The sequence below is a fragment of the Plectropomus leopardus genome, chromosome 23 (assembly GCF_008729295.1).
Source record: "Plectropomus leopardus isolate mb chromosome 23, YSFRI_Pleo_2.0, whole genome shotgun sequence".
Classification (NCBI taxonomy): domain Eukaryota; kingdom Metazoa; phylum Chordata; class Actinopteri; order Perciformes; family Serranidae; genus Plectropomus; species Plectropomus leopardus.
Window position 1 is genome coordinate 3,329,517 of NC_056485.1, and position 101,687 is coordinate 3,431,203.

Here is a 101,687-nt window from a genome sequence, read left to right on the forward strand (position 1 = left end):
ACTGTACAAACAGTACATGTAAAGTTATGAAAAAAAAATAAATTGGTGAAAGATTTGAATTGTGTGAATGCATGTGTGTGATTTCATAATTTGTGCTGTGTAGGACATGATAGGAACAGTTTTCTCTGTGACTTAAAATTTATTGATATGCTTGGGAGAATAATTTCTTTAAATACACATTCCACTGCACAACAATCCAAATGTTGTGCTACAAAAATACTTTCATATGAAACTATTATCATGAAAACTATGAGAGGTAGCCACAGAATGAATTAAACAGTAGTGAAAAAAGGACTTAGATCCTTTATTTAAGTAAAGCTATCAGTACCACAATGGAACAATACTGCATCCAGAAGCTTATGTAAGAAGAAGTACTTAAAGTCAATTGTAGTAAAATAGAAGTCCTTATGGATGTTTTTTTTTACATTGTTATATTATTGTTGCATTAAATTAGGACTAATGTGTTATATTGTAAATATGTCATTTCTCCACATACTGCTGGTGTCAAACCCTTCAAGGAATAGTTCAACATTTTTGAGAAACTCAGCTTTTAACTTTTGGTCTGAGCCAGGTTTGCTGTCTTCCTTCCCTGTGTCTTTATGCTAAACTAGGCTAAAAATGTCCTGGCTCCAGACTCTACTTAAAAGGATAGCTCAACATCTGAGAAAATACAGTTATTTACATTCTTACAGTGAGTGAGATGATAAGATGGAAATCAATCTCATGTCTGTGCGTCAAGTGCGGAGCTGGAATCTGAATTAGCCTAGCTTAGCATAAAGACTGGAAGCAAGGGGAAACAGCTAGCCTGGCTCTGTCCAAAGTTAAAATAAAAATACACCTACTAACACTTCTAAACTGTCTTGATTTTTAAGTTGCTTGTTTAATAAGTACAAAAAACAGAAATGTGAAAAAGACAAGTTGTGGTTTGATGGAACTTGTATGCTAGAACTACTCTTGTTTAACAACAGCCAAGAGCAACATTTTCTAAAGTCTTCTTGGTGAGGTTGCTTTTTGTACAGAGCAAAACTGGTGCTCCCAAACCAACATTCAGAGACACTTCACAGAAGTATGGCGGAACAATAAACTGTTCGTCAAGTTCCAGCATGGAACCTTGAAATTACTAAGTTTTGTTTTTACATTTCAGTTTCTGTACAGATTAAACAAGCTATATACAACATTTTAATCAGTGAACTTTAGAAGTGTTTATTTTTTAACTTTGGACAAAGCCAAGCTAACTGTTTCCCCCTGCTTCCAGTCCTTATGCTAAGCTAGGCTAACCACAGCTCAAGATTGACACAAGATTGATATCCATCTTCTTGTGTAACTCTCTGAAAGAATTGAGCAAATAAAAGTTTGAACTGTGTCTTAAAGGCACATACATGATACTGACATACATTTCCAGCAAAATTTTGGATAGAAAGCAAATAAGACTATTTACAAAAATGTTGAAAAATTCCCATAAAAGGAGGAAAATAACGTGAAAGAAAACACAGACTCGTCACTTGTCTTTACTTGAAATACAACAAATGAGGAAGGTTTGTTCATGTCCCCCCTTGTGGAGGTCCAAGGCATTACCAATCAAGCCACGATAAAGCAATCACTACAAATCAAGCACAGATAAAGATTTAACGTACAGAGATAAAGATTTGCATCACTGAGTGCATATTAAAATAAATTCTTTGAAGCCTACACATTTCTATCACACTGGCTAGTTAAAACTCTAGCCGTGCATCTTATTTATATTTTGCAACATTAGTCTTTAAAGTAACTACTACAGCTGTCAGGTTAATGTAGTGGAGTAAAAAGGACAATATTTCCCTCTGAAATGTAAAAGTATAAGGTTTCACAAAATGGATTTACTCACATAAAGTACTTAAAATCTAGTATACTAAATGCATGTAGTTACATTTTATCTCTTGGCTTAACTAACCTGAACCTACGTAACTCCCACAGAGCACAGCCATTTCAACCTCTTATTGTGTTAATCTTACAGTTGCTAAGATATAGTCTTATGTAAATGCCACTGTATACTGATGACAAACTGATCTACATGTCATCTGTCAATAGTTCAGCTTTGGAGAAACATCGTCCAACCAACAGAGAAAGGCTTATCTCACATAACACTGAATGATTGTTTCTGGACATCGAGATGTGCAACAAGAACACGTGTTTTTTCACTGAGGTTAATGCTACTTCACAGGAGATGGGAGCATATCTATTATTGCCAAGACAACTAAAGTGCATGCTGCTTTACTCACTAACTCAATGGCTTGTACATTAAGTCATAAAACATACATTAATATAACATTTAACCCTATAATACTTTTAGGGTTTGCAGCACAATGTGTTAGCATTTTATCCATTTGTATACAAAGTATACAATAATCACATTTTTTTTAAACAAAGTGCCATAAGTAACCAAAAAAACTTTCCATATATCAATTCAGCGTCACGTTCAACCACTGCTGATATCACCTTTGACTTTTGTTTGTGTGCTATGGGGCTATGAAAAAAAAAACATTTAAACATATGGACAAAACTATAGTTTGTGGTGGGAAAAAATTGCTGCTTTTTCTGTAAATTTTCGCTAATTGACAAAAATGGAAGTTTCGCAGTCATGAAATTTGGCACTTCTTTGAGCTTCCCTCGAGCACACAATGCATCCACATCCAGTGAAGAAATATTATGCATAAAATCTAGTGTTTCGACTGAATGTATTGTAGATGTGTGCACTATATTTTCTATGTATAGGAGTGAGCATGTGCATCCAGCACTCTGAAAAACATGGAAACACATCTACAACTACATGGCTGAAGATACGTTCCCTGATTAATGGGATTTGGGGCGCCACTGGGCTCTGTAAGCAGTCGGTGAAGTTTCTGAACCCTTTTTTTGTACCTTTATTTTTTTCATCATCAAATACATCCTCCGAGTTAGTATCCCTGACTTGTACATGCTGGTGATGTGTGCCCATGCTAGCTGTATGGCAGCATAAACACTTTATGAATGGTATTATATTAAATAGCGGTGCCTACTTTGATGAGTTGCAAATGGCTTTCTTGTAATTGATAAATGAATGACAAATGCTTTAAAAGTGGTAGTAAACCATTTGTATAATGGACTTTTGGATTATTAGGTTGTGAAAAATCCCTTAGAAACTGTATATCATTAAAAACAACAGCATAAATTGTTCAGTCATATGCCTAAATACAATGTTTACCTCACGAGGATGTTTATTGACCTTGTGAATCCTGACTTATTTATGAGAGCTATGGAAGCTGTAGCTTTAATATTATTGTGTAGTTTCCAAAAAATCTGGATGGGTGGAGATTGTGGTAGAGGGTGGGGCAACAAAGTGTCTGGCTTTGACACAAGTTGTCACTGTATGTTTTCCAGTTCCTTCCAGTTTTTTTTACCTTGACAAAGTCTTAACCCAAACTTCAATATTTTCACACTGACCAAGTAGTTTTTGTGCTTTACCAAACCTCAACCATAGTGGTGAAACATAAGGAAATGTCATAGATCACTGCAGATTTAAGCAGTGAAGAATGGCACCACCGTCAAACTGGAAAGCAAATTTGGTACGAGCACAAACTAAACAAAAATCAAACCCCAGAGAAAAGTCCCCTCAGTTTGTAATATAATCAGTGAGTTGCTTATGAATTCAGTCTAATACTGCGTAGACCCACAAGATGCATGGTGAGGCCGTTATCAACCCCAGGTTGTCAAATATCAACACTTTGTCACTTTATCACACCACCTGGCCCTTTTGCATCTTTATAAGAAGCACCAGACTTTCACCGATTTCCAGTGTAAACCCATCCAAAGTAATACCTTGCTGAGAGCAACTGACGTAGTTTAAAGAGTCACAAACTCTGCATGGGGGGAGGAAATATAGGTAGATTGGTCAAAGAAAACCAGACTTTCACCCAGGAGACTGCAGTTTGTGTCCTGTGTAAAATGAAAAGAGTTGTTTTCTTCCCTAAACCTAACTGCAACCATTTCACTACAATAACCTTGTGTTACAATATGTTTCAGTTGTGCGTCACATAGATCCACTATAGGGTGCCTTGTGCATCGCTATAGGGCTCCAAAGGGCACTACAAAGCGTTGGTATGTGACAACCTGGGAATGGCAGCGGGCTATTTCAAAGTATGAAATATATTTTGCTGGAAGTTGACACATTGTACACTAAATGGATTTTTCCACAATCTCACAACTCAAATTTCATCCTTATCACTGAACTTGTATGAATGAATTATTGATTTATAATTAATATAAGTGGAGCTATTAGTTACAAATCATTTATATAGTCTGACTTTTAAAAAAAGAAATAATATTAAAATGGGTTAATCCAAGACCTTTATTGGGCTATGTGTTGAGCTATCATGCAAAACCAAAGAAATAATCCTATTAACAGCTGTTTTACTGATCTATTTTAACAAGTGATTGATTAACAAGCACTCCTTATGTGAAAGTGATACTGAAAGGGGTTAGTGCAAGAATCCTGTTTGGCTACATCAAACAAAATCATACTGCTATTATGCAAAGTCCAATTCCAAACTCCAAAAAACAAAGTCATGACAAAATTTGGAGACTGAACAGAAGTACAAATGATCCAGTCGCTACAATACTTTAGGAAACTGTTGGGTTGAATGATGTCTTCCTTTTTTGTGTCATGTGTAGAACTGGTTTTGATCACATTTACAATGTTGATCATTGAAATTATTCAAACCAAATTTGTTGGATTGATCTCAATCTGCAGAACTCAGCGGCAGAAACTTTCTTCAGTATGTGAAGCACTATAAGTTAAAAACCTCATAAGTTTGTAAGAGTCTCTTCATGTTTTGCTCTGGTGTTAGAGGGATTTTTGAAAATCTGTTAGCATGTGCATTGAGGATTTGTAGATGTAATGAACAATTTGGATCATTAACAAGGCAAAGAAACAGAATCTAACAGCCTCTGCCAGATTCATTTGCATGCCAATGCCAAATTGTTTGGAATGTCATAATGCTATTAATAAGCCATAATAAAAGCATCCAAAAGATGCTTTCTGTCAGATGAAATGATGACTGAGCCAACTTCATGGAATTTGATCAATATTGGAGCTATGCAAACTTCCTTTTTTGTGTATTTTGTGTGCATGTAGTAGCCAAACAGTTGGAAAAATTAAAATGAAAATATGACAAAATTCAAAATGGCAGCACAAATAGATTGAAATTGACCAGGCCAATTTATTGAGGTTGCCATGACCTGAGCAGTTTAAGTGGGTAAAAATAATTTTGTTGATACCCAAAAAGCTTCAAGAATAACAAGTCAAAATTGAACTTTAAGCCTAAGTATGTTTTACAGAAAGTATTTTTCCAAGTGATTGCAAAACATTATCTCAATTTAAATGGTTCATCATATCCAGACTACAAAGAAATGCAAAAGAATTATTAAAGAGGTGCTACAGTGGCAGGCTTTTTGCCCCACCTTCAAATGTGCCCATAAAAGGTATATACACATTTCTCACACAACTAATTCCTTTTTAAAGCATAGTGAGGTCTTTAGATAAATGGAAGTCTAACAAGGGATTGCTGACTCGTGAATGGGAAAGAAAGCCTAGACAAATATTTCTCCCTTAATAAATTACAAAGAAAGTGGCCAGAAATCTTTACTTCTGAACCGTTTACCACACCAACAACAGATCTCTAATGTCTTTTTCCTGCTGTAAATCTCGTAATTATCAGGACTCATAAAAGCAGAGCAAGCTATAAGTAAATTGGCAGCAGGGCGCAATGAGTGAGCACTGAAAATAGAAAATTTTATTTTTAAAAAAGTGAGGTGATCAGCGATGACAGGTTCTCAGAGATAAATTCACGACTGGCCACTGTTTGTTTCCTCAGAATGAGGCTATCATAAGCTTTTTGGCCATTCAAGTGTTGACATTAACTCTTCATTTTGACATCTCACAAGCTCCAGTGGCTTTCCAGCACAACATACAGTATTTACATGTATTACATATTATTATGACAAGACAACAAAAAATAAGTTAATGAGTATTTTTATCATAATCTGTTAAAGGATACCCTTACTTTCTATGTTGGGGTTAGGGTTATGCAAAACAGAGGGTGTATTTGATTGTGAGGAAAGGATCTAGCTTGTATGGAGTACGTTTCAAAGATTACTCAGCTGGTTGGAGTTTCCTATACTAACTGGTTGTGTGTTTGTGTTTGGGGATGGAGAAGGACTGCATATGTACATTTCTTCATCACTGCATAAAGGCTTTTTATCTTTATCTTCGACATCATGTTCATACAGAAGGCAGTAGAGCACATGGGTTGAAGCGATTTGTTGTTTTCTTGAAACTACAAGAACATTATTTTAATAAACAAGCTTTATTTTTTCGTGATCAGAAAATTATCGAAACTGATACCAAACGGACTTCTCATGATCATTTCAACAAAAATGGGGGAAATTCAAATTTGGCACTTCAACTAGGATTAGCACCTCCAATTCTGAGGTTGTGGTCAGAAAATGGTGGACTGTTAACTCTGAGTTAGGAGTCATAAGCTGCCAACAAGAAACCTGAGATCAAGTATCTTGGGGTAGAAGGAGTGGAATTGACAGGCATTGGTTATTGGTCCCTTTGAGTTGACAGAGAGTAAGTGCCCAAGTCAAGGAATTCAAGTATCATGGTTTCTTGGTTATAAACAGACAAATCGATGTGGTATCAATGTAGACACTGCATGGGACTGTCATGTTCAAGCTATCAGTTTACCAAGTGAAATACTTCCCAACAATCAAGAGTTTCTCATCCTTCCTTTAAAGACAGGGTAAAGAACCCAGACATGTGGAAGGAACTTGGAGTAGAACCTGTGCTCCTTCACTTCAGGGAGGGAGCCAGTTAAGGTGGTTTGGGTATCTGAGATAGGATGCCTCTTGGGTACCTTCCTTTAGAGGTTTTTTGGGCATGTCCAACTGGGAGGAGACTCCATGTTAGACAAAGAACATGCTGATAGGAATACATATGCGATCAAACCTCAAAATGCCTTGGGATCCTCCAGGATTAGTTGGGAGGTTTGCCTAATGAGATACATGCATAGGCTGCCTTGCTTGGCCTGTTGCCAATGCAACCAGAATGGATAGATGGGAATAATCTATGGTCTAAAGCTTTGTTTCCACAAAAAAAGTCAAGTTCAGTTTAGTTCTTTATACATTACAATGGTTATTCTCGTGTTTTCATTGTCAAAAATTGTGTATGACCAATCAACATCAAAACCAATCAGTCTATTCCATCCCATTTTTTGTCACCCCTCAGTTGAGGTACCTCACTCACTGATCCGATACGAAGAGGTGGAGCTAGAAACACTATAGTCTGTTGATTGGTCAAAAAAGAAGGGTCACTCTTGTTTGACAAGAACTCATCATGCAAATCTTCTATTTTAAAATATTCCATAGATTGCAATGGAGACTCCTAACACTGCAGTCTTGTCTTTTTTGTTCTGTACCCTGCACGCAACCCCATTCTGTGAATGATCAGTGCTTGAAATAGAACTTAGAGCAGTGACACGTCCCTTAGTCTACCATCTCGTAACAACCCCGCCTACATTTAGGAGTACCATTTGTGGCGGAAACAGAAGACAGATCTAGAGTTTAGGTACACGTTCATATGTGTTATGTATAGGTTCTAAGGCTGCTAAAGCAGAAATGTTTGGTGGAAATGAAGCTTAGGATGTAAGGGTGTAGATTTAAGTAGTCAGCTGCCCAAAAAGACTGCAGATCCTGTGTGGTCAGCAGATTATGGTGATTTGAGTGATTGTAACTTCTTGGGAACACCAGAATTTGAGCTACCAAAGCCGAACATCAGCTGATTTGATAAGGTGGGTCCGTCAAACATTGGAGGAGTTCAAGATTAAAATTGTGCTTAATCAATCTGCTACACACCATAACAGGGACCATGTCTTCATCTAGTACAGGAATACTACACACCAGGGAGGAACAGATGGACAGCTGCTCATTTTAGACCCAGGATAAACTGCAATATGTGGACTAATAACTAATGGTGTTTGAATCTGGATCATGAGAACACAGTTTTGGTTATGTTATGCCAAAACTTGACTTTAAAAAAATAGATTCTGTTATCATGATAAAACAGATTTTTAGAAATGGATTACAAAGATATTTTGTGATCACGAAAAGACAAATGTTAAAAATATTTACACCCATGGTCTTTCAATCTTCCATATCCTCACCTCACTCCTGGCAGCAAATGATAGGGCAACAGTTTATATGAGTGGTGACTTTCTTTGGTTACAAACAATAGCATAAAAAGGTAGTTGTCCTCCTATTTTGTTTATGCTCCCTGGAATATGTTGAGGATTATGGCCACTCTATTAGGTCCTTCCTAAAATAATAATTTAAAAAAGGATGTCTGTTTAATCATTTATTTCCCTTTTATAAAACCTTTTAAGAATTTGACTCATCATTTATCTTTCTTCAGAAGATAGGCCCCATCATCCTCACACCTAGAAAATTGCATACCAGAAGAATAAGGGGGTCAAAGTCAAGATAAAGGCTGGTCAAGGCAACGGAGAGGTTAAATAGTTCTACACAAACTGAGACGTTATTCCAACAAGATATTCCTGTCTGGCTCAGACTAATGGTCCTGTGTCACACCATCTAAATGGGCATTTAAAGGGACTGTAAAAAAAGTGTGTGTGTGTGTGTTTGTGTGTGTGTGTGTGTGTGTGTGTGCGTGTGTGTGTGGTGCAATGAATACTCATATGACATCATGCTAGAGAAAACATTTCAACATATTAAAAACATTTTTAGACTTGCAATTATACCTCTAGTAGAAGCTAAATATAAAGGTAAATGGGGTACATGTTGGTGGAGGCCAAAGAATATGAAGTCGATTAACGTAAACTCGACCAACTTCATTATTTCTTATATGGCGACACATCAGTGTCTGGTATTGTGCTTATACCATGGCCACTAACCAAAGAAGTCTACAGCAACACTATAGCTTTGTGAGACAGTACTTTACAATCATGTGCGTAGGACTTAGTGGCATCTAATGGTGAGGCTGCAGATTGCAACCAACTGACACTTCTCCTGTATGCCAAGCATGTAGAACGACCACAGTGGCCAACACGAAAATTCAGAGGGCTCTATCTAGAGCCAGTATTTTGTTTGTCCTTTCTGGGCTACTGTAAAAACATAATGGACTCAATGGAAGAGAACTCTATCCCTCTGCAAATGGCTTTCTCTAAGGTAACAAAAACCCAAATATTGTTAGCTTCAGGAGATTATACAAAATTGAAAAGATTTTTAGGGACATTATATTCTGCATATGTTAATAAATGCCCCTAAATCCTACACACTGGACCTTTTAAGCTCAGCAATGCTTTGTAAGCATGTTAAGATGCTAACAATGACAGTTAACATGATTATATCTAGGAATGTAATGTTAACTATGTTTGACATCTTAGTTTAGCATGTTAGCATACTAAAATAGCATTTCCAAGTGAAAAATAAAAAGGTGAGGCTGTCGGGAATGCCATTAGTCTTGCATGTATTTGGACATATACCACAATACTGGACAAATGGAAATGTTGACAAGATGATGATGATAGATGAATAGTCAGTGGAAGTTATTACCTAAGTTATCATGGGAACATGAATGTCTGAACCAAATTTTGGACTAAACTGCAGGCATATTCGTGTCATAGATATTGTGATATTTCACTGGATAATCAAAGCTTAAACCAACTATAAAAGTCAAGTGATTACCATAGTCATAAGGATTCGTCCTCCAGGGACCATAAAAGTTTGTATCATATTTCTTGACAATCCACCCAGTAGTTGTCAAGATATTTTAGTTGGTCAAAAGTGTTGGGCCAACATTAACTGACATCCCAATAGCCAAACAGTTTTAGTGAACATGTGCCTGTCTTGCAGATATTAATTCTGTACTTGGCCATGGTATAATCCACAATAATCTGTTTTTCTCTGGTCAATAAACTAGAGATTAGTTTGCTCTAACATGGCCGACCTGACCAACACTGGTCTTGTATAGTCAAGGAGAACACTGTTTTTCAAAAGGTGTTTGTAAGGTAATATTAGTGATGGTTAAAACATATCAGTATATTTCTGTTAAATCTAACACAGTTATTTTAATTCTACTCCTTCCTACCTTAGTCAGTAGCAAACTGCACAGTAGTCTGTTAAACATTTTCAGGCATTAGCATTTTGTTTGGCATTATGCTAGCAATCTACAAAAGTAAGCCTAAATTTCACTTTCAGCTTCAGAAGTTAATACTTTCTGTTAAAATTTTATTGCAGCATTTAAGTGAAAATAATTAAATTAGTAACATATATATACAGTAAAAGATTTGAAACGATAAAAAGACAAAAGCTAAGACATAAGCTTCACCATAACAAAGGATAAATTGTCAGCCATTATGTGACTGAGCATGTTCATTTCAATGACAGGCTTTGTTTTTTTCACTGCAGAGCTTTGTTGTTGATGTTCCTGTGGTAATACTAGTTAATATATGGGATCTGTAAATTACCCCTATTTGATCCTGAACTATTTCTTTTCATTCTAACGTAGACACAACCTGTTTTGTGTAGTCTTAATAAAGTGCCTTCAGAGTTGTGCAGATTTAGTAACCCAACTCAGCTTGTGTACATATTTAGAAGGTTCATATTTACAGAAAGATAAGAGATGAAAGGTTTGAGATGCCCTAAGGGTACTTAAATTTCTTTAAAAAACAGAATTTGCATGTTGACTGTTTTTAGGTTTTAGGTTACATCACTGCTACCGGTGTGAGAAAGCCTCCCCAAGCTCATCGCTCTTATAACACCTTTCCATGTCATACAACAGACAGAGGGTGGACATAATAACCCAAACACCTGTAATCATTGTGGTAAAAGTAAAATTCAAGGTGAGCTAATAACGTGACGATTCAACTCTATGGTCACTTTTGAGGCTATAGTTTGTAGTGTTGTTGCATTGGACTGCATTAGGGTCAAGTCACATCAGGGTTTATAACAGAGATGCACTGGACCGAAAACTATTTCATTCAATGGAATTGCAGAATTTACTTTCTAATTTATGAATTTTGGATTTAGTTATATTTTTCACAGGTTCAGTCCAGCCAAAAGTTTTGTCCCATGAAGCCCTCTACTAAAGGGTGTTTATGTTCTTTAGTCACCTATCTTTAATTCTATAATGGGAACAAAATACTATGTACCCCTCAAAACTACAGCCTTCAAAACAGTACTTAGAAATTACTGTAAAGTTGTGTCACCAATTGAATTTTATAATAGTTGTAAATGCATTTGCAACAAACATATTGTCCCTGATTACATGATGTATTAAAGATGTTATGTCCACTCTGTATTTGTTTGTGTATTGTTTAATCTAACGCACTGCACTCTGAGAAGTTTTGTTTTGTAGAAACTACATTTTGTTTACCCGGTTCCTGTCCCTCAGTATTGAGGGTTGTGTTTTTCTGTTAAATGTAATTGAGTTGTGTCCATTTCTTGTTGTCTAGACCCTTGTCATCATTCCTTTCTGGCTCCTTCATCTTCACCTCCTTTCCATCCACCTTCTGTCGCTACACGACATCTGACTCCACCACGCACTGCTCGGTGTACTCCTTCACCAGCTCCACGCTCAAGGTGTTGTGGCAGAATTCGGCCATGGGCTTCCAGAGTGGTGGGTCCAGGAACATCTGGCACATCACGTGACCCTTCAGGGTGGCAGTGTGGCGCAGCAGGTGGCACAAGAACTGCTGCCGGGCCAGGTCCAGGTCTTTACCGAACATGTCAATGTTCAGGTAATACCTAGTCAAACAAAAGTGTACCAGTGAAAACTGTTTCTTACTTTAAAAATTAATAACTTGTACTCTTACATATTATGAATTTCTTAAAACCATACATTTAGAACTCTGGAAACCCCCAGTGGTGCTATCAAAAGATGTTATGTTAGACAGCAGTTCAGACCAATACATTGTTGTACTCTTTCTTATGGACAATAGTTGTCCATGACTTAACAAGTATTCTGAATTAGTTGTAAAAAGATAAAGAAAGGACAGTTACCAGTCATCTCCAATGGGAACCCTGAAAGGGAAGGTACAGAGGCTGGCCACAGTCGGGTTGGATGCATCATCCACCATCCAGTCGATGTCCTTCTTCAGTAGGATGGCCATGTTACTGGGCAAAAGCTTGAATGGTTGCCAGTCTTGAATGATGGTGGCATTGGGAAGGACCTCCTGCATCAGGTCAGTAGTAAGATACAGGCGGTGGATAGCTGTATGGTCGAGACGCACTGGAGGAGAGTTGGAGGATTGGATTTCTCCACCCAGACCAAGCTCAGCCAGACGGAGCTTGACGTCTTCAGCTCTGAAGCGCACCAGCAAAATACCCTATTGAGAAGAAAGTCAATGTATGAGCTGACAAAGACCTTCAACAGGAAACACACTGACTGAAAGCAAGGCTTATTGCATTTTGCATGAAGCATTTGGTAATATCAACAGTTAACCAATAAGCACAGACCAGAACACAGAAGTCTGTTTTAGCTGCTGATACCTGCTTGGTTATGAGGCGATACTTCTGGAAATCCTTGGGTCCAAGCTGATCATCACGGGTCAAGCGGCTTACTTTGACTTCTGGGTACTTGGATTTGACAAGCTCGGAGCAAAAGCGCAGTAGTACTCCTGCCACACCCTTGCCTCTTTCCTGAGGGGCAACACGTAGACCCTCCACCAGCATAGTCTCCCCATTGTCAATCATGCACACCGACTCCAGAGCAATCTGATAAATATCACAGAGGACGAAGGAAAAGGAATGAAAATCACATTGACTTGTCCTTTTTAGAACTTTACGCCATTCTTAGAGGTAGAGAAGAGCAGCATGAGCTGTTATAGAGATTTGTAAAACATGGACATATTAATCGGAGCATGGAGGGCAAGTCGTTTTCTGCTGTTGAATGATGTCTGAGTCAAGGTGGCTTTGGACTAAGCTACATGCCAGAACTGCATCATCTGCAAAAAACAGATGATGTGGGTCTCTTTAGTGCAATGAAACCAAGACCCCCAGTGCACACTGGGATGTTCCAACACTGATATTTTGTCATGGGGTCACAGATTTTAACAGTGCAAATCATTTTTCTTTACTGATTGGCTGGGCTTACCCTTGGAGACTGAATAAGCAGCTCAGACATCATAAAGGAGCACAGAGTAGAACTGCTCCTCCACTGTGTCAGAAAGAGCCAGCTGAGATTCTTCAGGCATATGAATAGGATGCTCCCTGGATACTTTGTTTTGGCTGTGTTCTGGATATGACCAACTGGGAGGACAACCCAGGGAAACTCAGAACAAGTTGAATTGATTACATATCCCATCTGCTCCGGGAATACCTTAGGATATCCCAGGAGGAGCTAGAGAAGTTGGCTGGAGGATACCTGGGCTACCTTGCTTAGCCAGCTGCCACTGCAGGCCTACACTGGGTGTCTGCATCAGTAATAATATTGTTACAGTTCTGTGATTGGTTTTGGAAACAACTGCTGTAAAGGATTGGAATGTGAACGTCATTAATGACATTATAGTTTCTAAAGTCAACTGCAAGTTGACACTTGAAGGTCACCTTGTTGGTCGTAAAATGGAGAGTAATATCCAATTGGTTTGTTTAGAGACACCTTTGACAGAGCTGAGCTGAGTAATAAAAATAAAGGAACGTTTTTGAAACTACATACATGGACATGTCATTATGTGTATAGAGGGTACTAAGCCTCTTGGTGACGGTTAGGACAGGATCATGCTTTGACTTAAAATTCCCAGTATTGAGCCACAGTCCCTGGTGGAAATGTAGCATGTCGCAATCGCTTTTGGTCACAAAAGAAGCTGCAGGATATGCAGCAATGGGTAGCTAAAAAAATTCCATTTTGTTGTTTGTTGTTCTCAAAATGTAATTTGCAGCTTGGCAGCCATCTTGCCTTGGTGTCACACAATCCACCATCCCCTCCACATCCCAATGACAGAGTCCGTTTACTTTCATGTAATCAGAGCTATGTTACTTTAGAAAAAATATGATTCATATTAAACGTATAAATGTAAAGTATTTGTAGTTTGCAGAAATGCTTAATGGCAACATTATTTTAGTGACTGGGCTATAAAATTTCTGACTTTCTTGTAGATTTTCAAACTGGATGTCATGAAATGCCTTACCATTGCATGGAGCCAAATCTCGGATTATTATGCATAAAAAGTCTATCTTTTTAATCTCATTACTTTAAAATATTGTCATACTATTGATTAACTTACCACTTTTCCCTGTTTGCGGGCCAATATGACTATGCGGTTGGTCTCCTGCAGCCAGCTGGTGTATCTAGTGGGCAGGTAGTCAAGGCCTCCATAGATGTCCTGGCTCATAGCCATGATCTCATCGAAGTCCTCCTCAGTGGCCACAGAGAACTGAAGGCCTGCCTGGGACAGGGCCTCTGGGAGCTGGAGCATAGTCAGGCTGGTATCAATCTTCATCTTGAAATAACTGATGAGATACAAAGTGGAGACATTATTACAGATTGTATTTGTTTTCTTAAACCAGGATTTAGGAGAGCTCGAGAGCGGTCCTAAAGTAGAAGTTGAAAAACTCTGGGTGGTGCAGAAACAACATTCAAAGAAACAACAAGCTTCTTTAACGATATACTTGCTTGGATAACAGTTGTTGGTGACTTTTTTTTTTTTGTTCATGGTGTAATCAATCCAACAGAAGAAAACAACTGTGTCCACTCCACACAAATATAACACATTCAGCAATTTCTCAGCCACTCAGCCAGGTGATACATTGGAGAGAGTAATCAAATTAGTGACTCTAAGCACAAATGGAAACACATCAATATCACAGTAGCATAATCGGATGTATAATCCTATATGTGCTTATATGGCTCCTACAATGTGAATGGAGATTGGTTGTCCCTTGCGTAAAAAGACAAACAAAACATTTACTGATAACAAGCCTTCTCAAGTCCTGCCAGCTTAAAAAATGAACAAACCACAGTAATTCTGGGCTCAAATTAATTTTGAGAAAGAAAGGAGGGAGGGGCTTGGGAGCGTCACTGGTCCAATATAAAGTAGATTATAGAATAGGTTAGAAGCAGCCGAGACATATGCAGAGGAAGGTGGATAAATGGACCCAAGGGACAAAAACAAATGCAAGACAGAAGGCAAAAAAACAACCAATGAGATGGGCAGAAACCAACAAAAGATGGGCCAAAACCGATAAAATACAACAGACACAGGAAGTGGAAGACTGGCACCTATCTAGATCCCTATGTCTTTTCCCAGAAATCCTATAAATCCATACTCTTAGCCCCCTAATCCGCACACTAATACCCTCTGATACCCACTCCACATTACAAACACTGGTATTTGTCCAGAACTTGGCTGAAGAATTCACAGAATGAAACAGACTAGATAAACTGGAGAAAGCAATGAGCAAGATTGTTTCATGAAGCAGACTTAAAATCCAAAAATATTGTTACTACATCCAGATTAGATGCAATAGGATAAATAATATCCTTCTTCTGTGTTAGTTATTTGGAAAGGGTGAGGGTCATAGGAGTAAGTGCACAACAATCTGCAAACGTTTGGGCAGCAAAGTGTTGCTGGCACCAGCCAAATTGAACCAATACTGAATAATACTGAACCAAAGAGTGTGCAGGTGCCAGGTGTTAGGGCTCTGCACTGAGGAAAACAAAAACAAGATGCTTGCTTGTATGAAGACTTTTGCATTTAATTAATTTGAAATACAGTGCATTAACACATGATGTATTACAGTGTGGTCAAATTAAATAAAAGAAGCCTGTGAAAAAAAAGGTAACATGCAGCATAACATAAGAGGCCATACAAAAGAGAAGTGATACAATATGATAAAGTACAACAAAATATGATAACATACAGTTACATATAGGTAGGGCTGGGTATGAAATCTCAATAGTTTTTCAATATTGAACAAATATTGGTGACATTAAAAGCTGTCAAGTGCCTGAATATTGTGAATATGATTCGATATTTCATGTAAGAACTCTTAAAATCGGTTTGGATAACATGCATTTTAAAACACATGAGCTACCTCTGCATCAAATGGTGGTATACTTAACAATGTGTTTCCCTGGGAGGGATTACCATGTAGAAGATTTACATATTCCCCCTCCTGTTCTGAGCCCAGTGTGCAAGTGCCACTAGTGACCAGAAGCAGTGCCCTTGGCATCCATGAACATAGCAAATTGTGTTTTATTAGAGCTTGAGACCAAGCTAAAGTCACTTTTGCCATAAATAGAAAAAAACACAAGTCTTTGGACTGGAACTTGAGACCTGTTCCACCCATGCACAAGAACAGCAACAGATACATTTTGATATTGGCATTGATGGCAATTTCAAATGATACCCAGCCCTAGCTATGAGTGGCAGTACGGAGATGTCAATACAAGTACAATGAGCAGAAGACTGCAAATTGTATTGGAAGTCCAACGCAGAGCTTTGTAAGGTAGCTCAAGGACAGGTCCTGGCTACTGAAGCTATGCAATTGAATGTCTAGAACTGAAGCTTCTGAGACTGCAAAACAGGGGCTTCAAGTGCTGCAAGCCAGACTAAAATGAAATGACACCATAGAAGCAAAAAGACAATGACAAGGAAAGACCACCATCTAACTATCCAAGTACTGTTCTATAACCTGTCTCTCCAGAGCATAGAATTGTTTGGCCACCAAGCTGAATGGATATACAGTATGTATCAATACATTAAGGAGCTCAGAAGAGGATATGAAACAATACCAGGGACTCAAAGCACTCAACAGTTATCACTGAAGCTGTAGCACACCAGTCAAAGTAGTGCCTGAATTGACATTGGCAATTCAGTGCAACACACGCCCTTTTTGAGTGCACAGTGTTGAAGAAATGTCAATAAGATATGACCTTGTCTGAATCTCAACACCAGAGACATTGAAGTGTAGCACTCAGCATAGAAGATGACCATGGCGAAAGCAGATTCAAGAATGAGACTACTATTAGCTTCCTCCTCTGCATGATCACATCTGCCCAATTGACGCATGGTTGCAAAGAGAGAGGATTACCAGGACTGAATGTGTTGAACTAACAGATGGCCACATAGACACACAAAGCAGCAAGTATTACACAATCACAATGGGGGCCTGAAGCAAGGAAGACACTGGGAAACAGAAGGACTGTACTGAAGTGTCACATGGACACATGTCAACAGGAAAGAACTAGATTCAAGCCATCAACATATAAGACATACCAGTCTTACATGTGATGTAAGAAAGGACAACATCAAGTCCTGGAAGCTCCTAAGATAGATAGCAAGAAGGAAGGAATCCACCTGAAACCAGGACAGGAAAGAGAAAGACCAGGGTTAGGTGGCGATCAAGCACCTATAGCTGCCTTCCAAGAATGAACTGCTGTCCCAAAATGCAACAAGTAGGAGTTATATAGGAGCAAGGGAAAGATGGATTTAGAGTGTTCAGTAGGCAGATAGATGACAACTGAGGAGAAGGCAAGACTCAAGGATAGTACCAAGTCAGTGAAAGCACAAGAGAAAGAACTTAATTGGACCCAAGGTGAAGACTGCCTACATCACTCAGCATAGAGTGGCTTGACCAAGGTGAAGATAGTATCATGTAGAGAAGAAAAAATCCTGAGAATGCTAGAGCGATGTAGTACTAAAATGCCACCAGCAGTTCTTGGATAAGGGTTGTGAGAAAGGATATGTGCTACATTCAAGCCGAATGTACGAGTCGACTCAACTCACTTTTAGTTTCCGGTCCTTTTCTCTATTTTGTTTTCCACTGCAGATAGTGCCACCTTCTCAGCTGATTACCATGTCATGTGAAACTGCTGTCTCATCATCTTTAATGCGACACTCGAATTTCATCACAGTGCGGTGAGCAGTGTAGTACATTGTGGCAAGTGAATAAAAAAAATGCTGCTGTGGCTTGGCTTATTGAAAAACTTCAGGTTTGTGCAGGATTTCCCATGTCACACAATCTCTGAACAATCAGTGTTTTAAATCCACCTTCTAATATCGGATCAGCTTGCTTGGAACCAAGATCGCAGTGGCACCAAAAAAAAGGTACTATCTAGCTAATGGAAAACCAAAGAAGAGCGAGTTGAGTAGAGCCGTGCAGGACCATGCATACCCCTTTTCCACCAACATGGAGCTAAATCTGTTCTGGTCCCTGCACCTTATTTTGAACTGTTTAGAGCATTTTGACGAAAAATAAATTGGTTCAAAACCCGAAAAGTTGGTTCTCAGCTGGAACCAAAAACGGTCGATTTTCCTTGACCTGAAGTGAAAACCGTGACAACATCAGTGGGCATGTCATATTTAACAGGTTAAAACAGAGGATGGAGAAGGCAACAATATAGATAACCAGAAAGCAATTGTCGGACAAAAAAAGATTATGCAGTGGTCTCATTGATTTTTTGTTCGTGATTTGTTTAAGGGGGTAACAACACAAAAAATTTAGTAGGCGGTCAATTTAACCCAAAGTTTTGCTACAACTGTTTACTTGTCTTTTGCATTTTGCAATACCCTCTGTAGATGATACATCCTTAATTACAATAATTCCGTGCAAAACTGGTTAAAAACTCCGGCTGGTTCGCTAAATAGCACCAAGGTTTAAAGAGTCCTCAACCGAACCAGTTCAAGAACCAGAGCTCATTTGATTGAAAAGGGGTAGTCGTGGAATTGTGGCAAATGATACCAATTTGCCCAAAAAAGTGACAAAATGATGAAAGGTTTTAAAAGTGAAATTTATTTCAAGATCTAGCATCCTTGACATCTTAAAACACAAGTTTTGCCTTTCAATTTGTGAATACATAGCCTACACGACACGACATGTTGGTATACAAGTCATGCTAGTAAGATGTAGACAATAATGATAACAATTCTAGCCATGGATGCTAAATGCTACAGGATAACCATTCGATTGCTGCTGCAGTGTTGTTACAATCCAAAAAACAACAGACAGTTTGACTGCATCAGCAGTTAGCAAGTCTAACACAGATGTTTCAGTCACATTTTTCTGTCATTTGACGACATACATTCAAGGGGAAGCACATGTTATCTGTCGGACCAACTCTGTCAGATAAACTGCACTCTTCATAGAAATGATCGGTGCTTCATCTGCACTTGGAATTCCTGGATATACAAGGTGTCAATGGACAAGAGGCTCCTCTATGCGGGCACTATGGAAGTTACTCTATCCATGTCCAAAACCCTACCCCACACAGTGATTCATCTCTGTATAACAAATTGATGAGTATTTTTAAAAAACTTTGAATGTAACATAAACTCTTGAACACATTCTGTGTTCTTACTTTTTTTGTTGTGGTTGTCCTTGGTTAATAATGGCCCTTTTTTATTACCTGTTAGCTTGTGTTGTGAAGCACTTTTTTTTCCTTTGGAATGAAAAGAGGGGATTGGAGGGCCAGTCAGCCCCTTGGGGGAATTGTTGGTTTGTAGAGGCTAAAACAGAAATGCTAGACATGTTCCAATAATCTATCAATGGGCCATGTGAGCTGTAAGGGCATTTGTAGTGAAAACACTGTCTGGTCACAGCAGACACACACGTACACACTGTGGACACTGGTATTTTTCCATCATGCTTTGATGCTTTGAGATGAGGTGTCAGGCTTGGCTGGGTAGCCTGCTCCTGCCAATGAGAGCGATGCTGTTTTGTTTTTGTGTTTCTCTCTCCCGTTCTCTCTCACACACTCATTGATTCACTCTTCTCCTATTCACTCTCTCATGCTCCAACTTCCTCCCTCTCTTCGACTGGCAGCGTACTCCAAACAAAATGGAATTTGGCACATTTGCAAAAGACTGCTGAACTGCCATCAAATACGCCACGGTAGGCAATTGCCAATATGCTCGCTGCAGGTTGGGGTCCGGACATTTCTCGATGCTGTGCCAAATGGGGGAGTTTTGGAGTTGTGATGTGAAAAGACACAACGGGAAATTCGTAATCCGAAAGGATGCACACAAATGAACACATTCCTTCACGTGATTTTGTTGGGGAACTGACCAACATACTGAAACGCTTGGCCCAAAATGGTTCCAACAATGTCCACAAAAAAGAGTCTCGAATAGTTCTCTTCAATCTGTGATTGATGATTGAGTTTGGGTGATGCCCAAATATCTCAAAAGGTAGCATGATAGAAATGATTTATTGGTTTATCATAATGCACAAAACTAAGGGTGCAAAGAGAGGTCGACTGGTATTAGAGCTACACACTGGCAATCAAAGTCAAAAGTGGCACACATTCCTCATGTACATGCCATTTTGTCTCTGTTAACACACCAGATTCGATTTATTTGGTGTACGCTGCCAGCACTCGTCTTTATCGTCCCGCACTTCCACACAGAATAGATAGTGAAAAGAACAGGTCTCTTGAGCACCCGAATAATACAAAACTCAAAGGAACACACCATGTCTTCAGTAGATTTTCCTGTTGGTGTGATGAGAACATGGACACCATTATCATTCATGTCTCCTGGGTAGATCCTTGGCTCCAGTGCTTCATGCCTGTAGGCTCCATGCTGACGCAAACACATAAGCAAACCGCTCTGTTGCGTGATAGCAGGCTCCATGTCATTTTTCCCACGCTGCCCCGCCTATACATGAAACAAACCATTGACACACAGGCACCAGAAAATGATTAGTTGGTAAATCTGTCAATCATCAGTCTGTGCTTGTTGCCATATAAATGAGACAATAGAGCGATATACTTCAACATTGTCACCTACACTGGTTGTCATATTGCTATAAGAAAATGCATAGGCAATTCTACCTGTTTCTATACATCATGTATTGTTTTTGCTTTAATTACATAAAAATTACAACTTCTACTAAAATGTCTTGACGTGATTTTTTATTCCGCCCTGGTGGTTACAAGCTGAGGTAATTCCATGGTGCCAGCAGAGGGCACACAACCAACCCATAAAAGTATCAAACCCATAAATCATTGGTGCCATAAGCATCATTAGTGTGCTTATGGCACCAATGATTTATGGGTTTGATACTTTTATGGGTTGGTTGTTATTTGTATTCCATGACTTTTTAAGAAAATGATTGATGCTACAAAACAATTAACACATTGATTGCAAAAAAGATGTGATGGACTTATCATCTTAATGTTTACGTAATACTTTTTAAGTTTTATTTTTACACATATCAGGTGGATGAAGTGATTAACAAGAACACTGAAAATACATAAATTGCCTAAGAGCCAGAGGTCGCCTTCATTTATTTTTCCTGTCATTGACTATTTTTTAAACAATGATGGAAAAATCTGAAGGCTGTCCATCATTTTGACAGATTACAATACTGAAGCCAATCTACTGTAACTTTAAGTAATTCACGGCCCTGCAAGTAAATGGCGTGTAAAAATTAATTAGCTATTGTCTAGTCTTGTCTTTGTCTGATCTCATATGCATTAATTCTTTGTCAAGCCATCATATTAGTAGGATTTATCACTTCATTGTTAATATCATGGCAGCTGAGTGTCCAAAGTTTCTTTTAAATATCTGACCCTGAGCCATTTGGTCAAACATACAGTCTATGGTCCCAAATGCCAATACCAAAATGGCTTGAATCTGTTGTTAGATCCATTAACTGTTAGGTTACATTAGCTGTGTGTTGCTAGCAGTTTGCCCTGTCACCACCACGTGGACTCTCACAAACTGTCCCTGTAGCAAAGCTCGTACTCCTGCAGCAGTCCCATGAAAAACATAGCTAGAGCAGAGCAAGGACAGGCTGAACTGATCAGGACACTGCACACAGCTTTACATTGTGTGCAGTGTAATACATAAATGTATATGTGTGCATACATAAAATTTTACTAAATTTAAATTTAAAAGTCATGTTCGGCAAGATCTTCATGGCCGAAGCCTTGAACATTCACTGTTAATTATTTTTATTACCAAAGTTCCAGAGCCCAATCAAGATGTATTTATATGGTGGAGGATTAAGAACAAGCAGATAATGGGCTACGGATAATAAGGATAATATCCGCCAGCAGCAGCTAAAATTGAAATGATGGTAATCATAAATTAGGACCAAATTTTTATGAGGGACAACAAAAAAAATCTAATGCAAACTCAGCTGAGAGCTGTAGGTAATATTACATTTGTAGATGCTACCTGGGTGTAGATGACTGACCTACAGAACCACATATCCTGTTATGCTAGCATATGACTGTAAATTAAAAAAAGAAAAAGACTCAAATCTGTCTTCTGAAATGACCTTGTGGAATGACGGACAGAGAAACGTTAATCTTCCCATTGCAGAGCACAAGGCAGCCATCAATCAGGGCAATGGCTCTATAGGTGCACATTATAAAGACAGAGGTCATGGTTTATGGCAATTTCTAGATTCAATGATATTGAAAGAGTTTCCCCCTGTCCTAGAGATGACCTATGTTAGAAATTGATTTCTACAAAAGGAAAACCTACTTAACTTTATTCTAAAATAACATACTTTATGGGCTATATTAATTTCTTAATTATATGTGAACTGTTTCAAAAACTCACAAAGGTGCCCACATCGAATGACTGATTCACAAATTGTGAATTGACAGTCCTGTTATTTTCTATAAATACTAAGGGAATTATACCTTTATAACAAAATGTGGATTCCTTTTAGAGCACCTATTAGTGACTGGAGATCCAACATAATAATGTCAGACACCTGGTGTTGATGCAATCATATGCAGTAAATATAAATGACCTTTATGTACCATCTAAAAAAAATCAATGGCTTCAATGTTGAGAGAGGCATGCCAACCAATACTGGCTCTCATTCTGCAGCAGGCTGTTTAGTAGGTCATAGTGCAGAGAGTTCCTGGTGCTGCCTTTAAACTGGGGTAGGCAGTTTGGCGTCATTGGGCACAAAAGCAATTAAAACACTTTGCACATACTGTAATTTCTGAGAGAAAACTAGATTTCTGCTACCCATGGCTCTGTTTTTAGGCTTAAGAAAATCAAAGCATTGAATTTGGTCAATCACAGGTCATTCCAGAAATACTGAATTCTTATTGGCTCTTCTACAAATAGCCAAATGATTCAAATGCCTGACTCGATGGTGGAAATTCCTGCAGAGAAAATTGCTATTCCAGTATTGGCTAACCACTTAAACTGCAAAGAAACCCAAAAACGGAAGACAAACTTGTCAAAAGGGGTCTAAAAGAAAGTCTGAAAATAAACTACCCAAAACGTGTTAATATCGGCAAAGCATTTCAGAGACAGAGAGAAAATGTTACTAAAAGTTTAACCTTCTGTTAACCGCTGCCAAAGACTCATGGCAGCAGCTTCATATTCACGTTTATTTAGCTATCATTTGCTAGAGCTTTGAATCACAGTGTGTTCTCCACCTCATTCCCGCCTACAGAGGGGAGCGGACAGCAGCTCCGGAGACAGAACCACTGTCAGCCACTGCAGTAAGCTGAATCCAGTCAGCACCAAACCCCAGCTCTGGGGGACCGGATAGCCCTGACTACCCACTGGATCAGCAAACCTTCCATTGCTGCTGTTAACCAGGTTAAACCCAGTGCTGCCATTGGGAACTGGCCCACTGTACACCCGGCACCAGGGGGATTGCGCTAGCTGAATCTGAGCTGCTACAGCCGCCCACAGAAGGTACATCTCCTGAGCTGCTGCCTGCTCTCCTCCCAAGAAAATAGTCCACAGGGATGGGGAGTGAGGCAGAGTGACCGTGGGGTCGCTAGCTAGCTAATGCTTGTCTTATTTGTTTGCACATTAACCCACCCCACCACCCACCCTCACACAAACACAAACTTATACATCAACACTTAATAATTTTTGGATAAGTTCCATTTGTTGTAATTATTTATCAATAGTCTTTTAGGGACCCGCTACGTTGGCTATGACTCCAACCAGTTCCGCATTTAGGACACCTCACACGAAGCCAACAGGAAGACGACAATGTCCAAATTTTGCATCTTCTCTTGAATAATTTGACCGTGTTTATAACTTGTTCCATGTCACCACCAAGGAAGTTGACCGATCTTGGAAATCTGTCTGTGGCTCCTGCAGGATCTTCTTATCATATTATGCAAGTTGTGAAAGACTGGAATACAATATTCTCGGCAGGTCCATGGTCACGACCAAGGGAAAATATGTTGGATGATCTTGTCCCAGTGTTACATCGTTGTGGTTGGGAGGCAGAAGTTCAGCATTTTTTCCAAGAACGTTGATAATCTTCGGGATGATCTTGGGATTTTGCAATGTTTCATTCAGTAATTATTGTGTACTGTTTGCAATTAGTCCAAGGCGCAAAAACCACAGGTCCAATTTTACCAAAGCTGGACTTGAGGTGGAAATTTCTCAAATGTCCAGGAGCAAAACCACAAATTGTGGTTATCCCATCGAAATGAACTGGTTTCGCTACAGAATTTTGCAGTTTTAGAAGCTGGTGTGACCAAACCTTGATGCAGTAGTGTAACGGAAACCCTAAGGTGGTATCTCCTTGGGAACAGAAGATACTCACAATGGAAATGGCTCTTACACCATTCCCATTTGGGCCAAATATTTCATTGAAAATAAATTACAATGAACCAGCAGTATTTTGTAGTCTTGCGTACATATTGTTTTTCAGTCCGCACAAAGTGCTGTGGAAAGAGGCACTGGCCGCTGACCGATGATCTCCAAAAAGAAATGCAACAAGTGCATATATTCCCAGATCATGATGAAGATAGTTCAGACAAAATAACTGGTTGAACCAAGTAGCATATTGAGCACTCAAACTGTTAAGTGTTAAAATTCTTTTATTTTCAGAGCACAGTATTGCTTTCTCTTTTGTACAAGGTTTTAATTCTCATACACAGTTCTTCTTTTCGCAATGCCATGTCTTTGATATCACCTTGGTCCATTCTGCCAGGTGAAGACCAAATGGAAGACCAAATGGCCAAGAAGAAGTAGGGGTGTTTTTCCTAGAAATAAAGATAGGTAAAATATGAATTTTGACATTTTTGTGTAATTAAACAACTGAAAAAATAAATCATTTATTCAAGATGCCCTTACCTTGGCAAGAACTCTAGAGTCTGTCAACAAGCACCAGAGGAAGCATTACCCCACTATTTGAGGCATTACTTTCTCCAACTAAACCACTTCAGCAAATGTGCTTAATGGTCACCTCCACCTGTACAATGCAGCACAGGTCATGAATAATGTGTTATCTGAGGCAGTATGCATAATTCAGAATGGGGTAGTATAAGCTTACCAGTTGCTGCAGTAGCTCTCTTGTAAGCTGCCACCCCCTGATGAGCTTTTGACAAGATGTTACACCATTTTTAGCATTTCTAAAACTACAACAGTACAGATTTGCCATTTCTTCCCAAGCCTTTTTTATTCACTTCCCTTCAACATCAAACCATTGAAATGTAAATCTAGACATACAGTAGTAGCCATCTTAAATTGGTGGGTGGGCTGATGGCATAGTGAATGTATCACCACCTCGTAATGCCCTTAAGCACTATGTGTGAAACCAGTTGCATAACAGTGGCAAACAGTTGAGTGCCATCAGGCTGCTATGGTGTGACCATTGTACTTCAAGTTTTGATGTTTTCATTGAAACAAAGCGCGTGGAATCACCTGTTCCGATACCTGATTTTTTCAGGCTTGTCTAGAAGCATTATCATTATCATATTTTAACATTTTACTACGTATTTTGGCCCTTTGTTCACACACAACCTGCCTTTAAGATAACTGAAAACCTTTTGTAAAACTTCATCCATGGTGAGGATTTTCAGAAACTCAGGGTTCAGTGTTGCTGTGTGGACAGGGAAAACTGAGTTTTTTGGCTAGTAACATCAGACTGTGTGCCTCTATCTCCTTTTTCCATCACAAATGAGGTGGCATTTCATGCAATGGCTGCCTCTAATGTTACTAGTAGGACTTTTCATGTTTTTACAAAAATGTAAGCATCAAATTGCAGAACAATGTGCCATTGCAGTCAGGTAACCTTCTGGTGATAGCTTTTTCTAGGTTTCCAATTGGCCAAAATCTTTTTAATCATTGGGTTATTTTGCCAGCTGTTGGTTTGGCATACTCTTGACAAGACTTCAATGGTGTTTTTGCATTTTCATAAGAACAGATATTTTTTGACAACCATTAGAGAAAAAAAAACCCCATTTGTAAAAACACACTTATATGTGTGGACTTTGTTCCCACAGAGCATATTTTCAACAAGTTGCTTGTTATTTGAGACCATTATTTGTAGGCTAACCAGGAAGTTAGCATTGCTAAGGCAATTAAAGCATAAATACAATCGCCAGAAGTAAAAAGCTAACGTAAGCTATAAACAATACTTCAACAAACTTTAACGTCGCCACAACGACAAGGCTGTAGAGACGTATTTTGTGCGATGAAGTTGTAGTCTCCTTTAGCCACTTGTTGGCTGAAAAGTAGCAACTGCTAACAAGTGGCTAAATGATTGGCTAATTCTGAGTAGCTGGGACTGTAATGGCTTTAAAAACTTAACAAAGTCATTAGCCAGGTAGAGATGCAGTAAGCCATCTTTTCTAAATATCTTCCCTCTAAGCACTGATGTGGTTATTTATGAATTCTTTAGATTGCAGAGGTGTCAGTGGTCACAAATTAACCCACTCAATGTCCATCTGAAATTAAATTGTATGGTATATTTCTGCTACAGCTCATAGATCTGCTCTAATCCCATGTCATGTGCTCTCTTTTATTTTTTTACTTTTTAACTACATGTTATTTCTCTTGTTCACACAAAAATGTCCCCTATCGAGCATGAACATTAGAGCATTCCTAGTGTAATGTATGAACTTTCAGATCACTGAGGGAAATCATGTTTGGGCAGATTTATGAGGCATATCATGTGCTCATGAAAAGTCTATGTTTATGTTTAATTCTGGTTTACAAGCAGTCGGTCACTACTCAGATTTTTATTTCAGTTCCTGCTTATCTTTATGGGGGTTGTAGCATATTTTTGGCATATCCACTGGGTGAGCAGGTTTCTCTGCATGTTTGGGGCCATTACTAATGCACAGTCATTTGATTTCATTTCGTGTGAATGCTGATTCTTACCTTTTTTTCACTTTTCTTTTTACTTTATGGGAATTGACATGAAGGACTAAATCATTTGACAAGATATGCAAAAGAAAAATTTTACTCAGAGGGTTTGGGCCCAAGGCCTGTTTGGTAACACATCCATGACCACAACATGCATTGCAAATTTTCAGAAAAGCTGCTGCGAAATCAGGACTTTCAGGCTGCGACAATCCCCAAAAAGCCTGCAAAATCCTGTAGATTTAGCGATAAATTACAACTAAAAAACTTAAACTGAAACAGTAGAATTATGTTCTTTTTAATTTATTTGAATTAGTTTTTAACCAGGCAATATTTTTTCTGTTTAGGTTTTCTCAAATAATTTTCTTTGTCTTTTTTGTGTTTTAAATCAAATTTACAGACTTTTTTTCCATTTTTGTTTCTGTTTTAGTTTCAGAAATAACACTATTAAAAACCAAGGTTCTTGTTTGTATGACGTTTCTGAAAATCCAGATCTGATGCAAGATAAGTGCGTGTGAATGCTGGAGGCCCAAACTGCTCCTGCTGTAAAATGAATGAGGGTCATGGGGAGGAGAGGATGGGTGTGGGGGATGGGTGGGGATTATGTGTGTGTCATTACACCCGGAGACAGCTGTGGGTGTAATAAATATGATGAAAAAGTGGACGGGAGAGATGTGAGAACGGTAGAAATGAGGGCTTTGAGCTGCGTAGTTTTTGTGTCTGCTCTGTCCAATTTGGGGGAGGGAGAGCGAGCGAGGCAATGCATCACTTTGTACGCACACACACTCGTTCACTAAGCCCTATTTGACTTTGCAGTAGTTCATCACGAACAATAAAACTGCTCAGGCAGACGACATTCTTCTCCACGTCCTCCTGGTCTCCTTTTAAACTCCCACATCTCCTCAAAGCCTCCTGCTGGCCTTTCACTTCCTCTCTACCTCCTTCTGTTTTAACCCTCCTCCTCATCTCCTAACTTCCTCCTAGCCTCATTCATACTTCCATCTCCCCTGAGCCTCCTCTTCTTCTGAACCACCCCCCACTGTCCTTCTTCCCAGCCTCCCTACCATCCCCCTCCTCCTGCCTCTCTCCTCCTCTCTTAAATCTATCCCTCCCCTCTCTTGTCCTCCCCTGGCCTCCCCTCTGCACTGCGCCACCTATATAGTCATTAATCTCCAAGGTCCCTGTATTGCGACACAGTGTGTGTGTGTGTGTGTGTGTGTGTGTGTGTGTGTGTATTTTTGAGTGTGTATTTTTGTGTACCAAGGCATCACACTTAACACTCCCTGAAAAGTCACATGTACAGTTAAAGGCAGATTTAATGCTCAGTGTGATGTACTCTTTGTTAGCTGCTGAAATTCTGCACTGTAAAAACAGGTTACCAAATGTGCAACACTTGATTATATCCTCTTATGTTCATTTGGACATGTTTCACTGATCAAAAGCCATACTTCCAACACACGCACGAACACGTGAGAGCCCTGAAGGACTCGCAAATGCATCCACAATCGCACATCATTTGACGCTGCTGTGATTTGTGATCCGAGTTGTCATCTTACAAGCCTCTTCTCTTCCTTTTCCATTTAAGCACAACATAAATCCCTCATGTGTGTATCAGTCACATACAAACACACTCTCCTGTAAGGCTCTGTAAGTGCTCACAATGATTTTCTCTGGCTGTTAGCATTTTTCAGACTTTCTATAGAGCTCCTCATCGTGACGTTCAGTGACAGTGGCAGTTCTTAGCAGTTTGACAGTTGATTCTGTCCCAAGTGTGTTTGTTCAGCAAATACAGTGGGGACATTATCACGCTACAAACAACCCACAATGCAATACTCTCTTTAGAAGCATCCAAAAAGGATATCCACTGCATTGAAAACAATACCTCATTCAGTAATAGATAACGCTTTTCAACATATTAATTTATTTTTAGCAGCCTGCTACGATTAAAACATCTTCCACCACATATTAAATTTAATTTTTGGAGCTGGCCCATTCTTTGAAGCGCTGTTTAATGACATATATAGTTTAATTATTTGTTGCACTATGCTCTCAAACACAAGGTGCCATGAGAGTAAAACGTAATCATTAATTGCCCTGGGTCTAAAAGTTTTGAACTGATCTGATCAGCTGTGAATGGATTGACAGATCAACTATCCACCCTGTGAGTCACAAACTGCTGATGAGGAAAAAAAGAATGCAAGCTCAACCTACACTACGTTCACGGACCAGCGAAAACGTGTGTGTCCCTTTGTACTGTATCATTTTGTGTCCCCTCTCTAAATTTAAAGGTTTTTTTGTGGGTCGGTGAACACAGTATAGGCAGAGCTCTCCATGAGTTCTCTTTTTCCTCAGCAGCAGTTTGTGATTGAGGGGATGAATGATTAATCTGTTGATCTGTTCGGAGCTGTTCAGATCAGATTGATGGATGAGAGATTGAATGCAAACTTTTAGACCTGGTGAAATGTAAAGTTTAGTTTTGCCCTCAATGTGCCTGACGTTCTGTTCTGCTACTCCACCTGTATGCAGATAAGCATAAGTCTGGCATAAGTGACATAGGAAATAACAAATCTGAACACAAGTGGCTAGCTGGAGACATAATAGACACATGTCTTGGTTGTCTACTTGTGATCATTGAAGCGTATTGTATCTATAACATCTTTCTGAATTCATTGCTTATGGAGTAGTTCCAAATTTTATACTTGACAACTTCAGAAATGTTAGCCTTTTAGCGTTAGCACAGCAAAGTTGTAGAATTGTAGCAGTTGTTTATGTTTGCCAGCCCCTTTGAGCTATCTTAGCCCATAAGAAAAACATGTATGAATTTTGAAATTTGGGCATAGTTCACCTTTAAGACAAACTTAAAAAGTGTGTTGGCATGACCTTTTTCAACATCATTAGCAATTATATCAGGGTGGCCTGTCCGTGGCTACCTGGCCCGGCCTTGGGGGCCCCACTGACTATCTGTCTCTTAAATCAAACTAACATTTCAAGTACTACTATTGTTAATATCAGTATTTCTATTCATCACCTTAGTGCAAATTGTTAATCTATAAGTTTATGAGCAGACTATTTGCAGCAAACACCACAGCAATGCAATAGTCATGTAAAACACACCAACGTTTATAGCAGAAACCTAAAGAGACACAAGAGCCATGTAAGAGGTCACATGACAACATATGACAGCAGCAACATAAAGGCATCAGTCACAATAACACAGCAAAAATTAACAAGCTTTTAACACTATAACACCAGATTTTATCTTGCATGACAACAATCATAACAAACTGCAGAACCATAAAGACCTCCACTGCTGCTTCTCCTGCCTTTGTGTGCACAGGGAGAGAGAGAGACGGAGGGACTGGACTGTGTGAGTAAATGTGTTGACAAAAGTAGAAAGAATAGGATGACCATGTTGTGCTTTGCTATTTTTTCTCTCCCTTCCATGATTAATACAATAATGCCTCCACGCTTTCAATTCCAAATACCAAACTGTCAAAAGACATCAGATCACATCCTCTCTCTCTCTCTCTCTCTCCCTCTCTTGCTCACTCACTCTCACTCACTCTCGCTCTCTCTCACTCTCTCTCCCTCCAGCAGCTGTAAGAGTGTGCGTGACAGTGAGTATTTCATTCGTGAGTCACTGTGCAAAGGAAAGGGGGATGAAAAGAGTGTGATGATGATAGGGAAGATGGATGCCACTTTGAAAAACAATACACCTGTCTATCACTATTTAAAGATGCACTAGTCGATAATGTTGTATTAAAATGGATCAGATATCTGTGAGCAAGTGAAAATTAGTTGGTCTGCAGTTCTTGACAGCTCTAAGGAAATTTTCAGCCTTTATAGTTTGGTTCTATAGCTCAAAAACTGCACAGCTATTTTTAGCAAGAAAGTTGGCAGATAGCAATTAGCAGTCAAAGACCAAACCGGAGCTAAAAGGGGAGTAAACATCTGAAAGGCTACTCTTTATGAGTATTTTTTAAAACCTGGGTATTATATTAGTCAAGCTAACTGGCAACAGCCTCACATAGGTTAACAAACCAGAATGAACAGTTGAAGGGTCAGCTAGTTTGGTAAGCTAACTCAGATGACTAATCTAGCTTTTAGAATTTTGTTTTGAATTCATCACACATAAAAAAAATAATGTTTCTCTGAGTCTGTTGGATATGTGAATAGAAAAATGTCTAATGTTTGCCACATTATTTTTTTAAGTTGATGATAGAGCACCCCAGTAATGAGTCCTAAAATCTGAAAACAGGTTAGCATTTTAGCACATCCAGTTCCCTCATCTCAAAGTAAATGTTTTTTTTTTAATGGTCTTTGATTAGATGCCTGAAATAAGGTTTGTGGTTAACAAAAGCTGAAGAGATTTTCACGTTTTGTTCCATAAAATATAAAATATATCAGCAAGTACCCTTCTCTTCACTTTGAATAATGAAATAAAATATATGTGACTTAAAAAAGGGGGTTGCTAACAAGCGGTTAAATGAGACTACAGTAAGTCTTCAAGCCGAGCCTTACCAAACAGCACATGTTGGGAGTAACTAGTAACTAGTTACAGTAATTAAATTGTAATGTAATGTAATTGTAATCTTTTCAGTAGAATCTTATACGTTGAATAAAACATCTATTGTATTGCTTTGCATGTTTTTGCAGTGCAGAATTGCCTTCTTCTTACTTTGATGAAGTAGGCTAATTGAAAAAGTAACGTAACATTATATTTTTTGCAGGGTAACTAGTAATCTATAAACTATTACATTTCCAAAGTAACTTTCCCAACAATGTTTATAGCCTTGTTGCATTGGCAACATCAAATCATGTGACTGTGATGGAGTTTGTTTATTGCCCAACATGAGCTTTTTACATCTGACGATTGCATTTAGACCTCAAAAATCCTAAAAGTGGTGTGCATTTGTGAAGATTATCTTGCTGAGCAAAACATGTCACGCAAAATGTTAATCTAATTTTCTACAGTAATCCGAAATCCAGTGGAAAAATCCCACAGGCTTTTTGATGAGGGAACCAGGGCTAAGCTACCTTAAAGAAAAAAGTCATCTCTCTCACTATATGCTGTTTCAGCTTGTACGGCGCCCCCAAGTGGCCAAATAATCAATTAATGCTGCTTTAATTGTCTAGAATTTTTAAATGATTGCTGCCAATGCACTCTGCCTCCCCACATGTTGTTAAAACCTAAATGCAAATAAAGCAAGCATTACTGCAACAAGTTAGGCTTAAATAATATTACCTGTTCATTCATGTCACATCATGCAATAGTAACATCAAGTAGACTTGATATTTATTGTTACCACTAACGATTATCAATAAGCAATCTTGGTCTTTTCCCTCCATTTTGTGCACTCTCATGCAGTGTGGTGTGTCCCACTTCTTATTGGGATAAAGGGGTAGTGGTTATCTAGAGTCCAGATGGTCTGCCAACTGGAGCATTTTCACATGCATAGTCAAATCAAGTGAGAGAATAATTTTCCCAGAATGCATTGCAACTGTGGCTGAGGAATGGCTAAAACTTGCACAAAGTGGAAAGACTAAATATCTTTATATTATGTAACAAATCAGGTTTGCATGTACATCAGTTACTGTGTGTTACAAATTCTTCATGACCACTGCCTGACACCTGGCCCTTGTAGCTCCATTCCAAGGGGCCATTACCCAATCAAGATCACTTTGAGACGGGTGATAGTGTTACAGGAGAAGTAATGGGATAGGACCAATGTCTTTCACTTTCACTTAGCCTTATAAAGAATATCTACTTACATAGTAAAAGATAAGGCTGCACGGGTGTCTCTTGAAATTTTCATTTTGCAGAAACATTTGTGAGTCTAATCACTTTGTCTGGGCACAAGTTCACATGCTAACTTTAGCATGTGAACATGCATGCTTGTGTGTTCACAAACTGTACACATTAACATTTTACATATGAAATTTGTGCATGTTAATATACTAAATGCAGCCTACAAACCAATGACATTAGTTCAAACCAATGACATTAGTTCACAAATTGGAAATTAATACATTGTTATGTAGTAGGCCTACATACATTATTAGCATGCTGACATGCCATGACATGATGTGCAAATGTTAGCATGCTAACATTTTAAATGTTGCATGCTTAACATATTCATGTCACCATAATTGACAATAACCTTTAGTAGTACATGCTAGCTGTACACTCTATAACATGCTCATGCTAGCAGGGTTTCCCATACATTCATTTATATGTGGAAGCCTGCCACAACTAAAACATATGCCACCACAAGTAGATTTTCTATTTTTGGAGTTGAACTGTTTATTAGGAGCGCTGTTGAAATACATATACCATATGGTTATTCTTTGTACTGCAGTCACAGAGCATAGACTATTTTCTGGGCACAGTGGAGCAGAAGAGTGAGTAAATCATCCTGATGTTACAACCAGAGTCAACCGTACTGCTAATCCTCACATTATATCAATTAAGTAGTCAAAATATTATTTACTGTATACTGACAGAAGGCTACTCCTTCATGTTTTTAATGCATTTAGGCACTTACAAAAAGCTTTAGGCACCAGACTGGAATGTGCTGGTATTCAGTTTGGATTTTAGTCACAAAGTACTGCAAACATTGGTGGCTTTGCAGTCATTTTAGCACCAGTTAACCATGTAGGAGAAAAACTACTAAACATTTAGATTTTGTTATCTTGGATGACAGGCTTCAGTTGACATGAGGTTTAAGGTTTGTTTTCTGGTCACTTTTGGGTTATTTTTGCCCAATATCACTTTTAAGAAAAATAAAAGAGTAACTAAACTTTGGATGCCCCAAACACAGAAGGTGGCCAAATGATACATTTCTGCCCCAGGGGCCCTGGAACAGGTTAATACTGCAATGACTGGATATAATATTAGCAGTAGCCTACTCACGAGTCATAAATAAAATAACTTTTGTATGACAACAGTTTTAGAATCACGTTTCGTTAGCATCTCATACAAATTAAGCCCTGGTGTCTGTGGCTAGTTTGAAAAAGTGAACTCTACCCTCATCCTCACTTGTCACAAGGTGTTAGTTTTATTATACAAATTAGGTTTAACCAAGGATTAGAATGCACAGCTTGAAGAGTTTTAGTTATCCTAAATAAACATATCAGTTTAATTCAGGTGTATGGCAACACACCCTGGCATATCTGCCTCTAGCCAACATTGTATGGGGGGCCCATGTGGGTACTAAATGGGCTGAAAATGGGCCCTATATGGGATTGTCAGTGGGCTGACCCCATGCCAAATTGCCCACATTGGTTTTATTAAGGATTACACTGGGTGTTAGTTGGGCCCCAACTGATGGTGTTTGCAAAAGTCTTACCAATTGGGTATACACAAATGGGCCCCATTCATGTTGCCTATTCTCAACCCATGCACTTATTTCCCATTGGTGACTCAACCAGGGCCCACATGGGGAGTCCACATGGGGGACCTACTTAGTTTACCCGAGTGGGGGTAGCACTTGCATAACCCATGGGGAGGAGCCCAAATATGCATGTTGGTGTAAGATCTTAGAAAACAATTATGCCTATCCATATTTCATCCATCAAGCCAATTAGGTTTATAATCAAGCCTCAATTATCTAGGCTATCATTGGTTGACATCAATAGAGATATACTACACAAAGACAAGCTTGTCTTTTGCACAATGTACTCTTAAATGCAGCTCCAACTATCTGTCTATTAAGAGCAGTGCTTTAAAAAATATGGACTACTTTGTAGACTTGTCTTTATTTCAAATTACACAAAGAGGCAGAGTACATTATAATAAATGCCTCGAGGTCAAAGCCCATAAGGATTGACGACACTACTCTGGTGGGAAATAAATATTGGCGCCCACGCTGCTACAGTATAACCGTCCTGTTGTTCTATTTAGAGTCGGACTGTTCTGAAGTGCCGAATGCAACAGAATATACCGATCCCAGTCTGGGAGGTTCTGGATCATGTTCAGGTTGGATGAGCTCTCTGGCTAACTGGTTTAAAGAAGAGGTTAAAGACACTGCAGCATTTCAAATGGCTGCAGACCTCCTCCTTACCTGCCATCAATCAGTAGGTGTTTCTGTTATTTTGTTCAAATTGGCTAAAACATTATCAAATTCTGCCACAATCAAAATCTGACTCAAAACAGGTACCAGAAATTCTACTTCAAACCTCTCAAAGATAAACATATAAAATGGTTATAGTTATTGAATTGCAAGAGTTATGTTGACACTTGAATTAATCAATTGGTTAATCATTCAGTCACACATTTTCATGGACAAAAGTTCAAAACTTTTCCATGACTTTTGAAGTACCTTCAATAAATATTTAAATAAATCAGATTCAAAGTCTATTCAAACATAATTCCAGCTGGCGGTCATTAATATAAATTAGATCGTGATGGGAAACAAAACTTCACTTAGACGCATATTTAAGCTGCATTACGTTGACAGCTACAGAATTATGAAATCTACATTTGCCATTAAGTTACATTAAATGGAAGGTTATCCATGGAAACAATTTTATAACGCACAACAAAATTCCATGACTTTTCCAAAGCATTCAATGATTTTTACTTTTACTTTCCCATGCCTGGAAAATGTGGAATTCCATAACTTTTCCAGGTTTTGGAACTTTGCATTCAGTTCAGCAGAAAATTAAGCAACAATAGACTTTATCTCTACAAACAGACATCAGCTTATGTATGCAGAATCTGTTCACAATGGTATAAGATTTTGGTATCGGAAGCCTTCTGGTTTCCGATTGAGGTCTGTTTGTGGTCAGTTTGTAGTCTGAGTAGTACTACGAAAATGCAACATCAGAGCTCATCTGATATCGTCTTGTGAATATTTAGCGTTTTTTTTAGTTTTTATCTTATTAACTGGCATTCATAGTAGATAACTGTCCATGCACTGGGAAAATAGACTTTTTGTTTAAGGTTAAAAATATTAGTTTTTGGGCTTCCTTCATATTTTAAGTTGACTAAATTTGAGAAGACAAGTTGAATCCCTACAGAAATTACCTCAATTTAACTTCTCAAATTCAGTCAACTTAAAATTTTAAGGCAGCCAAGAAATCAACTTTTTTAAGTTAAAAGAAATAGTTTCTTTTTACTGTGTAGAGATGCCAAAATGAGTAGCACATGTAGAGGAAGTCTTGATCTGGATATCCACTGGCTACAACAAATCTCCCAAAATATTGGCTCTTGCCCCCAGAGGTTTTATCAGAGGATGGCAGACGGCTTCCCAAATTGCAACAGATCTAATTGGACGGGGCTGCTGGAGTATTTTACGGGATCAAGAATACTCCATCCCGCAAATAATCCTGGTCCAGGATCCTCTGGACCGGTTCCCAATGTGTTTTTAGACATGAGAACCATGAAAATATTCCATAATTTTGCAAAAGATAAGATATGTTTTATGACCATAGTTAAACTATTGATGTTGTTTTAGTTTGTTTGTTTGTTTGTTTTTTTTATTTGATTTGATTTTTTATTTTTTATTATTTGGTCATTTCATTTTCTTACTTATGTACAATTATTTAAAAAAAGAAAAAAGAAATTCTAACAGCTCATTTAAAGGCACAGTTTCTGAATATGGATTGTGTGCTTTACTCTTTAAAATTGTTTTGATATTTTCACTGTATTTATACAGCACCTATACCTACTGTATATTTAATAAGAAAATATGAAATATGACTTTTTACAATATGGGACCTTTAAAACAAATCACCAAAATAGACCATATTGATTGATTATTGTATTGTAGTATATGGTTAATGCTTTTAAGAGCTGAAGTGATGATTCAATTTGGTGATTAATCAACAGAAAATGAGTTGACAACATTCAAGTCACAAATTATTGTTTGCTGCTTTTTTCTGTTCGACACCATTGTAAATTAAATATCTTTCAATTTAAATAAAATCATTTAGACCATTAAGGGAAACTGTGATAAGCATTTTCCATTATGTTTTTGACAATTTATAGAAAAACTCATAAATGCATTAATCTGAGAATTAATCTACAGATTAATCTCTAATCTAGGGCTGTAACTAATTATCAAACTGATTCAGATATCAGCAAACCTTGGTTATTTGGTCTAAAAAATTTAATAAGATTGAGGAAAATGTCCATCACAAATTCCCAGGGTCCAATAGCCAAATATATATTTAATTTATACTCACACTGAACAAAGAAAAGCAGAAAATACTCAAATTTACTGACATTTAATGTTTGGCATTTTTGTTCAAGTGATCATCTGAATGATTGGACCATTATTTGCGTAGTTGTTGGTCAATTTTAATGATCTAAAATTGATTAAATCACTACTTGATGAATGGACTAATCATTTAAACCCATGATTAAACAGATCCCTGGTTTCCATCCTACTCTGAGGAGTTGTGACTGACTGACTGACTGCAGCTGCATCCTCATCATTACCGTCCGCTGAACAAGGTGTTTCTGTTATTTTGTCCCCATTCAAAAAAGGAATTTTTTTTTCAAAATTGTTGTTTTGTCTTTCTTTGTTTTCTTTTATTTATTTATATGTTTGTTTATTGCTTATTTTTAAATAATTTTTTGGGGTTTTTTTGTTGTTGTATTTTTACAAATCTTACGTTTTTGGGCCTTGTCTTGCTTATTGCCTTCGCCACATGTTTTTTGAAAAAAAAAAAAGCCAATCAATTTTCTCAGATTTCAGAGGTTTAAATGCTAAAACTGAAAACTAACAGACTATTATTAAAAGATTATACAAAGAATAAAGAAAACTAGATTTATGATAATGTTACAGAAATAAAATGCATAATAATATATTGAAATAAATACATATGTATATACTTAATGTATAAGGATTTTCTTCATGTTTCTTTTTCCTTTTTCTCTTCTTTTTTTTTTTTTGCTTTGTTTTGTTTGTTTTCTAGCTCATTTCCAACAATATTCTTGTAATTATTTTTCTACTTTTTTTGCTTTTTTTTGGGTCCATGTTTTGTTTAGCTGCTTGTTGCCTTTGCTCCAGTGTTTTTGAAATAAATCAAGCCAATTTTCTCAGGTTTCAGAGGTTTAAATGCTAGTGAAAGGTTTCTGAATCCAGCACAAGAAAACTGACAGATGATTATTAAAAACTACATATAGGCCTATAAAACAAATGCATATATCTTTTATCAACACTTTTTTCTTGATTTCTTTTTTGTAATTTTTTGTTTGTTTATTTTGACTTTTTTTTTTTTTAAATTGTTTTGTTTTTGCTTATTCCAAATAATTTTGATGTTTTTTGCTTATTTTTTAGGGGCCATGTCTTGTTAAACTGCTCAGTGTCTTTGCCCCATGTTTCAAGCCAATTTTCTCAGGTTTCAGATATTTTAAATGTCACTGAAAGGCATCTGAATGCAAAAAGGCAGCATTTAGAGCGTTTTTCCTTTTTTTGGACAAGAAATAATGTGTATTTGCCTTTTTTATAGATTTGAAGTCAGATCAGTAGCATGTTCATCTTTCATGTAGCATTGCAAGAGCAGCTGAGCAGATAGGATGGATGAATGAGACTAAATTGGAATATCACCACAATGACCTTAATAAGGTTTTACATGTTAATCTGCAAACCACAATAAAAAAAACTGCCTCTCATGGGCATAAATATGATTGTATAAGATTATTTGAAGGTTATTGAGCAGTGCTGTGTGTCGTCACCGTGATAACCGAGCACAGAATATCTCAAATAGCCCAAATAATCCCACAAGGTCACTATGTGTCGTCACTGAGAAGCCTATAGCACATTTTAAGAATATTACATAATAGCAGTGGAGATTAAAATCAAACAATACCATAAAATCCGATACGTCACAGAGGACCCAGTGGGCCTGCTAAGCACCGCTGAGCACCGCACGCGCTCCGCAGCCCGTGCAGGGATGCTGTCGGCTGGTAATTTTCCTTCACACAACCTACAGGACAGATACGTTATCTAAACGGCAGCCGCTTTCCAGCCGTCCGCTCTGCGGGTCTTACCGCGGATGATGGCCGGCGCTGGCGTCCTCGGTGTCGCTGGTCGGAGGATGGACAAGACGGTCTCACGGGCTTTTGATGCACAAGTTGCACAGTTCCGGAGATGAATGAAAGGCAGATAGACCGGCTCTCCCGGTGATCAACTGGAGATTCAGCACGAACCACCACAAGCCCCGCCTCTCCCAGTTCCCTACGTCAACCCCAGCATCACCGCAACCCCCTCCACTATCTCTCTCTCTCTCTGTGTGTGTGTGTGTGTGTGTGTGTGTGTGTCCGTGTGTCGGTATCAATGTGCAGAGACGTGCAGAGACTTCCAAGGACACACAAATGGTTGGATAGCACCGCACCTCATTTCATTTTCTTTCCTAGTGATTTTACGTCAGATCTTTAGCAAAAGGTGTTTTTTTAAGTAGATAAAATGCCATCAGACCTACTAAAATAAACTCAAAGAGAATGCACTTACTATAAATACCATCCTGTTTAAATATCAGTATGGATTTTAAAAAAAACAATGATGTTGGGCTTTTTTCTGACCTGAAAGACAAAAAAAAAATCACTTGGGGTATTTTTGGATCCCTAAAAAGCAGTTGTTTTGGATGTTTTTATCACTAAGCTTTGAAGATATGGAATTCAGGATGTTATTCTCAAAATGGAGGAAACTAAAGGAGAGCCATTTGACAAAGCTTTTTCAAGAGGTAGCCGACTGCAAGGATGTATCCTGGGCCCACTGCTGTTTATATTTATGGCAATGAGCTGCCCATAGCCAGTCTTAGATCTTTCTGTACCTTTCTTTACTGGATGAAAATTCTCTTGTATTACATATATATTTCAATACACTCATGAAAAATAAAAATATAGGCCAGTGCAAATCATGCAATAGTTTAAGTTGAACCAACATTTTTAGCTGCTTAAACCTGCTGAAACCTAAGAAAATTGACTTTATTTCTTTCAAAAATCATGGGAAAAAGGCAATGAGCACCACAAGAAGAAATTACCCCAAAATTAGCTCCAAAAAAGTAGAAGTAAAACATCCAAGAAAATTACCTCAAAGTAGAAAAATAAATAAAGAGAAAAGTTTTTTAATCACTTAAAAAATAATAACTAGGCCACATAGGCCTCATGAAAATAAATAACACATTTTGCTGATCACACAACTGATTGATAGATCGCAGCAGACTGACAGCGCAGCGACAGAGGAGACAAATAGCAGTTTTTCCTCTTCTACAGAGGACTTTAGTCAGTCTTTAGATGGACTTCTTTATGAATATGACAATGCATCACTCTATCTCTCATCTGCCCAGCTAGCAATTTTTGGTTCTAACAATGTTCTGAGAATGGTACAAAGCAACCAGTGTAATGTTTGAGTAACATTTTCACTGGCAAGTTTTCTTTTAGTTCCCAGAACGTTCTTCTTAAAATTAGATTACATTCTCTATAAACATAAAAAACTGTTAAAAATGTTTTTGTTTGTTAACATATCACATTACATTATATTTTTATTTTTTAAAAATCTGTAATTTCACTCCTCAGTAACATGTTCTAAATGTTGACTTTGACCTAAATAAAAATAAACTAAAATAAATTCATTAATTTATGTTAAACAAGGAAATACTGAAAACAGTATTATAAATAATACTGAAATTTTGCAAGTCTCTTATAACATGTATTGGGAGTGTTTTATAGATGAAAATTTGTTCACTGATCCGTCACTATTTTTATTCAAACTAATATTACAATTTAATAAATATTACACAATTATCATTGCCCTTCTGTGTGTGTTTTCTGGTAAGGGAGATGTGTATTTGCAGTATGAAAATCTACTATAAACATTAAGGGGCAGAAAAATAATGATCACTTTAAAAGCCATCTTAATTTGATTGTGTAAATGATAAACATAAGCATTAAAAACACAGTTCATTAAAACTATGACAATAAAACCTCATCTTTTTTTCTTAAACTGATGAATTTTAAAATTGTAAAAGTGACCAGCTGTTGACCTCTGACCCTGTGGAGCCTGCCACCTGTTCCTGCTCACAGAAAGAAAACGACAGCTGGCCAATCAGAGCTCGCATTGCTGCTATTTTGTGCGACACACTGCAAACATGTCTAAAATAAAAAAAGAAGGGGAAAAAAGGGGTATATGATAAAGCTGTCAAACACGTCGCTCCAAAATCATTTTGAATAGCCTTTTTCAATCTACTTATCGACTTTATACCTCTACTGCACTACATTTTCAGGGGAAATATTGTACTTTTTACATATTCTGCTACTCTGTGCTTCCAAATTTTACATGCAATATGTATGTTCAGTCAGTAGAATATGATGCATTGATATGGATGAAAATGTCCATATAAAGTAAAAAAAAGTAATATAGAATGAGCTGTCTCCACGAGCTATATTAACCCTTTGAAACCTGAGAATATAGGTTTTATTTCTTTCAAAAACATGACGAGAAGGCAATGAGAGATTTATTAGTAAAAAGTTGCAGGAAAACTACCTAAAACAAAAAAAAAGAAGGTTAAAAAAAGAGATGAAAATTAGAATTTTCAAACCAGGTTATTAAAGGGTTGAACAGCTGGTGAAGGGCATCTCAACATAGCACAAGAAAGCTGACAATTCAGGTTTCTAAGGGTAAAGTGACGCACTAAGCGTTTGTTTTATGTGTACTGACAGATGGAAGTGGGTCTTCAGTCACAGATTATCTTGGAAAGTGATAAGTGTTCACCAGCAGGGATTTGAACTAATTTGTGACCAAACTTGGAGAGAAATATATCTTTTGAGTGCATAAAAAGTCTGAGATCTTTGAATTAAACCTGTAAAAAATGGGAGCAAAAATAAAAGTGTTAAAATTTTATATAATGATTTAAGAATTTATGTATTGATGCACTTTTTGGAAGTTGGAAAATGTGGCGTAATGTGGCCTGCTGGTTGAGACACACTATCATATAACCGCAACATCATGGGTTTGTCTCTGTCGTATAAATGTCCACAATAAAATAATATGCAACAAAACTATGAACAGGCACATCCAGAAATAAAGAGGGCATGATGGTGGTGAGTTTTGGAAAAGTACAAGGCACATTACAAATTAGGAGCCAGGAGGTCAGAGTCATCCTTTGATGGGAGCCGGGAGAGCACTAATGAACTAAATGACTTTTTTAATCAATGTGACAGCGGTCCTATCAGCAGAGCGGACCTGAGCACCGGCATTGATTACACAGATGGGGACATTTCTCCTTGTCAATACATTACCGCACACAAGGTTGCACGCCCTGAGCTCTGCTATTAATAACACTGGATTGTCAGTTTTCTTGTGCTGGTTCCAGACACCTTTCACGAGCTGTTTAACCCTTAGTTAAAAAAAAAACATGGGTGAGAAAGGCAATGACCAACTTGACAGGAAATGTCAAACAAACTGAGACAAGAAAATGACCTGAAATTTTGTTTTTGAAAAAGGGGGGAGGATTATTAGAGAATAATTTTAATTTTTTTAATTTATTTATTTTTTCAAATAGGAAAAAGTGTCCAGAAAACTACATTTAGTAGTGTTTTTAATTCTTAGGACTTTTTTTTCTTTTCTCTTCTGCTAATTTTCAGGTCATCTTTCCTCAACTTCTTACTGATTTCTCGCATAAAAATCATTCAAAAACATGGTGACGTTTTTCTAAACAACTTGGTACATCGGGGCTTCAGGAAACTTGGTGTAAGTGGCCACCGGAGGTTCCAGGTTTGAGCTGCGTGCGCTGGAACCATTAGAAATTAAGCAGATGCGCCCTCACACACCAGGTTTGCCTCATTGTAATTAGGCTTGCCTCACGTCCAGAGAGCAGAGCAGCTTGGTAGGTAGCAATTTCTCTCTAATGTGCTAACTTTTAAGGTGTTTTCAAAGGCAGTGCACTAAATGAAATGTTTGTTTGTCATGGAGTGCAATCATGTCGGGTCGAGTCGGTTTGGGGTTCAGGAAGTATAAGTACTGGTCGACAGTCAGAAGTTTGCACCCTTGGTAGGCGAAGCAAGTTATGTCACGTTGTTATATTGTATTTATAGGAAGAGACGCTGCAATATTTTGGGACAATGCAATAAGATTACTGGCACAGTTTTAGCAGCATTCGGGGTAAGGTGAGCTCATCTGTGGAGGTAAGCACTTGAAGCTCTGGGTAAATGGCGACCCATCATGTCCATTGTGTTTTGGTACTGCAACTTTAAGACATATTTTGTCAAGCTGCAAAATTAGTTTATCACAGGGCCGGTATACGTGGCGACACAATTAGGTGCTGTGAAGCTTAGCTGCAGGTATAGAGGGGAGAAGAAGACATGTGAATTCAGGAGGTTTTAAAAAGGAGAGTCTAGAGATCCAGTTTGTACGTGATGGGTAGAAACATAAAGGCAGTAAGTTAGGGAGGAGGCAGGGGTGTGATCGCCTGGAGGGAGCGTGTGATTGGAAAATGCAGGTAGATTTAGGAGGAAAGCTTGTTAGTTCCCAAGAAATAGTCTGTGCTAATTTTAGGCCTGGCATCACGCTGTGGTTAGTAAGTCAACAGATTGTTTATTTCATTGAGCTTACAGTCGCTTCTTCAGTGGAAAGGAAGGAAGAAGAACTGAGGTACACAGACTTACAGGCAGAAACTGAGCAGAAAGGATGGAAAGCTAGGGTTCACCCAGTTGAAGTGGGATGGAGGGGATTTGTAGCTAGATCAGCTATCTCTCTCCTGGGGGAACTGGGAGTAAGGGGACGGAGTTTGAGGAAGACAGTGAGGGAAATGTCAGATGAGGCGGTTAAATCCAGTCAGTGGATTTGGATTAGGAGGAACAATGGTAGTTGGGGACCAGCAGGGGGATACACTAACAGACATCTCCTTGAGATCAGGTGGAAAGATCCACCAATCAGTCCTCTCAGGAGAAACACCAGGAAGTGTGAGGGTATTTAGGAGTGGGAGTGGCCTGTTTTAGGTGGTACTGCCACTACCTGGAGCTTGCATAAACAGAGGCTGGGTCTGTTGAAGGTGTCAGGGCTGTTTGGGCTGCATAGGAGCAGTGAGGGCTGGCACTAGGGGAGTGGCTTTGGGACACCTGAGTTCACTGCCTGGGACCAACTAGGTGAAACACTGATGAAAGGAGGTTCCCACTTGATGACCCCAAAGATGTGTTAGTCTTCACTGCTCTCTAACTCTCTCTGACCTCTCTCTGGCATTCACATTTAAGTCATAATTACTGATCAGTGACCCCAGGATCCTCATTGAGTGCTTATCCTTTTCTGGAGCACACGTTTCTTGTGTTTTACTTGAATTAAGTGAAAAGTTGACACATGAGTGTTTCTCTTTTAACATTGAATACTGTGTTGGGTGAGTATGTATAAATTATTTAAATTGAATTGTACGAGAGGCTTATTGTTCCTTCCTTTCACGGTGCTCAATACAGAATAAAGATTTTGCACCAGTTGAACTCTATGCGTAATCATCGATACTGAGGGCTGCTACACTTGAAATACTTCAGATATGCAGTATGGAGACATTTTGAGGTTTTATTACGTTTTTTTAATGTAGTTATGGTTGAATCCTGGTCAATATTTGCTTAAATTGTTTGGAGGATGAGTGCAACACCTTTTCCCTATGAAACTCTGGCAGATGTTTTGTGGACTATAAAACTTCACTGTCAGCATGAAGGGTGAGTAGATATTGACTGAATTTAAGTTTATGGGTGAGCTACCCCTTTGAATTATATCCATCAAATGAGATCCAACTGAGATCATGTGACATGTGATACTGGGCTAAACTTTTGTTTAATAAGCACAAATATTATTCATTTTAGCTTTGACCAGAAGATTTTTAAAACCATATTTCTCCAAACTTCAATAAAAATTGACTGAGTCAGTGATTCATTGTGTAAAATCAATACGGATCAAGTGCTCATTTATTACACTGCACATTAAGTCTTCAAACATATGAAATATATAGCTGCATATAGCTCAGTCATAACTTGGAGTCACTTACTGAAGTGTGACAGGACTGCAGCACTATTTCCACACTGTCTGTGCTCTGTCGTCCTCTGTTGTTCAAAATGAGAACTGTAGTTCAGGCATCAACTTCTCTGCACCTGCTGAAGCTAACCGGACTAAAATGTTAGTGCCTTGAAATAAAATCTCTTCTGCTCAGGTCATAGTAGTTGTAGGTTTGTTTGTTTTTTTATTAGTTCCAGTATTAGTTTTACTCACTTCCTTTTTTCATTGTGTTGACAAATTTGGGAGACAGTTGCATGTTTGATCATATGTTTTGGACTCACTTAGACAGTAGGAATAACGCATTCATTTTTTAAAATGGATGTATTAAAGTCCCTCTCTTGGCATTTATTAAACCCCTAAAAAAATCACCTATTTAAAAAAAACACACCAAAAAAACCCCAATTTATTTAGAAGTTATTTAAATGAAATAAAAATCCTTCATGCATTAAATTGGCTAAGAAGTAACTTAAATTAGCTTTCAACATCAGACTGGAATGAACATTTCTGCTGATATGACAGGACGAAAAGATGGCATTTTAATGATGCAACTTTGATTAGTTCATTGTAAAATCTGAGTTGATTTTACTTTAAAAAATAGGAAACTGATTGCCTTGACATGTTAAAGGCTTGTCCAGCTCTGTCTGGAGCAGTGCATATCAGGGCTGCTGCCTGCTGCTTATTTTTATTGGTGGCTCAAAGCAGTTTCATAGACTAAGCCAGGTCAAGTTCAAAGTCCATCATGTGATCTCTGGGACATCTCCAAGGCTGCAATGAACTTGTCTTGCCTGGAAGAGACACCCACACATGCTAATAACCACATACCAGCATGAAATCATCCAACTTTCTCGCCAAAAACCTCTAAAATAAGAGCAAATGAAAATTCAGTCATAGAAATGTCAACTTATATTTTAAATGCTGCTGAAAACAATCTTAATACTGTGCACACAGACAAATAAAAAACTAAAAATATGACATTACACAAACACAGAGTAAACATAGAGTTAATGCTGGATACTGTTTGCATAGGGTTGCAACAGTATGAGATTTTCATGGTAGGATAGCCATCTTAAAAATATCACAGTTTCACGGTATTTCAGAATTATTATTATTATTATTATTATTATTATTATTACAGAAATGAAAACATAAGGGTTACTTTGGTTGAACAAATGCATTCTCGTTGGACTGATAATGGTTTTTATTTATTATTTATTTATTATTTATTATTATTATTATTATTATTTATTATTATTATTATTATTATTATTATTTATAAACCACAGATGAGTCGAATATTTAGCATATATAGTACAGTTATGGAAGAATTTAGCATTCTGACAAATTTAAATATTAACCACATTTTGTTTTGTTTAACATAGTCCTTAAACGTGTGTGGAAATATGATTCAAATTACTTTTTCTTTTTCTGAGGGACTCCCCTTTGTGCTGTGCCCCATTACATTGCAATCCCAAACTACGCTCTTGCATATATTCGGGTAAAAAAAACAATGAAAATTGTCATTTAAATTAATATGGCAACCCATTTAAAAACTACTTTTCCCTGCATACCTTGCACGCGCAAATTTGACAACTAGCCAATCCGCGCCATGACAGCCCGGCACGTGACGTGGGGTAAGTTCCTGCTGTGGCTTGAGGGAAACAGATCGACATTGAGCCACGGGAGAATCGCACTTTGCGGGTAAGATAAGACATTTGGCCCGAGCGAGGTCCCCTGTATGTGTGTTTAGTGTTTTTCGGAGGGGTTTGCCGGAGGTTCCTGTGCTCTGTGCGGGTGAAATAGGCTAAATTTCGGACGGAACAAGCCTGTCGCTCCGTTTGGGCCTTCGCTATTTCCTGGTGCAACTCCACAGCTGTGTCTGTGGGAATGGCCAAGTTGGAAAAGTTCAGTTTCGGGGGTTTTGGTGGAGTTTTGTCGTTCTGTACTTCGTTTGTATTTGCTCTGTGAGTTTAAATATGGCCGTGAGAGCTACCCGGTTGTGTCACCGAGTTTATTTTTGGTTGTGAAATAGACATAAAGCAAGCGTTTGTGTGTGTGTTCATACCTTGGAGCTGCTCACTACTGTCAGGTTGGAAAATGCTAGCTAACCGTATCACCATGAATTACACGGCACCGCACGCCTCATAACTGAGTTTACTACTGAAACTCTTCGCTTGGTTTTGGCAATTCTATAATTTTATCGCTGTGTGCTCATAGATTCAGTCAAGTGTGCACAGATTTAGTGTGCGTGGTCAAAGTGAAAGTGTGTGTGTGTGCTTTGTTGTCCTGTGATTGTAGTCGCTCAGATGGTCAGACGCAGCTCCAGGGCTAAAGTTGTTCAAAAAACAAACGATACGTTTTTTGTGTGTTGTTGCTTGTTCTAATGTCATGAAAAAGGGGAAACGAAGGTGTTTCTGTTCTGCCAATGTGAGTTCTGCTGCCTGATTGGTTCACTGCAGCAGCTTCTGCACAGTGGAGCCAGATCAATACATCTGCATGGCCAATATTATTGGCAGATTTCAGGCTGCCACATATATATCAGTATGGATCTACAGTATGTGTTGGCTGATAAACTGCAGTACAGAACAGTGTCCATTTTCATTAAATCTTTTGAGTAGGGTTGCAACCGTAAGAGATTTTCCCGATAGAATAACAGTCTTCAAAAATGTCACAGTTTCATGGTATTCTTATTAGTAGTCAGAACTACCCTTACAGAAACGAAAACAGAAGGGTATATTGCTGCAAACCCTACTTTTGACACAAATGCATGTTAGATTTTCATATTTTTTCGAATCTCTCTGAGCCTTCATCTGCAATTTTGGATATTTAGCTACTGTAAGAACAGGTGTTTTTTTTTTTATTATGTTTTGTTAGTAGAAAACTAGGGATAAAGGCTCAGGGATATGGGCTGAAATTTATATTATGGTATTTCTTAGGCTGTATCTCCATAAACGATATATATCTCAATATTTTTTAAAGCTATTCAAAAGCACTAATGCAAGAACTGGGAGACAGAATTGACCATAACTTTTTTTTTAAAAACCATTTTTTTTTTAATGTGACAATATTGTAGGAATAGCTATTGATACTTTGAATAAATGTTAACACAATTCTTTTTTTTTGATCAGTTATCATGAGTAATGTAGATATAATGAATGATGAGTAAGTGATGAGTCTAATAAGTTGAGAATAGCACATCACTTACTAGAATGCAACTTTTAAAAGCAGGGGAAAAAAACATAATTTATTCCATGTCACGATATTACAATATCCAATATTTGAGACGATATATATTTTTATACAATATCTCAATGCTATATAATATCTTTATATTACCCAGCCCTACTAGGGATGCACAATAATATCAGCATGTCACCAGTGTCAGCAGATAATGGTGTTAAAATGAAATACTGGCATTGGAGCAAAATGAACATTTCTGCTGATATGATTGTCCGATAAGATGACGCTTTAATTATGCAACTTCTAAATAGTTGAAATAGGCCATATTTGCTCTGGTTTCTCAGGGAGAACATCGGCCAAGCTTGTAAAAGTGGAATGAATTTAACAGTTTGTTTAAAATTTGTTAAATAAGAATAAATCAGATTTTATTTTTTTAAAACTTTGTTGACAAAAGACAAATAAATCTATCTTGTACCTTGTAAATATGGTATATTTTACATGTAACCTTGGTTAACCTTTTGAAACTTGGATCAACATCAGTTTTCTTGTGCAGATGCCTTTCACAATTTTTTACCCTTTAAAATGTGAGCAGATTGGTTGGATTTCTTTCAATAACATGGGAAAAAAAGGCAGTTCTTGCCAAATTGGCAAGAACTGTCCCACAAATTGCAAGAAATCAGTACAATTAAACTAAAAAATAGTATTAAAAACAATGGGAGGATTACAAGAAAATTATCCAAAATATAGTGAAAAATGTCCCAAAAACTAAATTTATAATGATAATAATTTTATATTAAAACTTAGTTAATAGAAAAAAAACTTTTTTATTTTATTTTATGGACCAGGGTGCAGTTTGAAGAGTTTTCAGTTTTTGTTGGGTGGTAGCTGGGCCCCCCTTCATAGTGAGGGAGTAAAAACCTGATTGGCAGCAGTGGACGAGTTCGGGTGTACGTTTTTACCATATCCTGTAAGGTGGGCCTGAGCATGGTGGGCAGTGTCTTTAGAAGGAGTTGTGGAGCAGGCTGTGGAGGAGCAGGGGAGTGTGGGAGAACTTGAAGACCAGCCGGGCTGTTGCATTCTGGATGAGCTGCGGAGGTCGGACGGCACATGCAGGCACACCGAGGGAGGGAGATGCTGGAGTCTAGAGGCAAACGTCGAGGACTGGGTCTATCCTGATGTTGTGGAAAAATAATCTGCAGAGGCGGGTTGTCGCAGTGTTGCTGCGAAGGGTAGCTGTTTGTCCAGTGTCAGACCCAGGCAGTGCGAGGCGTGTACAAAACAGAGCTCTTAGTGGTGATGGAGAAGTAATGGATGGGAGATGCCGGATCTGGAAGAAAGAGCAGCTTGGTGTTGTGGCCATTGAGCTTCAGGTTGTGCTCAAATATCAACTGTGAGACAAACACGCAGAGATTTATGCTTCCATCCGGGTTCAGACTGGAAAAAAACAGAATACGTTGAGTGTCATTTGCTGTGGTAGCGGTTAGACTTGGGCTGTGTCTGTTTTTTAATACCTTTTGTGGAATTTCGGTGGGGTATATGCTATATAATGGTATCAGTAGATTTAGAAGTAGAAGTTTGCATTACAGATTTGCACAAACTTAAGCGATATTTTCAAACGTCGATAAAACACAATTATGAGATGACTGCGTTTCCTGTGACTTCTCCTCTGGTGAAAACATTCCAAGAAGCATGGTGATGGATGTTGAAAACATTAGCAGCTTTATTTCTATAGCAGCCTCCACACTAGCCGTCATTATTTACAATCCAAAGCGACTTAGGTGTGTTTATGGAGCCATAATGGAAAGGTGAGCCCTTTACACGTGGGAGCGGCCACATATGAGGGATTTCTGGGAGGTGATTTTGAAGAGTTATGTGATGCAATAACACCTCTTGTAGCGCCTGCTGCATCATGCCCGAGTGAGCCAGTTCCAAACTCCAAATTTACTCAACCATTCCTTTTTCTGTTTCAAAATAAAAGCCCTTTGACAACATTTCTGACGACAGAATCCCTTCAGTTGTTGACATAAGGCATTTCAGTGTGAAACATTTGTAGAACTGTGTTGCTTACAATGTAGTAGCTTGAACAGCTGCATAAACGAGTGGAGTATTTGCTTTTAATTGTGGAAATACAGTAGTTACAGCAGCAGGCAGCTCCACAGAGATGCTGCAACAACCAACACACCGCCAGGCTTGCGCCCTGGTATGCTGTAACACCATGATGCCACCCACGCCAAGTAGCTATACAGCAGGAGTTTATCATCCCCAAACTCTGGCTGTTTGATCAGAGCCCCTTTTCTCTCTGTGGTTCTTTGTCAGTGGTCCTCATTGTGGCAGAGCAGCTGTTTGTTCTAAAATCTCTCTCCTGCTCGCTGAAATACTGGTCACTGTTTGAGTTCGGCTTGAGAGGAGCAGCTAAAGACGGGACGACATGCTAACATAGACCCGCCTTGAGCACACAACTCAAGGAAGATGAATGACAGCCAACATTAATCCTGCTCTTATTCCTACAGAGAGCCTAGTCATTAATTATTATGGATTAATAGTAAAATAAACTGAAACTAATATTATGCTGCAGTAACATCATGCCTGTAGATGGTTATTTTATGATATTCTCTCCCCTCCTGTGGTTTAATGTGCAGTGGGTCTGTAGAGGACTTTAGTCCATAAATAATCTTTTTCTCTCATAAAACTTAGTTTAGTTATTGCCTTGTGAGGGAAAATAGTCACAAGTTTTTGCTGAATAAATTTGCACTGATACATCTCAAAGATATGTTTGTAGTCATTTAGTTTCTTCATCACAGAGTTTGTCCTCCAGAGAATTTTATAAAATTTTATACTGTAAAATGTCCTTCTTATTACATATTTTGGCCGTAATTCTTATATAGCCAAATTGAAAGAATTATGTTTATGTATGAAAATTTTGGCTGATTAATAGTTATTGGATAGTGTTAAAAAAATGAATAAATAAAAACTATCTCCCTGAGGTTTTACAAAATAAAAGTTCCATTTTTGGACTTTTTAATTGATTCATTTTATCAGCAATCGTGAAAATATAATGCCAAAACATATAATCGGTTAAATTCCAAATATTGGCCCCAATAATCTGTCAACCCCGAGTCCAGAATGCAAAAACTAAACGCAGACTCTAGATAGATCACTGATCTTTAACAGTTTAGAGTTCTTAATGCTACATTTGTATTTTGGTATAATATTGAGGTTCGATACCCAGCCCCAAAATAACAAGAGATAGAGGAAGCTGTACTACGGTGGTTTTCCACCAAACTTTGGTTTAACTATAATTAGTTCATGTAGGTTTTTTCACTCTTCAAACTGCACCCACAAGCTTTCACAGAATGAGGAAGCATTGATTGTTTATAGTTTCATGTACCTAATGTGAGTATTGAAGCATCTTCAGTCATATTTAAACGTGCCCTCAGTCCAGCGGCCTCTCGCTCATCATTTCTGCTGCCCGTCAGTGTCCCCCCCTAGTCTTTAACATTTCACTGTTCCCAAACCTCTGTGAGAGAAACAGAATTATACAAGAGATATAAAACAACACCCCCTTGTCTAATTATCTGATACCAATAACTTCCCGCCAGACTGGTTAGTCAGTCTGGTTCTTTTTCTGTAATAGGCCTATTTGTTTGTTTTCTGGCAAAGGCCTAATAGAAGCTCTTCATCACATGTGATGATTTCTAAAAAAAAAGTTTTGCTTTCACTTTTTTCTGTCCACACAGGTCACGCCCTGCTCTGGCTTGCCAACAAAAGGATATTTTCAGTTTCCCTCCCCTCTTGCCTCCTGAGGCTCTTGTGTTCAGGCAGGTTCATAGTGACAGGGATCACTGGAGCACTATTTATAAGCAGACCAAAAAATAAGCTCACCGTTGCATTTCAGTTCAATGAATTAGCTTTTCAAAGTTACTTCTAAGGCATGAAACTTTATTTTGTCGGAATGTTTGTTTAGAGCTAATGAGAATGTGACTTCTTGAAGTAATAGTTGTGTTAATGTTTTGTTCATTGGACGAAAAAATGATTTTTGTCTGAATACATACAAATACATCATTACGATTACCATTTTCTGGAATTTTCCCCTCTTTTATTGTTATTTTCCAATCTCTCTCTCTCGTTTTCTTGTCACCTTTTTACTAATTTCTTGCACTTTGCAGGACTTTGCAGGACAAGCCAAATTGCTCATTCCTTCTCCCCCCCATATATTCAAAATAAATCAAACCAATTTGCTCAATTGTCTTAAATTTTAAAATACATTAAAAAAAAGTAAGGTTATAAAATATCTTAAAGTGTTATTCTTTATTTAAGAGAAGTCTTTCATTTTGAGATGAGGCCTAGTTGCATGAGAAGTATCTCCCCACAATATTCACTTATTTAAACATGGCTTGGTCTTTGGTCAAAATTTTAGTATTTTAGTTTTGATTGGTTCTCCATAGGCCACCTGCTTTAATGAAACAAGAAAAGGAAGTAAAAAACACTACAGATGATGCTAAGCTAAAAATAGTTAGCCAGGGGGTTTCAGAGAAGAAACAAAACTCTGTTATTCCTGATAGTCGCTAGAATCTGAATAATACTGTTTTCAGTGCGGAGCAGCAACAGCCAGTGAGGGGTGGACTTTTAATTTTGTGACGGCTTAACTGGAGCTTTAACTGGAGATTTAATGGGCCAGTAAAGTGGATAAAAGGTAGATAAACTGTATGTGTAGCCTTTATGTCTTAATGTGGAGAAGTGTGAGGAAAATTGTAACTGAACTTTAAATTTAAAGGATTTTCAACAGTCTAATCTGTGTGTAACAGTTCGCTTCATAAGCTATAAATCTGATTACTTTGTGATTTTACTTATGATTGTTATATGCAGTTACAAAAAAAATATCGTCAAACTCAGACTTCAAACTCAAAGCTTAATGTGCATTTATTTTGCTGTGGAAATATTATTACATCTTCTTTTTTGACGTCTTAAAACAGTCTTAAAAAGCACTATATTTTATTACAAAAAGTTCGCTGCAACCCTGAATTAGTGTATCATAACGGCCAATATTAGACATCAGCATATAGTATGCCAGCTTTGTGTTTGCGGTCATCAACCGTGTGAAACCTGGATCAACATCAGTTTTCTTGTGTTAAATTCAGGTGCTTTTCACTGGCATTTAAACCTTAGAAACCTTTAATAATAAAAAATAGGGGAACATATGCAGGAAACTAACTGATTTTAATTATATGCATACATTTATTTACATTTACATTTTTAGCATGTTTTCTAAGTAATTTTCTTTTTGTTGTTTTTTTTTAAACCATTTTTCTTTGTTGCTATTTTTTTGGTAACTTGCTTGCATTTTTTTTTACTAATTTGTTGTTAATTTGGGGTCATTGCTTTTTAAGTTTTCTCATTGCCTTTGCGTGTATTTGAAAGAAATTAAGCCAATTTGCTCAGGTTTCAAGGGGTTAAGAAACCATATATCTGTTCCAGAGTTTGTCCCCCAGAAAGCACTCACAAAATTTCAAGCTCACATCAGATCTTGGTTACAATTGTTCTGATGTGCAGATACTTGAGGGTGTTTCTTCACATATGGCAAACGGTAAAAAGTGTTTTTTTTTAGGTGTTGCCATGACTACAGTTGAGTGACAGCTGGGATCCAGCGTTGAGTGTTACCTTCCTCAGTACACTGAACACCTGTTGCTCACATTACTTTTACCAGCTGTGTGTACTGTTGGATGCTGTAACTCAATATCAGAAGAGGGCTGCCGATGGTTGTTTAATTATTGATGATAAATACTACTAATGGTACAAGGAGGCTCACTGGTGCTTAAAGTGTTTTCAACCAGAATCAGCTTGTTGATATTGATAACTCTTGTCAAAATGCATCTTCTATTGATGTTCATAACTACCAGTTTGTCTGACAGTTAAAATTAAGTTTAAACTGAGTAAGAAAACACTCAGAAAACAGTCAAAATTCAGCACAATTGAATCCACAAGGTTCAGCATTGTCTGGAAAATATTGGATTTGAAGTCATTCAATGAAGTCAGTCAGTCACATTTTTTTTCACTAATGAAATCATATTTCAAAAGTAGGGAGGGACCGATTATCGGCAATTATCAGGGCCAATATTTGGCAGTTTGCTAATTATCTGTATCAGCATTTTATTTTAATGATTAAAATTAATTAAAACGTGCAAAGAAAGTGTCAGCATGGCAAGAATTTCTATTTTGTAAAACCTCAGGGAGCAATTTTATATATTAATTTTTTATTTAAATTTTCACTTAACTTTATAAAAAAAAGTTGCTGGCAACTTGTGCTGTATTTGGTGGCATTTCAGTTTTGATTAAACATTTGCTGAAGACATTTAAACAAAGTTTTGTGTTGGAGTTTGTCATATTCAAAATTCGAAATATCGTCAGAAAGATTTTCATTTTTATTGTAAATGCATATCAGTTCCAAACATTGGTTATCGGTTTTATTAACTAGGAATAATTGGTATCAGTATAACACCAATATCGGTCGACTCCTTCTCAGAAGCAGTTGAGATGTGCAGCACTTTGCACTGTACGTTATTAACATTGCAAATCGTCCTACAAAACGAGACAACAGCTGACTAAACTGGTTTGGGCAGGTTTGATAGTTTTGGAAGCAGGTCGTTCACTGGCAGGATGACGAGTCAGAATCTAAATCAGCTGCAGATAAATGTGCATATGTACAATTATATGTATATAACATGAAGACTACCTGCGATTTTGACTGTTTATACATATTGTGTTATGCCTGACATCCCTTTTCAATATATGAAAATGTTAGTATGGTTTAACTTTTTATTTATTTTCACCTTTATAATTTATGTTTCATTTATTTGATTTCCTTTTATTTGTGTTTTTTATTGCTTCTGTTATTGGTTTATTTCTGTATATATTTTATATTGGCATTTTACACCTTGCATTATTAGTCCTCTGGTTTTCATTTTATCCTAACTCGACCCTAGTTTCATCTCACTTGTGTCACCGACTGTCTGTATCCAATTCTCCTTTGCTTTGTTTGTCAAAGCACTTTTTAAACCTTGTTTTTAAAGGTGCTATATAAATAACATTATCAATATTAACATGTTTTGTTAAAGCAAACATTTTTTTAACTTCAGTGCAAAAATGAGTATCTTTATAGCATGATTTCTTTATTCGTTAGTACAATTTTTTCCTCCCATGACGCCCTATAACTACCCCTCACTGGAAATGTGTAATCCTGCATAATATTCACACAGTGTCGTCACTATGTGTGTTCCAAAACTAATCTTTTCATAGGAAAAAAAAAAGAACAAAAACCACTGCTATGCTGGATTCTGTCCAGACTAAATATGTTCATTCTGCTGATAGTCTCCATGCCAGCAGTATAACTGACAAGTTGTCTTCTCTGGCGCGGTGTGTTGTGGCCCTGAGGCCGTTGTGAAAATGTTCTGGTATCTGTCATATTTTCTGCTGATGATTGCGTGCTTACAGTGTGGTTTTTACTGACAGATAATTGATAGCTCAGCTTCAGCAGGACCTCGCTGCTGACATTACTAACAGTCTGTGTGTGTCTCCCTCAGCCTGTGGAAGCCCCCCTCCCTGAGCGATGGCCTCACCAGTCTCAGTCTACAACTCCAACCCCTTGGACACACACATCTCCAGTGTAAGTGTGTCCAAGAGAGTGGCTGTGGCTCTCTGTTTTCAACCTGTGCTATAATTTTTGTTTGGACTTTGGGGGGACGGGCAGAGCACTAGGAAAGGGTGCGCTTATTTACAAAATAAAAGACAAAACGGGAGCAACACTGTTAGACTCATCATTCTGCACAAAATCATTTTCGAGGGAAGCCAAAATTAAAATTCGATTAATCGCACAGCCCCACTTGGCACATGAGAGTAGTTTCAGTTGGTTGCAATCTGCAACCTCACCGCTAGATGCCTCTAAATCCTACACAGTGGACCCTTAAAGCAAGGTTTCCCGCTACATTCATTTCTTTGTGGTGCCCTGTCACAAATAAAACTTCTGCCACCACAAATAGACTTTCTGTTTTTTAAAGGTAGACCGTTCATTGCGCCACACTCCCGGAGCGCAGGGCATACTCTGGGCCAAAGGGAGCAGCAGAAAGTGAGGCGCATTCAAGTGAAGCAGATGTAGAGACTATAGTTTGTAGTCAAATTGCAGGCATTATAATACAAAGTGGTCTCTGGTATTTATAGTATAGGAGGTCAGGTATAGGAGTAGAGGTCAGAAAGTTTTTTCATTGTGGCTTTGAATCTTGATTTGAAGTCTGAATCATGTTGAGTTGTGACTCAGAGGGCGTATTTAGGTTTAATTAAGCAGCTGGAAAAGTTGCCAGCTCCTTACTGTTTGCAACAAGGTGGTTTTTCTGGTCGTTTATAATTAAATCATGTTTAAACAAGACTGAAAACTAACTGACACACAATAAAACCTGTCAATGATACCGGAACAGTAGAGCTAAAAACACATACTCATACAATTGAAAAATAAGGAAGAAGAACAGATTAAACCAGATACCAATAACTGGGTTTTGAAGTGAAAAAAATTAAGTTGATGGCATAAAAGTTCCAAATAAGGATGAAGAGCAGCAGTGTCAAATTTAGATGCTAAGCTCCTTAAGTCCTTCATGTCAAAGTTTGTCAGTTCAACATCTTAAAAAGGAAGAAGGTGTGTGTATAATGTCTCATCTCACTGCACACTGAATCTGACCACGCTGTAACTGGCTCAGTGTACTTTTGCCCCCCTTCTTTCCCTTTGTGTTTTCCTTTGTGGTTCTTCCACTGAAAATGAAAATGGTTCCCAATCTTTACCCCTCAGGGACCCTTTTTCTATCGTTGAGTCACCTGGCGACCCCTTAAAAAAGAGGCATATTTTAGGATGTTTCATTTAATATTAGTTGCATAATAGTGACAGTACAGGGAAACTGATAAATTGCACAATTAACCAAATAGTGAGTGCAATAACTGCAGGAAGTTTGAGTAAAAGCAGATCATTTCCTGTGAATTTTGCGTCAGAGATAAGTGTCCTGAGATTTTTTAGTATTTTTTTATAGAATTAACTTTCTGTTCTATGGTTGTTGTTTTTGGGCTATTTCCAACAGTCATAACATACTTTGTTTTTCACAAATGCAGTGTTTTTTTCCCTGACACTTGGCCATTGTTGTACTAGCTGTTAAAACTGCAGGCTCTGTGAATATAGCTTCTGTTCAGGTTTTCAATGTGCCCTTATCCTGAGAGATTTATGTTAAGTTTATATCTCAATAATATTCTAACTTAAAAAAAAAACTTTTAGATTTGTTCACAAATTGAATGAAGAGGCTGAGATTTGGCCGACTGTATTCATTTATTTATTTACACTCTTTAAAAATCAAGAAGGCCTTGTGACCCCATTGAAGCTTTGGGGACCCTTAGAAAAGGGGTCAGGACCCTCATTTTGGGAACCACAGCTTTAACCGTTCAGGCTAACTTTAATATTACACACTCTCTTACCTCTGCGCTCAAAATGCACTTTTCAAAATCAGGATTTGAAAAATTATATACATTAATAGGCATTTCTACTTTCATTGAGTCATTTTTATCATAAATATCAAATATTTATTAATTTTCAGAAAATTAACCCTTTAAATGCCTGTTGTTTTTTTTTTTACATGATTCTACAATATTTTTAGATAAAAAAAAAAAAGAATTATTTTCAACATACTACATACAAAGTAGATTTTTGTGATGATCACAGTCTGGGATATGTCAGTGATTAGCAGCAACATTGATTGTGACAGTGCAGTGGAATTAGCATGTATTTTCTCCATATGCAAAATATGGTAAAAAATGACAACATGCACCTGATTTTAAAAAGTGCTTTTTTGTGCAGAGCAGTATGAGTGTGAGTATTTGACACTTAACAAAAAAAAATTATGTATAAAAATCAATGTTGCTGCTAATCACTGACGTATCTCAGGCTGTGATATTTATATCTATTATATATTTATATTATATATAACATATTTCAATCTGAGCATGTAATATGTTGAAAATAATTCTTTTTTTTAACATGGTGGCATCATGTCAAAAACCTGGCATTTAAAGGGTTTAAATAAAAAAAAGCATATTTAATATTTATACTGATGTTGGCTAAAACTGTACTCAATGAGAGTATAAAATCACATGCATGTATAATATTTTTGAAAGCTTGATTCTGAAAAGCTTTTATGCGCAGAATGACGCAAGCGTGTGTGATATTAAAACGGGCCATGAGAGGTAAATAAATACATGTGTTGCTGTGATTTATTCTGTTGACTCTGTTTTGAAGCCTTGTTTTGTGTGTGTGTGTCTGCAGACCTCCAGAGAGTCTCTGAAGATGGAGTTGTTAGCTGACGTGACTCTGCTGCCGGGGGAGGAGAGAATTATCGGTGAGTACGCGGAGCTCATCCGGTCGCTCTTTAGAAACATGTGAGCGTCTGTGATCCTGAGCTCGTAGTTTGACTCCCAGAATATGTTCGTCAGGTGTTTGTTCAAACACTGCCCTATTTAAACCTTTGAACCCTGAGCACTGGTGCAATTTCTCTCATAAATAAGGGGAAAATTTCCTTTACCATGCTGTGTGGCAGTTTGTGTGTTATCAAAAAAAAGACAAACAAACATATTTTTAAAATGTTTAACATGAGAAAAAAAAGCAACGAGCAACTTAAAATTGCAAGAAATTAGTAGGAATAGAAAATTATTTTTTTAAAAAGGCTAGGGAAAAACTATTAAAAAAAATATTTATGGCTAGGTATTATAATTACATTTTTAAAATTATGTTACGTAATATATGCTAAGCACTTTTTCCAAGTCATTTTTGTGCCATTTCTTACTTTTTTTGTATTTCTTATGCCATTGCTTACTGTCTTCTTCACATTTTAAAAGAAATCAAGCCAAGGGTTAATCGTAAGGGAAAAAAAACAGTAAAAAGTAATATATGAGAAAGGAGGCGAGGTCATTCTGGAAGAACTTCAGAGAGTCTCCATAAAATAATTCCTTTTCTGATATTCTTTTCCAACATAACCAGACGTGTCTCACATCTATCAGGAGATTTAGAACAGTGTATGGGCTGTTTTGAAACACATGTAAGGTCATTGTGAAAGGCTGCAGCGTCCTTGTTCCTGGGTGATGATAATGAGTGTGATAGGCGAGGTGCAGCTGATGGGAGAGAATTAAAGATCAGAAATGGTCTTGGGTGAAAAACCCGTCTGGCTCCGGTGAGTTCAAAGGTTCTAAGTGTTACAGCACCTCCGTGTGAGTAGATGTATAATGGCACATGTGGCTGAGATCACATCATATCTGTCCTGCTCTGTATATGTGTAACTATGATGTCATTGTTTCATCCAAATATTTGCAGAAAGGCAAATAACTTAACTGGGCTTTGCTGTAGTGACTGTCACCATGTTCCATGTTTTCATGATGCCACAACTTTTTTTTTTGTTTGTTTTTTATAAACAAAAAAAACAAAAAATGACTTATTTTCAATAAACTACATTCAAAGTAGATTTTTATTTATTTACAGCCTATGATATGTCAATGATGAGCAGCAACACTGATTGTGACAGTGCACCTAGTGGAAAAAAGATGTCGTCAGGTGGAAAATAGTAAAAATGGCAAATTCCCTGGCAAAATCCCAGAACGACACCCAGAATTAATACAATGCATGTTTCATGCTTTGATGGCTGTGGGATCAAAAAATTGTGTATTTTGTATTTTTTGCACTTAACAATATGAATGTAGCAATTTAGTTTCCACAGTGTATTTTAGACTTATTGTAGGAGCTGGGCTGGAAATTCACAGATTAAACAAAAATATACAATCCAAAAATGTATGCCATATGCAAGGAGACAGCCAAAATGATCAAAAAATGAAGAATGAAAAGTGTGATAAATGCACCAAACAGTCCCTACTGAAGTTACTACAGTGTTACTGACAGGGATGGTGGCCAAAACTACTGTTAGACATCACTGATGCATTTGAGACATTTGGCTGCAAAATGCAGTTTATTTTTTCATTTTTATTTTTATGGAAATCTGTCTCTGTATTTTAACCTCATGACACTGAGGACAGTCACAGCCACTGACTGTCTCTATGCTGTCATCACTTCTCAGTTATTTGTCAGTTAGTCCTGAATCAGTCTGTCAATATTCTCCGATTGTGACAGATAAACCCAAACAGCGAGTCCACCTGTCACCAGCTGACGTGTTGTTTAGATGCCAGTTACAGACTGCGTCTGTCCTCATTAGTCTCTTATTGAACACACACAGTAGATCGTATTATTAGTGTACTTTTGGCTCTCTGTGCTGATTTCTTTCCCTACACTACTCACTGCTTACCATGGTACTGCATTCACATGCCTTTCACAGTTATTTCAATCTTTTAACGGTTGGCACATTGGTGCAATTTATTTTTATAAAAAGGGGCAAAGGGTAAAAAGTAACTTGGCATGAAATGTGCTGCAAATTGCAAGAAATTAGTACATTTAGATTTTTTTTAAGCAAGGGAAAAATGTCCATTGACCTGTCAGTATTATTTTGCAGAATAGTTACAAGTTTGCCGTTGGCCATTTTCCTGTCTTTTTGTTCTTTTTTTTAAAAAAAATTCAGCTTTTATGATTGCATTTTCTTTTACTCTCTTTCTTTTGCTTTTTTTTTTTTTTAAAAAAAAATTATTTTCAAGTGATTTTCTAGTACTTTTTTACCAGTGTCTTTTTTTAATATCTGGGTCATTTCCTCTTAAGTTGCTCATTGCATCTTCCCATGTTTTTGATAGAAAGTAGGCCAATTCGCCTGAAAAGTAGAGCCACTGTTGACCTAATTTGACCACAGCAGTGAAGTTTACTGTCCGTGTTTGGTCCTCTGATCAGACATGAGAGAAGGTTGCAGAGGAAATCCATAAACATTGTGTGCATCGATGTGTTTTCAGATAAAGACATCATCTACATCTGTCCGTACAGCGGAGCAGTGAAAGGCAAAGTGCTGATCACCAACTACAGACTCTACTTCAAGAGCTCAGATGCTGTAAGTCCTGTTCAACTCATGTAGTGTGTGTGTGTGTGTGTGTGTGTGTGTGTGTGTGTGTGTGTGTGTGTGTGTGTGTGTGTGTGTGTGTGTGTGTGTGTATGATGCAACCACAGTGTAAAATCACGTTATAAAAATAAGTAAATCAATATATACTAATGTCCAACAAAGAGACAACTATTCCAGTGTCTCGACAGTGTGTTATTGTGTTACTTTGGTGTATTAAAGGATTAGTTTGGATTCATCAAACTCACACAATACCACAACAAATGAACTGATAGAGGCAGCAACAGCTCCACTGAGGTAAAATGACTGTTTTTGTAACTGAAACCTGATTTAAAGAGGTTTTATTTTCAGTTCCGTTCTCTGTTTTCTGTTTGGAGAAGACTGAGCATACGACATTGATCATACTGCGTGAGTTGTGTGAGAGTTCCTCAACGGGTCTCTTGCTGTTTCTTGAATATGTCTGACAATTTCAGTTTCGGCTCCGTAACCACAGAAGTATCTCGCCATCTCACCAGTTAGACATTCTCATTGTCGTCTTCTTGTAAATGACCCTTTTTTCTCTGACTTGGATGCTTGTTTCCTTTGGTTTCATGTGAGCCGAATGACACAAAAGTTGTCAGTTGCTCACTATAAATTCTTCCGACAATGACCTGCTCTATTAGCCCATGGGCTCAAACGGACAATACACAGACAAGATCATTTTAGGTTTGCAGTGCATGCGTGAAAGGGGCTTAACTAGCTCTAGCGTCTCCCAGGTGTTTCTAATTTGTACATTTTGCAATATTTACCTTTGTGCTCTGGATTTTTTTTTCTGCCAGTATTGAACTGTGGCACAGTTGTTGTGTGTTAGTGTAAGAACTCGTTGACTCTGTTTGTGGCAGGACGTTACGGTGACGCTGAACGTTCCTCTGGGTGCCATCAGTCGTGTGGAGAAGATGGGCGGGGCATCGAGCAGAGGAGAAAACTCTTACGGCCTGGATATCACTTGCAAGGTGTGTGTGTGTTTGTGTGTGTGTGTGTTACACGGATACACAGTATATGGATTATACACATGAAATGCGTATATGAAATCGCTGGTTGTTTGTGTTTCCCTGAGCAGCTATCAGTAACGGAGCTCAGCCAGCCATTATTATAACTGACTACAGTTATGTTTGACAGTTATGAGTGAGATGCTTAATCTGTGGATGCTCTTTTAAGCTTAGTGAGTTTTATGAAGTCATCCAAAAATCAATCACCATCACACATTCTGCCTTCAGGAAATGCTCCTGTACTTTGTAAAAGTGTTATACTGTGTGTGTGTGTGTTGATAGTTACGTTGTTTATTTTGTCTCCTCAGGACATGAGGAACTTGAGGTTTGCCTTGAAGCAGGAAGGTCACAGCAGGAGAGATATCTTCGAGCTCCTCTTCAAATACGCCTTCCCCCTCTCACACAGTCTGGTGAGACAGCTTCTGACTTCTGCTGCCACCTGCTGACAAGCACGGCTTTTCTGTTTCTGCAGGAAAAAAAACACATGATTCTTTCTTCTTCTTATTTATTTATTTATTTATTTATTTATATGTTTAATTAATTACAGGTATTTTTCTTGTACTTTTTACTACATTTTCTTTGCTAATTTTTGTGTAATTTCTTAGTTTGTGTATTTCTTCTGCTCATTGTCATATTTGAAAGAAATCACGCCAAGCATGATACATGAGATACACGTAGCCTCATATTCTCGCATGGTTTGATCCACATTGTTTGGACAAACCATGAACACAATAAGCGAAAAAAAACCTGATGTTGACCCAGGTGTTCAATGGTTTAACGGAAGACTTTGAAACTGCTTTTATGTTGAATATTAACCTGAAACACTGAGAGCATTTAAAGCAGCGAGCCGAGAGATGACATTTTTCAGCTCTCAGTCATCCTCCGTTTGTTTCAATGCCCAGTATTCATGCAAATGTTGAAGGCAGAGATGCAGCCCCCTCATCATCCGTGATGACACACAGCTAGCCGCCCACATCACAGCTACATCTGCCTGGCTAATGTCCGCACACGCTGAAGTCTATCTCTGTGCTGCGTCTGTATGAGCCAGTGGAGACGTTCACGGGCACTCATACGTACTGGACGCTGGCACAGCTTCATCTTTGAAGAACGTTGATGGCGCTCACAAAGTTATTTCAAACTGGTTGTTTGATTAAAATGTCAGAGCTATAAAGGCCACATTTGACTTCCAAATTTTAATAAAAGCCTTTCAATCACAGAGCATCTAAATGTTACATGCTTTCCTAACAGCAACTTAAAGCTAAATATTATTTATATAAATCCTAAATAAACATTATGTAAATTCAGGTTCTGGGCCTGATTGTTACAAAAAAAAATCAAGTTTTTTTTATCGTTTATTAGTGCTTAAACAATTAGATGATGAATCATTCAACAGAAATCTCAGCAGCAGTAATTGTTGTAGCTACACTGGTCCAAAGAATTTCTGGCCACCCTTCGTACTTATGTTTTCTGACGATTTATTTGCTCTCCTCTCTATTTCCTAACCGTGAAATACCGTGAAAACTATAACAAAAATGACAGAAATTAAGTTTTTAAAAGCATACATTTTCCACTCACCCTCAGTCCAGCGTCTATCGTTAAGCCGTCTAATGAGCACGACAGAAATGTGCTAAAATAAACAAAATGACTCCAATACACCACCAGTGTCCATGTAAGGCACCTTAACAACATGATACATAATAGAATAAAGAACAGTTACAGTTTCCTAGGGGTTAAACAATATTGTTTTCTCAGGGCCAATACCGATTATTAGTTCTTAATGAGACAAACTGATATTTGGAATCGATATGCATTTACAGTAAAAATAAAAATCTTTCTGTCTATATTTAAAATTTGGAAAATAACAACCTCCAACACAACCTTGTTAAATGCCTGTAGCAAATGATTAATCAAAACTGAAATTTAACATCAAATACAGCATTTTTTTTCTAAAGTCAACTGAAAATGTGAATAAAAAAATTAATAAATAAAAAGTAAATTAATATAATAATAATAATAATTAATTAGTAAATTAATTTTTACAAAGTAAAAGTTCCTTCTATGCTGACATTTTAGCAGTTTTTCATTAATTAATTTTATCCATGAACATTAAAATACAACGCTGATAAGAATAACTGGCAAAATGCCACATATCTGCCCCGATAACCGGCCACGCCCCCTACCATGAGCACCTTTATGACCACGTGTAGAATATTGTTACTCTGGAGTCGAACATTCATCGTCTGCAGCTATGTTGCTCTTACCCACAATGCTTCTTAACACCTGATTTATCAAGATTTATCAAGACACAAGACTTTTGAGACAGTTACAATTTGTAATTGTCAATGACTTGTTATATTCACTCATCTTGCTTCTATAATGTGAGGATTTGCTGTTTTTCTTTGTTTACTGTCATTGTAAAGAAATTGTCTTTCGATTGTCAGATGCACAAAAATACATTGGAAGATGTCAAACGTTAGGCTCATTTATGTTCAGCGTTAAATACGTATAAAGATTTGAAACCGAGCATTACCAGTGGAAATCATGGGATCAGTGAAGCATAATTTAAGCAAGACACGACAAATACATTTAAAAAATGTCAGACTTAGGAACGCTACTTAGTATTACTTCCAGTTTTTCCAGGGGGCCAATCACAGCATTGCAGTGAAGGAAAAAAAATGTCACACAAGCTATCAGGAGCTTGTTGATCACAAGCTGTCACTGTTCTGGCAGGTGTGTGTGTCTGTGCTGCTGCTGTAATACCATTATAGTGTGTAATGAAAGTCTTCCTCTTACCATCCAGCCGCTGTTTGCTTACGTGACTCAGGAGAAGTATGGAGAGAACGGCTGGGACGTCTACAAACCCATCGAGGAGTTCAGACGGCAGGTAAGGAGGCACACAAGCGCAGAACTACGACTTTACTATCACACCACTTGTCAATAATCCCATTGCTGCTGCTGCACAATTCTGTAGTGTAGACGTGCTGTTTAAACTGAACTAGAAGGTTAAAGGATGTCCAATACTACCATCTGGTGTTTACATGTGCCGACGCATGTAAACAGAGCAGCTGTGTGACATTCGCAAAAATTATAAATAAAGTAGCTTGACACGGCTGCCAAATCCCACATTTAGTATAAGACACACACAGTTCAAACTTATTTGAATGCGAGCTTCCCCCCTAGAAGCTTTATTCAAACTAATGGCTAAAATGGATATTTATCGTCAGTTCAGCGCAGTGCTTGCTTTTGTTTTGATGGTCTTAATCAAGCAACATCACCAGTGCACTTCTACTGGAGGAAATGAAGAGGAGAAGAAGGCGAGCATGCCCAGAGAGAACGCAGCCAGAGATGAATCAGCTTCATAGTTTACATAATGCAAATTTTTTTGTGATCACTTTATGAAAAGGTTTACCCCCCGCAACTGAAATTTGAATCAGTTTGGGCCTGTTTAAGCCGACTGAGGTGTTTTACATGGATCATGATTAATCTGTTTTGGCTTTTAAACCTATTCTAATCAGATTAAAAGGCTCCATGTAAATGTGCTTAGAGATGATGATGATGATTGTGTTTTTGCAGGGCTTACCTAATAACAAGTGGCGTATAACATTCATCAATAAGAACTATGAGCTGTGTGACACCTACCCCACTGTGCTGACTGTACCCTTTAAAAGTAAAGAGGAGGACCTGAGACGAGTGGCTGCCTTCAGGTCCAGAGGACGCATACCGGTGAGCACCAAACTCAACCTTACTATGCATGAGTATGGGATACCCTCACAAGAGCAGAAGATTCAATCCATTGATGGTTTGGTCTGTTTATGTGAAATTTTGAGAAAATAAAAACATAGAAGGACAAAAACATTTCTCTTTGAGTGGAATGTATTGAATTGGATAGACTGTATCACAGAAATATTTAAAAAATGGCATTAGCCTAGAGCAGAAGTAAAACTGAGAAAGTTGAACTTTGGTTGCAGTTTGGTTCATTCCTCATTTTTGGGCTGCTGTTGTAGAATCAGAACTGCTATCACTTCTTCTAATCATTCTGACTCACCATCCAAACTAAGCTTAAAAAAACTCCACTCAAACATCCTGTAATACATGTTTCTGCCATTACAGGCAGCCCTCCATGAGCGTATTTTGTCACTCTTTTGCCCCGAGTATATCGAAAACAGTCCGTTCTTTCAGACTTTATTGCTACCTGAAAGTGAGTCCATGTCCTCCAGTACTGACGGCTCTTTGTGCCGTAGGTTCTGTCATGGATCCACAGAGAGAACCAGGCAGTGATCGTCCGCTGCAGTCAGCCTCTGGTTGGGATGTCTGGGAAAAGAAACAAGGATGACGAGCGCTACCTCGACATGATCAGGGAGGCAAACGACACCGCCAAGCTCACCATCTATGATGCTCGGCCCAGCGTCAACGCTGTGGCCAACAAGGTCAGAACTCTCAGGGGTTAGAGTCAACTACTGGCCAAACCACCATGATACTTTGTATTCTGGGTATACAGTTTAGTCCCCAGAGGATGATTCCAAACAAGAAAGAAATGAATACCAAGATTTAGTTTTGCCTTATTTTATATTTGAACGCCTTCTTTATCCCCAGGCCACAGGAGGAGGCTACGAGGGTGACGAGTACCAAAATGCAGAGCTCATCTTTCTGGACATCCAGAATATCCACGTCATGAGGGAATCTCTGAAGAAACTCAAGGACATTGTCTACCCCAATGTGGAGGAATCTCATTGGCTGTCCAGCCTAGAGTCGACACACTGGCTAGAACACGTAAAGGTAAGACGAAGAATCTGAGTGTTTACATTTTCATTTTTATGCCTCTATGCTGGTGGAATGTTTTCAGGTTGTCAATCCCGTTCTCGTGAATGCAATATCTCAAGTATGCTTTGAGGGAATCTCTTCAGATTTGGCACAAACATCCACTTGGACTTAGTGATGAACTGGACTTAGTGATTTTGCTCAAAGGTCACTTAGAGGTCACTGTAACCTTTGGCCTTGCACTTATCTCGTGAGAGAAATATTTCAAGAAGACCTTGGGGGAACGTCCTCTAATTTGGCAAAAACAACCACTTGGACTCAACGATCAACTGATTAGACTTTGGTGGTCAGAGGTCACTGTGACCTTGCGTCCATCTCATTTTTGAGAACCTAATATCTCAAGAAGGCCATATGGGAATTTCCTCAAATATGCCACAAACGGTCAATAGGATGCAAGGATAAACTGATTAGTATTTGGTAATCATAGGTCAAGGTCACTGTGACCTCACAAAACATCTCATTGGCCATAACTCAAGAATTCATCTGCTAGTTATGACAAAATTTCACACAAACGTCTAATAGGATTAAAAAAGGTGATGACACCAATTTGTGTCACACTGATCTTGAAACTTTGCAGATTGAATAGCTCTTCTGTGCTGCCGGGGAAAGGATTTGAGCAAAAAATCTGTGTTTTCAAATCTGCAGCTACGTCAGACTAACTTTTAAAGCATTGTCAGCTGTCATGGCTACGTATGAGTCTGGACAGACATAGATGTAAACCCTACTCTAACTTAACTAAACTTGAATAAAAAAATTGTTTGGGTGAGAAATTTGTTTTCCCAGAACTATAAAAGAAACAGTCACATGTGAAGCAATAGAATCAAAACCAGTTCTGTTAAAAATGTATCTTTGTCTTGTCTTTTCACCAAATAATAGAAAAGTATAGATAGTGGTATTGATAAAGACTTGCATCCTCAAGGAGTCTCAATAATAGTATCATTATCAATAAAAATGAACAGTCCCCATCCCTAAATTTGACTGATTTGTAGAGGCATACAACTGCAAGGCACTAATTCTAGTTCTTTCAGGTATTTTGCCTTCATGAGCGGTCATTACTAATTCTTTTAATGCTTCTTTATGTGTGCAGCTGGTGTTGTCTGGAGCCATCCAAGTAGCAGACAAGGTATCCAGTGGGAACTCGGTGGTGGTTCACTGCAGTGACGGCTGGGACCGGACTGCTCAGCTCACCTCTCTGGCCATGCTGATGCTGGACAGTCATTACCGCACGCTCAGAGGATTCCAGGTCAGTAACTGCTTGAATAAGAACAAGCAGGGGAAACTGCTCATCCACCGCAGAGAACAGCACAGTGAGCTGCACAGTGAGCAGCAGTCGCACCGATGCAGCGGTTTTACTGTAGTTCAGAGTAAAAGAATGTCACTTGTTAAAGCTGAAGTGAGATGAATGGACAGGAAGTGAAGATTTGTGTTGTTTCAGGTGCTGATTGAGAAGGAGTGGATCAGCTTTGGGCACAAGTTTGCCTCAGTAAGTAACATTTTATCAGCTCCTGTCTTTGAAATGACTTGCTTCAGCTTTGTGTGTGTGTGTTTGACATTTATGCAAGAAACGGTTCTGTTGACTGCTAAAAATAGTATAGGTTTCTTTTAATTATTTGATGTGTGTGTTTGTGTGTGTGCAGAGGATAGGTCACGGTGACAAGAACCATGCAGATCAGGACAGATCGCCCATCTTCGTACAGTTCATTGACTGTGTGTGGCAGATGACTAAACAGGTATGTTGAACGCATTTCTATCATGTGTCTGTGGAAGCTCCAAACAAATTGTTAGACTGATATGACATCGTGGTTTTTTTTCACATTTGAGCCAGCAATTTGGGTTTCATTTAATTAAATCCTGTTTCACAAATAGGCCCAGTGAGAAGATTCTCAACTCTATTTTAATTGTTTAAGCACAATAATCAGCGTAAAGCAGAAGGTCTTGGATGCACAGACTGTGTGGGCGTCTTCATCTGCTGTTTTGGTTCATGTAGGTGCAGCAGCTCAAAGTGCAAAAGAGCTCAATATAAATAAAGAAATGATGGTGACTAAACTTTCAACCAGTCACAGAACTGCTGTCTAGTGATTTGGGGTTGGATCACAAAAAAATGTTCTAAATGTAAAGATGGAAAGTCAGCTGTGACACACAGGTCTAATAAACTGCTATAATCCCCTGAGTCCTGCAGAAACAGAAGCATACTGTAATAGAGTTATGTCCTCCTCTCCTCAGTTTCCAACAGCATTTGAGTTTAATGAGCGCCTCCTGCTGACAATCCTGGATCACCTCTACAGCTGCTGCTTCGGGACTTTCCTCTACAACTGTGAGAGCGCACGAGACCAACATGTAAGACTGGACGTCACACGCCGCCTGCTCTGAGTTTCCTTACAGCAGGATTTGACTTTAATTTGCAGTGAATTTCAGCGTGAGATGTCTCACAGTTCTCCTCTGTGCTGTGCAGGAGGTGAGGTCGAAGACGGTGTCTCTGTGGTCTCTGGTCAACAGTAAGATGGAAATGTATTTAAACCCCTTCTACACCCCGGAGTCCGGCAGGGTCCTTTACCCCGTTGCCAGCATGCGCCACCTAGAGCTGTGGGTAACATACTACATCCGCTGGAACCCACGCATACGACAACAGGTAGGACCGCCAGTGTGTTTTTGATAATATACTGTGACCCTCCGGGGCCTAAAAGCCACAAATAGGTCCGTTGTTTTAATGTGATTTTGCTTCATATCTATGGAAGTATTTACCAATTCTTTGTCAAATTAATTAATCAGACCAAAGATACACAGTAAGGGGTCAGACAATTTTGTACTTTTAGAAAATGTATGTAATTATGTCATAATTGAAATGGATAGACATTACGCAACAATCACAAATTATTTTTATAATAGCAAGTTTAAAATTTTACTGAAAAGAGTTGAACATATCATAATGTTACTTAAAGCAAGTTCCGTTAGTTATGGTCACCAGCTGCTAACAGCTAAAAGCAAACAGCTAACATTAATTAGCTCTCCTGCTGATATAAACACCTTTACTGACGCGTGGATAGTGATTTTATGCATTTACTTATTTGTATTTATTGGAAGCCAAGCAGTGCTCAAACCTGTAAATGAATCTACTCAGTGTACAACTCAGTCTACTCACTATAAATGTAATAGTGTCATTCACATTGACATATTTTCTAATGGTGACATACTGTCAGCCTTTGTTATTGGACCAGCAGCTGTGTATTAGTCAGTAATGTGTGTGTGTGTGTTGTGTGTTGCAGCAGCAGAGTCCGGTGGAGCAGCGCTACATGGAGCTGTTGGCCCTCAGAGACCAGTACTTGAAGAAGCTGGAGGAGCTTCAGCTGTCCGACTCCTCCCCTTCCTCCCGTCTGGCTAACAACCCCAACACCTCCTCCTCCAGCTCCTCCACACCTCCACAGCAATACACACAGCTACACACTCCTCTCTGAGGGCTGCTCTTACACACACACACACACACACACACACACACACACACACACACACACACACAAAATTACACTTGTTGACTTGCACTTATGTCCTCTTCACTCTGATTTCTGTCAGTCTCTCACACACACAGGGATTAATTAGTATTGTGCAGTCCTAACTGTCGATAACAGAATGCTAATAAGATTTAGATTTGATGGCTAATTCTAACACCATAGTGGTGATGATGGTGATTTATGCAATATGTCACAGTACAGCCTTTGTCAGACTTTTCTACACACACTCGTCATACAGGGAAGCCTTAAAGACATTCAGTGGCTTTCAGTTCAAGGGCTTGAACACACAGGACACACAGTGGATGTGTAGAAGCACACAGGCAGCAGAGCAGAGCCAGGTTATGTGTTGTCACTGTAAATCATGCTATGATTTGACACCAGGAAAACTGTTGGTGGTTTTCTGAACAATCACCAAAGAACTGCATGCATATACTATAAAATAGATCTTTTTGCTAAGCTGGGCTTACCATGTCGTGGAGCCATCAAACTGATGATAACGTTCTTATCTGTCTAGTTGAGTTCATTTTTGATCTTGGTACAGGGTAATTTTGGTATTTTTTAACCTGGACTCTTATCTCCCAAGGTTTTGTGTCAAACTAATGGAAACGACAATTTTTGAAATTGGTCCAGACAGGCTGCAGTGTAACCAACCTGTTTGCAATGTAAATTTATCTCTGCTAAAAGTGCTTGTTTTTGCCACTGATAGGCTCAGCTAAGTGTATTCTAAATTACAGTTTATTTAAATGAAGTGTGGTGGGCTTGGCGACAGCAATTTCTGGTAAAACAAAAAGAATCTTCCTCACTTATAAAAAGGTCTATCTCTGTAGGGATCCTTTCAAAACAAATTGTCAGACACTTAGAATAACAATCCGAGCCTGTGAGTTGCAAAAATATCCATTTTTGGTGTACATAAATTGATGGGTTTGGCGATGTCAATATCATGGCTGCTTCAGGTTAAACAAGAAGGATCTCACACTCTTACCAAAAGGTTTATCTCTGCAGGCATCCTTTTCATAATGATGTCAGACACTTAGAATAACAATCCGAGTCTGACAGTGGCAAAAACAAGCGGTCTTAGCAGATGTAAATTGACAGGTTTGGTGATGGCAATTTTGGGACTGTGTCTCATAAAACAAAAAAGAACTTTCTCCTAAACCAAAAGCTCTATCTCTGTAGGGATCCTTTAAATAAATTGTTAGACACTTGAAATAATAATCTGAGTCTGTCAGTCGCAAAAACAAGGCCATTAGTGGACGTAAAATGACGAGTTTGGCTCAAGGGCTGTTTCTAGTTGAACAAAAAAGATCTTACTCATTCATAAAAATGTCTGCCTCAGTAGGGATCCTTTCCATAATGTTATCAAACACCTAAAATAACAGTTGAGCCTGTCAGTGGCAAAAAAACACTTTTAGTGAATGTACATGATGGTGCAAACAAGTGCACTCATTCAATACTGGACAGCTAAAAAAATGTTGTTTTCATTAGTTACGTAGACACAAAAACAGGGTAAAATGGGGTCCAGGTTAAAAACTTCACTCACTTTGTAAAAACTAAGTTTGAATAGTTGTCAAATTTAAAGAGCTAAAGAGAAAACCCATAGCCCTTTCTTTGACAATGTAACACATTTCATAGTTGGATGTCAGACTGCTGTTCGTTGACACCTCTGTCTTTGTCAGCCTGCTGTGTCCTGCTACACAAGCGCCACTGTCCTGTGTGAACAAAGCGAAAAGCTAATCAAGATGTTGTACAATTCTCACTTCTCACACTTTTTTCCTACTTGCTGCACTGCTACTGAGTGTTGCCCTGTTGCTCGAGGAGTCGATCAGAAGCGCTGCAGAGCTCGTGCAGCAGAGTTGGAGGCTTTGAGCTTCTTCGGTGGTTGTCGCTGTATGTCTCCAGCTAAGTGTATATATCAGGTGTGTCCGATTTGGATGGATTGATTTGGAATTTGTTGCTCATGTTGCTCAGCAGTATGTTCCAGTACTTTCTAAGCTATAGCGCTGAGACAAAATGCAGTTCTAGCCAACAGGCAGAGTTTGGGTAGAAGGAATCAGTCATTTACTTTGATGAATGCGGTTTGAAATAATATTAGGTGCTCAAGATAGTCTAGGGAAATGAAGTGGTGCTGGCCTCTGATCCTGGATCAGTTCTTGTGCTTTGATGTTGTCACTAAACACACAAACCCTGGATGGGGAAACCTGCCCAGGTCCATGATAGCCTTACCATGCCAAGGTGTTTGTAACCAGCACACAGAAATACGGTTAGCTCTCCCCTTTAAATACACCTTTTGTAAATGTGACTGTTTTTTAGATGTTCTATCCACCCCCATTGAAAAGTCCCATGTGAACACTCACACGTCATTTTATAGCACATGTGCTTTTTGGACAGGTGTGGGTTTTTTTTCCCTCTACATTTAAATTAGATATTATGTTGGTCAGTTTTTACATAAGAAATTGAAGTTTTAGTCAGTAAATAAACTGTCAGATTACAGCTTTGTGTGGCAAACAAAATTGCTTCTTTTTTTTGTACGTAATATTTTAAATCTCAAAATGATGATGATGCTATCTTGTAATTTGGATTCACTGCCTCGAAAGTATGGCCTAGTGCATCATAATTCTGAATTTAAGAAGTATATTTTGACCTTTAGGTGGGAAAAGATACTTTGAGTCAATTAAAACTTACCTCATAATTATAGGCCCAGACCCTATTTCTGCATTTTTTGTGTAAAAGTGACTACTGGAGAAGAATTTTTGCCACCAGCTTCAAAAACTTGCGTCTCCATAAGCAACTTAGACACAAAAACATGGTAAAACGGAGTACTAAAGGCACCCATTAATATCTCGTTATTTTGACTTACGTTGAGTATTTCTATTTGTCATAATTTATCTTTTTTTACTGACTCAGATGAGCTTCCCTTAAATCCCCCGATAAGAAAACACAAAATTCAACCTGTCCAAAAAGCACAGGTAGTTGTCTCTTTGGGTTTTGGTGCTGCCATGGAGCTGGTGTCTACAGAGCGGTGTGCAGAGTCAAACTCAGGATATCGTATGGACAATAGTGTGTGTGTTTGTGGATAAAAGAGGGATGTTGGAAAGAGAGAACTGAATAGCCTGATAAAAGAATTTTGCTGCTAACTCCAAGGGCTCCCATTTTGTTTAGTTTGAAAAGAGTTGAGACAAACAGCAGAATAATGGCCAGCGTGCTGGTAACACGTCTGTCACAGTTATATGTACTGTATCATTTAGTCTGTCACGATGATGACAAGGCTGTTTATTACAATCACTCTTGAGTTTAAGTTCTCTGCCACCATATTGGTTCTTAGTCTGGTAGCCCTCAGTCTCTGGTCATTAATTCCAACATTGGCCACTTAATAAATAATTGGGCTTGATTACTGGAGTACTGTAAGTTGAGGATTTGAGTGTGATACTTTGTGTTGCCAGCACATCATAATCCCTCAGAGAGAAACTGAATAAATTGTGCTGATGTGTTGTTTTGTTGATGCTAGTTGTGGAGTCCGTCACCGAAAACAAAGATAAAACCTGTTTTTAGCTATTAAGAGGAGCTCCAGGCCTGGTCCTGGGCGCAGTTTAGCTTTAACACTGCAACTGTACTGTGCTCTGGCTCCATACCCAAGCGAAACTTCTCTGCATAATTTGTTCAAACTAAATACAGGGTAGATTCACCTGGAAGTCTACTTGAACCACCACTGTTGACCATGTCCACCTGGCACTATATTTATAACATTTCATAAAAACCTCTTTCACAAATGAATATTGTGCTTCAGTACCCCAGAAGGTCTGAGGTATTGTTAATCGGTGGTCTGTCTGAATGGGTTATGGCACATCAACCGGCCCCTCTCCTGTCCTGGGTTGAACACTGGTCCAAAGCTAGTGAATAGATGTTTCTTGCCAGAACTTTCTTATTATAGTTAACTCCACTTTGTATGATGTATGCAGAACAAAGAATAGCCACGTTTCCACCAAACTCTTCCAGTATAGCACCGTTAGGACTCGTATATAAGTCACGCGGACATGTACCAAAACCAATGGCTTGTGCATTGAGTCCTTGTCAAGCAAGAGTGATGATTCTCTCTTGATCATTCAATGGACTGCAGTGTTCCTAAGTCAACCTTTTAGTATTGGATCAGGGTGCCGGGTACCTCAGGGGTAACCCCCCCGCAAAACAAAGAAAACGGGAAGGAATGGAAGAGTTCTATTGGTACCATCCAAAACTTTGACAATGGGAATGCAAAAATGACAATTTTAATGTGCAACAACCTGAACTAAACTCATACGAACCAAACCAAAAGCAAATTTGAGAATCTTATGATAGCCCTTCTCTACCTATGAGTGGCTAGCACTCATCGCCTTCATTAGTTAAATTGGTAAGATTTAGGAAAGAGGAATGGGATTGGTTAGAGTCAGGGTAAGAATGTCAGGGTATACCAATCAGAGGCAAAGTTAGGTGGGCCATCCCTTCGCTTAGGATTCACGAATTTGTGAACCGGACTGCTTGGTGGAAACCGGGCCAATGGGACTTTCCATCTGGAACCCTCACTACCATAAATATTTTCTCTCTTGCTTCTCTAGAGCATCGTGTAGTCCTAAATAAGCAGCCTTCCTGGTGAAAGAGAGTTTTGATTTAAGGAACTTCAGAAAAAGCCAGCTCAGACTCTAGTACTTTTTCCCTCACATGGTTTTGTTTGACTGATTGGGTTCCCAGTAAGTTGGAAGCAACAATGCATTGAGATGATGCATGGCATGTACAGTTTGACAGTTTCAATTGTGAACGAGGTGCAATAAGTCATTTTGCGAGGTGTGTCAGGTTATGTCCAGATTTGTGCCTTGATTCTTGTGAGAATCTCCTTCACCTCTTAAAAGATACACACTCGAGCTATCCTGGGTCATGTTTGAGACTGACTGCTCTGGGTTCCAAAGGAAGAAAGCCTTGTATGATTTGGGAGGATGCCATGCTGTTGTTCATGGGTCAGTGCCAGTTTAAAGTGGGAGGAAGTGGGCGGATTCTGCAGGCATTCCTCCAGTAACTACAGAGGGCAGTTTACCAACTTACCTTTCCCCGTGTTAAAGAAAATCTCTGTTTATTTCCTTCGAATCCTACACTGTGTGACTCTGCAACAGATCACATGGTAGCAAGACAAACTAACACTTTTATGTTTCATCAACAGTTTAGTACAGAGATCCATATTTATCTGAGCTTAGTGCAAAGCTTCTGTCAGAACTGAGGATCTGTATCCAAAGCTGCCTTACTTATGAGCATTTGTTAGCTGGAAGCCAGTCACCAGTCCATCCAAGAACTTCCTGGGTTTTGTTCAAAATTCAGTTTGTGCACAAACCTGCCTTGAAAACAGGAAGTCAACACCCAAAGCTGTACTTCAAATGTTACTGACCCTAGCTCACAAGATACAGTTGCTGCTAATGTTGCAACAATACCAGAATTTTAAACTTTGATAAAATAATAACTGATGATTCCACAACAAAAATGGGAAAAGTCTTAGGCACACGGTGCTGATGAGGAAAAAGTCATTGAAGACATACCAAGACATTTGTAATAATGTTCATAGCAATTACAACTAAAAAACTTATTGTAGATCTGTTCTTTTATAGCTTTGGATCTTTCGATAATATAAAATATTTAATTAACAGAGATGATATGGTTTGAAACCCACAGTATCTAAAAAGTATTCAAGTATCAACACTTTTGACTACCATAATTGATACATTGACTAAGTCTAGTCCTAGCAACTCTACCTTGGCTTTTTGTAATTCTCGTATCTAAATCAGTGTTTCTCAGTCAGGGTCCTTGAGAGAGTTCCAGGGGCTCCCAAGAAAAATAGACATGTAAGAATCATAACCGCAACTAAGCTGACAACTATAGAATTCCGGTCTTTGTCCTATCTAAAAAACAATCTCTTTTCTTCAGATTGAGGTCCCTGAAGAAATATCTCATCAAATGGAGGTTTGTGTCCTAATCACTATCAATTTAGGGGGTCCTTAACATGAAAAAGTTTGAGGATTATTGATCTAAAGAATATAACCAATCAATATTTCACCAATGGCTTTGTCAGTTCCCTACCTCGGTCTCAAAATGACTGGACTTTGAGAAGTCTCACTATTTCATTGGTCAAAACACATTCAACTCTCATTACTTGAGAGCACATTTCATCGTAACTGTATCTATTAACTGTAAAGATAGGATGGTTCCACCCTGTGAAGGTACATTGCCGACCAGTCTAGGATGTAAAAGTTTTAAGTTGAATTTCAGAACCTCAACAGTGAGCTTTTAGAACAGTGGTGTAGTTGAGGGTATACCAAGGCCTTTTTCTGGCTTTTTAGAGTATACCCATATGTATCAGCCCAAAAGCCATTGGAATATTGAGTATACCCACTCGCTACATGGGAACGTACATAAGAGTCATCAACTACCACTCCACCACTGTCGAAGAGTATGTGTTGTTCTGATTGCTCTCGTAATGTTACGGCAGACTCAACATTGTCTTGACCTTCGCAAGTGCAAGTATTTCAGCAAGAAATTGGAATTTTTTACTGATTAAAGCCAGAAATTATGTGACCAACACAAACAAGGTTCAGAACCATTACATTATTACCAATGAATATAAATGTAACTCCAAGAATTAGCCAGCAGGTGTCACTAAAGCTGAGTTTCTGGCATCACCAGGGGTAACAAAATTAGCAATCTGTGTTAATTAAGTCTGGGCCTTACACAAAAGAAGATGACTTTGGCTACCTGGTAGTATTTCAGATCTCAAACATGACCTTTACTATGTCTGGGTGGGTCAGAGTGGGCAGATTAGAGTGTGCAGCCTGATCCCTATGTTCACAAAGAGGTGGATTAACAGGTTCTACCTAATGGATACTTTTGACAAGTCCTCTAAGAAAGGTCTGATCTTATTGAGGAGGTTCATGGGTCGAAACAACAGAGACGAGGTGACGGCAACATAAAAAGTGTGCATTGGTCGGGTGGTTGTGTTTTTAGGGAAAAACAGATGAAAATCTATTTTTATTATTTTTTACTTTGTACAAGCACCATGATGTAATTACCTCAATCAAAACCTATTTTACTGTCTAAAGTTCTATTGTTGTAAAATACAATTATTTTATGTAGTGTAAAATCTTACAGTTTTATAAAAAGGAAAGTAATGTTGGTTCAGAAATTGTTGGTATAAATTGTGGATTTCTGCTCCATTGGTTAAATTTTTTTCTTTTATTTTTGAGGGCATTTCTTTTGGTTTGTACTCGCTAACCCAGGATGAGAAGACAGAAGCTTCTGGATACTGTTCACTCGTCACAAACCTTGACATCTTCCTCTCAGTTCTCTGCTTTTCGATTCACTCTGGCTCTGTGGTGATGAATCTGAGAAGTAACTCTGTCATTGTTCATTTCAAATGTACTCTTTCATTATAATAGGGGGTTGTAGTTTGAGGGGTTTTGTGTCATAATATAGCCTGCTTTTTAATAAATACACATGAAATGTGTTTCAGGATCTTTTTGTCATCAACAAGGGAAGGTGAAAATCAGAATACATTTCAAATGTATTTCTTTAATCATGTTATATCCTCTCCACGCTTTGTTGGATGGGTCCTGTTATGTAAATATTACTGATTAAATTAATTTAAGGATTTCTGACTCTGGTTCTTTGCATGTGGTGTTTATTCATTTATTTTGTTTTGGGTTTTTTTAATTGCCTTTCTTTTCAAAGTAGTCCTTTTTAACTCCATCAGCACATTATACCATGGCTGAAGATGCTGAAATGCACAATGTTTTTAGGTAGATGGTTATCTTGCATAACTGCACTCTTTTTTTGAAATAAAGTCGAAATGAGTAAAGTTGTAAACCCTGATAAGCATTCATATGATTGGCTGAGTGCTGATTGTAGTTACATGAGGTCAATGTGTTGCCTGTAAAAGGCATCTGAATGCAGCACAAGAAAATTTATGTAGATCTAGATTTCACAGGGTTAAAGCTGCACATTAATGGGTGCGTCACTGGGTGTTGTGTATTTTTTAGCCTTTTACTTCTTTTAGTAATAACAATAATAAAACATCATGTTGGTGTTGTTCAGGACACTGGGTTGATTCTATGTCATTCCTCTTTTGTAGGTTAAATGTAGTTTTACTATTACTTTCGTGACATTTTATAGAAGGAAGTGAATATGGGTGTACTGGAGCTCCACAGAGAAGCACAGCAGTCTAAGTCCAGCTGTGATGGGAAATCCAAAATGACATGGTCTATCTGAACATGTCACATCATGTTCAGGCACATGTCAAAGCACTGACATGGATGACCTGCTTCACCATCCCAGTGTTGTATCAAAGTATGTTCTCCCGTCAGTTCCAATGGTGTTTCCCCCTGTTAACACATAGTTCCCACCTCAGGTGCACAAGGCCTAGTTGAGTGAAAAGTCATTCAAGTTTCCTTATAAGAACCCTAAATTATTATTATTTAATAAAATAAAATAAAATAAAAAGATTTGGTCCACGTGGGGGGCAGAGGAAGGATCAGTTATCCAGTGTTGTTAAAGGTTGAGTGTTAAAATGACAGTTTAAATTAAATTAAAATAAAATGTGCAAAATTAATTATTCATAAAAAGAGGGAAAAACAAAAAATATAAGACAGATAGATAGACAGATCAATAGATAGATAGTGATAGAAAAAGTATACATAAAAGATATGAATACAATATCTAAAATAATTTTGTTAAAAAATAATAAAATATAATATAAAATGTACCAAATGATTCATTCATAAAAAAGAGGAAGAGTCAGGAAAAATAGAAGAGGGAAAAAACAAAAATACATATTATATAAATAATATATTTTTATTTTTTAAAATAAAAATAAAATAGTTTAAATAAAATAAAAATAGAATTATATAAGACGTCCAGTAAAAAAGGTGCTAAGTAATTAAAACACACTAAAACTCATAAAAGTTCATAATAAAACAATAAAATGATAAATTCTATATATATCAAACCATAAAGAAGGGTTTGGGTCGGGTGTAGATGGGAGACATAATAATGGGGAAGCCTTTTTGGGCACAGCACCTGCGGGTGTTGCATTCTCTCATCCCCACATCTCCGGCGTGTTGTTAAAGGGCGGAGCTACAGCGCGAGGAGGAGATGCGCGTGAAGAGGAAGCACAAATAACCAAATAACAGGAAGCATTTATTCCCACTTTACAAATACCCTCGAGCCCCGACTAAACAAACAAGGCACGCGCGCGGAGGGCGGACATTGGAATTTAAGCGGGGTTTAATTTCCTCCGCATCCTCCTCGGATCACAGGAAACCGTCCGCCTCCGCCCCTGCTGAGGGAAACAGATGGAGAAACAGGCCGGAGCTGGCGGAGCGGCCGGGGCGGCGGACGGAGCAGGGCCGAACAGAAAGCCCTGGGGCTCGCCGACAGCTGCACCATCCGCCGGGGAAACCCTGGACAGGTGAGCAGGCTCCATATTCAAAGATACGTCGTATTTACGGTTTTCGACAATATTAATGTCCAACTAAATATTGCACGAAACATTTCCCGAATCGCGATAGCTGTGTCTTAAATTCGGCTTGGAGCCAGTGCGCACAATTCCTGTATTTCAAATTTTGCATCTGTTTTTCCGATAAGTAAAGGCTACATTATATTAGCAGGATTTTCAATGGAGTTTGGCGTAACGGTAACGTACAATACAGCAGCTATAATGAGAGTAGCTAACGGTGTAAAAGGTACAAGTGTGTTTAAAGCACTATTCTGTGTGAAAACGGGGAGTCGACAGCTACATGTTGTCAAACTCAACAGTGTCGTCCAACAGAGGGTTAACACACAGCTAACAGCTAACGTTAGCTCAGTGAAAACACACTTAGCCTAAACGTTAGCTAACTTATAGCTAATGTAGATTACAGTATTGAACACCAGGCGACGCCAACGGTGTTTACAGATGCAGTACAAAAACTGTTACATTTAATTCTATACATTTTAAATGAAATTATCTATTATTAAATGAAATTGGGGGCATATATCAAGCCATTTTAGGGTTAGTTTAGACCTTTTTTATAGACATTTTGACTTGTCAGAACAGAAAAGGCACAGGTGTATTTAATATAATTAAAGACGGCTGCTTTTATTTTATGCGGCGTTTAAGTGCTGTCGGAAGTTTTGTGTTCATGAGCTTTGAGGTGGTAAAGTGGGAACAACGTGGAAGTACAAAGAAGATGGGTTGCATTTAAATGCTAAGAGCGTTTAAACAAGAGGTTGATAGATGTTTGCAGTTTATTCATGTTTTTATGTTTTCAAGATATTTTATATTATATATTCATTTTAATATAGGTCACTACATGAGCAGCAGTTAACATTACTACCATATTACACTTAACATGTGATCAAAAATCTAGATTTATGTCATGAATCAATAAAAAGTGGCTTACCATAGACCAAACATTGACTTTTACCTGCCATGTTTCTGCATTTATGACGCCGAGTTGCTAACTCCTGTTAACATTGTTATTAATGTTAGTATACTTACCTGGCACGCTTTAGAGTTAAAAGTTTGCTTGCTTGCTACAGCTATTAGATGCAGATATTAAAATGTGCATCTACTAAAAGTAAATAATAGCTACTAGGAGCAAAATTTCCATATATATAATTTTTACCTGCAATTGTTGACACTGTTTCCATGCTTTCCGCCATTTCTGCTCCCATGAAACGTCACGCAAACGTCACAGTTCGGGTAGCATCTAAATTTCCCAATTTCATACTTGTAATTAACACTTTGGAAGGCCTTTCATGTGTTCATAACTCATAATTAAGATATTTCTGGAGAGCATGTGAAGGCAGCATAAGAGCGTTTAAGGAGAGATTGATAGCTGTTTCCAGTTTAATAATATATTATTTTATTTTTCATTTATTTAATCTCGGCCACTCTGCATGGTCAGCAGTTAACATTAATACCATATTACACTTTACATGTGATAAAACATTTATATTTAATATGTGAATTGATGAAAAAGTTTCTTGCCATTGACCAAACATTGACTTTTACCTGCCATGTTCATGCATTTTTAGCGCCGAGTCAGCAGTTTCTGTTATAAAAATTAGTTCCAAGTTGCTGAGTTTTTTTCCCCGACGATGACGTTTTTCTCGTTTTCTTTCTTTTCAGTCCAACAGGTTCTCATGTGGAGTGGTGTAAACAGCTGATCGCAGCCACAATCTCCAGTCAGATCTCAGGATCAGTCCCACCGGACATCGTGATCCGGGACAACAAGGTAGCTAAGACACGCACGCACACACTCGAACACACTTCAACTGCTGATAGTGTTTCTCATCAGTTTGTTTTTGTAACCTGATAGGCCAGGAGGAGACCAGATCTCATGGTAAGGCTGCATAAATGGCAGCATGTGTGTACCTGAGTGTGCTGCAGAGCTTTGTGTCATCACTGTACGTGAATGTTCTGTATCACAGCTGCTGGCGTTGTTGGATCAGCTACTGTTGAGCTGCTATGCAGTTTCTCCTCTGCTTTCAGCCTGTCAGCAGCTAAGCGCATTTCTGTTTTATTGATCATCAAACTCCTTGTCCAACCATTAGAGTGACTTAGGAGACGCAACATGCTTTGGTGTGCTCCAAGCGGCAACCTTCAGGGCTGGAAAAAGAAAAATGAAGCCAGTGTTGGAGTGTCACAAAGTGCAGTTCCTCTAATGGCCACTTGAGGCTGGCGTCACGATCGAGTCACTTTCCATAGACATCCATGTTAAAATCCTAAAGTTAAAGCAGAAATAAACATGTTTACAGCCATGTTTATTAGCCTCTATGGCTAATTTCCATACACACACACACACACACACACACAGAACTCACTTGTTGAAATTCTTCCAAATATGGTCATTTCTGGCTGCAAAAAAAGATTGCGACAGTCTAAATGCCAAATTCTAGGGTTTATAATGCAAGTCCAAAAACTAATGGGTTTTGGACTCTGCTGTCACCTTCCCTTCAGGAATTTGGGAGCTCTTTTTTTGGGATTGTTGTAGCCTAAAATGCCTGATTTCACAGCAGCATGTCTAAAAAAAAACGCAATGTTTGTTGCTGTGTTATAAGTTTTTTTTGGCAATTAAATTGCATTAGCAGGTGAAAATTGAAACAATAGTTGCGTTTTTATTTCTGTTATTTATTGATAATGTAGTGCAGCTTGTTTTAATGAGAGAAAAAAAATGCAGTTTTGAGTTTGTTATTTATACTACACTAACATCACCACTAACCATCCATATTTAATCTAACTCACGTGATTCCTGCAGCACATTTTATAGATCTGGATGGCTGTGACATGTTTCGATCATTCTCCGGCTGTGTTTTGCGTACAGAAGTGTTTGTTGAGTGGATGTTGCTTCTGTTTTACCGCAACGTTGCGCACAGTGCGAAAAAAAAAATGCTTTCCCAATCAATGTGAAAGTCTGTGAGTGAGTGTGTGAATAAGTGAGTGAATGAACTGCTGCTGAAACTTAAAGGAAACCATGATGATTGGTCAAATCTGAGAAAACGTTGCGATAATTGCACAAAATTGCGCAGAATTCACAGGGATTGGTTGAATTTGTATTAACTGTAGCGACGACAACATCCTGGAGGGACTGATTTTTTTTTACAGTGTGTGGGTTAGCCCTATGAGCAGGATATAAACTGCTGAATTTACTAAATACAGTGTAATCAGTTCTATGCATTAGAATGTGTAAAACAACAAATTAAGTGTGTACAAGACAGACACGCACAGCTTTTGGTCTGCTGACTAAACCATCCAAGTAAAGCTGTGCAGCGGAGCTTTGCCAGCCTGCCATGTCATTAAAAAATATTATTTCTGAAGGCTGTTTATTTCCTGTAAGCCACAGAAACACTGTAAAACTGTGTGCCAGCCTGGTACACTGAGGCTCGGTGAGGTTACATCACTATTTGCGACCCATAGCCAGCACGTGCCTGCTAAGTATGCAACATACTGACCTGAACCTCCCCTGACACCAGATACTTCCTCTGACCCGTTGGGCTGTGGTCAAGTAATAAACGAAGCCTGCTGACAGCAGCTTTTAAATACAGCTCCAGATAAGAGGAGCGATGGGAGCAGGACATATTTTAACTAAAAGCTCCCACAACTTTTAAACAAATGCACAGTCATAACCTTTACATCCCAGAATAAAACAAAATAATTCAGCAAATGTGACCAGTAAGTTCAGTAAATTACTTTGAAATAGTGTGGTGAAGGGATTACATAATTTTGTAGGCCAGCCCTGAAGTTAGCATCACACTGGTTCCTTTGTCAAAAACCTCATGGGATTTTCGATTATCGCCAAAAATAAGCTCTGTGACAAATACAGGTTTATGAGATGTGAGATGATCTATGAGACGTGTTTTGTTCAGCATGATAATCTTCACAAATGAACACAATTTCTGTCTTTTGAGGAGTAAGTGAAATCGCCAGAAGCAAAAAGCTATTGTTAGGTTGAAAACCAATTCCTTCAAGGTCGCACTTTTACGTGGCCACCCTGAATCATTCAACTTCTGATTTGATTTAGCGCGCTTAATTTTCTACAAAACTCTGTCCTGCTAGCGTGACCTGATCATCACGGCTATGTCAATTGCTAGTCTCACATCGTTTTTCAAAGACGAACGAAAAAGTGTGTGTCCAGTGAGATGACGTCTAACGTCCCCGACAAACACTGCAGTCTGATTTAGCCTCGTTAGCAACCGCCTTTTTTAAGACATGTAAAACCTTATAAGTTGAAAAATTGGGTTTACACGGATGTATTCTTTGTTGCAGAACAAAGCGTCTATATATCTTAAGCCTGTGTTAACCACAGACCTTATAAAAAGGCAATGTACTGAAAAACCATTCAAAAAAAACCCAGAGACTTTGAGACAAGGGAACCGGACTCACTCCATGTTTTAGGACTTCACCATTCTATATAGGCAAAAAATACCTAAATCATAATAAACATTTTTCTCGGGTGCTTCTTTATTCAGAGATTTGGAGATATCTGTCCCTGAGATTTCTGCTTCCATTCCAACACTATGGCAACATACTGTAGTTTGTGTTGTTCACACAGTGGAAAAATGGTACAAACAAGACATTAGAAGTGTCACAAAGTTTTCGAGGTAGGGTGCTGTTCCCTTTGGAATAAAGTGATGTGCCATTTTCTGCTGCTTGGTTTTGAATGTGCATTCACAGATAACGTCCTGCAGCCCTCTTCTTCTACTGTAGCAGCTTCCAGTTGTTGTATTTGTTTGGATATTTGAATCCATGTTGTTGCATTTGCTTTGGGCTCCTGTGTGTTTGCACCCAACTGTCACCAAATACAAAATGGCTATGTTGCACTTGTTGATATTTTAAGTTTCAATGATAGATTTTGCCAGAGGTAAAAATAAAAAAGATGTAATTCCACTGTAGAAATAAGAATATCATTCTATTTCAGTGAATGCAACTCAGTAAAAGTAACTTTCAGTTTAATTTCAGACAGTGAATGTAGTTGTTTCCATGTCATGTGAACTACATTTGTTTTGTATATGTGTGTGTGTTTCCTGTGTGTTTGGTGTGCTAACCTCCAGATGTCCAAGAGGCTGAATCCCAGGGTAAGAGTTGAAGTCTCCATCAGCTTGTCTTTTGAAAAAAAAAAAAAAAAACAACCCAAAAAACATGTATATACAGAATTTTAGTTTTAACATTACTTCACTTAAAGGGTAACTTCAGTATGTTTTAGCCTTGACCCTTTTTCCATGTTTTTGTGTCTAAGTGACTAACTGGAACAATAATTTTTGTAATTGGTCCAGTATTGGGAGAGAGTGCTGCAGCTGAGAGCGGTGAAACCAACTACAATGTTACTTTAATGGGCAATTGTGCCCATTATCATTTTAAGTTTCTAATACTTGTTTTTGCCATAGACAGGCTCAGATTATTATTTTTAGTGTCCGACAAGTCACAGAAATGATCCCTACAGAGATAGACCTTTTAATGAAAGAGTAAGATACTTTTTTTTTCAATCAGAAACAGCTTAAATTGCTATTGCCAAACCCACCAGAAAACCACCAAATAATCAATAATTTCATCATCATAAAACACACTTCATTCAAATTGGACAAGCAAAATAAAACTCACAGAAACCACCTTGGGTTGTCTTTGTATTGTTCTAACCATCATCAAGTCTTTGGAATAAAATAAACCACCCTGTTAAATGTGAAAACATGCTGGCTGTATAAACACTAAAATGACTGTTTATTTAAATGGTGGGCTTGGAGATGGCAGATTTTGCCTGTTTCTGTTTAAAATAAAATATCTTACACTAGTAAGGTCTATCTCTGTAGGGATCATTTCAATAATTTTGTCAAGCACTTGTAATAACACTCTGAGCCTGTCAGTTGTGAAAACAAACACCTTAAATAAACTTAAATTTTGAAGTTGGGTGATGGTAATGTTGGAGCTATATTTCTGCTTAAACAAAAATATTCTTACTCATTTACAAAAAGATCTATCTCTGGAGGGATCCTTTCCATAGATAGTCAGACACACACATAATAATCTGAGCCTGTCAGTGACAAAAACCAGCACTTTGAGGGGAAATAGACTGACAGTGCAGACATGCCCGAGTGGTTACACCGCTGTCATTCCTGCCACAGCCGACTGCAAGCTCTCACTCAGTACTGGACCAATTTCAAAACTTGTTGTTCCCTTAAATCACTTGGATTCAAAAACACGCAAAAAAAGGATCAAGGTTAAAAAATACTCAAACTATAGGCTAAATCTGCTTTCTAAATATTACTACTGTCCTTGTGGTAAACAGGGCTGTGACACAGTAACTTAGTTGAAAAAACAATGTAGGATTTATATATGGGTGAAATACACAGACAGGAATAACCAGCCAAATAATAAATGATTGTGCATCACTACACTGGCGCATAAAGAAGAGTCGTCACAGAGCGTGTCGTGAACTGGCGGCAGTGAATGCTCACTCGCACAACACTTTGCTCCAGTGTATTGTGAAACATTACCATGTGCACAGGCCTCTTCATGTAAAGTAAACCGGATGTGATGTCGTGGTGTTTGTAGATGAATTCTCTTGGGGCAGAGGTTAACTGCTTCCTGCACAAACCATCAGCACTTCCTCCATCAGACCTTCTGTAGACATCTCTGCCACCTCCAGCTCACTGTGTTTCTTCTTTTCTTTCTCTCTCTTTATTCATGCGCTTTCTTTGTTCTTTATCCAGACACTCTCTCTCTCCCTCTTTGTTAGCATTATTACATGAATATGAGTACAAAATAAGAATACCACTCCTCTGCAGTGGGTGTGAATGCTGAATATATCGAGTGCTTCCAGGGTCCAACCTCGTCACCTCCTACATGAAGCTCAGCACAGCAGAGAATGACCGTAATAACAGGATCCTACAAACAGAATAATGTCTGTTTACTGTATAACGTCTATTTTCCTCTGTCTCTCACTTTCTCCATGCTGGCTCTCTCCGGCAGCAAGATTCACAAGATGAAGGGCTTTGTTACCACGGAGAAAGTGACTCTGAGCATCCTTCCAATGCTTCGGCAAGTCTCTCTCTGTCTGTCTGTGCTTCCTCCTCTTCACCTTCTCCTCAATCTTGCTGCCTTCACGAGCTCCTCGGAAATATCGTATTTACTATGTTCACGTGTTACGAGCGCATGAAAGGCCCTTCAAAGTCGTCACACGAGTGGAAAATTTGGAAATTTCGATGATACCCGAGTTTCCAAGTGGTGACGTTCGCGTGATGTTTCAGGGCAGCAGAAATGGCGGCAAGCATTGAAACAGCGTCGACAAATGAAAAAAAATGATATATTTACAAAGTAGTTATTTTGGTCCAAGTAGCTGTCATTTATTATTATTATTCATTAGTTTCATATTTTAGTATCTGTATCCATTAGCTGTAGCAAGCAAGCAAACTTTTAACCATAAAGCATGCCAGGCAAGTTAGTATAACATGTTAGTATAAACATTTTTAACAATGTTATTTTATGATACGAGTTGCTGACTTGATGTCATAAATGCATGAATGTTTGGCCAGTGGTCGGCAACTTTTTTATTAATTCATGTATTAAATATCAATTTTTGATCACTTGTCAAGTGTAGTAGGGTATTAATGTTAACTGCTGTCCATGTAGAGGGACTGAGATTAAATATAAAGATATAATATGTAAAATATATTTAAAAAATCATATATAAAAATACAGTTAAACCTCAAACCATCAACCTTTTGTTTAAATGCTCTTAGCATTAAAATGCAGCCCAAATTCTTTGTAGCTTCCATGTTTTTCCCTCTTTACAACCTCAAAGCACATGAACACAACCACGGACACTCTGAACTTCCGACATCTCATGAACGCAGCATCTTTTCTGGTGCGCATGCCTCCTCCTGCACCTCCTCTCCTCTCTGAGCTTCCTGCAGCGCTGCTGTCCTGAGGAATGACAGCAAATGAATAACACGTGTATAAGGTTGCAGTTTGAAAGACGTTTGCACCAGTCAGAGAAGGTCTCGTGAAAGATTCTGCTGATATCACATCACTGCAGCACTGGCATACTTTTTCATTTGTTGCTGAAGGGATATTATAGAAATATAACTCACATATGTGGTGAACATGATTAATTAGCTGACTACAGAGAGCTTAACATACTCCACATTCTTTCATGCAGCCTTATGTCTAACATTGCCATAACATCATGAAATATTCCTGTTATTTCTCTGTCCTCTGTGTTTATGCCTTGTGATTTTATCCACATAGTTTGCATTCATCATATTGTAAAAAAAAATTACATAAAGTCGAACGAGGGCTGGGCAGTATATCAATATTAAGTCTTTATTGTGATATGAGACTAAATATTGTCTTAGATTTTGGATATTGTAATATTGCGTCTTTTACTTGCAGTAAAATTACACCAAAACATTGCAAAAACCTGACTGTACCAGACTGTTCTAATTGTTCTCTCAGTTATCTTTACATACGTAGTCATTTTTATAGCTTAGTTTTATTGATGATTATTTATCAAAAATCATATTGTGTAAATATTTCACGAAAGCACCAATAGTCAACCCTACAATATTTTCACAATATCAATGTATTTTGTCAAGAATATTGCAACATTTGAACTTCACCATATCACCCAGCCCTCAGTTGAACCTTCAGCACTCTTCCCATGCAACATCGACCCATTTTGAGTTTTGAATAATGGATGCGTCTTGTTGCATCTCCTGTGTTAGTCCATCACTGTGTATGTCTAGTGTGTTGTCTCATCAGACTTGGAAGGGCATGGCTCATGTCTCTGTCCTCGACTGGAGTGTGCTCTCTAGAGTTAACAGCGTTTGTTCACTTCATTCACATTCATTTATTTGTGGCGCTACACAATGATTAAAACATCCACTGCCACAGGCGGGCCAATATAAAGATATTATATCATATCAAGATATAAGACTATATATTGTCTTAGATATTGAATATTGCTATACCATAATATGGAATAAATTGTATATTTTCCTGCTTTTAAAGGTTGCATTACAGTAAAGTGATGTACTTTTCTCCACTTATCAGACAGTTTTACTTGTTTTAATACTTGCCTTTACCCACTCAGTCATTATATCTGCTGCACTGTGTCAGCTGCTCCTCTCATCCCTCAATCTGGCCTGATCAACTCTGAACCAGATGAAAAGATTGATTCTCAATCCTAAGACTCAAGCTACTGAAACTGCTGCTGAGGAGGACAAAAGAACTCATGAAGAGTTCTGTCTGTGCTACGTTCACAGATCCACAAAAATGTCTGAATTGAGTTTGATTTCAGTTCTGTGGGAAACACTGACATATCTAATGCTTTTCCTGCTGGTCTCACTGACTGCTCTGTGTTCTGTACAGAACCTTCCAGCTTTAAGATACGGGGCACAGGCCACAATGTTCCAGAACCAGGTTCCTCTGCTGCCCGGAGAGACCATCCAGACCACAGGTAAGTTCACCTCATCTGTCCCTGACCTCTGTGTCCATCAGGCCAAAAAATCAGGCCCAACTCTACATGAACTCGCACAGTTCCTGTCCAAAGCCGACCTGATTCTGACCCACAGTAGCAGTTTTGGGCCCAAGCCCGTTTATCAACCCAAATTTGTAAAAAAAAATAGGCCTATAGTATCGTGGTATCCTACTGTTCAAAACGTTATAATACGACCTTTTATTAATGCCGATACAGAGCGTATACTCCGGCATGGAGCGAAAATACTTTAATTTCGTTAACACCACAGACAACACGAAGCCCGTGTCTAAAAGATCAAAGCGTCTAGTCAACAGACACACCGACTTGATTAATGAATTCAAAGAACGACAGGTTGGTTAGAATGTGATAAACAACCTGATTACATGCCCCCATACGTACATACAGAGCAGAGACCTCCGTCAATAAGGAGGTGTATTTTATAGTTTATAGTTCGATAGTTAGTTGAGTCTACTTTAGTGCACCGCTGCAGTGAGCAGGCCAATAATCCTGGGTTTGTGCTGTTAGAGCCTGATCACAACATGGCAGACCTACATTTACTGTCATTTGGTGTATTGTTTTTATAGACTATCAAACTGAATTATTAAACTATTGAAGCTAGCATTGCCATAATTTATGTATCTCTCCCACCCCACAAGGCACCCAAACACATGCCAGCAAAATCTGCATAACTCAGCTAAGGCAGCCTTACCTTCCAGCTGTGAGCGACAACAACACAACATGGGATAAAGACTCAAAGAAAAAACAAAAAAAGCAAAAAGAGTGAACAGAGCAGCTAAGTTAATCTTTTTGGATAAAGTGCCCATAATTGATTCAATAAATCCCCTCAGTAATTACATTATAGCACCCTCTTGTGTGCAGTTTAAATTGAACACTTTGTTGACTGCCAGACAAGAAAAAACTGATGGCTTACTGCCAGAGTTCCATTAAAAGTTTATTTCTACAATAATAATGTTAAAAAATGATAATAAAATGGCTAAAATGTAGTGTAAATACCTATCCTCTGCCGTCCCGTTTGAAAGACCTTCATTTCTGTCCTGTCAGGACTATCATCTTATATATTATGTCATTACTTTTCTTGGTAGTAGGTTTTTGCGGTGGTGTCGTTTCAGTATCGGTATCAGAATTTTGGTGTTGTGACAACACTAGTCTCCACTGAAATTTCAATTTCAATTTAATTTTTTTTGTATACTACAGCCCAAACCTGACGGTTTGTGGCAGAGTATCAAAGCTCTAGTGTCCATATTCATCGTGTGTTTATGTAGCAGACAATACTTTGAAAACATCACAGTAAATGTGCATATTACTAACCTGCCGACTAATCAATACCTTTGTTTGCGTGTGTGTGCTGACGTGCAGTAAAGGATGTGATGTACATCTGTCCGTTCAGTGGTCTGGTTAATGGAACTCTGACCATCACAGACTACAAGCTCTACTTCTCCAGCGTGGAAAGGGTACTTTACTCATTTATTATTCACTACCTTCAATTTACCATCACACGGCTGTTGTTTCTCTGCATAACTGTGTCTTAATGTCTATCTGTGCGCCTTCAGGAGTCTCCATTTGTCCTCGATGTGAACCTGGGAGTCATCAGCAGACTGGAGACCATCACCGTCCCCAACCAGGGAGAGAACACCAAAGGACTGGAGCTGGTCTGCAAGGTAATGCAGAACCAACAAATCCTTTCAGTCATAGCTGTGATGAGTCAGCAGTGAAACTAATGGTTGATGTTCTGATGTCTTCCCTGCACTAGGACATGAGGAGTCCCAGGTTCGCCTATAAGACGGAGGAGAGTCACCCAGACGTGGTGGAGCTGCTGGCCAAACACGCTTTCCCCCTCTCCCACAGCCTGGTCAGTATTAATACCAGTAAAATGTCAAATATGATTGCAAAAAACTCAAATCATGATAACGGCAGTATTCTGACCTGTTGATGTGATGACATCATACTGTATGTAGAACGAGCATGAGAGAAAGTGAAGTTGCTACTGACTCCACCGGTTTAACATCAGTCATTCAGTTCACATAAATTCCAAACGGAGGAAGTTCCCGCAGCCGGTCTGTCATCTGGAGGTGGTTCAGTTTCAGGAGGGCAGATGTGGAACAGATTAACTATCCTCTGCAAAATATGCCACAAAACGATGGCCGTTAAACGCAGCAGTACCTCGAAACTGTTCCATCATTTTAAACACCACATAGTAGTTTAGTTCATTTTTTTTCCACATAATAGAAAGCACAATGAGGAAAATAAAATAAAAAGTACATGTGAGAGTGTGCTAGAAAGCTATACTGGCTTATATAAAAAAACACACCCAGAAAACATTTATGAATAGTAAAATATTACCAATCATAACATCAGTACATTTAGTTGCTAAAAATACAAAGTGTCACAGTAAAGTATAGGGTTAAAAGTAAAGAACATTTAAAAACACTGCAAATGTGTTAGTGAGTTAATGCTGACCTCTGTCTCGTGTTTCTGTGGCAGCCTCTGTTTGCCTTCCTGTACAAAGAGCAGTTTCCTGTGGATGGCTGGAAGGTGTACGACCCAGCAGCAGAGTACAGACGTCAGGTAAAACACACACACACACACACACACACACACACACACACACACACACAAGCACACAAGTCAGCTCTCTGCTGCTCTCATCTTTTCTTTTAAACACAAATACTGTATTTTTATTCACTAATTATTTTCTAACAGCTTCACTGTCATTTTTTGTAAATATTTACCTGTCATACACGTTGTTGTAATGGTTCCCCTCCGTGTGTTCGGGTGCGTTCCATCAGGGCCTCCCTAATGAGAGCTGGACCATCAGCAAGATGAACAGCACCTATGAGCTGTGCGACACCTACCCCTCCGTCCTAGTCATCCCCACCAACATCGCAGACGAAGACATCAGACGGGTGGCCGTGTTCAGAGCTAAACACCGCATACCGGTCAGTCTGAGGAGAGACACATGTCCATATGTCCGCTGACAATGACTGTTTGATCGTGCCCTCGCAAACAGCAGTCCAAAAATAATCTGTTAGACCATTTTTATCTGCTCTTTCCTACAGCTGCCCAGGCTGATCACAGTACATAGCTTGGGGCCAGTATTGTAGCTACATTATTTGCTAATGTGTGTGGAAAATACTATATCTTATTCTGTTCATGTCGTGTATATTTCGATTTGTGAATCCTCTTAATGTCTTAAGGTTTAGGTATCAAGCCCACTGGTTTCTTCTGAAGATGTACAGTATATCCAAAAATCGGATCCTGATCCATCTGTCTCTGAGCTCTTTGTTTTTGGGTTGTGCATCTGTCCCATTCTTGTGAACATCATATCTCAAAAAACGCCCTCGAAGGAATTTCCTCAAATGTCCACTTGTACTCATCGATGAATTGATCAGATTGTAGTGGTCATAGGTCAGATGTCAAGGTCACTGTGAACTTGCATCCGTCTCATTTTTGTAAAGATGATATCCCAAGAACACCCGGAGGGAATTTCTTCAAATTTGGCACAAACGTCCACTTGGACTCAACAATGTACTGATTAGAATTTGGTGGTCAAAGGTCCCCGTGACCTCAAAAAACGTGTGACTGTCCATAACTAGTTTTTATCAAACATTACAGGAGGAAATAATGCATTTGATGGGGACTGTTTTCAGCTGCGGATGAATCCACATGTAGTGCTGTCATGAGTATCGGTGGCAGCAGGTCGCTCTGTGAGATTCAGTCAGAATAAACTACATTTTGTGTGTTTATAAATTAACACGTCTCCTCTCTTCCTGCAGGTCTTGTCCTGGATTCACCCGGAGTCTCAGGCCACCATCATACGCTGCAGCCAGCCGTTAGTCGGACCTTCGGACCGCCGCTGCAAAGAGGACGAACGCTTCCTCCAGATCATCATGGACGCCAACGCCCAGTCCCACAAGCTCACCATCTTTGATGCCCGGCAGAACAGTGTAGCAGACACCAACAAGGTACAGCACTCATCCAGTCCTCCTCCCTCCTCAGCTTCATATTACACACTCACTGAATTTGCTCTCTTTCTCTCTTCAATTCCTCCACCGCTGCTGCCTCCGTCACCTGCAGGCAAAGGATGGAGGCTATGAGAGTGAGAGCTTCTACTCAAACGTGGAGCTCAACTTCCTTGAAATCCCCAACATCCACGTGATGAGGGAGTCTCTGAGGAAGATGAAGGACGTGGTTTATCCCACCATAGATGAAGCTCACTGGCACTCTGCCATCGACCAGACACACTGGCTCGAGTACATACGGGTACGGCACACCAGGAGGAATACCTGTTTTTATTGCCTCAAAATGAGTAAAGCAGTTCACTCTAATGTGTGTGTGTGTGTGTGTGTGTGTGTGTGTGTGTGTTTAGCTGTTACTAGCAGGAGCAGCAAAGATAGCAGATAAGCTGGAGTCGGGGAAGACGTCGGTGGTGGTTCACTGCAGTGACGGCTGGGACCGAACCGCTCAGCTCACCTCTCTGGCCATGCTGATGCTGGACAGTCACTACCGCACACTCAGAGGGTTCCAGGTCACTCACACACACACACACACACACACACACCGCTTCACAACATCAGCTGTGTACTGTAATCTTAGTCTGAATGACATCATAATGTGCTGTGTGTGTGTGTGTGTGTGTGTGTGTGTGTGTGTGTGTGTGTGTGTGTGTGTGTGTTTGCAGGTTCTGGTGGAGAAGGAGTGGGTGAGCTTTGGACACAAGTTTGCTGCTGTAAGGAAATGTTATTGTTCTAACTACATATACATGAACATGAGCTGCTGTGTACTTCGACTGTGTACTCACATGTCTAAACTCGATTTTTAATGCAGATTTTATTGATTTTAAACAAAAAAAATAAAAGATAACATTAAGAAACAATTGAACAACAGCCACATTTACCACACACCAACACCCTAACAGTCAGTACAACATAAAATCACAATGCACAGCATAAAAAGACTAAAAGTAAGAATAAAATGGGTATGGATGCACATTTAAATTGGTTCAAATAGCTAAATGTGCAGAAAAAAACAATAGCAGTGAATCTTTAAATCATATTGTAGAGTGTACTTGTGAGCAAATGGGAGGAACTTATCAAGAAGTTTACAATATGATAATGACGATTCAGTTCCCTGGAAGGCAAACATCAAAGTATTTCAGTTTTCTCTTAATTGTAACCTAAAATGAACCATTTTCCTAGAGATTAACACCCAGAATGTGGAAATAAGTTTGCACTCCTGAAAAATGTACTATTTTCCAGTTAACGTGATATCAAGATAATTTGTTTTCTCAAGATGAATTATGTTGAGAAATCAGCCCTGTTTTCTAAAATCTACATAAGCAATTAAGCAATATCACAAGAAAACTAGCTTTTTTATTTCCCCAACAGCTAAATAATTGTCCTGCAACGTCAAGATCACAAAAGCCATGTGTGTTGTGATAAATTATCTTGCTATCTTGAGAAGTCGGCCCGTAGTTATCCCAAAAGTTGGCTTAAAGTAACCCATTATTAAGAAAAAACAAGCTTTGTTATCCTGAAATAACAAAATAATTAACTTGTGATCTTGAGATAACAAAAGATGATAAATTATGTTATCTTAAGAAATCTGTACTTTGTTTTCTAAAGAATCAACATAAATTTGCAGATTATCACAAGAAAACTTGCTTTGTATATCAAGATAATGAAAAAATTATCCTGTGATGTTGAGATCAAAAAAGCTGTTTTCTTGTGATTATATTAAGAGAAAATGGCCCTTTGTTTTCTTTTCAAGTTAAAAAAAACTTAACCTGCCGAAAAAAAAAATCCAGTTTTATCTCAAGATAATGAAATAAATAACTTGTGACCTCGCAATAACAGATTGCAAGTGAGGCATATCTTGGCCTCCGTACAATACTGCATGTATATTGAAAGTATCGGTTTCTGCGTTGCAGCGCGTGGGTCACGGTGATGAGAACCACGCTAACTCCGAGCGCTCGCCTCTCTTCGTCCAGTTCATCGACTGTGTTTGGCAGATGACTCGGCAGGTCAGACTCCAAATCATATTACTCATTTTCAAACCGATTTGCATGTCCATGTAGAAGCTACCAAAGCAGCTCAGTTACATTTCTTTGACTACAGTTCCCAGCGGCCTTTGAGTTCAACGAGCTGTTCCTGATCACCGTGCTGGACCACCTCTACAGCTGTCTGTTTGGTACATTCCTCTATAACAGTGAGCAGGAGAGGACAGCAAAGGTTTGTTCCATTCTTCTGTTAGCAGAGGTAACAGCCTATAAGAGTCAGATTTAACTGGTTTTTCTCTTCTGTTCAGGAGGTGCAGACCAAGACCATGTCCCTGTGGTCCTACATCAACAGGTAACTCACTCAACAGCTTGATAATATTAGGCAGGTTTCCATTAAACCTCAAAATGCACAAAATGAAAATGCAAAAATAAAATATGCCTAATAGAAACATGTCAGTTTTGAAAAAACTCCCATTTATCACAAAAAAAAATGTTCAAGCTCACAGGAGGTGGTATTTCAGGCTATTTGAGAAAGCCATATTTGGCAAAACTGCAATGGAAACACTCTTTTGACTTTTCGAGGGGACATGATGCTATGGCTATGTGCTTGTCAGTAGGAACTGGCTCCCTCATGATGCAGCAGGAGCTACAAGAGCTGTTACTGCATCACATAACTCTTTAAAGTTGATGGGATCATCTGGAAGTTTTGAATCCACAATTCCTCTGTGAAATCGTGGACTATCACCTCCCAGAAATCCCTCATACGTGTCCGCTCCCACGTATAAGGGGCTCGCCTTTCCATTATGGCTCCATAAAAGGCCTACGTGGCTTTGGATTGGAAATAATGGCGGCTAGTGCGGTGGCTGCAATAGATATAAAGCTGCTAATGTTCAACATCCATCACCATGGTTACTGGGATGTTATCATCAGAAAAGTCACAGAACATCACTCAGTGGAAACACAGTCATCTCGAAATTGTGTTTTATTTTCAAAAATCTCTCTTGCATTTTGTGTAAATCTGTAATAAAAACCTGTCTAGTGACAGTGATGGCAGCGATTCTCTGACTGTCCCCTGTCGTCCCCTAACAGCCAACCCGAGGACTTCACCAACCCCTTCTATGTGGACTATGAGCACCACGTTCTGTACCCGCTGGTTTCCTCCAGACACCTGGAGCTGTGGACCGCCTACTACGCCCGCTGGAACCCTCGCATGAGACCACAGGTACACACGGTGTGGGGGTTTAAAGGGACAGTACATTAAAGGGACTATTTTTCCTCACTAATGCACGCTTCCTACTGCACGGTGATAAGGCCGGTGGGTGAAGTACCATAGAGAGAAAGTAGTTCCTACACAAAACTGCTGACAACAAGGTTTGTGAATCATGATTTTTGGAAAGAGACATTACTGTCGAGTTTTTCAGATGTATTTTTTTAGCGCTTTGTGCAGCACAAGCCGAGTGCCATCTAGTTCCGATATATTTGAGAGAAGGCAGAAATCTCTGTGGCAAATATCTCCAACGCTCCGCAACTCACCCCAAAACTATCAAGACTGATAAAAAGAAGACAGGTAAGGGGAAAATTCCTGTTGTTTGATTTGGGGTGAACTGTCCCTTTAAAGACGGGATGTAAAGGGTCTCTATTCTGTCATGACATCATGCTTCTCAAAGAATATTATTTTCATATCACACTTCCTAAGAGAATTTTGATTTTACTTTAATTTCATGCCTTTATTTTGTAGAATTAAAGCTTTTTTTTATATTATATCTTTTCATGGAAAAAAACATCCAGATAACATAAAGCTGTTTCCCCAAAATTACAAATCTACTGACATATTTTCTTTTTTTTGTATAATTGTAACGTTACTCCTACTTTTTTTTCTTGTGATATTCAAGTTTGCCTTGCAGTGTTTTTTCATTTTCTTGTAAAATGATGTTATTGTTTTCTTAGTGAAACCACAACTCGCTCTTACAATATTGATTTGAACTTGTAAAATTTAAATTGACTTATAATATTATTCAGTTTTCTTATAAAATGATGACTTCAATCTGATGATATAATGCAAAGACTGCAAATATAGTCTATGATTTTCTGCGTTATTTCTCCAAAAAAAGTCATAAAAAAGTCAAAAAACTGATTATGCTTTTATTTGCAAAATTACTACTCAATGACAGCTGCAGCTGAGGTTTGTTTTAGTTATTGATTAATCTGCCATTTTTTCCCTGATCAATCAATTAATCCCGTAGTTAATAAAAATTTTGAAACTAGTAAAAAACAAAAATCACAATTTCCAAGATGCAAATGTTTTGTGTTAAATCCAAAGCTGTTTAGATTATTTCCATAGAAGAGCAATGCATCATCTATTCACGCTTGAAATAATGGAAGTTTTGACCTGAAACCTGAAATCGACTTGATTTCTTTCAAAAACATAGAAAGAAGGCAATTAGTAACTTTAAAAAAAATACAAGAAAATTACCCAAAAGTAGCCAAACAAAAATAAAAATAAAGTAAAACAAACAAAACAGGAAATGATGATGACGAAATGAAGTGCTAAAATAAAAGTAAAATAATTTATATATAAATAACAATAATTTCGGATAATAATAATGCTAATTCTAAATATAGTTTTATTGGTATTTTTTCTTAGTTATTTGAAAAATATAATGATTCTTTCTTCTTTTTTTTTTTAGGTAATTTTTTTTGCAATTTGTGCAACATTTTGTGATTGATTTGATTATTGCTTTTTTCCCCCACGTTTCTGAAAGAAGTCACACACAAATTTACTCAATGTTTCAGAAGTTTAAATGCTCGGGAAAGACACAAGAAAACTGGTGACAATCCAGGTTTCAGAGGGTTTTTCTTAGTTATTTGAAAACTAAGAAGTGTGTGTGTGTGTGTTTTTCAGGTGCCCGTGCACCAGGCGCTGAAGGAGCTGCTGATGCTGAGAGCGGAGCTGCAAAGGAGAGTGGAGGAGCTGCAGAGAGAGGCCTCCACACACTCCCTGTCCTCCTCCTCTGAACACTCGCCCTCACACAACACTGGGACCCCCCTGCACACTGCTGTCTGACATACACAAAACACACACACGGTGAATGCATGTTTTAGCCTGATCACCATAAATATTGATGTTTACAATGTGAAGGAGGCTTTACAAAGAGATTCCTAATTTTATATTAACATTCATAATTACATTTTAGCAAAGTCGAATCTCCTCAAGATGTTTTGTAAGATTAAAAAAAAGTATTTAAAGAAAGCGTTTAAACTAGCCTGACACACCTATGCTCATTATTTATATTATTTAAAAATCTCTAAATTGAGACTGACCAGCCTCCCTTGCATTCAATTCATAGGTGGTTTTTTTGTATAAAAGATATCTTCGATGTGTCTCAGGGCTGTTATTGACATGACTGCAGAAGGCTGCCAGTAACGTAAAGTAAATAGTGAGCTGTGCCATAGTTCTCTCCAACATCATGAGCAGAAACCTTCACATTGTCAGGTGGAAAAAAAAGGGACGAGAATCTCTGTTTTAAATAGGAATCACAGAAAATAAGAATCATGCATTGTAATCCCTAACCTACCTTCCACCTGCAAACGCTGACTGTTAGATGAGCGCGGCTCCCGGCACCAGGCGGGTTTCCATTACCCTCAAATCGCGTAAAATTGAAATTGCGAGAGACTGACATCTTCTTAACTCTGATGTGAGACAAAGAAATTACAGCGATATGAGATTGGCTTTATTGAGTGGCTGCAATAAAAATAAACCTGCTAATGTTTTAGACATCCATCACCATGGTTACTGGAATGCTATCTCGAGGGGAAAGTCACGTGACATCTCGAGAGAAGTCACATAATAACACTCAGTAGAATATCAGTCATCTCACAATTGTGTTTTATCAAAATTTCAGAACTATCGCTCAAGTTATACGCAAATCTGTCATGGAAACCCGCCCACTCTCTTCATCACCAGGACACTGCCTTACCGTACATGTTTTCCTTTTTTTTTGTATTCTACTTTCTTAACGTTGCCTTTCCAACCATGTCACTGCTCCCTCGTCCCCCTCACCTCGTGTCCTTAACTGTGAATCGTTTGTATTTCTAATCAGTGTTTGTCACAAATGAACCAAACTGCAGGTGTGTGTGTGTGTGTCGAGCTGCTCCCAGAGCGTCTGACTGAGCTGCAATGACTGAAGGCAGTAGTAAGTTCACACAACAATGTCAACACAAGTATGATTTTTAATGAGGACATGTAAATTATTAAGATATTTTTATGTTGTTATTACAGCGGAGATTTAAAGGTAACCATAAATACACACTCAAAAAATTACTGTGTATATTTAGTCAGGGTTAAGTATTTTAATTACATATGAAGTTTTTTTTCGAGTCAAGTAATGCTAACAAACCAAAAAAATACTATTTATTTAAGTATATCAAGTAAAACAGAGATAAACAGACTGAGAAGTTCTGTAAATTCAGCTCATTTAATGTATGTTATTTACTTAAATAACATTTATGCCATTGTAATAAATCCCACATATTTTAAACATGTTAATTTCACTCAAAAAAGTTATGTTATAACCACATAAATTATGTGTAAACATCAACATTTCTGAAATACATAGAATTTTTAGTTTACTTTATTAACGTATATAAGGTAAATTCTATGAGCTACTTACATTCATTCTAATAGTAAATTGATATCAGTTTTGTTTCATAAATGTTTTTTTGTTTATGTTAGAATTACTTGACTCAGGTGGTTGAAAATTGTCTATGTAATTTAAATAAAACCAGAAAAATAGACCAAATAATTTCCCTGAGTGCATGATCAAATATAAACAATCCAAATTGAGTGTGAGATACAAAAGAAATATATTATACTAAAAGTTTATGGTCAAAGAAACCAGAGAACACTTTCATTTAATTTCTTTTCAAACATCAATTATGTAAGCACAATTTATTAATAAGCTCAGTTTTCTGTAAATATGAGCTGCAATTTGTACAATCAACCCTAAAGTTTAATGTGCTCTGTAAAGATTTAGGTACTTTTAACTCCGCACTCAGAATGTGGTTCTCCAGCTTTAAAGTAGCTGTTTGAGAGACTGACAGGTTCCCAGTTAGCCAAAATGACCCGGCCCAGCAATGGCCAAAACTTGACACGCTGGATGAAAGAAGTTGGGCGGAGTCTAGTCGACTGACTGGGTTGAGAATTGGGAAGAATGGCGCCCCAGAATTGAGCCAGATAAACTGTCCTGCGTCCATGATGATGCTGCCATCACTGGGTTGTCATCCAAAAATGACCTGGCCCTGTATCGGCCCAAACTCAGCATGCCCAAAGACGTAAGCCGGGCTGCGTCCGGTAGCCCCACTTGGCTAAGAACTGAGATGAAGGATGCCCCAGGATAGGGCCATAAAAACTGGTCATATTGTGGCTGCTGACTCTGCCATTACTGTGTCGTTGCAATAAATACACTGGCCCAGCATCGGCCCAAACTCGGCACAGTGAAAGAAATATATCTGGCTGCGTGCTGTAGCCCGACTCAGCTGACACTCCAATGAATGACACCGCACAAGTCGGGCCAAATAAACCCACTTGATTCTGTCTGCTGACACTGCCATAACTGACTTATTACCAAAAAAATATCTGGCCCAGCATGGGCCCAAACTCAGCACGCCAGAAACAAAAAAGTCAGGTGGTATCTGACTGCGCTAGCTGAGACTCTTTAAATGGGTCTTTAAAGGGTTGTTGCTTCACATGTGCATAGATACGATGGGCAATACACTTTTAGCCTATTTATTAATTATGTTTTATTGTTTATGCTGTTTTTAGTTCTATTATTTTATTGTCCTTTGTTATTTTTATTATTTTTATTTTTATTGTCTTTGTACAGCACCTTGGTCGACTCTGGTTGTTTTAAAAGTGCTTTATAAATAAATCTGATTGATTGATTGATTG

General features: G+C 38.4%; 3 protein-coding genes across 7 annotated transcripts; 2 read left to right on the forward strand and 1 right to left on the reverse strand.

Moving 5' to 3' along the window:
• Positions 1–10,484: 10,484 nt before the first annotated feature.
• On the reverse strand, positions 10,485–39,272 carry nat16 (N-acetyltransferase 16). 2 transcript variants are annotated; one of them, XM_042512789.1, is made up of 6 exons: positions 39,127–39,272; positions 20,502–20,687; positions 14,316–14,541; positions 12,583–12,807; positions 12,094–12,419; positions 10,485–11,838 (listed from the first exon to the last, which is right to left on the reverse strand). In XM_042512789.1, the coding sequence occupies exons 2-6, from the start codon at positions 20,555–20,557 to the stop codon at positions 11,610–11,612; spliced, it is 1,062 nt and encodes a 353-aa protein (XP_042368723.1). In that variant the 5' UTR covers positions 20,558–20,687; positions 39,127–39,272; the 3' UTR covers positions 10,485–11,609. The 2 variants fall into 2 exon arrangements, with proteins under 2 accessions (XP_042368723.1, XP_042368724.1); XM_042512790.1 differs by lacking the exon at positions 20,502–20,687.
• A 7,459-nt stretch (positions 39,273–46,731) lies between these two features.
• Positions 46,732–70,651, forward strand: mtm1 (myotubularin 1). Its single transcript, XM_042512027.1, has 16 exons — positions 46,732–46,819; positions 55,876–55,958; positions 58,644–58,716; positions 61,253–61,347; positions 62,235–62,345; positions 62,690–62,791; positions 65,182–65,265; positions 65,955–66,104; positions 66,623–66,808; positions 66,975–67,157; positions 68,287–68,442; positions 68,635–68,682; positions 68,837–68,929; positions 69,423–69,536; positions 69,652–69,828; positions 70,463–70,651. The coding sequence occupies exons 2-16, from the start codon at positions 55,902–55,904 to the stop codon at positions 70,649–70,651; spliced, it is 1,818 nt and encodes a 605-aa protein (XP_042367961.1). The 5' UTR covers positions 46,732–46,819; positions 55,876–55,901.
• Positions 70,652–79,854: 9,203 nt separating this feature from the next.
• On the forward strand, positions 79,855–99,374 carry mtmr1a (myotubularin related protein 1a). 4 transcript variants are annotated; one of them, XM_042512023.1, is made up of 19 exons: positions 79,855–80,177; positions 81,882–81,987; positions 82,072–82,095; positions 85,304–85,327; positions 89,616–89,703; positions 91,102–91,196; positions 91,296–91,403; positions 91,496–91,594; positions 92,227–92,310; positions 92,532–92,681; positions 93,519–93,707; positions 93,820–94,005; positions 94,112–94,270; positions 94,424–94,471; positions 95,672–95,764; positions 95,859–95,972; positions 96,049–96,092; positions 96,830–96,962; positions 98,643–99,374. In XM_042512023.1, exons 1-19 carry the CDS (start codon positions 80,062–80,064, stop codon positions 98,802–98,804), a joined length of 2,022 nt encoding a protein of 673 aa, XP_042367957.1. In that variant the 5' UTR covers positions 79,855–80,061; the 3' UTR covers positions 98,805–99,374. The 4 variants fall into 4 exon arrangements, with proteins under 4 accessions (XP_042367957.1, XP_042367958.1, XP_042367959.1 ...); XM_042512024.1 differs by lacking the exon at positions 85,304–85,327; XM_042512025.1 differs by lacking the exons at positions 82,072–82,095; positions 85,304–85,327.
• The last annotated feature ends 2,313 nt before the right edge of the window (positions 99,375–101,687 follow it).

Excerpts from the sequence above, each read along its gene's own strand:
- mtmr1a (XM_042512023.1), top strand. The coding sequence starts at position 80,062 with ATGGAGAAACAGGCCGGAGCTGGCGGAGCGGCCGGGGCGGCGGACGGA. Across the intron at positions 92,682-93,518 it reads GAGCTAAACACCGCATACCG|GTCTTGTCCTGGATTCACCC; the intron begins GTCAGTCTGAGG and ends CTCTTCCTGCAG. Across the intron at positions 95,973-96,048 it reads AGCAGGAGAGGACAGCAAAG|GAGGTGCAGACCAAGACCAT; the intron begins GTTTGTTCCATT and ends TCTTCTGTTCAG.
- nat16 (XM_042512789.1), bottom strand. The coding sequence starts at position 20,557 with ATGATAATGGTGTCCATGTTCTCATCACACCAACAGGAAAATCTACTG. Across the intron at positions 12,420-12,582 it reads ATCGCCTCATAACCAAGCAG|GGTATTTTGCTGGTGCGCTT; the intron begins GTATCAGCAGCT and ends TCTTCTCAATAG. Across the intron at positions 11,839-12,093 it reads GTTCCCATTGGAGATGACTG|GTATTACCTGAACATTGACA; the intron begins GTAACTGTCCTT and ends TTGTTTGACTAG.
- mtm1 (XM_042512027.1), top strand. The coding sequence starts at position 55,902 with ATGGCCTCACCAGTCTCAGTCTACAACTCCAACCCCTTGGACACACAC. Across the intron at positions 62,346-62,689 it reads GCCTGGATATCACTTGCAAG|GACATGAGGAACTTGAGGTT; the intron begins GTGTGTGTGTGT and ends TTGTCTCCTCAG. Across the intron at positions 65,266-65,954 it reads TCGAGGAGTTCAGACGGCAG|GGCTTACCTAATAACAAGTG; the intron begins GTAAGGAGGCAC and ends GTGTTTTTGCAG.